Source organism: Callospermophilus lateralis, chromosome 2, assembly GCF_048772815.1.
Source record: "Callospermophilus lateralis isolate mCalLat2 chromosome 2, mCalLat2.hap1, whole genome shotgun sequence".
Taxonomy (NCBI): domain Eukaryota; kingdom Metazoa; phylum Chordata; class Mammalia; order Rodentia; family Sciuridae; genus Callospermophilus; species Callospermophilus lateralis.
The window spans coordinates 141,442,616-141,586,794 of NC_135306.1; the positions used below are offsets into that span (position 1 = coordinate 141,442,616).

At 36.2% G+C, this 144,179-nt stretch overlaps 2 protein-coding genes and 1 long non-coding RNA gene across 4 annotated transcripts; 1 reads left to right on the forward strand and 2 right to left on the reverse strand.

Annotated features, from left to right (window-relative positions):
• Nucleotides 1-2,097: 2,097 nt before the first annotated feature.
• Nucleotides 2,098-68,306, reverse strand: Ankrd42 (ankyrin repeat domain 42). Its single transcript, XM_076842062.1, has 13 exons — nt 68,280-68,306; nt 67,312-68,227; nt 58,919-59,082; nt 57,470-57,577; nt 54,018-54,137; nt 52,575-52,710; nt 31,746-31,946; nt 27,647-27,772; nt 24,698-24,803; nt 20,243-20,418; nt 11,172-11,298; nt 8,674-8,818; nt 2,098-3,077 (listed from the first exon to the last, which is right to left on the reverse strand). Exons 1-13 carry the CDS (start codon nt 68,304-68,306, stop codon nt 2,991-2,993), a joined length of 2,439 nt encoding a protein of 812 aa, XP_076698177.1. The 3' UTR covers nt 2,098-2,990.
• Nucleotides 68,307-68,339: 33 nt separating this feature from the next.
• On the forward strand, nt 68,340-75,526 carry LOC143392693 (uncharacterized). The gene is made up of 3 exons (XR_013090397.1): nt 68,340-68,518; nt 69,104-69,272; nt 70,028-75,526. It is a non-coding gene; the product is annotated as an uncharacterized LOC143392693 (long non-coding RNA).
• Pcf11 (PCF11 cleavage and polyadenylation factor subunit) lies at nt 75,014-100,739 on the reverse strand. Of its 2 annotated transcripts, none has more exons than XM_076846573.1 (16): nt 100,251-100,739; nt 96,434-96,559; nt 94,422-94,610; nt 93,920-94,114; nt 91,723-92,840; nt 91,154-91,334; nt 90,960-91,050; nt 88,447-90,005; nt 86,697-86,796; nt 83,531-83,650; nt 82,282-82,387; nt 79,107-79,290; nt 78,381-78,536; nt 77,861-77,953; nt 77,282-77,317; nt 75,014-76,128 (listed from the first exon to the last, which is right to left on the reverse strand). In XM_076846573.1, exons 1-16 carry the CDS (start codon nt 100,440-100,442, stop codon nt 75,913-75,915), a joined length of 4,662 nt encoding a protein of 1,553 aa, XP_076702688.1. In that variant the 5' UTR covers nt 100,443-100,739; the 3' UTR covers nt 75,014-75,912. The 2 variants fall into 2 exon arrangements, with proteins under 2 accessions (XP_076702688.1, XP_076702687.1); XM_076846572.1 differs by having other exon boundaries at nt 90,567-91,050.
• Nucleotides 100,740-144,179: the final 43,440 nt, after the last annotated feature.

Below are 144,179 nucleotides of genomic sequence, written 5' to 3' on the forward strand. Positions count from 1 at the left end.
CAAAAAAACAAACTACCCAATCAATAAATAGGCTAAGTAACTGGACACTTACCAGAAGAGACTCATACACATGGTCCAGTGAGTGAGAATCAAAGGATTTTCTTCAAAGATCTAACTGCTGAGTTGTTTTCAAAACAAAACTCTATATCTTAACATTATCCTATTACATTCTGATTCATTATCTCCAAAATCTCTTATCAACAAGTTCTTAACACATTATAAATTTCTATTATATTAATAAAGACCATCTAGGCTAAAGTCCACTGTAATAAACTACAGTGCATTTCATTCACTTAATCCTTATGACAACCTGCTATGTGCCAAAGAGCGTGAGCTCCCTGGGTACACAGTGGTAAACATGTTTAATTCTCATAGAACTTAATAGTCTTAGTGGAGATATTAAACAATAAGTTATATTAAACAATAATATATTTTAAATTGTAACCAGATGGAAGACTTCCTTCCTCCATGAGAAGGAATAGCACATGAAGAACATCATAATATTGTCATCACTCTAACCCCTCCTCCACTCTGCTCTAAGGAATTAAAGTAACTTATCCAGTTGTAAATTTGGTAGGAGAAACAGGCTGTAGAAGCTCAGTTCATCCCTATTCTTATTTGGAAACACCCTATAGTGGATATACATTCTGTTCTGCTTCTATGGCAAACAGGCGTACTTCTCTCTTACAGTCCAGTGTAAGAATCCTAAGGGCTAATGTGTCGGCTCCATGGTGTCAGGGTCCTGACTCCTCCTCATCTTACTCATTTTTATAATGTCCAGTGACTCACCACCACATCTACATTTTAGAAGAAATGGGAAGGAGGTGGAAAACCCTTTCCCTTTTAGGGGCATGACCCTAAGGTATAACATACTATGTTTGTTCACATCCTATTGGTCACAACTTCCATCTGATTTGATGCTAGGGAAGCTAAGTTCTTATCCTAAGTAGCAAGAAACCCCAGGAGGTACTATAACTATAGAAGAGAGAAGAATAGATGTTGGGGACAACCAGGAAACCTCTACCACAAGTACATGCTTCTATTACAATGTTCTTCTGGTATTTCCTACCTCACTGATAAGAAAGACATAGACTTGAAAAAAACAGAAGCAAATAAAACAATTTATTGGGATTAACTCAAGAGTCAATAATTAGAGGGGGAAAATAAATCTGTATAATCCCAGAAGATGAGAGAAATGTTGCATTTGGAATTCCAGAAGTGGTAAATGAGAATGAGGACTGAACTTTTGCTGTTAAGGTTAGAACCACAGCTCTGCAATATGTGATCCTAGGTACAACCACTTAATCTGTCTATAAAATATATCTACTTCATATTATTGTAGATTCAAAGTCCATTGGAAACCTCAGAGAAACTTAACAATAGTGAATATAAGGAGTATCAAGAAAATAGCTAAGTCTTTTTTCCTTTATTTTTTGTGGTGCTAGGGACCAAACCCAAGACCTCACACATGTTAAGCATGCCCCTTACCACTGTGCTACATTCCCAGCTCAAACTGATCTATTTTAACACCATTAACCAGCCTAAACTGGTCTTAGCAATTCAGTGTACTCTTCTGAAGGCAAACTAGTCCTCATGATACTAGATTAAATTGTCTTTTAGCATCTATGAAAAGTATATGTAAGGATACCAAGAATGGACAAGCTGGTATATTGTGGTTGAGAATGCTACTGCCAATGAAGCCAAAAGCTAGTGATCAGATATTCAGAAAAAGATAAGATCTAGACAGAGCCCCCAAGATAGTCACAATCTTTGCTAGTTCATGAAAGGAAAAAAGGGAAAGAAAGGGCAGGTAAAATATGGAAACTAAATCAGAACCTAACTATATATCATACATTATTTTAAGTCAGCAAAGAACAACTAATCTTAATTTGAAGTGGGGGTTAAAGGGAAGAAAAATAATAAAGCCATGTATTTTTTATCCTGTCCAGGCTGCTGCTTAACTATACTCCTTCTAAAGCTTGCAAAACATAAAAAGGTTGAATTCTGAAGCAGATTATTTAAATGGATATTCTTAGCAACACATTATGCTTTTTTAATAATAGCAAACTTTCAGTTTGCATAAAACTTTGCCAAGTGAGATATTTGGTTGCTATTGTAAAATTAGTTATATCATTTGAAAAACAGAAAAATGTTAAAACCATATGCACACCAGGCATGGTGCACGTACCTGTAATCCCAGCAAAATCTGGGGGGCTGAGGCAGAAGGATTACAAATTCAAAGCAGCCTCAGCAACTTAGTGAGATCTTATCTCAAAATAAAAAACAAAAGAGGATGGGGATGTGGCTCAGTGGTTAAGCACCCCTGGGTTCAGTTCCCATACCAAATAAATAAACACAACAGCAGCTGTAAATAGTACTTTAGAAAGTGAAAGGAATACAATCCTATTATGGAGTCATAACAGAATTTTTAATAAATTTAATATCTAGAACTAGATTTCCTTTAATTATTAGACTGGATAATTTATATTTTCCAAATTTAATTGCTCATAACTTTTAACTTCCTTAAGTAGGTATATAAAAATTAATTTGGGGAGGGAGTGTACAAGTAAATCAATATAATTTTAAAAATCCCTATGATAGAGCTGGGGCTATAGCTTAGTGGCAGAGCGCTTGCTTAGCACGCATGAGGCACTAGGTTTGATCCTTAGCACCGCATAAAAATAAACAAAATACTTTGTGTACAACCAGAGATATGAAAAATTGAGCTCTATATGTTTAATATGAATTATAATGCATTCTGCTGTCATATGTAGCAAATTAGAATAAATTTTTAAAAATAAAGGCATTCTGTCTATGTACAACTACAAAAAAAATTTTTTTAAATCACTATGATAAAATATTTCCACCTTCAGAAATGGGATAGTAGCATATCAGAACAATTCTGAGAAGAGTTGCTATAGATGTATATTTATACTGATTTCTTAAAGAGAAAATCCAGCAAGTTTATTTAAAGTTTTTTCACAGACTAGTTAGTACCTTCTTACAAATACTCCCGCAGAAGGTACCTTTTTTTTCACTCGCCTCTTCTCTTTGCTGGACTCACATGAGTCATCTTCCTATCAACAAAAGAAAAAAGAAATGAGATTTTTCATTCTAGCACATATTTTCATCTTTCTACACTGTCTGTTCAAAAGAAAAATAATTAATCATGCAAAGTATTTTCAACTCTGATTAAATTTCTTTTAAGATTTTTGTAAATAAGTTCCCAAATCTGAAGTACCAATGCTTCATATTATGCTAAATCTTAAGGGGGGAAGGCATCTTGAAAAATCATTCAGTCCTATCTCTACCTAAAATATCCCTCAAAGAGAACGCCTTGTTTTTTATTCTTGTATCTTAGACTAACATGTCATAATACACTGCTAACTGAAATGCAGAAAGGGTCACTATGTCATCCTCTGGATTTTTTTGCCAGGCCCACAGGGCTAGGATTTATATTTGCTGACTCCTTTCTTCCCTTTTATGTTTGTACAACACCTCTTTACTGCCCTTGTCTCATTTTCCACTTTGCCCCACTCCCATTGTTCCTGAAAATTTCTAATCATCTTGGTAATTCTCATGACCTATCAGAAAAATCAATAAAATGCTATGGAAAGGAACAGGGATAAGGCTGGAAACACTGCAGATGTTCACTAGCTCTTAGTCATTTTTGAGTAATTCTTGAAGTAAAAAAAATGCTGTTGGGGGGCTGGGGTTGTGGCTCAGCGGTAGAGTGCTCGCCTAGCACGTGTGAGGCCCTGGGTTCGATCCTCAGCACCACATAAAAATAAATAAATAAAAATATTGTGACCAACTAAAAAAAATGCTGTGTACCTAGTTAGGACAGAATCTGAATAAAGAAGCTCCATGAACAGGACAAGGCACATGTCCATGGGGAAAGCCCATGGCTAGAATTAATTCCTGAAGGTGTTCCTTCTGAAACTTTTGCTAATAAGCTCAGTTAGCTTTATTCATATATAGTACTGTATGAACCTGGAAGCTATCTTCCAACACCACCTGGAAAAACAGTCATTTCTCTGTCATTCCCTCCTCTTCTCAGTTGCAAACTTGCTATCATCCAAGTTTCTAAAGATGAATTTGTCAAAATAAATCTTCTTACAAGCACAGTAAGAAAATGAGGGTATGGAGTTTATAATGGCAGCAGCAAGTAATGTGGACAGGATGAACTTGAGGCTGGGCTGTTAGGTTGAAATTAGAATGTCTTGACACAAAGCCCAGCATTCAAGTACTCAATACCTAAGTTGATGATGACTGAAATGTTATAGAGATGAATCAGATGATCTTATGAAACTTAAATTTTTAGTACTGTGGATAAAGTAAGTACTCAAACTGTAATGTAAATGAGATGCCCTCAGAGCAGTAAAAAGTGCTTGGTGAAAGGAGCGATCATATGTGGTCATGGGCATTAGAAAAGAGGTAACAAAAGCAATGATTCCTGGGGATTTTTAAGAGGCAGAGTTGATAGGGAGCCTTCAGGCCTAAGAACAAAATGAACAAAGGCTTGGTGATGGGAAAGAGTAGGGGGTAAGGTTAGAAAAGACAGGCTACATGTAGGAAAACAGACAGAAATAAGACTGTTAAGATCGTTTAAGAATAAATGACAAACTGAAGATTCATTCATTCATTCATTCATTCAGGGTAGGAGAGTAAAAATCAAGCTGATAATTTCTGTGTCTACACAGAAATTCTATCATAATAGTTCAGACAGACACAGACACCTTCACAGACACCTACAAGGTCAGCAAGAAAAATAGAGCATATGCTCCTCTCTGTGGGATGGCCCACTTTTTATGGGCTGGAGAAAACAAAGTTAGTCATGACTAAGAATCCAAGACTGAGCCGGGCACTGTGATGCACAACTGTATTCCCAATTTCTTAGGAAGTTGGAAAAAAATATATATTTTTTTTCCACACATGTATACATATATATACACACATATATAAAGGGTTGGGGATATAGTCCATTAGTAGAGTGCTCCAGGTTCAATCCCCAGTACCACCAAAAAAGAAAAAAGAATCCAAAACTCAAGACAGTAATTGAGAAAATGGTGATGCCATGAATTTGAACATAGAGGGGAATCTGGTCTTATGTAGAGTTTGGTTCTAGACATTTTTTTAAATTAGGTGCCATCAAAAATTTCAAGTGGAAATGTGCTACTGGCAGTGAGAAATAGTTGAGGAGTCCTGCTGGGGACATAGTACTAAAATATGAGTTTGATAATCACACAAAAAGATTAGAGAAGTATAATCTGAAGGCAGAGATTCTGAGTTTGTTCCTGCTTCACACTAGCTATACGCTCTAACAAGATACTTAGCTTCCTCATACATAACATAAAATGGAATCTACCTCCTCAGTGTTGATACAGAGAAGATGAGATAATATCTAAGAAAGCACTATAAAAACAGTTATTTAAAAAACTAGTTTTTAGGGCTGGGGTTATGGCTTGGTGGTAGAGCACTTGTCTAGTATATCCGAGGCCCTGGGATCAATCCTCAGCACCACATAAAAATAAATAAATAAAATAAAGGTATAAAAAAATTTTTTTAAATTTTTTAAAATATGTCAAACTATCCTAAGTAACTCCTAAGAACTTCTCTGAGTAAAAATTATACTATTGCAGATTCTTGGGTGGAGAGATTTAAAGTTACAACTTTATGCAATCATAAGAAAGTAGTGGGAGAAAGATTTAGTCAGACTCCAGAATAAACTCTTCCAATCCTTAGCTGCATAGGAAGGAAAAAAGAGAAAAAGACACAAGAAAGGGAGAAAATAATACAAACAATACTTCTAGTAATAGCTTGTGTGTGCCACAAACTGCTCAGGGTTTCTACATAATATTTCATTTAATATCACTACAATCCCATGAGGTATTATTATCCCCCATCTTATAGATGAGGAGATTGACAATTAGAAGCTTTTCAGAAGAGAAAATAAGAAGTGCCCAAGTTACAGCTGTTAATGACATTAGCTCATTTACAAAAATTGGGATTAACTTGGGCTGGGGTTGTAGCTCAGTGGTAGAGTGCTTGCCTAGCATGTGTGAGGTACTGAGTTCAATTCTCAGCACCACATAAAAATAAAAAAAATAAATACAATAAAGGTCCATCAACAACTAAAAAATATATTTAATTTTTTTTTTTTTTTACTTTGGAATAATCTAAAGCAAGATTACACAACAAACGGGCCCTCAGTCCAAGGCCTGAGTCAGCTCTCCTGAAAGTCTACACATTGTTAGAGGAGAGTGGCATTTTAGAGAACCTGGATTGTGCAGAAGGAAATCAGATCCAAACTTGAAAACAGAATGCTTCTGAACATGAAAAGAGAATTTGTAAATAGCTAAAAAATGGAAAATTTTATGCAGGACTGTCAGTTTGGAATGACTCAAATGAAAGTGTACATTTTGAGTGATCCCCAAAATAAAGACTGTCCCACCTAAGCAGCTGGAGAAAAACAACTACCTTTGAGGAGGAATTGCAGTCCCTGCCACAAGGTGGCAAGATGACAAGGACATATATTATTTTAGTATTTCTAAATTGGCTTTATGGTTTAGATGTGATGTCCCCCCAAAAGTTCACATTTGAGACAATGCAAGAAGGTTTGAAGGAGAAATGATTGGGTAATAGCCTAATCAGTGAGTTGATCCCTGATGGGACTAATTGAGCGGTAACTGGAGGCAGGTGGGGTGTGGCTAGAAGTGGTTAATTGAAGGCATGGTTTTGGGATATATATTTGTACCTGAAGAGTGGAGTCTCTCTCTCTCTCTCTCTGCTTTCTGCTCATGATATGAGCTGCTTCCCTCTGCCACACTCTCCTGCTATGATGTTCAACTCATCTGGAGCCCCAAGGAATGGAACCGGCTTTCTATGGACTAAGACCTCTGAAACCATGAGCCCTCAAACTTTTCCTCCTCTATAACGGTGCTGGTCAGATACTTTTAGTTATAGCAGCAAAAAAGCTGACTAAAATGGCGGTTATTAAAGAGATTAATAATTAGTTTGTACAAAATAAAAAGAAGCCAGGAAGTTTTTGTTATAAATCATGAAGCAATTCAGGCCTGGAACAGAACTAATTCATCCAATAATGAAGAACAAACTTCTTTACAGAAAGAAAATATTAACTATGTCTGAATCCCCACCTTGTATCATAATGAGTCAATCACAAGGACCACATCATGGCAGTCTTCACTTGAAGAACACATAAGGGTCAAAGTTTCCCCAGTGCATTTTCTACCTAATCTACTCTTGAGATCTAGAAGGCCTCAAACACAAGAAGCACATGGGGTTTCCTGCTGTCATGTTTCTGTCTTCTACACTCCACCTACTTTTCTGGACTTGGCTCTATTTCTTACATGTGTTTCTTTGTAATCTCCTTCTATATATTTGCTCTTTTTGTCACTCTTAAGAATTTTTCTATTTTTTACAACTATATTCTGAATTCCGAATTCATAATTTCAATTGTGAAAGAACCAAGAGTATGGAGTCAAAGTTACAAATTTTGACTGATATTTTCACCATTACCAGCTGTGTGATTTAAATAAGTTACTTAACCCTTCTGAGCCTCCATTACTTCCTATACTAAATGAGGACGAGACAAATGACATAATAAGAAACGTGTGAAAGAACTCTGTAAACACAAAGTGTTACACAAATGTTAGTTTGTATAATTCCATAACCTGAGCAAAAGGATGCTATGAAAATTTCTATGCTGGATCTTTTTTATTGTTTTTGTTTTTCCTTTCAGTACTAGGTATCAAACTCAAGGCTTCCCATGCTAGGCAAGTGCCATACCCATTGAGCTACACCTCTAGCCGTTTTTTTGGAGGGGGAGGGTGTTGCAAGAACTGAACTCAGAGGCACTGGACCACTGAGCCAAATCCCCAGTGCTCTATTTTGTATTTTATTTAGAGACATGGCCTACCTGAGTTGCTTAGGGCCTCACTGTTGCTGAGGCTGGCTTCAAACTTTCAATCCTCCTGCCTCAGCCTCCTAAACCACTGGATTACAGGCCCGTACCATGCACCCAGCAACCACCCTTTTATTTTTAGTCAGAGTCTCAACAAGTTGCCAAGACTGTCCTCAAATTTGCAATCCTCCTGCCTCAGTCTCTCAAATAGCTGGGATTACAAGCCTGTGCCATCAGGCCTGCCTCTTTTCTACTCTTAAACTGCCTAAGGTTTCTAAAATAGATTCCATTCCAAGAACTTTACTTAGGTTATTTAGCATATTAAAATGTACATACTTTCTAACTGCCTCTGAATTCTTACTGCTTATTCTGCCTATTAAAAAAAAAAAAAACTCTTCCTTATATGGTACAAGATTAACAAAAGCACTTACTATATACTCAGTGAATCATGCTGATGTCCTAACTAAAAGAGACACACACACACATTGTAGACAATGTGTGTGTGAAGAGAAAGAAACTATTAGAGATAAATAGAGCTATACATATAGATGTATATTCCTTTTATCTTGACATCAGCTCTAAAAAGTCTAAATTATTCTCTTCAACTTACAACTGAATCACAAAGCAGTTAAATGATTTTCCCAAATCAAAAATTATTGTAACCAGGATTCAAACTCAACTAGTCCCAGCCCAAAGCTTACACTCTGATTTATTTCCTCAATAAAAATAAACATGTTAAGGATACCAACCATATCCATAAAATTGGGGGTCTGAATCTTCTCCATTGTTTCCCTAAGTTGATCCACCTCTGCTCTATATTCATCCAGTTGGCATTCTAATTTCTCTCTACGGAGTCGTTCATACTCCAGCTGGTCCTGCAGTTCTTTGATGGTCCTGTCAAAACAATTTTATTCAATTATCCTCCAATATCATTATATACTCCAATACCATTACTAACATTTTTGGTAACAGTGGAAAGTGCCCATTTAAGACAAGTAAATTAAATCAAAGGCATAGTTATTGTATTTTAGGTCTACTTGAACCAGCACTGATCTGTGTATTAGAGATAAGTAGTGAAAAAAAAAAGCCAAGACCTGCCCTCTTTAATTTAGTAGTGGAGGAAAACAGATAGTAGAAGGGGGAAAAAAAGTAAAACACATTGGTATCTCTGAGATGATAAGTCCTAAGGTGGGGGAGGGGAGCAGGAAACAGTGATATAAAATGTCGTGGAAGAGGTGATTAGCACTTCATGTTCAGTGGCTAGGAAAGGCTGTACTGAAAAGGGTGCTTTGAGCAAAATTCTGCAGAAAATTGATAGGTAGACATCAGGGGAAGAACATTCCAGAGAGGGAAAGACCTAAAACCCTAAGGCAGAAATATGCCTGGGAAGGAAAAAAGAAAAAGGAAAAGAAGAAAATCAGAGGCCAATCTGGATGGAGTAGTTTTAAAAATAAATAAATAAAATGGAAAGTAGTATAGGTTAGAGGTCAAAAAAAGCCAGAACAGGCAGGTAGGGCCTTATAAGTCATAGTAAGGATTTCAGTTTTTACTGAGTGAAATAGGAATCCACTGGAGGATTTGAAGAGAGAAGCAGCATGCTCTCGCTGAAGTTTTAATGTGATTTCTCTTGGGAACAGACAACAAGGTAGAAGGTCTGGTGAGGGCACAAGGACAGGAGACTGGGAAACCTGTCAAGAGGAGGTTATAATAATCCAGACAAGAGATACTGTGACATAAACCAGGGTTTTTTGTCTAGAATTCCCAAAGCATGCTGGCTTGGATTCCAGGTCCCCAAGGAGGGCAGTCTGAGAGTACACTGAAGTAGTTCTTTCTGATAGAAAAATGAGTGGGGTTAAGATGGAGGAAGTGGAAGCCCAGAAGTTCAACAAATAGATGATCCTTGGGACAGAGTAATACAATTATGTTTTGTTGTATTGTGAATTTGATGCAAATAATAAGTAACAAACCAAAAGTGTATCATTCAAATCAATATTTATCTTTTTTTTTTACAGATATACCTAAGATCAGGAGTTTGTACCCAAAATATAAATGAAAGGATCTAAGAACTTTCAGCTAGGATCTTAGGCTAAAGCCAGTACTAAAAATATTCTACATCTCAAACGCTTCAAGAGTACAGAAGCAGTGGTTAGCTGCCTATATGATGTGATTTGTGAGAAACGAAGGAAACCCTGACTCAAAAAGAAAAAGTTCTACCACAGCTTCCTAACAACTAAAATCCCATTAAGAGTATTCTGGCAACATGTTTTGTCTTCTATTTAAACCCCAAGTATTATCCATAGAAGGAAAACATGCTAAATTTTTATCAAATATTTAAATGTTACTCTAAATACTTTTACCAGCTTTCTTAGTGAGGCTAGATCCAGAAGGGGATGGAAGGAAAACAGGCAGTTCTAAGAGTGTAAAGGAAAGAGATAAAACCAATGGGAAGGGCAGGGAAAGTAGAGGAAGAGGAAGGAAATCCATGTGCAATTCGAGTTTCTCTTTTACAGAGCCATGTGTTCTGTCCCCTATTGTTTCACTGAGCCATGCCTCCTGTCCCCCCTTGTTTTGCAGAGCCATGTCTCCTGTCCCCCTTTGTTCTCTGTGCACTCTAGAAAGCAAACATACAGGCATACAGGCAGTGGGAGGAAAGAAGCATGCGGCATCTTTTATTCTTGCAGCCACTGATTCCTAGAGAGGTAGATACCCAATGTCCAGAGAGTCAATTTAGGATGCAGGGAGTAAAAGGTAAGTATGTATAGCTGTACAACTGCTCACTGCCTCTAGATTTGAGCACATTCTCTGATGGGTACTCTTGTTGGCCAACCCAGGAATGGGTCTCATATTTATGAATAGGCAGTCCAGTCTGATGGGGATGTTCAAAGACCTATGCTGGTTGAAAAGATTAAAATAGCTGTAGTCTCAAAAAAAAAAAAAAAAAAAAACGAATTCCTTAAAGAGTGCCAGTTTTGCAAGATGAAAAAGAGATCTAGATTCAAGTTGCACAACAATGTGAATATACTTAATGATACTGAACTGTACATTTAAAAACAGATGAGATGATAAATTTTATGTTGTGTATACATTATCACATTTTCTTTAGAAGAAAACTTTAACTCTTTCTCCATCAGAGATCTAGTAGGAGGTTTTAGAACCTAACACCCTTTGACAGGATGAAACAGCAAACCCTCACGTGGCATCTAGAGAGGTAACTAAATACAAATAATTAAAGTTTTAAAGACATTACTTTTCAGATTCAAGCTGTTCTTTCTTCTGCTTTAGATCCTCTTCTGTTATCCCACCCAAATGTTTATAGTTGCTCTCAGCAATTTCCAGAAGGTGTCTCAATTCTGTAATTTTGTTATAAGCTCTCACTGCAAGACACAATTTAATAAGAACCTAATTTAGATGTGTAACAGCACATATGCTCAGAGTCATGGTCCTTTCAAGCATTTTCTTTTGAGCCACCTGCCTGTGTGGTTTGAGAAGGCAGTTGAAGAAAGGGTGGTATATATACAGAGGATAAAACATAAGTGACAGAATAGTTAGATGAGCAAGCAATAAAACACCTAAACACAGGGTTCTTACTCTGCTATTGGAGCATATATCAGACTATTATAACTATTAATACTATGGACAAGAAGGTTTAAAGAAAACTAACAGTAGTATATTACATGACTATGTATAATCCTCTATACATTAGAAAATCAGAAGAAATTAAATGTTTTATTAATTTAAAATAACCTAGAATTAATCCATTCCAAATTTTGGTTAGTCACTTGTAATATCTATGAAAGAGAATACTGAGAGGAAGAAGTATTAGTTTCAATCATCCTCTAACTACCAAAACTATGATTTTTCTTTTCATCCTTAAAGGGTCTCAACCTTGAGTGATTTTTTTCCCCCCCTCAAGGGACATCTGGCAGTGTCTGGAGACATTTCTGCTTATCCCAACTTGGGATTCAGCTACTGGTACCTAGTGAGTTCAGGATGCTATTAAGCACCTTATAATGTACAGGAGATCCCCCTTCAACAAAAGTAATTCTCTGGACCTAAATATCAAGAATATAAAAGATGAGAAATTCTTTTGTTTACAGGACAAGATTAGCAAATTACAGCCTCTTCTTCCTAACACCACTCTGATTTATCTATCAACCAATTGGAACTGCAGGTTCTAAAATACAACCACCAGAATCAACTGGAGTATTTTTTTAAAAGGTAAATACTTGAAGCCCATCCCAGACCCACAAATTCGGGCATCTGTACTTAATAAACATTCCCCAGATAATTCTGAGGGGCAGATAGGTTTGGGAATCATCAACAAACAAAGTGGTAGAGGAGATTAAGGGGTAAAAAATGCCACATAAGAAAACACTGAAATATGGCTGGGGATGTAGTTTAGTAGTACAGCACTTGCTTAGCAGGTATGAAGCCCTAAGTTCAATCCCCAGCACAATTAAAAAGAAAAGAAAAAAATTGAGAGAGTTAAATAATTTCTTTAACATTTGAAAGACTGTTTTGAAGGACGTGTTCTGTGGAATCCTCAGAGGTAAAAGGTAGGATTAATTGGGATTAATTCTAGGAAAAGATTTTAACTTAATAAAAGAGAAATTTTCCAACAAAAACAATTAAAATTATCATGTATTTAAGGAATGTCTATGACGTACAAGATACTAAAAACTTTACCCATTTTAATCTTCAGAGAAATTCTAAAAAGAAATTTTCTCTCTAAATAATAGTGAGTGGCTTGTCACTGAAAGTGACAGGAGGCCAGATGAATGTGATGGGAATCTTGAACCAATTATCAAACCTCAAATGGTTACAGGGCTCAATGATGCCATAGACCTAAACATAATTCACTAAAATGTGCTCTGAACTGAGACTTGTTTCCAGTGAAGTCTAGGATCACAATAAATTCAACCAGTCCCCTATTGGTACTCTGACAAAAAAAGGACCATCTTGGAATAAAATTAAATAGGGATAGTACAATGGCATATGATTTCATATATAGTATCCCTTCACTAGCTGCAAACACTCCAGCTGAGTACCAGGGAGTGTCACAATATAGCAAGAATGCTACAATCTCATTTGTATCAAACATACCACAAGGAACTATTCTAGTCATGTTCTCGGTCTTTCCCAAAACAACTTTTTGAAATTTCTTGACAGTAATTTCTTCATAAGTGTCTTCTACTCAAAAAAATTCATAAGAAACTGAAATCCTACAAGATCAATTACTCATTTCCTGCAGTCCTTTACATTCTCAAAATATCAAACAAAAAGAAACCAAAGCACAAGCAACAACTTATAAAACAGCTCAAGTGGCCTTCATCAACATCAAAAACTTTTGCACTGCCAAGGATACCATCAAGAAAGTTCAAAGACAACCAACAGAATGAGAGAGGATACCTTCAAATCATAGGTCAAAAGGGATTTGCATCCAGAAATGCTTTTATGATACAAGAATAAAAAGATAAACCAAGCAGTTGAAAACCAGACCAAGGATTTGAAGAGACTTTTCTCCAAATAAAATATACAAGTGGTTAGTAAGCACATGAAAAAAAGACAGTCAATATCATTAGTCCTTAGAGAAACACCAATTAAAACTACAATAAGATACCAACTTCACACCCACTAAAACAGATATAATCATAGACAAATAACAACAAATGTTGGTAAGGGTGTGGAGAAATTCAAGCACTCAAAGATTGCTGGTAAGAATGTAAAATGAGCTTTACTAGTAGCATGAAAAACATGTTGCATCTTCTTATCTGACATAATCACTTTAAACATGGAAAAGTGGTTTTTATTTATTTTTTTAAATACTATTCCTTGAAGACCAGCAGACTGACATTTTTTTTAAAATAACTTTATTTATTTATTTTTATGTGGTGCTGAGGATTGAAACCAGGGCTTTATACATGTGAGGCAAGCGCTCTACCACTGAGCCATAACCCCAGTTCCTGTAAATATGGTTTTAAAAAAAAATGTAAAATGGTGCAGCTGACTTACAAAACATTTTGGCAGTTTCTCAGAATGTTAAACATAGAGTTGCTAGATGACATAGAAATTCCACTGCTGGGTATATACCCAGTAGAAATGAAAATATATTTCCACCCAAAAAAGTGTACATGAATGTTCATAGCAGTATTATTCATAATGGCCAAAATGTGGAAACAACTCATGTCCATCAACTGATGTGTGTGTGTGTGTGTGTGTGTGTGTGTATGATATCCATCTGAAAATGGATAATTTCATTTGGATGAAATGAAAATATCAATTTTCATTTGGCAATAAAAAGGAATGTAGTACTAACCCATGTTACAATGTGTACACATGTTGATACACTGTTAAGTGAAATAAGAAGCCACATATGGTGCAGTTCCATTTATGTAAAATGTCTAAAATGGGCAAATCTATTGATTCAGAAAGTAGATCAGCAGTTGAGGGTTAAAAAAGTGTGACTACTGGTAGGGAGGGATAAGTGTTCTTTCTTTTTTTAATATTTTTTAGTTGTAGTTGGACACCATACCTTTATTTATTTTTATGTGGTGCTGAAGATCGAACCCAGTGTCCTGCATGTGCTAGGCAAGAGCTCTACCGCTAAACCACAACCCCAGCCCTGAGAGTTCTTTCAGAGGTGATAGAAATAACATAAAATTGTGGTAATTGTTTGTAAACAAATATGCGAATACACTAAAACCATTTTATGGTATACCTTAAATGGGCAAATGAAATGATATATGAATTATATTTCAATAAGTTATTTAAAATAAAGATGTTAGGAAACTCTAAAGAGATTATTAACTCTCAGCACCACCGTTGGGGGATCTCAGCATCTTCAAGTTCTCCATTGATTAGATTCACCAGGAAAGAATCTTCTACTCTCCCTGGAGAGTAAGATTCTTCCCCACAGTGTTCTGGGAGTTCTTAAAATTTTTTTCAAAGAAAGAAGAAATCCATGAATTAGAAATAAAAAAAAAAATACAGTGTGGATAAACTAGGTCTTTCTGGCAGAATAAATGAAAACACCCTACAGAGATCAAAAGAAAAGAAACTGACATTTTTGAGCATCTAACATGGGTTAAGCACTTTCCATCCTCTAGTGTGTTAACAATTCCATCAGGTAATACAATATTAACATTCTAATTTTCATAGATGAGAAAAGTGAGGCTCAAAGAATAACACAGCTAAGAAGTGATCAAGCTCTAGTATCTGAATTCACTGCCGAACTCTATTCACCCACTACACATGCCTTTGTTTTGGTTAGCCTCAGTTCAGATTCTTTTCACCCTTCTTCTAGGAAAGAGCTCCACAGAAACAGTTCTTATTCATTAGTACAAACCATGGCTCTCTGACTAAGTATCACGAGAAGTAAAATTACAGTTATATGGCATGAAATTATTCCTTTCAGGAGGCAATGTATGTGGTGGCCAGAAAGAACACTGGAAAAGGAAGTCTGAAAGACTTGCTTCCAGCTGCTGTGTGATTTTGAGTAACTAACTTAGTTTCTCTGAACCTCAGGCTCTTTATTTATCAAATTATATTATACTAAATGAGTGCTTCTTAAAATATAAAACAGAGATATTAAAGAGTTGTAAAAATTATAAAATATTATAGAAATGTAAACCATTATTATTAGAATTTTATAGAATAAAAATTTTGACAGGAGAGTTATATACTAGTAGCTGAACCATCAGCAGAAATGATACCAAAATTAAAGGTTTCTCTCAATACTAGAATTTAATTTAATTCCATAAAAAACAAAACACTAAGAAAAGCTATTGTCCTTCTGACTTTAGGGTATACATTTGCATCAACCTAATAACACATCCCCTAGAGAGAAAAAAGCACTCCCACTTTCACTTGCTAATTTAGAATACTTATGTTTATCCATTTGTTATGGGCTCAATGCATCTCACTAAAATTCTTATTTGAAGCCTTAGTCTCCAAATGTAACCTTATTTGGAGATATAGGTCTTTAGAAAGTAATCATTAAGGTTAGGTGACAGGAGAGTAGAGTAGGGTTCTGGTTCTGTAGATTAGTATACTTCCCCCTCTCTCTCTCCCCACCTCGCCCCTCCCTCTCCCCTCCCTGTCTCTCTTTCTCTTTGCCATTTGAAGACGTGGTCATCTCAGAGTAATAAAGAAAGCCCTCACAAAAAGTAATACTGCTGGACTTTGATCTAGGACTTCTAGCCTCCAGAATTATGAGAAAATAAATTTGTTGTTTGACTCACCCAGTCTACCGGTATTTAGTTATGGTGGTGTGAGCACAATAAGATATCATGTAGTGGAATAAGACTGTCCTTTAAGTGGTAATCATAAAAATTAAATTTTGGCATATCTCCTTAACGCAATCAGTATAAAATTAAAAGCTAAGGGCCCTGGGACCCCAGGCACTTCGCTCCCGCAGCGTCTGCTCCCTTCCCACTCAGCGCCTGTCGCTCCCTCTGCGCCTGTGGCCCATCTCGGTGGTCCCTTTGTGTCCCCACCCTCACCCTCGCCCGCCCGCCACGCTGGGCCTGTCGTGGTGCGTGTTGGGAATGCTGCGAAATAAACCCTTGCTTTTCACAAAAAAAAAAAAAAAAAAAAAAAATTTAAAAGCTAAAACTCTTTCATGAAATAATAAGGGAGGTTATTAACCTTGTTGTGAGAATCAAAGAGTAGATGATCAACAGTTCCATACTTTTAAAAATAAAAAATTAACAAAAAATGGCATAGTATTGGCATCAAAAGAGACATGATGATGAGTGGTACAGAAGACGCAGAGACAAACCCACATAAGTACAGTTATCTCACACTAGACAAAGGTGCTATATATTGGAGAAAAGATAGCCTCTTCAACAAATGGTGCTGGGAAAACTAGAAATCCATATGTTGCAAAATGAAATTAAACCCCAATCTCTCACCCTGCACAAAATTCAGCTCAAACTGCAACAAGGACCTAGGCATTAGACCCTAGAAGGAAAAGTAGGCCTGGATCTCTACTGTGGCTTAGGAACCAAATTTCTGAATAAGACTTCTAAAGCACAAGAAGTAAAATCAAGAATCAATAAATGGAATGGTATCAAACTAAAAAGCTTCTTCAAAGCAAAGGAAACAATCAAGAACATGAAAAGAGAGCCTAGAGAATAGGAGAAAATTTTGCCACCTGCACCTGAGACAGAGCATTAATCTCTAGGAAATATAAAGAACTCAAAAAACTTGAACACCAAAAAAACAAGTAACCTTATCAATAAATGGGCAAAGGAACTGAATAGACACTTCACAGAAGAAGAAATATGATCAGTCAACAAATATATGAAAAATGTTCATCATTATAGCAATTAGAGAAATGCAAATTAAAACCACACTGAGAATGGCAATTATCAAGAATACAAGAAACAATAAATGTTGAAAAAGTACACTCATACATTGCTGGTGGGACTGCAAATTGGTACAAGCACTCTAGAAAGCAGTAATGGAGACTCCTCAAGAAACTTAGAATGGACCTACCATTTGACCCAATTATCCGACTCCTCAGAATATACCCAAAAAACTTAAAATAAGCATACTTCAGTGTGCAGTCACATCAACAGCTAATTCACAATAGCTAAGCTATGGAACCAACCTAGGTGTCCTTCAACAGATGAATAGAATAAAGAAAATGTGATATATATATATAAAATGTAATATTACTCAGCCTAAAAGGAGAATGACTTTTGCCAGTAAATGAATGAAAGAAACTGGAGACTATCATGCTGTAAAATAAGCCAAACCTAAAAAACCAAAAGCTAAATGTTCTCTGATATGTGGATGCTAACAAACAATAAGAGGGGATGGAAGAGTGAGAATAGAAGTTCACTGGATTAGATAAATGGGAATGAAAAAAGTGGGGGGATGAGAATAGGAAAGTAGTGGAATGAATCCAACGTAACTTTCCTATGTTCATATATGAATACACGACCAGTGTAATTGTACATCATGTACAACCTCAAGAATGGGAAGTTATACTCCATGTATATATAATATGTCTAAATAAAGTCTACTGTCATATGTAACCAAAAACAATAAATAAAAAATCTTAACAAAAACAATAAAATATTTAAATATACTAAAATATCTTTTTGCTGTTAGAAGATGATGATTAAATTCTTATATATTTGTGTTTACCAATGTAATCCTAGCACCTAGAACCTGTCTGATACATAACCAGTAATCTATAAACATGTTCAATAATGAGAAATAAGAACTGATAAAGCACAATTTTGTAACTCTTTTTAGTAATACACTGAGTCAATTCAGAATATTTTCTGAATTTCAGAAAACAGAACTATTTCTGACACACTGCCATAGCCCTTAGCCTAGGGCTGTGAACACAGCAGATATATTTTATTGGGTGAGCAGAATCCCTTCCTTATCCATTTGTCTATTAAATCCTGGCCTTCAAAGTGAAGCCCAAATTCTGCTTCTGAAAAGTCTCCACTGTTACTCTATCCTGAGTTCTAAGAAACTCATTACTATTCACCTTGTTTTCCAGGTCTAAAATCTAACAGACACACTTGGTTACCTTTATTCTCAAACACCTTGAATCCAAATCTGTCAATGAATCCTAGCATCTCTCACAAAAATATATTCAAATCTCACCATCTCCATCATCCAAACTCTAGTCTAAGCCATCATCAACTCTCTCCTGAACTAAGGCAGTATCCTCCTACCTAATCTCCCTGCTTCCATTCTGGTTCTGTGAAGGGAAGGGGGTTTCCCACACCACTGCAAATTTAGATGTAAAAACAATCAAGGCTGCTTGGATCCTGACTTTTGCTTTCTCCCCCACCATCCTCCAAATAAAGTATAGTTTTACTGATGCAATTTGGTTAAAGAAGCAGGAAATACATACATATATATATATATATATATATATATATATATATATATATATATATCCTTAAAGGGAAACACATAATTGTAAAGTAAGCTCCTATGAAATGGTGATAAAGGCCTCTATTATAAAAACACTGAAGTAAAACAAGAATGGAGAATCCCAGTGTCAGTGGTAGTTACAGGTCTACATCAGGAAATCTGTGCAGATATGCTGCATCTACTCTTAAAAATTCTAATTTAGTATCTGTGGCAAATTTAAATTATATTGGAGGGCTGGGGCATGGCTCAGTGGAAAAAAAAAAAATGCTTGCCTAGCATGTGCCAGGCCCTGGATTCAGTTCCCAGCACCACAAAAAAACAAACAAAAATAAATAAATGAATATCAGAAGATTCATCCATTTGATGAATATGTTCTCTTCCCACCTAATTGATACCCAAACTGAAATGTTATGCTCTTCCCCAGTCTTTTATCTATGAAGCAGCTACAGTGATATTGTTTTTAAACATGAATTAGGTCACATTATTCATAACCCCAAATCCCACCAATGGCTTTCTATCTAAAATAAAATCCAAATCTACCCAGCAGCACAGAAGGCTGAGGAAGGAAGATTGAGAATTCAAAGCCAGTCTCAGCAAAAGTGAGGCTCTAAACAACTCAGTGAGACCCTGTCTCTAAATAAAATTTTTAAAAGGGCTGGGGATGTGGCTCAGTGGTCGAGTACTCCTGAGTTCAATCCCTAGAACCAAAAACAAATTTAAATCTAAAGTCCTTATTAGATCCCTTAATGATTTTGTTGGGCCCATGCTTACCTCTCCAACTTTATCTGCCACCAGTTCCTTAATGATTTTTCTCCAGCACCCACTGATCACACTCAATACACTTATGATCTTACATATACTGCTCCCTCTGCTTGGAATGTTCTTCTGAGATCTTCATGTGGTTCACTCTGTGGTTCATGTGGTTCATTCAGGTCTCTTCTCAAATTTTACCTCAAAGAGCTATCTACAGGACCACCCTACCACACTACTTTATTTTATTTATGCATATATTTTCTTATCAATTATTTGTTACCCTTCCCTCTGAGAACCCCACCAGAATGTAAATTCCTCTGTATTCTTTATTATTTCTCCAATAACTAGTCCATATTAGATAATCAATAAATGTTTTATATTATCATTTGTAAAAATTATCAGCCAATGAACCATGGAAATCCTTGCATTATTTTTTCCCCTATTTCTTATGATACACTCAAAGATTTTTTTCTTTTATGTAACTTTCCCCACTTGAGGGACAACAACCAGGTCTTAGACTTCTTTATATATTCAACAACCCAAGAATAAAAACTTATAAAGTACTTTATATATAGTAATTGTTTTTAGAATAACGTCCATGGTAAAAAGTGGCTATGGTATTTCTGAAAGGATAACACACAACAGAGGTGGCATACTTACTTCTAGCATCTGTTTTATCTGATTCACTCAGACTTAAATCATCCTTGGCATCAGTGCTTCCCTCAACACCATGCCTTACAAAAAACTTTAGATCATTTTCATCAATATCATACTCATCATCTATATCATATTTCTGCAGCCCCTCTAGTAGCTTCACTGCTGCCAAGTGGGCAAATCTGTAGAAAAGAATTAATAATTAACCAGATGCACAATCTTCAAATTTAAATTGCAGTTTGCTCTTAATTTAGGCAATTCTACTGAATGTTCTTCCATCAACCCACCCACACTAGTCAAGAAGAATGTTTGTATTTGAAGGTCAGATTTAATATACATTCAGTTATGTAGGAAACTCAAAACAGTTACTGGACACAAAAGATAAGTACTCATATTTAAAACAGATTCCATAAGTTTTCCTGGCAAAATCTCACTAGGAAAGGAGATTCACTATCAAAAGAATAATTTGGTAGGCCCCCAAATAGAACTACTTAACTCAGAGAGCACAAAACTATCCTAACTTCACTCCCTGTCTTTGCTGCCTTTTATTGGCCCAATTTAGATTGTAAAATTAATTCTGGTTCCAGATTTAGTTCTACCCTCATTAATCTATCCTTCCTCGACCCAAAGCAGTTGCACGGCTTGAAATTTAATAGAAAAATAATGACCTTCCCATTGACATTTTCTATTCTCTTCACTCTTTCTCATGTCTCTACAAAGCTTTCTGCAATATACTCTTGGTTTGGGAGCTTCTGTTGTGATTAGATGTAATCTGCATATTTTTTCCACAATTTTGCTAATTGGAATATTTAGTACTTTATCTTAAGACATGAAGAATTACTAAACACAAAATCTTCCCCATATTTACATAACCATACACACGTACAAACATACATACATCATTATCTTTTATCAGGTATTACAAACCATTTAAACACATAATAATAAGGGTTAGGGGTGTAGCTCAGTGGTAGAACACTTGCCAAAGACACATGCATGAATCCATGAGTACTTGAGTACAATCCCTAGCACCACCAAAAAAAAAAAAAAAAAAAAAAAAAAATTTTAAATAACAGTAATAAAACTCACATAGAAAATTGTAAGATTATCAGAATTCACTTTATCTACTACTAGGCCATTAATTTAACAACTATCATTTACTGAATGTTTATGTTAGATTCAAACTTATCTTTGTAATAACACTATTTTTCACACCTAGAATTTTAGTGTATAAATGAAAATGTGAACCCAAAATTACAGATAACTCCAGATACAGCCATGGTACTCAATCACCTATGTAATATTCATATATAAACTGATATATAGACCTAGATAAAATAGACAAAACAGAGTTCAGAAGTAAACCCACACACACATGAACAACTGATTTTGACTAAGGCAAAAGGCAGTGGAAAAAGGACACTGCACTTTTCAACAAACAGTGTCAAAACAAATGAATATGAGTATACGAAAAATAACTTAGGATGTACTCATATCATATTTTTTAAAACCAACTTAAAATGAATCATAGACCTCAAAGTCCAAAATTATACAACTTCTAGAAGAAAATCTTTGACTTTGTACTAATCAAAGATTTCTTTAACACCAAAAACATAATCCACTAAAGGACAAATAAGTTAAAAAAAAAAAAAAACAAAAAAAACCTGCTCTTCAAAGATATTGCTGAGGTAATGAAAACACAAGAACTAACATCTAGATACATATGGAACCCCTTAAAACTCAACAATAAGAAAATAATACAATTTTAAAAAGCAGACAAAACCATCATTTTATATAACTAATACCAATAAAAAAAATGTGGGGGGAAAAAGTGGACAAAAGATTTGAAGAATCACTTTACCAAAATAAACAGATGGCAAATACATAATAAAAGGATTCTCAAAACCATTTTTCCTTAGAAAAATGCAAATTAAAATGACAATGAGATACCACTATCATACCTATTTGAATTATGAAAATCAAAAATCTGACAATATCAAATGTTGGTGAGAATGTGGAATAACAGAAACTCTCATTCATTGCTGGTGGCAATGTAAATAGGTACAGTCATTTTAAAGCCATGTAGGCAATTTTTTAAATAAAGTTAAACATACATTTAGCATGTGGCCCAGCAAGCCTACTTCTAGGTGTTTACCTAAGGGATTAAAAAGTTATACGGACACAAAAAAAACAAGTATATTAATATTCATAGCAACTTTCTTCATAATCACCAACAAATGGATACAGTCGAGATGTCCTTCAATGGGTGAATAAACAATTGAACTACAGAATACTATGGAATTCTACATACAAGGAACACTCAACAGTAAGAAGAAAACAAACTATGAATCTACATAGCTGGATTTCAAAGTACTTATGCTGAGTGAAAGAAAACAGAGTACAAGTTAAGTACCACATAACAACACTGATCATCAACAGACTGCCTATACTTTGGTGGTCTCATAGTATTAAACAGAGCAGAAAATTTTCTACCATCTAGTATTTTTCTGTGTACTCTTTTTCTAGGACCTTTTCTATGTTTATGTTGTGTTACAATTGCCTATGCTGTTCAATATAGTAACATGCCGCACAGGTTTGTAGCCTAAGAACAATAGGCTATACCATGTAACCCTAATGTATAGTATAGTAAGCTATACCATCTTGGTTTATGTGATTTATCTCAGATTGTCTCCCCACCATTAAGCAACACTTGACTGTATACATATGATTCCATTTATATAAAATTTTATAAATGCAATTTTATCTATGGTGAAAAAAAGCAGATCAGTGTTTGCTTTAGGAAAGATACTTTGGCACTGGGAAAGAGATTATGAAGAGGCAAAAGAAGACTTTCAGAGGTGAAGAGTATGTTTACTATCTCAATTATAGTGATGGTTTCATGGTGTCTACATATATAAAAATTCATTTTATTCTGTACAATTATGTGCATTTTATTATATGTCAGTTATGTCTTGATAAGCCTATTTTTTAAAAATAAAAATACACCTGGCACTGGGGTTGTGGCTCAGTGGTAGAGTGGTTGCCTTGCAAGTGTGAGACACTGGGTTCTATCCTTAGCACCACATAAAAATAAATAAATAAAATAAAGGTACTAAAACTATTTTCAAAAATAAAAATAAAAAAATACACCTGAATTGGCAATGATCCCAGGTACATGATACAATAAAACCATATTCCAAGGCATCAAAGAAACACCACAGATAAAATTTTTTTAAATGAGCACACAAAAAATCTTCAATTATTTAGAGAATGACTGCACCCAAGCATCAGGTCAAGCATCACCTTCCACTGTTAGCCCATATTCACACTCTACATCCATGGAGTTCTGAACCACAAACATACATGATGTTATCTTATAACTCCTCCTCCCCTGACCTCTATTTAAATTCTGTCCCCCTATAGTTTCCTTCATAACTCTTACCATCATATGTAATGATGTAAATGTCTCTCACATACATACACACACACACACACACAAAAAAAAAACAAAACTTACAAACAGGAAGGCTTGGGCCTTCCTTGTTTTTTCTCACAATATTAGGGATTGAACCTAAGTTACATCCCAGTCCTTTTTATTTATTTATTTTTTATTTTTGAGACAGGGTCTTGCTAAGTTTCCCAGGTTGCCTCAAACTTGCAATCCTCCTGCTTCATCCTTTTGGAGGATTTCATATGTTCTTACAGCACCTTTACAGAGTATATAATATGGTACAAGGATGATAATTAATAAGAACTTTTGTTTGAATATTTTCTCCCCACATTACTAATAGCTCCATGATGTCAGGGGTTGTTTTCTCATCTTTATAATCTGACTAACCATCTGGGTCATGTAATAGACTAGTAGTAGAATGAAAGAATAATCAAATGAACAAATGAATGTATCTAAATATTCCTTGAAGATCTGACCTGAATGAGCTGGTAGTGTTTAATAATAGGTGTTATATTTAATTCAATTATAAATCCTAAAATACATTTAAAACCCCTTGTAATTTCCTTTTGTATTATTAATATTAATTATTTCTTTTTATCACACTAGTACCACAATATATCTTAAAAGGTTACTACAGACACTTGGGCAGGACAATTCATTGTACACTACTATTCTGAACATTGCAGAATATTTAGCATTCCTAGATCTGATTAAAGATTAGTGATGGTCATTCTAACAGTCACTGTGACAATCCTCCCCTTGATTTCTAAATACCCTCCTCCCAGGAAAGGAGACAAATGTTACTTTCCAGGTAAGAATCACAGTCTTAAAGAAAGGAACTAATACAATAGCAAATGTCAATTCAGCTTGAAAATTGTGATTTCATCTGCATTTGAATGAATCTTTGAATTTGATTTAATTCCATTAAATCCTCAGATGTTTCTAAATAAGAAGGTATAATTAAAACTTTAAAAACAAAAGAAAGGAACAAAGGAGATAGGGATCTATACCTCTTAGCCACATCACTGGGTGTCTCCCCTGCTTTGTTAGTAATATTACTGTCTGCTCCCACTTTAATTAACCACTGCAAACATTCTATGTGGCCTTGTCCAGCAGCTGTTTTAAAAATAAAATAAAAGAAAAGAAACAAACAAGAAATACAGAAAAAAAGAGTTGTTATTAATAACAATTTCAAAAATTAGGGACAATCCTATTATACTTTTTTTTGTTTTTTGTTGTTGTTGTTGTTTCACTGGTACTAGGAATTGGACCCAGGGGTGCTTAACCACTGAGCCATATCCCTGGCCCTTTTTTAAAATATTTTAATTAGCGATAGGATCTCACTAAATTGTTTAGGGCCTTACTAAGTTGCTGTGGCTGACTTTGAACTTGTGATCCTCCTGTCTCAGCCTCCCAACACTCTGGATTACAGGCGTGTGCCACAGCACCCAGCTAGAGTACTTTCTTAAGTACTGATCCTTTTAGTAACTAAGAAAAGAAGATTAAGCAAATGTTATTTGCTGTGTTTCCTTTATTTATTTTTTAGACACACATGTAATCAAATATATACTGTACTTAGTCTCTATACAGAGAATTTTACTTAGACATAAAACATGAAGCTCAAAGATGGTTTTGTTGTTGTTGTTGTGTGTGTGTGTGTGTGTGTGTGTGTGTGTGTGTAGGGGAGGTACAGGGATTGGATTTATGGGGCACTCCACCATTGAGCCACATCCCCAGCCCTATTTTGTATTTTATTTAGAGACAGGGTCTCACTGAGTTGCTTAGCACCTTGCTTTTGCTGAGGCTGGCTCTGAACTTGAGATCCTCCTGCCTCAGCCTTCTGAGACACTGGGTTACAGGCTTCCACCATCACGCCTGGCTCAAAAATGTTATTTATTTAACATCACACAGCAAAGAATTAATGAGTTTGAAGCTAGAATCCAGTTTTTTATAATCCTTACCCAAGTGCTTGTCACCTACGATAGAACTCCTACCCAATCTTGCATCACACCAGAATATGAGTACATGCCAACCACTGAGACCTACACAGATTTTTTTCAGAAATCTTACTCCATTATTTATATGTTATTCCTCCAACTCTCACAACTCACAATTAGTAACCTTTTAAACCATACTTATTATATGAACTGTTATCACCTTTGTCTAAATCTTGTCTCCAAAATATGTGCTGTCTATATTAATTTTCACCTCCACAACTCTGCTCTTCCCACTCCAAAGCCCATCACTAAACTGTGTGTTCATTTAATTTCTACCCATTATTCTTGGTCCATTTAAAGGCTCAGGAAAGCTTTGGAAAATAAGCTTGATAAACCTGAATTTAAGTCTACTAAACAATGAGACTTGAGAATAGGACTGTAGTCTTCATCCCCAGAACACACCAAATAGCTAGCACATATGTTCAATAAATGTCTATGGAGTTCATGAGTGAATTAATGCATGAAAAAAATGAATGCAATTCTCAGTTTTGCTCTTACTAACTACATAACCTGAGTCAAGGTACCTGACCTTTCTTAACCTCAGTTTCCTCATCCTTTACAGAGACGATGTTTTATTTATAAAGAAAGCATACTGCTATTTCATAAAATTACAATAAAGATTAAAATATAATAAGAGCTTTGCATTATGTTAGGTGTCATTTAAGCATCAGGTATCATTACTAAATCCCCATGGATACTTCTTCAATAATTTGATCCTTACCAAATTTTTCTGTCCCTCAACTCCTATTCCCAAATTCCTATCATGTGTATTTTAACAGCCAATTTTTTGCCACAAATTATAACCCGTCTTATTTAAAAAATCTCAATTTTTTTCATGGGATAAGTCTGTAGCTCCTTAACAGAAAGGCCTGGCATTCTGTCTTCAGAAAACAGACACATAGTTGGTGCTGAATATATAACTATTACCTTATAAAATTATTGGTACACATGGTGCTTAGATTCTATACTTGGGGTGCATTATAGATCAAACAAAGTTTAACAAGCTAAAAACCTAACCAATGGGAAGATAATATATGATTTGGGGATGTCCAAAACTTTATTTATGAAATAAAGTTCAATTTAAACATATGATTATATTAGCAAGCCTACTATCTTTTTTTCCTAAGAGCTTCACAAACATCACCTTCCATCAGATCATGAAGAAACTTTTAACACAATACTAGAAAAAAAAAAACAGAATGGAAGTTTCAAGCATAATGGGTTCCAAGATTTGATTTTTGGCTAAAACCAAAAGGGGAGATTAACAAACATAATTTCTAGAATTTCAACACCAAGTTGACAATTTGAAAAAGTCTGATTAAAAACCAAAAGAACTCTAATCAACATTATAGAATTTCACGTGGAAGGAAGGACAATAAAGGGGAAGAGTACCTTTGAAATATGTTCAAATCTAACAATGTCCATTGATATTTCTATGGAAGTAAAAAAAATTTTACAACCCACTTGAATCAAAGTGTGAAATATGATATATCAAGAACTATGTAATGTTTTGAACAACCAACAATAAAAATTTTTAAAAAAATTTTACAGGTCTAAAGAACAAAATGCTGCTATAAAATTTTTCAAGAAATATATTTCCATTTTAGCACCAACTGACAGGCTCATTTTAAATATGTTAAGAAATTTGTCTAGCCATGCATTTCACATCTTCACTAACATTATAATGTCACAATAGAAATTTCATTGGAATGAACCTTACATGTGACAATGTGTAGGTGTCTGGCACCATAAAAAGTTCAAAACACTTGAATTGAAAATCAGTCATTCTGATTTTCATAGCTTTTTTATATGAAAGTCATATAATGTAGACTTATACTGCTAAGACATAAAGAAGAATTTTCATATATTTCATGTGTTTCTGATGGATAATTACTTCAAATAGCAATAACTCAGCTGCAATTGTTATCAGAACTAAAAAAGAGTGGGAATATAATAGTTCACCTTTATGCATAGGAGTGGATCCAGTATCATCACGTTCATTAAAATTAATTGCTCCTTCTTCTACTAATTTCTTAAGCATTTCCAAATCACCCTTAAAGGCAGCCACATGACCTGGAAATGCTAATGCTGTTGAGAAAAAAATTCAACATTTAAGTAAACAAATGAATTATTCTTTTCCCTTCCTTAAGCTGTCATATATTTCAGGTTCCAATATTATCTCAAATTTGAGGTTTTTATATTAGAATGAGTTCAGTTGATGTGTGGCAAGTAATAAAAAGAAAATTATAAAATAAGATTATTACCAGTTGGGCTACTCTTCCTCTCCTCCAGACTTCAAACTTGCCAAAAGTATTGAATCAGATATATTACTAGTCATATTCCCTTTCTCCCTCATCCCACCACAAAACACAAAAGGATGGTCATTTCAATTCTTTGCATGAAGACACAGGTCTCAAGGACTACATGTGCATAGACCGTTCCCTCTTCTGCTTGCATTAAAGTGAAGATACTGAAATATCCTGAAAATGGATAAGAAGTGTGTTCCTATGAATATATATATATATACACACACACACACACACACACACACACACATACACTCATACATACAAACACATGTATGTAAAAGTACCTAACCTGGTGCCTTGAACATAGATGCTTCATAAAATGTCTTGAATTATAAAACTATATATAGTGAACCCTTGCTAAATGCCAGGCACAGTAGTAAGCACTTATAAGAATTAATAATAGACAAATACACACATTTTTGGCAACTGGTTTTTGATTAAGGGGCTAAGACATTTCAGTAAGTAAAAGGGAGTAAAGGAAAAGTAAATAGGTAAAGTCTTTCCAAAAAATAATGCTGGAACAACTGATTATGCATAGTTTAAAAAAAAACTGACACATTTCATTCTATATACAAAATTAAATTGAGGTCTAAATGAAAAAGTTAAAACAATAAAGATTTCAGAAAAAAATTAGGAAAATAGCAAATTGATCTTGGGACAGGCAAACAAGTCAAAATAGGACCACAAAACACTATCCCAAAAAAATCAATAAATTGTACTTAGTCAAAACTTAATACATTTTCTCTTTGAAAAACAACATTTAGAAAACAAAAAAGGCAAGATTTGAATGGGAAAATATTTGTAATTCATATACCTGACAAATAAATTGCATCTAGAATATGCAAAGAACCCTGAACACTCAACAGTAAGCAAAAAACCAACTCAATTTGTGGTGGGGGTGGGAGGGTTAACCAGGCATTGAACTCTGGGGTACTCAACCACTAGGCCACATCCCCAGCCCTATTTTGTATTTTATTTAGAGATAGGGTCTGAGTTGCTTAGTGTCTCGCTTCTTCAGAGGCTGGCTTTGAACTTAAGATCCTCCTGCCTCAGCCTCCCAAGCTGCTGGGATTACAGCCATATGCCACCATGCCCAGCCCAATTTTTAAAAATGGGAAAAAAAAAAAACTAAACAGATACTTCATAAAAGAAGATATACGATTAATCCACAAGCATAGGAAATATGTTCATCATCCTTAGCTAAAAAAGAAATGTACTTTAATAAACAATAATGCTACATATCCATTTGAATGATTAAAGTAGAACAGACTGCCCAAGTGCTGACAGAATGTGGAGAATATGAAATTTTCATATATTTTTGCTCAGAGATAAAAAATAGATATGACTACTTGGAAAATATTTTTATGGCTTCTTAAACAATAAACATACACCTACCATACATTCTACTCCTGGGTATTTACCAAAAGGGATGCAAATATGTGTCTACGATTCATGGCAATTGTTAATTATACGCCAAAACTGGAAACCATACAAAAGCTCATCAATGGGTAAATGGATAAACACAATGTAATACAATGGTAACCAAAAGGAATGACTTATTGGTACAACAAGGATGAATCTCAAAATGACTTCACTGATACATAAACTCTAGAAAATGTAACGTAATCCATAATGATAAAAAAGTAGACTAATGGTTCTATGGGGTCAGGATACAAAGAGGGATGAACTTAAAGAAGATTTGTAGAAAACCTTTGGGGTGATGGAAATGTTCGTACCTTTATGGTTGTGGTGAATTCATGAGTATATATTTATGTCAAAATTCATCAAAATGCATGCTTTAATGAAATTTAAGTAAATTATTCTCTAATAAGATTGATTTTTTAAAAGGACACCATAATCAAAGTGAAAAAATCAAGCCACATGAGAGAAAATATCTGTAGCAGATAAAAATCAATACATGATTGGTTTCAAGACTATACAGAACTCAAATTATTTAGAAAATAAAAAAGAATGAAATTTTTAAGAAAGCAGAAATATATAGGTAGGCAATTAAGAAACTTTAATATATATTTTAATATGCATTATATAACTAAAATATACTATCATAGAATGAAATGATAAACCCAAAATAATAGTTCACTCTTGAGGAGAAAAAAAAGGTAATGGTATTATGGAGAGCCAAGTAACTTCAACTTCCTAATATTTTCTTCTTACATTTACTGATACAAATAGCACTCTTTATATTAATCTCTATACACTTTGTCAATAACTTTATGGAAAGATGTTCAGCCTCATTCATAATCAAGAAAATGCAAATCAAAACACAAATTAAACCTTTTCATACCCAACTGCTTGGTAAAAGTTGAAAGTCTAATAATAGATATATTGTGTTTCTCTACATCCTCACCCCAAACTGCTGGTAATAGGGTAGATTTTAACCATATTCATGAAGAAAGTAGCAATACTTTTTATATTGAAAATGGGCATATCCCACCAAGCAAACCTAAAGTAAAGTTTCCCAACTATTTACCAAGACTCTTCATAAAGGTAACAATTTACAAGGTACTTGGCTTTCCAACTTTTTTACCATGGCACCCTAGCTCCATAAAAGCAGAACTCTAACTCTGAGTTTTCTGAAAAGATAAGAAAGACCTTAAGAAGATTCATCCAATGATCCCAGCATGCCATGCAAAGATTATCACTTCCTATGTAGACTGTGTGTGAAAAATGTAGGGAAACACATCTCTAAGGAAACTTATAAACAAAACTAAGGAGACATATACAAAAATATAATAGTAAAGACTTTGTAAGCAACCTACATGGCAAATGGAGACTGAACATATCCAATAATATAATAATTTCAAAAACACAAGATTTTATGAAAAAATAAAGTCATGGAAGGATATGTACTTTTTATGCCATTTTTTAAAGGTTTTAAAAGAAATTTCAAAGACTGCTAGTTGTCCACCAAAATACTCTTCCTTCAGTAGCATTAGAGTTGCTGCTGAGATGAGACTTCCCAGCTAGGTAATGAAATATCCAGGCTTCCTTAAAAGCTATTTATGTAAATACAGACTACATGCTGTCTATAAAAGAAAAAACAAAAGCTATTTATGGCCATGTGACTAATTTTCCAACTCAGTGTTAGCAATCTCCAACTTGGAAATCAGTGGTCCTAGGCTTATATCATGTTCTCTTCCCCTCCCCTATCATCTCACCCCTGCTTGATTAGCAAAAACTAGAGGGAGTTTATAGCTAGTAAGCTCTGAAAAAACAGATATAACAGATTCACTCTTTAACCCAGGCTGTCAGATACAAGAAATAAACTTATATATCATTTAAGTAACTTATTTTAGGATTTCTTTACTACAACAGTTTAGCCTCTTATTATAACAAATATACAAAATAATACTATATATTTTAATGATATAGTACACACACATAGATACATTCATAATTAAAATATAAAATCAGAGAATGGAATAACAAATCAACATAATATTTTACCCTGGAGGAAGAAGAAAAAATAGTAGTATTACAGAGAGAAGTTCAAGAGATTTCAAACTCTGTAATATTTTATTCTTAAATTCAGTAATAACAGTGTTCCTTATGTTATCTCAACATATTTTTGTCTAAACTATCTCATAATAAATAGTCTGGATTAATGTTTGAACAATAATATATTACAAATTTTAATGAAACATGTGCCTTATAACTTCTTTTCTTTTCCCATTTGATTCTATTTATTATTACCATTATATTATAATAACATTTTCAGGTTAATTACTTACTTTCTTGATCTCCTAAATCATTTCCTTCATATTTAGCCCCCTGGATAAACTGTAAAATATTGTGTTTAAAAAACCTCTGGGCCAGGTCCAATACATTTTCTCCATTATCATTGAAGGCTTTTAAAGCTTGTGTTCCACTATTCATTCTGCTGAGTAGGAATTTAAAACAATGAAGGTGACCTTCCATGGCTGCTAAGTGAACTATAAGTAAGAGGAAAAAGAACAATATAATTGTAAAATTGAAATTGAAGTAATTTGAAAAAAAAGAAATAGTATACAAGCTCTAAACCTCATAGGGAAATGACCATCTCTGCCTAATATGACAGGGACTTTCCCAGAGAAAGGAGAACAGACCTTCTTTCCAATCTTTATCTCTTTATGCAATCAGCCTTCTCCTCATGAAAAAGCAGTAGACCACCTGGTTGAACAGTTATACATATAGACAAGACTTTCTATTACATGCTGTGATATACCCAGAATTTAGAAGAGGGATTTGCATGGAGTAGGTGCTCAATAAATATGTCAAATGATTTTTTTTTAAGACATAATTTCACTTTGTTACCCAGGCTGGTCTTAATCTCCTGGGCTTAACTGATTGTCCTACCTTGGCCTCATGAATAGATGGGACTACAGGTGTGTACAATCATCCCAGCTCCAAGTTAATAATTTTTTTGAGAGGGTGGAACACAAGCAGTCTAGTCCCAAGGATGCAGTCTTAATCTCTACATTATACAATTAAAAATATATACTACTGGTTATAAAATAATTACAGATATTTAAAGAAACAAAAGTTAGGTTTTTTTAACTGAGACAGCAAAAGACTAATCAAAATAATCAGGCATATTTTGAATAAAACTAACCCCTACCTGCATTACACACAGAAAAGTCAGTTCCAGGTGGACTAGGGATCTAAATATGAAAAGTAAAATAATAAAATTTCTAGAAGATAATATAAACAAATATTTTCATGACCACAGAAGATTTTTTAACAGGATACAGAAAGCACTGGCCATAAAGGAAGAGATTACTAACCTAGTTAACATTAAAATTTGGTTTGTGTTCTTCCCTCCTCCCACCCCAGTACCAGGGATTGAATCCAGAGATTGCACTCCACCACTGAGCTATAATCCCCAGCCCTTTTTATTTTTTATTTTGAGACAGCGTCTCACTAAGTTGCCCAGGCTGGCCTCAAATTTATGATCCTCCTCCTCAGCCTCCTGACTCATGGGGATTACAGGCACTTACCATCACACTTGGCCTAAAATCTTAAACTTCTACTCATCAAAAGATACCTTAAAGAGGGCTGGGGATACAGCTCAGTTTGTCAAGTGCTTGCCTTACATGCACAAGGCCCTGGGTTCAATCCCCAGCACCACAAAAAAAGAAAAAAAGATACCTTAAAGAATAAAAAAGTGATTCAGTCCTTCAATCCACAATAACACAAAAAGAAAAAATGAAAAGGCAAACCATACAGCAAAAAAGAGTTGCATGAAAAGATACTTGCAACGTATGTAGCTGACAAATGGCTTATATCTGCACGGTATAAAGCACTTCTACATTTCAATAAGAAAAAGAATATGCAACAAAAAATAAGCAAAAGAGTTGAACTAGTATTTCACAAAATAACAAAATAGCCGTTAAAAAAAAATGATGTTGCATATTTTTTAAAAATTTTTTGTTGTAGATGGGCACCATACCTTTATTTTATTTGTTTTTTTGTTGTTGTTGTTTTTTGGGTTTTTTTAATGTGGTGCCAGGGATGGAACCCAGTGCTGGGCAAGCGCTCTACCATTGAGCCACAATCCCAGCCCATATTGAATATTTTTAGTCATCAGGAAAACATAAACTAAAGCCATACTGAAAGATTACTATACACCCATCAGTACTAAAACTAGGAAAAATAATAATATCAAGTATTAATGAAAGAATGGAAGAACTCTTAAACACGTCTAGTGTGGTATGTAAATTGGCACAATTAGTTTGGGAAAGCTAAAGAAGCCAGATATAAAAGAATACCTGTATACTGTTTGATAATATAGAGTTCAAAAAGTAAAAAGTAAAGAAAAAAGGGGGAGGAAAAAGGGAAATATTACTGGATGGTAGTAATATTCTGTTCTTGACCTAAATGACAGTTACAGAGAAGTGTTCATTTTGGAAAATACAATGAGTTGGGCATTTGAATTGGAAACTTTTATAGATGAGTGTTAGTTTAAATTTTTGTTTTTTAAAAAAGTGAGTGAAATAAAAAGTGTGTTTTTTAAATATTTTTTATTTGTTTTAATTATTTATACATGACAAGAGATCAAATTTATGCACTTTGATATATCATACATAGGTGGGATATAATTTCTCATTTTTCTGTGTACATGTTGCAGAATCATACTGGTCATGCAGTCACATATATACATACAGTAATAATGTCTGTTTCATTCTACCATCTTTCCTATCCCCATATCCCCTCCCCTCCAATCCCTTCCCATCACTTCCCTCTACCTAATCTAAGGTAATGCTATTCTTCCCTAGTGTGGCCTACTCCTCCCCTGCCACTCTACCCCCATCCAACCTTATAGTGAATTAGTATCCACATATTAGAGAAAACATTCGGCCTTTGGTTTTGTAAGAGAGCAAATAGGAGATTCAAGATGGCAGGCTATGGCATGCGTGCGGCCCGGGTTCGATCCTCAGCACCACATACAAAACAAAGATGTTGTGTCCACAGATAACTAAAAAATAAATATTAAAATTCTCTCTCTCTCTCTCTCTCTCTCTCTCTCTCTCTTTAAAAAAAAAAAAAAATATGGCAGGCTAGAAGAAGGCTGGCATTCCTAGACATTGCTTGGCTCGAGATTCAAGCAGCAGGAGTACTGCTTTCTCTGTGAGGTGAGTGAAAGAGAGATTTCAATAAATCTCAAAATCAGATGGTCAGAGTGTCTTAGAGATTCAGAAATTTGGGTATGTTAAACAAAGAAGAAAGATTATATTGGAAGGGCTGGAGCTGCAGAAGAACAGGAGCACAACAGGCCAAGAATATTTCACCCAGGGGAATTCAAGTCAGTTTTCTTTGCTTTAGCAAAGGGGATCACTTCCCCTTTTGAGTCTGGTGGCTCATGTGATCAGCTAAAGCAGGCTGGAAAACTGAACAGGTGGGAGTTGCATACACTCAGGGACTAAGCCTGGGAAGCCTGGAAAGGCTGTGTTCAAGGGCAGCAGAAGAGGTGAATGATTGGCTCCCTCACCTCTTAAGTAGAATCCTAAAGAGGCTCTGGAGAGCCATATTCCCAGCAGAGATCAGCAACTTCCAGGGCCTAGGGGTATGTTGATCTAATCTCTCCAGAGCAGACACAAGCCAACAAAGCCCTTGAGGTCTGATTAGACCTAAGCCCCACCTGCTGGAACTCCACATACAGAATTCTGCAGCAGCCCCACCCCGGAAGAACATCAATTTGGTCTGTGCAGACAAAACTCCAGCTGAGAGTACTTCCCATTCCATCCTACCTCATACTGGGGAGAAGAGAAGCAGAGAATTATTTGAACCAGCTTCAACCATAGGCCACTCCAACTGGCAGCTTGAGTAACACAAAAAGAAGAAGGGTTTAATAACCCTCAGCCCTTGTTCTTGCACTCAGTACATAACTCAAGAAGAAATGAAAAGACAGTCAGGCATAGATAGTAACCATCTATTCTTATTGACTATTTTGACCACCTCAGTGGAAACAATTCCTTTTTATTAAGAATCTTTTTTTCTTTTTGTTTTTGTGCATGCTTTTGCTGTGCTGATTAGTTCATGACATACATACATATTTATTTCTTTTTTCAGATTTTTAGCATTTTTAAAATTTTTTTTCTTTGCCTTGTTATTTTTATTTTGTTTTGTTTTGGTACTGGGAATTGATCTTAGGATCATTTAACCACTGAGCCACATATTTTAAATTTGTTATTTTGAGACAGGATCTCACCAAGTCCTTAGGGCTTTGCTAAGTTGCTGAAGCTGGCCTCGAATTTGCAATCCTCCTGCCTCAGTTTTCCAAGCCACTAGATTACAAATATGCACCACCACACCTGGCCTTGCCTTGTTTTTTAAGGGTTAGGGGTTTTGATTAGTAATATTTTGGATTTGTTTTGTATTGTTTTTCATTCGTCTGTTTCTCTTATTTCTCTTTCTCTTTTTTTTTTTTCTGCTAACAGCCAGGCCTTCTTGTTCTTTCACTCTCCCTTTCCTATGTTACTTCCTATTTTTTTTCTCCTCCTTCCTTATAACCATCACAAGCTACATCTTTTCTGCATCTCACTTTTTGAAATTGTAAACTCTTTTCTACCTTCCTATCACATTTTCTTTTCTCTTACTTAACTGTATTCTTACCATCTTTTAGCACTAATTGGCTTATATAACTCCTGTCCCCACCATTAATGCTGTTGCAATGATTATTGCTGTGGATGCCATAGTTGACACTTGTTGTTTGATTTAACAACAAATATAATATAGGATTACTTATTGTTTTGGCTGATGACAATTACTGACCCTACCATTTCTGGGTTTTGTGGCAATTAACATTGTAGATGCCATAATAGGAATGAAGTATTAGTTTAATGCTGTATATTGTTTGCATAGGTTGTTGCAATTCTTTGTTCCTCCTATGAGATGCTGGGAACCTATAGGGACACTACAATTCACAGGGTAAAACTCTGCTGCTGAACTAAACTCAACCAAAAGACAGATGCACCTCGCTCCATATACAAATTAGTGACAATCTTTAGCTACACTTCAATACAAAGAATGGAAGAGATAAAAACCCAAACTAATGATCAGGCCTGAAGTAAAAATGACTAGAGATGGACACCAACATCTCACCTATGGACACCTATTACTGTAACCAAAACAGAGAGAAATAACATGAAGGCTGTGGATACCTACAAGGGAGTCTCAATCCAGAACACTCTAGGACACTTTGGCAAGTGAAGATTGTGCTCTGTCAAGGCCCACACAGAAGAGTGGAAGAGAAACACATTCCAACAGATGCATAAAACCCAATACATGAAATACAAGAAATATGAAAAAGCAAGCTAACACAAAACTTCCTAACAGTCATAGTTCACCAGCAAATGACCCCCAAAATATTGAAGTGAATGAAATATCAGCTAAGTAATTCAAAGGAATTATTATAAAATGATCAATGAATTCTAAAGGAATACATAAAAAGAACTGAATGAATTATAGAAGTTTACAGATTATGAATGATAAATTCAATAAGGAGATAGAAATATTTTTTAAAAAGAACCAAACACAAATCTTAGAAATGAAAGACACAATAAATCAAATAAAATTTTTACTTGAAAGCTTCTCTAATAGAGTAGACCATACTGAAGACAAAATCTCAGAGCTAGAAGATAAATTGGCCAGCCTTGAACATTCAACAGTATTAAAGGGAAAAAAAAAAAAAAGTAACAATGAACAGAATATACAAGAACTCTGGGATATGAGGAGACTAAATTTAACAACCACTGGAATTGAAGAGGGCTGTGAGATGTAGGTTAATGGAATGGATAAACTCTTCAGGAAAATAATAACAGAATTTTCCAAACCTTAAGAGTAAAATGGATATGATATCAAGATACCAGAGGCATTCAGGACCCCAAATAGGCAAGATCAAAAAAAGAACCTCTCTATGACACATTATAATTAAAATGTCTAACATTCAGAACAAGGATAGGATTTTAAAAGCCTCAAGAGGAAAACATCAGGCCACATTTAGAGGTAAGTGATTCAGAATCACTTCTGATTTCTCATAACAAACTCTGCAAGTCAGGATGTGTTCCAAGGCCTGAAAGAAAATAACTGTCAACCAAGACTACAAGATCCAGCAAGGCTATCATTCAAAAGCAAAGATGAAATAAAAATCTTGCAAAATAAGCAGAAAATATAAGAATTCATGACTGCTGAACCACCATTACAGAACTTACTTAAAGAAATGATGAACATAGAAGAAGTAGCACCAAAAAAATCTCATTTTAAAAGCAGATAACCAAATGAGAAAAAGGACCAAATTAAACATGATAAACAAACCAAAATATTAGTAATTAATAAACATCTGTCTATAATAACATTGAATGTAAATGGTCTCTATTCTCTGATTAAAAGACATAGGCTGGCAGAATGGATTAAAGAAATAAGACCCAACTGTATGTTGTTTGTAAAAGACCTACCTAACATGCAAAAACAGCCACAGGCTGAAAGTGAAAGGATAAAAATTGACATATCATGTGAATGGAGTCCAAAAAAGAAGCAGATTTTCTTATATCTCTGATAAAACATATTTCACAATAAAGTGAATCACAAAAAAACAAGAAGGTTCATATTGGTAAAGACAACAATCCAACAAAAAGATATAACAGTTATAAATATTTATGCCCCAAGCATGGGTTTGATTACATAAAAGAAACACTATTCCAACTGAAGGCCCAGATAGACATAGTACAATAATACTGGGCAATTTCAACACACCTATCTCACCATTAGATAGGTCATCCAGACAGGAACTTAGTAAAGTCTCTTCAGACCTGAAAAATATTATAAATCAAATTGATCTATCAGACATCTATAGAATATTTCATCCACCAACAGCTGAATACACTTTCTTCTCAGTAGCTTATGAATTCTTCTTCAAAAAGACCATAATGCCGGCCACAAAACAACTCTTAGCAAATACAAAAAAAATACCTGATATAATTCCTTGCATCTTATTATATCATAATGAAATGAAATTAGAAATTAATATGACAAAACTCTACAGAAACTATATAAACACATAGAGATTGAACAATACTTTTTTGAACATGAATGGGTGATAAAAGAAATCAAGTGAGAAATTTAAAAATTATTATGAGAATAGTGATACAACATATCAGAACTTCTGGGACACTATGAAGGCAGGTCTAAGGAGAAATTTTATAGCTATGAGTGCCTACATAAGAAAAATCCCAAATAAACAAATTAATAATGCATCTCAAGGCCCTTGAAAAAAATAACAAACCAATTCCAAAACCAGTAGAAGGAAGGAAATCATTACGAACAGAGTCAAAAATCAATGAACTTGAGAAAAAAAAAATACAAAGGATTAATGACACAAAGAGTGGGTTCTCTGAAAAGACAAACAAGATTGATAAGCCCTTAGCCAAACTAACCAAAATAAAAAGGGAGAAAACTCAAATTAATAAAATTAGAACTAAAAAAAGGAAAAATCATCACAGATATCTCAAATCCAGTGGATCATTAGGGACTATTCTGAAAACATATTTTAATAAATTAGAAAACCTAGAAGAAATGGGTATATTTCTAAACAAATATGATCTGCCAAAACTGAATCCACAGGACATAGAAAACTTAAGCAGACCAATAGCTTGTAATGAGATACAAGCAGTAATAAAAATCCTTCCAACAAAGAAAATCCCAGGACTAGATAAATTCTCAGCTGAATTCTATCAAACCTTTAAAAAAGAACTAAACCAATACTTCTCAAATTATTCCATGAAATAGAAAGGTATGGAACAAATCCAGTTCCATTCCATGAAGCCAGTATTACACTCATACCAAAACCATAAAAGGACACATCAAAGAAAGAAAACTACAAATCAATATCTCTGATGAACTTAGATGCAAAAATATTCAATAAAATATTAGCAAATCGTGTTCAATAACATATTAAAAAGATTGCATACCACAACCAAGTTGGATTTATTCCAGAGATGCAAGAATGGTTTAATATATGCAAATTAACAAATGTAATTCATTACATTAACAGAATTAAGGATGAAAATCACTTAATAATCTCAACAGATGAAGAAAAGGCCTTTGCAGACTGTGCGACCCAGAGAAGGGGCCCAGCGGCCCACCGGCATGATAGACAGATCACCCCAATTGGAGGAGGAGCACAGCTGCTGCCCACACCTGCAAGGTAGGCAGACCTGTGACCTGGAGAACAGGCCCAGCGGTCCCCCCTGCTCCTCCGCGCGGTAGACAGATCACCCCTATCAGGGCCCAGCAGCTGTCTGCAAGGTAGGCAGACCGCGCGTCCCGGAGAAGGGGCCCAGCAGCCCACCAGCATGGTAGACACATCACCCCAACTGGAGGAAGGGCCCAGCCACCGCCCGTACCTGCACGGTAGGCAGACCCTGCGAACTGGAGAACAGGCCCAACAACTCACCTGAACAGTAGACAGACCTCCCCAGTTGGAGGAGCCCAGCCTCCCGCCGGTGAGGTAGACAGACCACTCCAACTGGAGGAGGGGCCCTGCCGCCCGCCTGTGCGGTCACCTGACCGAGCTCTTGACAAACATAAGGTTTCCCCAACACCCCCACCTCATCAAACACCTTATGAGAAAAACTGATGGAACTCATCTTGGAAAATCCCACCAACCCTTAAAACCCACCAACCGGTTAACTGGCGTAGCTACCAGTGCGGTTCTGCAGCGGATCAGGTACCTGGTTTACAGCTCAGAGAATAAGAGTAGAGAGGCCACAGGTGGAAGCTCAAGTCCTCTGACACTGACTACACCACCATCCTGAACCCAGAGACTCAAGCTAGGAATAGACAACGCCACCAACTGGAAGAAATGAAAACAGAGTTCTGAGAGATTTTTTCTTTCTTTCTTTTTTTCTTTCTTTTTCTCTCTTCTCTCTTTCTTTTCAGCCATTCACCCAGTCTCCTCTACCCTTCCCCCTCAGGTCTTCACAACCTCAACATATGTGAAACCAAAAATTGTACACGAAAAAGGTCTTTAACAACTGAATCACCAGATTAATATACTATAGAGGAATTGCATATGGCCCACCTCCCTTCCCCCTTTTTATTCCTTTTCTTTTTTCTCGTATTTTCTTTTTCCCACTCTCTTTTTTTCTCTCCCTTTCCTTGTTATCTGTTTTCCTCCCTCTTACTCCCTCTATCCCACTTGCAACCCCCTAAATTTTACTATTCATAAGTAGGGTAATCTTATAAATACAGATAGGAATTTGAATCTATACATTCTTCCATAAATTACCCATCTATAGGTTAGGGCTCTCCAAAGTTACTAAGTTAGATTAACCCCATACCCTCACTCCTTTCCCCATAAACATAACATCCTACACCTGAAATCCAGTTTTCTTCAAGCTACCAGAAATGGTATGCCTTTCAGGAAACTAATGACTATACTTGTAAAGGATAATAGAAACCAAAATTTGTAGACATAGAGCCTAGCTATAAATGTAGTAATAAGAAAAACGTGTGCTTAGATGATGTACTATTGATATTGTCTTGATCCACAAAAGGGAGACTTTGCAACTATACAAGAGCAATATAAATATATAGAGGGAAATTCAATAACACAACAGTTTCACCAAGCAGAAAGAAACGCGAGCAGTATGAAAAGACAAGGAAAGAAAGGACCACAAGCAATGCAGTTCAACTCAACTTTAGAAGAGGTAATATCTGCAGCAGATGGAACGTCAGATAAAGAATTCAGGATATACATGCTTCAGATGATCTGGTGTCTCAAGGAAGACATTAGACAGCAAAATCAGACAATGAAAGATCACTTTGACAATGAATTACATAAACAAATCCAAGAAGCAAAAGATCAACTATACAGGGAGATAGAGGTTATAAAAAACAAACAAACAGAAATCCTAGAAATGCAGGAAGCAATAAAACAACTTAAAAACTCAAATGAGAATACTACCAGCAGAGTAGAACACTTAGAAGATAGAACATCAGACAATGAAGACAAAGTATTTCAACTTGAAAAGAACATAGACAGCTCAGCGAGACTGTTAAGAAACCAAGAGCAGAACATCCAAGAAATATGGGATAACATAAAGAGACCAAACTTAAAAGAGTCTTTGGGATACAGGAAGGTATTGAGGTCCAAACCAAAGGAATGAGCAATCTGTTCAACTAAATAATAAGAGAAAACTTCCCAGACTTGAGGAATGAGACAGAATCCCAAATCCTAGAAGCCTACAGGACGCCGAATATGCAAAATCATAAGAGATCCACACCTAGACATATAATGAAGATGCCCAACATACAGAATAAGGAGAGAATTTAAAAAGCTACAAGAGAAAGGAAGAAGATTACATTTAGGGGTAAACCAATCAGGATAACAGCTGATGTTTCAACACAGACTCTGAAAGCTAGAAGATCCTGCAACCACATATTTCAAACACTGAAAGAAAATGGGTTCCAACCAAGAATTGTGTATCCAGCGAAATTAAGCTTCAGGATGGAAGATGAAATTAAAACCTTCCACGATAAACAAAAGTTAAAAGAATTTGCAGCCAGAAAACCATCTCTTCAAAATATTATGGATACATTTATCTTATTCTCCTAACACTATTCTTACTAGGTATCCTGAGGCTGTAGGACAATTAATACTCAAAGGAATAAAAGCAGCAAAGGGAGTGTTTGGAATTTCTCCCAATAAAATTATTACTCCATATACTATGAATCAAATTGATGAGTTAGCTAATGAGTTAAATACTTGGGCAATAATCATGTGCAAATCTAATGTTTCATTTGATAACCACTTACCATCTAATCCTTTATTGCCTTTTTGGTCATCGCATCCTGTAATTTTTCCAAAAATGACAAGAAAAACACCTATCGGGAATGCTCCAAATATATTCACTGATGGATCAAATAATGGTACAGCAGCAATAGTTATACCTGATCAAACTTTTACATTTTTAGTACCCAAACAATCAGCTCAAAAGGTAGAGCTTAAGGCAGTATTACAGGCTTTTGTGATGTTTAAAAATTCTGTATTTAATTTATTTTCTGATAGTCAGTATATAGTTAATGCTATAGTATCCCTTGAAGATGCTGGTAGGATTTCCCCTTCCTCTACTGTTTTCTTTTTGCTTTCCACTATACAAAGTCTAATCTGGGACAGAAAAGATCCATTCTTTATAGGACATATCAGGGCACATACAGGATTGCCTGGAGCCCTTAGTTTGGGCAATGATTTAGCAGATAAAACTACACATGACATACATATTTTCTCTACACTAGAAGCAGCTATAAATTTTCATAAAAAGTTCCATGTCAATGCTAATACTTTACAAAAACGTTTTAAAATAACTAAGGAACAAGTTAGACAAATAATAAAACAATGTCAAAATTGTGTGACCTTTTTACCACAAGTTAATCTTGGAGTCAATCCTAAAGGATTGATACCTAACCATATTTGGCAGATGGACGTCACACACTTGCCAGAGTTTGGAAAATTAAAATATTTGCATGTTACAGTTGATACTTCTTCTGGATTTTTGATGGGCTCCCTTCATGCCGGAGAAAAAACTAAAGATGTTATAGCTCATTGCTTACAAAATCTTGCCACTGTGGGCGTTCCAAAACAGTTAAAAACAGATAGTGCCCCTGGTTATACTTCTACCTCTTTTAAACAATTTTGCTCATCATTTGGCATTACTCATATAACAGGAATCCCATACAATCCACAGGGACAAAGCATAGTTGAAAGAGCTCATCAAACTATTAAAATGTACTTACTAAAGCAAAAAGAAGGAATTGGGAAGGGGTATATATTCCCCAAAGATAAACATAAAATAACCCTTTTTACTCTAAACTTTTTAAATTTGGATTCATCAGGACTTAGTGCTGCGGAAAGGCATATGTGTCCAAAAAATGTACATAAGCCCAAGGTACTTTGGAAGGATATTCTCACAGGACAATGGAAAGGTCCTGACCCAGTAATTGTCTGGAGTCGGGGGTCTGTTTGTGTGTTTCCACAGGGAGAACAGCAGCCGATTTGGATTCCAGAGAGATTAACTAAGGTTCTGACCCAGTGATTTCCTGGAGTCGGGGGTCTGTTTATGTGTTTCCACAGGGAGAACAGCAGCTGATTTGGATTCCAGACAGATTAACTAAAGCGATTTCTACAGACCAAAAAGAAGATGATTTAGCTCAAATCCATAACAGCTGATATCCAGAACTGCAGTTTGGTTATTCTTACATCTGCGACAGAACCAGAATGCTTTTTTCAATATCTATTTTATTATTGCCCTTTCCCATATCATGAAGTTGTATTTTGTTTTTTGAGCTCATACAGACCTAGGTTAATGTCTTGCTGATCAGTTCTATTTTTTGACCATAGAGTTTTTAAACATTGCAATGGAGATTTCACCTGTAAAAAGTTATAAGGCCTTTACTATTTTGTTATGTGTCATATGTATGTGTGCACACTTGTGTTTTGTGTTATATGTTTGAATGTATGTCCATATATCATATATGATGAGCGCTCATGAAAAAATGGATCCAAATAATTTTTTTTTTATTCACGTGATTTAAATGGGTTAATTTAAATTGGGTAAACAGCTGTTGAGGATTGTTTTAAAATGTGAACAAAAAAGGAGGTTAACAGATCTGTTTGTTTACTTTCACCTTTCCTTTTCATTATATTTAATAATTCTCTTAAAGATAATGTAAATTATTAAGAAAATTGTTTTCTTTTAATGCCTTCTGGAATGTTACATAATTTTTTCTTTAGCCATTGTTAAGAAAATTGTTTTCTTTTAGTGCCTTCTGGAATGTTACATAATTTTTTCTTTAGCCATTATTGCCAGAATTCCTATCTTCATCCCAGTGCCGGTGAAGACAATGTAAATTGTTAAGAAAATTGTTTTCTTTTAGTGTCTTCTGGAATGTTACATAATTTTTTCTTTAGCCATTATTGCCAGAATTCCTATCTTCATCCCAGTGCCGGTGAAGACAAAGATAAAACCAATCTACAGCTTCTGCAATAGCCATCACTGAACTGCTTGCAGAACTTGCCTGGACTATGTGTCACTTGTATGCATTGTAAACTCACTTGTATGCATTGTGAACTATGTGTTAGTGCAGCAACTTGTGGTAGTGTTGGGGTATTTATGCTGATGGTGTCATCGGTGGTACAATTTTTCCAAAAGGAGCCATCAATTGGCTTGGTGTATCTTCCTCCCTTCTGCTTGTCATGATCGTTCAGCTAAAATTTGGGGGCCAACAGAGGTGAGGCAAAGAACCTCACCCCCCCGCTGGTACAAAGACCTCTCCACAGGTGTGGCTGTATACTGGACCGGTAGTCAGTGACGGCTAAGATCCAAATGCAATAGTACCAACCTAAGACAGGAGGCTGACGCCTTGAGGTCAGCTCATCCGATGACGGGTAAGGACCATATGTAGTATTGGACAACCTAAGGCAGGCACGGTCCCTAAGCCACATGCTTGTTGTTTAAACAGAGAGGGGGAGATGTTGAGAACCACAGCCGAAGGGGCCCCAGCAAACTTCCAGCTGCCAGCAAACTTCCAGACTGCGGGCTGATGATTGGCTCACAGCGGCCCCAGCAACATCTAGCTGATTGGCTCCTCTGCGGTGATACTCATTGGAGATGCTCATTGAGCTGTTTCCCTGCCCTTTCAGACTACCAGCTGATGATTGGCTCACAGCAGCCCCAGCAACATCTAGCATCATCTAGCTGATTGGCTCCTCTGCGGTGATGCTCATTGGGCTGTTCCCCTGCCCTTTCAGACCACGGAGCTGCTCATTGGGGGACTTTTTTGGCTCCACCCATGCGACCCAGCCAATCGGCCTCAAGAGCAGGAGGATTGTGGGAGGAAGAGGCTGGGTTGGGTGGTGTGGCTTGTGGGAAGCCGGTGGTGGCAGTTGGGCTCTGAGGGTTTTTTCCTGAGGAGCTGTTTTGTTTGGCGTGTGTAGTTCTAAAAATAAAGTTAGTTTCTTTTGACAAGTGGCTCCTGAACTGTGCCCAGCCAGTCTGCGGCAGAATATACCACCCAACATCAAGCAGTTACACTTTTTTCTCAGCAGCACATGGATCCGTCTCAAAAATAGATCATATATTATGTCACAGGGCAACTCTTAGATATTATAAAGGAGTAGAGATAATACCATGCATCTTATCTGATCATAATGGAATGAAACTGGAAATCAACGATAAAAGAAGGAAGGAAAAATCATGCATCACTTGGAGAATGAACAATAGGTTACTGAATGATCAATGGGTTATAGAAGACATCAAGAAGGAAATTTAAAAATTCTTAGAGATAAATGAAAACACAGACACAACATATCGGAATCTATGGGACACAATGAAAGCACTTCTAAGAGGAAAATTCACTGCTTGGAGTTCATTCCTTAAAAAAAGAAAAAACCAACAAATAAATGATCTCACACTTCATCTCAAAATCCTAGAAAAAGAAGAGCAAAACAACAGCAAAAGAAGTAGAACGCAAGAAATAATTAAAATCAGAGCTGAAATCAACGAAATTGAAACAAAAGAAACAATTGAAAAAACTGACAAAACTAAAAGTTGGTTCTTTGAAAAAATAAATAAGATCGACAGACCCTTAGCCATGCTAACGAAGAGAAGAAGAGAGAGAACTCAAATTACTAGCATACGGGATGAAAAAGGCAATATCACAACAGACATTTCAGAAATTCAGAAGATAATTAGAAATTATTTTGAATCCTTATACTCCAATAAAATAGAAGATAGTGAAGGCATCGATAAATTTCTTAAGTCATATGATCTACCCAGATTGAGTCAGGAGGATATACAAAACCTAAACAGACCAATATCAATTGAGGAAATAGAAGAAGCCATCAAAAGACTACCAACTAAGAAAAGCCCAGGAAGGGATGGGTATACAGCAGAGTTTTACAAAACCTTTCAAGAAGAATTAATACCAATACTTTTCAAGCTATTTCAGGAAATAGAAAAAGAGGGAGAACTTCCAAATTCATTCTACGAGGCCAACATCACCCTGATTCCTAAACCAGACAAAGACATTTCAAAGAAAGAAAACTACAGACCAATATCTCTAATGAACCTAGATGCAAAAATCCTCAATAAAATTCTGGTGAATCGGATACAAAATCATATCAAAAAAATTGTGCACCATGATCAAGTAGGTTTCATCCCTGGGATGCGAGGCTGGTTCAATATACGGAAATCAATAAATGTTATTCACCACATCAATAGACTTAAAAATAAGAATCATATGATCATCTCGATAGATGCAGAAAAAGCATTCGACAAAGTACAGCATCCCTTTATGTTCAAAACTCTAGAAAAACTAGGGATAACAGGAACATACCTCAATATTGTAAAAGCTATCTATGCTAAGCCTCAGGTTAGCATCATTCTGAATGGAGAAAAATTGAAGACATTCCCTCTAAAATCTGGAACAAGACAGGGATGTCCTCTCTCACCACTTCTGTTCAACATAGTTCTCGAAACACTGGCCAGAGCAATTAGACAGACGAAAGAAATTAAAGGCATAAAAATAGGAAAAGAAGAACTTAAATTATCACTATTTTCAGGTGACATGATTCTATACCTAGCAGACCCAAAAGGGTCTATTAGAAACTATTAGAATTAATAAATGAATTCAGCAAAGTGGCAGGATATAAAATCAACACACATAAATCAAAGGCATTCCTGTATATCAGCAACAAATATTCTGAAATGGAAATGAGGACAAGCACTCCATTCACAATATCCTCAAAAAAATAAAATACTTGGGAATCAACCTAATAAAAGAGGTGAAAGACTTATACAATGAAAACTACAGAACTCTAAAGAGAGAAATAGAAGATCTTAGAAGATGGAAAAATATACCCTGTTCATGGATAGGCAGGACTAACATCATCAAAATGGCAATATTACCAAAAGTTCTCTATAGGTTTAATGCAATGCCAATCAAAATCCCAACAGCATTTCTTGTAGAAATAGATAAAGCAATCATGAAATTCATATGGAAAAATAAAAGACCTAGAATAGCAAAAACAACTCTAAGCAGGAAGTGTGAATCAGGCGGTATAGCGATACCAGACTTCAAACTATACTACAGAGCAATAGTAACAAAAACAGCATGGTACTGGTACCAAAACAGGCGGGTGGACCAATGGTAAAGAATAGAGGACACAGAAACCAATCCACAAAATTACAACTATCTTATATTTGATAAAGGGGCTAAAAGCATGCAATGGAGGAAGGATAGCATCTTCAACAAATGGTGTTGGGAAAACTGGAAATCCATATGCAACAAAATGAAACTGAATCCCTTTCTCTCGCCATGCACAAAAGTTAACTCAAAATGGATCAAGGAGCTTGATATCAAATCAGAGACACTGCGTCTGATAGAAGAAAAAGTTGGCTCCGATCTACATACTGTGCAGTCGGGCTCCAAATTCCTCAATAGGACACCCATAGCACAAGAGTTAATAACTAGAATCAACAAATGGGACTTACTCAAACTAAAAAGTTTTTTCTCAGCAAGAGAAACAATAAGAGAGGTAAATAGGGAGCCTACATCCTGGGAACAAATCTTTACTCCTCACACTTCAGACAGAGCCCTAATATCCAGAGTATACAAAGAACTCAAAAAATTAAACAATAAGAAAACAAATAACCCAATCAACAAATGGGCCAAGGACCTGAACAGACACTTCTCAGAGGAGGACATACAATCAATCAACAAGTACATAAAAAAATGCTCACCATCTCTAGCAGTCAGAGAAATGCAAATCAAAACCACTCTCAGATACCATCTCACTCCAGTAAGATTAGCAGCCACTATGAAGTCAAACAACAACAAGTGCTGGCGAGGATGTGGGGAAAAGGGTACACTTGTACATTGCTGGTGGGACTGCAAATTGATGCGGCCAATCTGGAAAGCAGTATGGAGATTTCTTGGAAAGCTGGGAATGGAACCACCATTTGACCCAGCTATTCCCCTTCTCGGTCTATTCCCTAATGACCTAAAAAGAGGATACTACAGGGACACTAGCTAGACTGTGGAACCAACCTAGATGCCCTTCAATAGATGAATGGATAAAAAAAATGTGGCATTTATACACAATGGAGTATTACTCTGCATTAAAAAATGACAAAATCATGGAATTTGCAGGGAAATGGATGGCATTAGAGCAGATTATGCTAAGTGAAGCTAGCCAATCCCTAAAAAACAAATGCCAAATGTCTTCTTTGATATAAGGAGAGCAACTAAGAACAGAGTAGGGAGGAAGAGCATGAGAAGAAGATTAACATTAAACAGGGACGAGAGGTGGGAGGGAAAGGGAGAGACAAGGGAAATTGCATGGAAATGGAAGGAGACCCTCATGGTTAAACAAAATTGCATACAAGAGAAAGTGAGGGGAAAGGGGAAAAAAAACAAGGGGGAGAAATGAATTACAGTAGATGGGGTAGAGAGAGAAGATGGGAGGGGAGGGGAAGGGAAGGGGGATAGTAGAGGATAGGAAAGGCAGCAGAATACAACAGTCACTAGTATGGCACTATGTAAAAACGTGCATGTGTAACCGATGTGATTCTGCAATCTGTATATGGGGTAAAAATGGGAGTTCATAACCCACTTGAATCAAAGTGTGAAATATGATATGTCAAGAACTATGTAATGTTTTGAACAACCAACAATAAAAATTTAAAAAAAAAGAAAAGGCCTTTAACAAAATTTAGCACCCATGCATGATAAAATCACTGAAGAAACTAGGGAGAAAAAGAACCTACCACAAAATCATAAAGGCTATGTGTGAAAAACCCAAAGCCAAAATCATGTTAAGCAGGAAAAAACTGAAAGATTCTTGAAAATCTGGGATAAGACAAGGCTATACACTCTCACCACTTCTATCTAATGTGATCCTAGAAATTCTAGCCAGAGCAATTAGAAAAGAGAAGGAAATAAAAGGGATAAAAATAGGAAAGGCAGAAATCAAATTATCACTGTTTGTAGATGATATGATCCTATACCTAGAAGATCCAAAAAATTTTACTAAAAGACTGTTAGAGCTAATAAACAAATTTGGCAAAGTAGCAGGTTGCAAAATCAACATACAAAAATCAATAGCTTTCCTATATACCAACAACAAATCTGCTGAGAAGGAAACCAGGAAAACAAATTCATTCATAATAGCCTCAAAAAAAATACCTTAAAATACCTAGGAATATATCTAATCAAGGAGGTGAAAGATCTCTACAATGAAAACTATAGAACATTTAAGAAAGAAATTGAAGAAAACCTCTGAAGATGGAAAGATCTCCCACATTCATGGATAGACACAATGTAGTTCAAATGGCCATACTACCAAAAGCAATATACAGATTCAATGTAATCCTCATCAAAATACTAATGACATTCTTCAGAGAACTAGAAAAAGATGTTCTATAATGCATTTGGAAGAATAAAAAGTCAGAATAGCCAAAGCAATTTTAAGCTAAAAAAGTAATGCTGGAAGCATCACAATTCCTGACTTCATGTTATATTGCAGGGCTATAGTAACAAAAACTGCATGGTAGCAACATAAAAATAGATATGTAGACCACAGTACAGAATAGAAGAGACAGAAATAAATCCACACATCTGCAGTCATCTGATCCTTGACAAAGATGCCAAAGACACACATTGAAAAACAGAGGGCCTTTTAACAAATGATGCTAAGACAACTGGTTAATCATATGTAGAAGAATGAAACTAGACCTGTATCTTTCACCCTGCACAAAAATCAACTCAAAATGTATCAAGGACCTTTGAATTAGACAGAAACTATGCAACTCCTAGAAGAAAATGTAGGGTCCAACACTCCAGCTTTTAAGCACAGGCAGTGACTTTCTCAATAGGACCCCTAAAGCTGAAGAAACAATGCCAAAAGTTAATATAAGGAACAGCATCAAACTAAAAGGCTTCTGTACAGCAAAGAAAACAATTAGGAATGTGAGAAGAGAGCCCACAGAATGGGACAAAATCTTTGCTAGCTACTCTTCTGACAGAGGATTAACATCTAAAATATACAAAGAGCTCATAAAACTTTATGCCAAAAAAATCAAATAATCCCATTAATAAATAGGTAAATAAACTAAACAGAAATGGCCAACAAATACATGAAAATGTTCAATATCATTAGCAATTAGGGAAATGCAAATCAAAACTACACTGAGATTACATCTCACACTAGTCAGAATAATAGTCATCAAGAATACAAATAATAAGAAATATTGGAGAGGATATGGAGAAAAAGGAACATCTTTACACGTTTGGTGGGATATAAATCAGTACAGCTTATCAATTAGTACAACAGCTATGAAAATCAGTATGGAGGCTCCTCAAAAGAGTAGGCATGAAACCACCATATGAAGCTATACCACTTCTCAGTATTTATCCTGAAGAATTAAAGTGATCTTACTACAATGATACATGCATAGTCATGCATGTAGCAGCACAATTCACAATTGCCAAACTATGGAACCAACCTACGTGCCCATCAATGGGTGAATAGATAAAGTAAATGTGTTATATATACAAAATGGAGTTTTACTCAGCCATGGAAAAAAATGGCATTTGCAGGAAAATGGTTGGAACTAGAGACCATCATGTTAAACAAAATAAGTCAGACTCAGAAGGTTAAGGGTTGTAATGTTTTCTCTCATATGCGGAAGCTAGAGAGAAAAGGGAAAACAAAGGTGGGGTAGTTCTAAAAATCAAAGAGACATCAGTAGAAGAAAGGCATCAAGGGGTCAGAGGTGGGAAAGAAGAGGGGAAGTGCTCAAGAGTGACACTGGCCAAATTATATTGTTATATTGGGTGCATATGCGAATATGTAACAACAAATTCCATCAATATGTATACCTATAATGCACCAATAAAAATGTGGAAACAGAGCAAATGAATACATGAAATTCTTTATTAATAAAAAGTAAAGTGTTTTTCTCTTAAGAAACATAAATAAAAAGAAAAAACAAAATAAAATCACTTTCAGATATGCACAAAAAGAGTGCATTCATACTAAATGAACACTAAAGGATGTTCTTTTGGTGGCCATGGGTGTAGCTCAGTGGCAGAGCACATGCTTACTGTGCACAAACTTAATCACCAGCAACTTACCCTCAGCCAAAAACAAAAAACAGATGTTCTTTAGAAAGAAGCAAAAGGATTTCAGATAGTAATGTAAAGGCATAGATGAGGCCAGGAGATATATAGGAGCCAATTTATAAAGGTCTAATATGACAAAGTAAACAAGGTTCTACAGGGATACCAAGAGGTTCTAAACAGCAAAGTAATTTGATCAGACATATTTATATTATTCTGCCTAGCCTTCCCCTTCATGTGTTTGCTTCTTAAGATTTCTTTAGGATATAATTCATGTATCGTTTTCATTGCAATATCAGTGTGATCTATCCCTTTTCTGAATTGCTACAGTACTCCTTAAAGAAAACAGTGTGCTTAGAACCTAGGTCTAAACTGGCCAGTATATTGCAGTTGTATATATACAACTGCATTAGCAAGTTAATTTAAGTACACTTGTATCCTCTATTTATATCATTTAAAATGTCAAAGGGTTGCCTATAGAGGCTAGAGTTGTAGCTCAATGATAGAGCGCTTGCCAAGCATGTTTGAAGCACTGGGTTCGATTCTCAGCACCACATATAGTAAATAAAATAAAGGACCATCAACAACTAAAAATATTTTTAAAAAAAGACTGTCTATGGGGCAGAGAGGTATGAAATTAAAAGATAAGAATACGAGACAGTAGATGAAAGAAAAAGCTGCTGGGAAGAATGAATCCATGCTTAATTTTGCCAATTTCTCTTTTGCTAATATGGTTCAAAAAATCAGTAACATGAGGGGTGCATAACATAGGTGAGACAGCAAATTAAAAAATGTTCACATTAACATATTTACTATTTTAAATTATTACAGTTTAAATTTCTTAAATATGCTCAAACATTTAAGAGTATATTAACAAAAATAAAATATTTGCTTTTGTAGAATACCTGGAAGGTTTCCATTGTGGTCCACAGTTTCTATGCCACATCCCCATTTGACAAGAAGTTGCAAACAGCCAAGCCGCCCATGGAAAGCTGCATAATGTACAGGTCTCCATTCTCTCTTATCAGTCACACTAGGATCCTACAGGTAACATTCACAAGGACTCAAGTTTCTTTCCATTGTGTAGGAAAAACACTAAACCTAGCAGCTTAATTCTGCAAATGACAACTGGAGGCTGTTCATAAAACTATCAGGTCAGCACTGAATATAACAGAAAAATTTACTGCAACCATTGATTTGAACACATGAGCTCAAAAGATATTAATGAAGTTTTTATAAAATAGCCTTTTTAAAAGAATATAACAAGTCCCTTTGACTTAACTACAAATTCCTGACCAATAAAATGAAAAGGATGAAATAATAATAATAATGTCTTAGAAAGAATAATAAATAATACAAAATTTTAAAACTTCTTAATCATTGTTACTCTGTGATATAGGTAATCTCAGACAATACTCTGATAGAGTTGTGGGGCAGGTAGACCCACTCATTTCATTTATACTCCTGACATTTCCACTTAGTTTCCTTCTGACAGAGACTTCACATGTCATCCTGAAACTGTTACCACTAAACATATTTATACTTTGATTTCAGAACTAAATTTGGAGTTGGTCAACCTGTATTTGAGTCCTGAATCTGGCTCTACTTATTTATACTTTGCTATTTTGAATAAAACTTAATCCTTTGAGTTTCAGATATCTTTTCCACAACCTGTAGATTATCAAGTTTATTCAATAGGACTTTAAAGGAATTAAACAAAATAAATAAAATATTTTCACAAAAGAAAAAATAAAAAGATGGGTTTAAATGATCAAATCATATCAAGACACTTTTTCTTTAACTACAGAAACATCAACTCTTTTACCATAATGTCTTCGATACAGGTAGTCCTTTTCTTATAGCTATTTTTATGACCAATGGGTAATATTAAAAATAAATATTTCAATAAATAAAATTTCTGGAGAAATAAATCACTTTCTAAATCTATGTATGAAAGAGTTTCCAAAGAAGGACAGAGAGAGGGAAAGAGGGAGGAAAGGAAAGAAATAAACACATAGAAACATTCAGAAATTATAAAGACTTATAATTCCCTGGTAAACTTTCATTTAAAAGCCTTAGAACCTTCCTAATGAAACTCCAATCTGGCAGGGAAAACTGCTGAAATACTTTGTACTACACTTAACTGTTACTTGGGAAGTGGGGAGAGGGGTACTGTGAGATTAGTCTGAATTATTGCTCCCATGTTTACAGATGAAAAAGCTAAAAAAATAGTTAAATTACCTCCCCAAAGTAAAGTAAGGGATTTTAAAAGTTAGGAAGAGATAAATGGACTAGCAAATGTTATTCCACCTATGGTTACACACTATCATATTAACAGAGTCCCTTACCACTCCACTTCGGAGCATGATTTGTAAAGTGAAAGAATGTCCATGAGTTGCAGCAAGATGTAAAGGAGTGCATCCATAATCATCTTGAGCTGTCAGATTTGCTCCATTTATTACAAGAGCCTAAAAATAGAGAAATGGAAATGAGTTTACAAGTGTACAAAAGTCAAATCATGCATGTAGATACAGATTAAAAATAAGCAATTTATTAACCTATAGCTAAATTATTATACATGTCTTTATATGTATGAGACAGGCAAACTGTGAGATACTCTTAGCTAATACTAAGAAAATGCTTGAGTTTTTTAACATTGCCGAGGAGACATTTATAATACTGGAATTTATATTCTGATTTGAGCATGCACAAATTTCATGAACAGATTAATTACCACTAAGTTAAATATTTTAATGATAAGCTAATAAAACTTAACACTTGTATAATTTCAAAAGTAGAATCATTCATTACTTGCCTTTAAACTCAATGAAAGGATTTAATTATTAAAGTAACTACTTCTGTACTCCAGATCAAGCTTCTAAGGAAGTTTCATCTGAATTTGCAACTGGCCCAGTTTTCTGTATACGGGTTGCATCATATACACAGCACACCCCTCTATATAATATATAGAGTAAATTGTTTTAAAATAATTATTAGTCCCAATCAAAATCCCAGCAATTTATTTTATGGATATCAACAGATTTTAAAGTTTTTATAAAGAGGCAAAATACCCAGAACAGTCAACATAATATTGAAGGAGAAAAACAGACAACCCAGAAGTAGACCCATATGAACATACTCAACTCACCTTTAACAAAGGAGTAAAAGTAATACAATGGAAAAAAGATTGCCTTTTTAACAAATGTTATTGGAACATTAGACATCATTTTAGTCAGCTTTTGGATAGCTATAACCAAAAGATCTGACAAGAATAACTTAAAGGAGAAAAAAATTATTTTAGTTCATGGTTTTAGTTCATGGTTTCAGTCATGGTTGACCTACTCCACAGCTCTGGGCCTAAGATAAAGCAGAACATCATGGCAGAAGTATGTAGCAGAGGAAAACAGCTCAGGACATGGCAACCAGGAAACAGAGAGAACTCTGCGCAGTAGGGACAAAATATAAATCCCAAAGTCAGCCCCCAGTGACCTACTTCCTACAGTCTACCTGCCTACAGTTACCACCTGGTTAATCCACTAGTGGATTAATCCACTGATTAGGTTTAAAAAAAAAAACTCTCATAATCACTTCACACCTGAACATTGTTGCATTGTCTCACATACAAGCTTTTAGCGGACACCTCATATCTTAACAATAACAGACATCCACACGCAAAATCAATGAATATAGACACAGACAATATGCCCCACAAAAAGATTAACTCAAAGCCAGGCACAGTGACACATGCCTATATTCCCTAAGACTGGGGAGGCTGAGACAGAAGAACTGAAAGTTCCAGCCAGCCTCAGCAATATAGTAAGACCCTCAACAACTTAGTGAGACCCTGTCTCAAGATAAAAAATAAAAAAGACAGGGATGTACCACAGTGGTAAAGTTACTTAAACTTCAACAATAAGAAAATAATCCAATTTAAAAATGGACCAGGGCTGGGGATGTAGTTCAATGGTGAAGCTTGTGCTTAACACGTAGATGGCCCTGGGTTCAATTGCTAGAACTAAAAAAAAAAAAAAAAAGCACAGAAAACCTGAACATTCCAAAGAAGATATACAGGTGGCTAATAAGCATATGTAAAAATACTCCACATCAAATGTACAGAAATGCAAATTAAAACAAGATACTACTACCTACCTATGAGAATGATCAAAATTCAGAACATTGAAAACACCAAATGTTAGCATTTAACGCAGATAGCAAATGCAAAATGGTACAGCCACTGTGCAAATAGCAGTTTCTTACAAAACTAAACAGTCTTATCATAGTCCAGCAATCACACTAGTTGGTATTTACCCAAAAGAACTAAAAACTATCATCTACACAAAAACCTGAACATGGATCTTTATAGCAGTTTTAATCATAATTGCCAAAACTTTGAAAAAAACAACATGCCCTTCAGTAAATAGATAGATGGTGGTATATCCAGACAATCGGAATGTTACTCAGTGCTAAAATGAAAGGAACTATCAAACGATAAAAAGATATGGAGGAAACCTAAATGCATATTATCAAGTCAATGAAGGCAGTCTGGAAAGGTTACATACCATTTGATTCTACCTATATGCTATTTTGAAAAAAGCAAAACCATGTAGGTCATAAAAAGACTCATGGTTGCTAGGGGTTAGGGGGAAGGGAAAGACAAATAGGTGCATCACAGAGGATTTTTAGGGTAGTGAAACTATTCTGAATGATACCATAATAGTGGATATATGTCATTATACATTTATCCAAGCACAAAATGTAAAATACAAAGAATGAACCCCTGAACTTTGGGTGGTTATGGGGCTTGCGCTTGCTTGGCAATCACACTGCCACTAAGCTACATGCCCCATCCTAAGATCAACCTATTCTTTTTGGCTTAGCTGACATTTTATTTCTTCAATTTATAATTCCTCTACCTTCTCCTAAATCATACAATTCTTCTCATCTATACTTTTCATCAGAACTTTAATCACAGACTTTGTTTTGTAATTTAATGAGTAGAGCTCTTGTCACTTCAAAGATAATCTCAGTAGTCTTACAGGAAGGAAATATTTTTATATGACTCTATAAAATACCAGTCTATTTTAGTACATCAATCAAATCTAGTTTCTCTAATAAACTAGATTCTACCACATATTAAGGAGTTACCCTAGCCATGAAATACATTAGTAAAGACTCAAGCATGGCAAGTATTTTAGTCTGTTCAGGCTACTATAATAAAATACTTTAAACTGGGTAATTTATAAACAACAGAATTTATTGTACACAGTTCTGAGTGCTAGGAAGACCCAGATTAAGATGTTAGCAGATTGTGTGTCTGGTTAGGGACTTTTCCACATAAACACCAACTTTATTTTTACCTAGCTCTATAAGGGAATTTTCTATAAGGGTACTAACCCCATTTATGAGGCCAGATCCTTCATAATCTAATAACCTCCCAAAGGTTCCACTTCCTAATACCATGACCTTGAGGGTTAAGATTTCAACATATTTATTTGGGGGGCGGGCACATTCATACTACAGCAGCAAACTTCAGGAGATAATCTTGGCACAACTATAACATCACTTGAAACAACCCAAGCAGCCAAATATTTTAGAGATAAAGGATCTCTAATCACATATCATTTGTTTAAGTGAATAGTTGGTATCAAAATATCTGAGTTGTGGAATCCACTGTTTTTGTTTAGAATATATAACTATGTTTATTAGATAAAATATTTAGAATAATAGCAATAGCCCAACAGAACTATGCTAAAGTAATTAAACTCACTGAATTTTTAAAAAGTAACCAAAATATTATTACCTGCATACAAGCATCTTGACCTCTAATTGCAGCTATGTGAGCTGCTGTCCAGCCTCTTGTGGTTACTTGTGTGATATCAGCTCCATGCCACAGCAGCCAATGAAGACACTAATTAGGAAAACAATCATGTTAACAAGTGATAAGGAAGATGTTTTTAGCATTTTGATAACTCCAGTTTTGATGAAATTAGGAGAAATCTATAATCCAAACCACAAATGATGAAAATGGTGCCAACAGTACAGATCAAACAGGGATGTGGGAGGATACAACGAGGAGAACACCCACCCAGGGTCACACGTCACATGAGAGACATACTTCTCGAATGTGAGAGGAATCCACCAACAGGCCAAAGTGAAATTGCTTGTTTACTTCAACTGAGACATACAAACTGATAGAGTCTCTGAACCCGATTTGATTACATGAAGTAGATAAGTCCAAACAAAGAAGAAACTACAAATAATAACGCTAGTTATGAAAGCAGTCTATATGCATATGTCAGGGATAAAAAAGAAAAACAGCAGTGTGAATAGACCTATTGTGGCCTACAGGCTGAGAAAATGTAGTAGCTTAAATACCGCCCCCACCCCCCCGCCACACACATACAACACTGAATCATAAGAAAAATTCTAGTTGGCCTTGTACACAGTTTAATAAAAAGAGGGCTGGGGATGTGGCTCAAGCAGTAGCGCGCTTGCCTGGCATGCGCGGGGTGCTGGGTTCGATCCTCAGCACCACATAAAAAAAATTTTTTAAAAATAAAGATGTTGTGTCCACTGAAAACTAAAAATAAACATTAAAAAAAAATTCTCTCTCTAAAAAAAAAAAAAAAAAGATTTACATAAACTAATAAACACCAAAATCTGTATAACATTTATCTCTGGAATTGGAAGGAATGACAACTGAGAAGAGTGCTCAGGGACTTTAAATATATCCACAATATTCTACCTCTTTTCTAAAAATCTGAATTAATTACATGAAAAAATGTTATGATGAGTATTCATGATGTTATCTTCTATAAGTTATGCTCTATGCTTACCTTTGGAATCCAAAGCCCAAACTAGCCCAAGTGGCAAGATCTCACAGAAAGGCCCACATTAAAGTGCCCCATTTAAGCCAGAATAACCACCAGCATCTGAGTGAACAAGCCTTCAAAAAAGTCTAGCCCCAGACATAAATCTTTCAGCTAAAGTCACAGATGTAATACAAAAGAGAGAAACTGTCCCTGGAATCCATATTCTTGGTTCACTGATGAGTATGAACAGTTATTTTATGACCCTAAGTTTTGGGATAATTTGTTATAAAGTCCTAGTACAGTAGAATATCTAAATATTAGACTGAATTGAAAGGAAAACTATTTGCAGTCCCTAGCATAAGGTCTCATCCTGGTCTGCTAAAATTACAAAACTGCTATAGGTGTAAACTTACCTTATAATATGCATAGCTTCTTACCTCCAAGCTTCCAGAATGTGCTGCCCAATGCAAAGGGGTAAATTTATGGAGAACATCAACTTCATTAATGTTGGCTCCACGTTCCACTATTTCTGAAAGCTGCTTTACGTCTCCAGCTCGTACTGCATCATGAATGCTACCAAAATGTACCTTCTTCCTGGCACCTATTAAAAAATCAAATTGGTTGAGACTTATTATAGAACTATGAATCATTTCAGCTTTGTAAAAATTTACTGCAAAGACATTTATTATTAACATTTTCATTAGACTTCTGGCTTTAGCTCTGACATGAAAAGAACATGAAGGTTGGCACTCATATTCTTATAGGAAAAAACTGAATACACTGAAAATAAACAACTTTCCTTGTGTCCATGAGAGCTGAGGCCTCAGGGAAAACTGCTATTATAAATCTGGGGAGAAAGTTAAATACAGAGAAATATAGTCGAGTTCAACTTACTTGGAACATAAGGTGCTGGAGACATAAACTGCAGAGGCACTTGAACAGTAATTCTGATGACTTGCCAAGGCTGAATATGACTATCCTAAAAATGGGAAACTTGCAGGGACTTAGGAAGTCTTAGGAAACCCCTATACTTTCATATATTTTACCTTCAGAAGCAACATGAGGATACTACTACGAGAAGCGAAGAACAATCTCCTCACATCTTTGGTATGGAGGAAGGGAACATGACCATTTTGAAATATGCTCAGTGTTTTCTTTAAAACAAAAAATAGACTCCCTGGGCTAGGAATGTAGCTCAGAAGTAGAGCACTTGCCTAGTATAGGTAAGGTCCTGGTCCAATTCCCGATACTGTAAGTGGGGGGAAAAGACCTACTTTCCAGTGAAGAAAAGTTTACAGAGCCTTATCTCACATATGGATATATTTTATCAATATGTTTTTCTTTCTAATTTATTTGTCTTATGATAAGAAAGAAATGGCTGGTCACAATTTTTAGTGCATACACTCTAGTGGTTTATATTCTATAATTCAACCTATTAAACATCAAGAGTGCATTGTCGAGCTTACTGTTCTGTGAAATATTTAATGTGCATTGTGAACCAGAGGCAATAAAAATTATCTAAGTATGAAGAGACAGTTACTGAAGGATCAAGAAGGAGTACATAGTTCAATGCAAACATTCCCTAAGCAAAACTAACCCAAAAAAATTATTGAAAAGTTACTCTGAAAACAACTAACCTAAACTAACTTGTATTGACATATTTATAATCAGAATATTAATTTCTTCTAATTACTTTTGATAGGGTCTCATTATGTTGTACAAGCTGATTCATCAATCCTCCTATCTCAGTCTCTCAAGTGGCTGGTACTACAGACACAAGGCACCATATCCAGTAGAATGTTAATTTGGTAAGGCTAGAATCTTATCTTGTACTAGAATCACATATTAACTCTTGGCAAAACAGTATAAATGTACTCAAAATCCTTCTGAGTATCTATCTTGTACCAAGCATTACAAAAACATGATGGAAAATAGACATGGATTAAATACATTTTCTTTAAACTAGTACAGCAAGACCAACAAATGGTGTTCTACGCACTCTACTCCCATTTTGTACAAGGATACTATCCTGATCACTTCAAGCCCTGATTCCAAACTGCTACTCGTTGGCTACTGCTAGTCTATAGAACAAAGTCCAAAATCTCTGAATGATGATCTGTGCTCTTCCATAATTTGGACCCATGATTTTATGGAATTTTTTTCACCACATTCCTTTCCAAATTCACTCATTAATTCATACACCATTCACTCAGAATTAATGTAACCATAAAATAAAAGATGAAGACATAAATTCACAGATTAGTAGAGAAGAAATAAACACAATTTAGAAAATAACACGGTAGGGCCGGGCATGGTAGTACACACCTGTAAGTAATCCCAGCAGTTTGGGAGGCTGAGACAAGAGAATCGCGGGTTCAAAGCCACCCTCAGCAATGGCAAAGTGCTAAGCAACTCAGTGAGACCCTGTCTCTAGATAAATATAAAATAGGGCTGGGGTGTGGCTCAGTGGTGGAGTACCTCTGAGTTCAATCCCTGGTGCCAAAAAAAACATAACATGGTAAGAGCAATGACCAAAATATTTACAGGAACGTATGTAACCACAGATAACTTCCAACTCAGCTAGAACAGGAGGGCAAGGGAATAGAAAAAGATTCCCAGAGAAGGTAAAATCTTAGATGAAACTTCAAGAATTATCAGGAGTTTACCAAGTAAGGTGGGAGCAGTGGAGTTTATCAAGTAAGGTTGGGAGCAGTGAAAAGGCATCCTAGACAAAATGAACATTAGGATATGGTTTAAATTTTAAAAATAAGAAAAAAAAAGTCCTTGCTGAAGCATAAAGTAGAAGAGGCTTGAACAAGACAAGAGATAGACTATGGTAGAAGTTGTGAAAATACAAATAACAAAAAAAAAAAAAAAGAACTTCCCCTTGAGCATACAGTGGAGAATCATTGAGGATTAACTGATTGATTGATTGATTGATTGATTGATTGATTAATACATGAGATTGAACCCAGAGGAGCTTCACCACATCCCCAGATCTTTTTTTATTTTTTATTTTGAGACAGGGTCTCGCTAAGTTTCTTAGGGCCTCCCTAAGTTGTTGGAACTGGCTTTGAACTTGCAATGCTCTTGCCTTGGCCTCCCAAGATGCTGGAATTACAGGCATGCACCACCATGCCTGACTCACTGGGGAATTTTAAACAGAAGAATTATAATGATCATATATTAGGCCATGAAACAAGTTTTTAAAATTAAAAAAAATTGAAATCATGTCCTATACCTGATCACAATGAAATGAAATTAAAACTCAACAGCAAGAGAAACTTTACAAATTCTATAAATACATAAAGACTGAATAACATGCTCTTGAATGAACAGTAGGTCATTGAGAAAGTCAGAAGGAAATTTTAAAAATTCCTTGAAACAAATGAAAATGAAATAAAACACACCCAAATCTGTGGAATACAGAAAAAGCAATACTGAAAGTTTATGGCATCAAGTGCCTACATCAAAAAAATAGGAACATTTCAAATAAACAACCTCATGGTACATCTCATTGTCTTAGAAAAACAAGAACAAACCAAACCCCAAATTAGTAGAAGGGAAGAAATAATAAATAAATAAAGGAAAAGGAGTCTAAAAGAACAATACAAAGGATCAAGGAAACAAGGAGTTGTTTCTTGAAAAGATAAAATCCACAAACCTTTTAGCTAGATTACACAAGAGAGAGAAAAAAAGAGCTAAATAAATAAAATTAGATCTGAAAAAGGAGATGTTACAACTGCTACCATAGAAATGCAAAGGATCACTAGGGATAATTTTTTAAAACTCTATGCTGACAAATTGGTAAATCTAAAAGAAATGGACAAATCACTGGACACACATGAACTAGTAAACTGAACCAAGAGAATATAAAAATCATGACTAGACCAATTAACAAAGAATAAGATTGAATTACTAAAAAAAAGTCTCCCAACAAAGGAAAGCCCAGGACCAGATGGCTTCACTGCTAAATTTTACCAAACTTTTAAAGAACTAACACCAATCCTTCTCAAACCATTCCATATATTTGAAAGGGAAAGAATCCTTCCACACTCATTCTATAAGGCTAGCATAACCCTGTTTCCAAAACCTGACAAAAACCCAACAAAAAAAGAGACCAATATCTCTGATAAACATAAATGCATAAGTCCTCAACAAAATACTAGCAAATCAAATTTAATAGCACATCAAAAAGATCATATATCATATCACATCAGTTTCATTTCAGGGATTCAAGTATAATTCAACATAAACAAATCAAGGTCTGGGGATATAGCATAGCAGTATAGCAAAAATAAATAAATAAATAAACTCAACATATGCAGATCAACAAATGTAATACAAATAAGATGGAGAATAAAAGTAATAAAAATCATCTGGGTATATATACCTTACTCCCAGCTATCTGGGAAGCTGACAGAAGGATCACTTGAGCCCAGGAGTTCAAGATTAGCTAAGGTGACATAGTAATAATACCCTACAAAAGAAAAATTTTTTCCTAATTAAAAAATTAATTCATATTATCATCTCAAGAGTCAGAAAAAGGTATTTGATAAAATTCAACATTCCTTTATGATAAGATTCCTGAAAAAATTAGATATAGAAGGATCATACCTCAACATAATAAAGGCTATATATGACAAACTCATAGCCAACCTCATACTGAATAGGGAAAAATGGAAAGCATTTCCTCTGAGATTATGAACTACAGTGGACACATTGGTGCACACCTGTAAAACCAGTTATTCAGGAGGCTCAAGCAGGAGAAGTACAAGTTCAAAGCCAACTTCAGCAACTTTTAAAGACACTATCCCAAAATAAAAATAAAAGGGCTGGGAATGTGGCTTCAGTGCCCCCTGGATTCAATAACAAGCACCATGAAAAAAAAACAATCAAGAACAAGACAAGGGTGTCCATTCTCACTGCTCTAAAGTACCAGAAGTTTTAGTTGTAGCAACTGGGCAAAAAAAATAAAAGGTGTACAAATAGGAAAGGAGGAAGTCAAATTTGCAGATGATATGATTCTAAACAGAAAAACCTAAAGACTCCACCAAAAGACTATTAGAAACTGACAAATGAATTCAATAAAATAGCAGAATACAAAATCAGAAATGGGTAGTTTTTCTCTATCAATTATGAATTTGCTGACAAACCATAAAAGAAACCCCATTTGCAATAGCCACAAAAACAATTTTAAAAAACCTAGGGATAAACTTAACTAAGAAGTTTCAATGAAATTCAATGAAAATTCCAAGCACTAATAAAAGAAATTGAAGACATTAAAAGATGGAAAGACCTCCATGTTCATTGACTTAAAGAATTAATAACATTAATATGTTCATACTGTCGGCTGGGGTTGTGGCTCAGTGGTAGAGCACTTCCCTCGCACATGTGGGGCACTGGATTCCATCCTCAGCACCACATAGAAATAAGTAAACAAAATAAACAAAATCTACAACTCAAAAAAAAATTTTTTTAAAATGTTCATCTCTCCAAAGAGATTTAAAGATTCAATGCAATCCCTTTCAAAATACTAATGGCATTCTTTACAGAACTAGGAAAAACAATCCTAAAATTCATATGGAAGTACAAAAGATCCCAAGTGGCCAAAACAACCTGATTTCAAGACACACTACAGAGCCACAGTAATCAAATCAGCAGTATAACAGCATAAAAATAGACATATAAACCAATGGAACAGAACAGAGAGCCCAATGTTTTAACAAAAAGTGTTGGGAAAACTCGATATCTGCATGCAAAAGATTGAAATTTAACTCCTCCTGCCCTGTACAAAAATCAACTCAAAAATAAATCAAAAACCTTAAGGAAAGCCCTGAAATTCTAAAACTACCAGAGGAAAACATAGGAGAAATACTTCAAGATACTGGTACTTAACAATGGTACAGGAAATGAGTTTCTGGACAGGACTCCAAAAGCACAGGCAACAAAAGTAAAATATGACAAATGGGATAACATCAATCTAAAAAGTATCGACACAGCAAAGGAAACAATCAACATAGTAAAGAAAGAAAATATTTGCCAGCTATTCATCTGACAGAAGATGAATAATTCCAGAATATATAAGAACCCAAAAAAACTTAACAATAAAAAACAAGTAATATAATTTTTAAATGAGCAAATGAACTGAATAGACATTACTCAAAAAAGAAGTACAAATGGCCAATAAACATGAAAAAAATCTCAATATCATTAGCTGTTAAGGAAAGGCAAAACCAGATTATAATGGGGTCCATCTTACCCCAGTTAGAATGAATATTACCAAAACAAATAAGCAAAAAACAAAACAAACAAAAAACACTGGCAAGAATGTAGAAAAAAAGGAATGCTTATAAACTATTGGTAGGAAAATTAATTAGTACAGTCACTATATAAAACAATATGTAGATTCCTCAAAAAACTAAAAATGAAACTATCATATAATCCAGCTTTACCATTCCTGGGTATATACCTGAAGTCATCATAACAAAAAGAGATACCTACACAAGACTAGGGTTGTGGCTCAGTGGTAGAGCACTCACCTAGCGCTTATAAGGACTGGGTTCAATTCTTAGTACCACATAAAAATAAAATAAAGGTATAAAAAAGAAGGTGTTTTTTAAAAAGAGAGAGATACCAACATACCCATGTTTACTGATGCACTATTCACAATAACCAAGCTATGGAATCAGCCTAGGTACCGATCCATAGATGAATGGATAAAGAAAATACAGTATACATACACAATGGAGTATTGTTCAGTAATGAAGAATAATGAGCTGTGCACTCAGAAGTCTGAGGCAGGGGTGAAGAAAAAAAAAGTACTAAAAAAAAAAAAGAATAAAATCCTATCATTGCAGCAAAATGGGTGGAACTGAAGGATATCATGTTAGGTGAAATAAGCCAGACACAGAAAGTATTTCATACGAGGAACTTAAAGGAAAAAAAAAAGTTATTTGAAATTAGAAAAATATAATGAGAAAGGTGCCACAGGCAGGGAGCGGGGGAATTGAAAGGAGAGTGGATGGGCACTATGAACATGTGATATGTGCACGTATGGAAATATCACCATGAATCCCATTAATTTGTATAATTAGTGTGTGTTATTAACAAAATCCAAAGTACCTCAGGCACAATTCAGTTACATTTCTATTAAATTGCACTCATTTCATCTACTATGGGTCAGCATTGTTGGCAAATTATTCAAAAATCCAGCATAATGATGTAATGAGATATCATTTTCTGCTAACTTTTTTCAACAAATATCCATTAATCACCTACACTGTACCAGACATTTTATGCCTGTTATCTGAGCCCTGCAAGCTAAGTCTGATACTATTTTATACCTAAGGAAATTGAAGGCAGAGATTTCAATTGGACAATTCTCAATTGTCAAAGAGAAGATAAATTGAAACCAGGATGATCTATTTCCAGATTCAAGCTATAGCAAAGTTGAACTAAAACATACACACTAAACAAACAGAACCTGTTCCAATTTCCCTAACTACCAAAAAAAAAATCTACATTGAAGAATAAGTGGGAGAATGAGATAGAAGTATGATGGTAATGAAATAGAAAGTTAAAATATAAAGACAGAGTGTACTATCTTTTTTAAAAAAAAAAGGAATTAAATGATCAGATTTTTAACACTGAGTTTATATGGCTGGTAGTGAGAAAATTGACTAGGGAGCAAAACGGCAAGATTAGCGAGTCAGGGAGACTATGTAAGAACATAAACACCACTTTAGACCAGAATAATTGAGACCCTCAACTAAGACAGTAGCAGTGAAACAAACGAAAACAGATTCAACAGATAGTAATGGAAAAAGGATGACCTGAACTTGGATGAGTATAGTGGGTGAAATAAGGAAAGAGTAGTGGAATAAATCCAAGGTATCTTAGTCACTTGAATGCAATCTTGCCATTGAGATAGAAAACATTAAGGGATATAAGAGTTTATGGATGCAAAATTGCATTTTGGGCTGGAAATATAGCTCAGTTGGTAGAGTGCTTGCCTTGCTGCACAAGGTCCTGGGTTCAATCCCCAGCACCCCCCCAAAAAAAATTACATTTGGGGTATCATAATCTTGATGTGCCCAAGGAAGTTTTCCAAAAAAGAGATGCATACTTAAGTTTGCAGTTCAAAGGAGAGATGTGGAATTCAGGCCTCAGTGTTAGGCCTGTAGAAAGCTTTTTCTGACCCTCTTCTCACCCCATAATGAAACCAATGGAACTTTATGTTCCTTTCCAATACTTATCACATTAGTCAGTATAAGTGAGATTATGCCTTCTTTAATGCTATTTCCTTGCAACACTGCCCACGGTAGACACTAAATATTTATGAAGAGTTGAATGAATAACACAGAACAGAAGCCACAGTACATGACAGGGAAAAAAAAAAAGGGACCACTTTTAGACGGCACCATCAAGGGAAGAAAACAACACTTAAGAATAGAGCAAAGTAAGTCAGCAAAGGAAAGGAAAACCCAATAGAGTGAAAAGAAAAAAAACTAGGTGAGCCTAAATTATTATCTCCACAGGATCAAATACTGCAGAGAAGTCAGGTAATAACTTAAAAGGATCCAAAAGATTAAACCAGAGTTGATGTCAATTTGAGCAAGAAGTTTCAAAGGATGCAGATCAAAATAAAGGGGGAAATGAGGGAGGATGACGATGGGTGAATAGTCTGGGGAATCAATGAAAATAAAGAAGGGGAAAGAAGGCGTGACTACTCTAAACGGAAAATGCCAGCAGAGGCTAGGGCTGCTGTGGGCTGCTGTGTGAAAAGAAGTGTGGCAAAATCAAGAGCCAACAAAATAGTCTGACTCACAAGTGTTTGCAGTCTCCTTAAAGGAAGAGGAAGGGCCCGAATTGGCCACCCCAGGCATGGTGCAATCCCTCAGACTCCCGGGAGGAGTGGAATCCAGGCCCCTGCTGCTGCGGCGGTCTTCACTTGCTCTCACCCAGGAGCCACTGTAGCGGCTGCAGCCGTCTTCGTCGTCGTCGCTGGGACGGTAGCCAGAGTCCTCCCGGCTTGCTCTCTCCCAAGAAACCCTACCTCGGGAACCTTCGTCTTCACTTTCTCTCTCCCGGAAGCCACGGAGACGGCGACTGGCGTTTTCGCTAACGCTCACCCCCGAGGAGTCGCTGGCCACATAGCCGCGGTCCTCACTTACCCCGTCCCAAGAACTACTGGGGTAGTGGCTACCATCCACACTCCCTCTCTCCCAAGAGCCACTGAGTCGGCGGTTGTGGTCTCTGACTGTAGCACCAGAGTCGCTCGAGTGCGGGTCGCCGACGTCACTTGAACTCAAGTCGCTGCTGGGGAAGCCGTGGTCTCCCCTCACTTTCACCCAAGAGCTGCTGTGACGGTGACTACCATCTCCCTTGACTCTCTCCCGAAAGGCACAGCGGTGGTGGCCTATGTCTCCAACGACTCTCCGCAAGTCCCTGCGGGAGAAGCCGACGTCTTCACCCACTCTTCCCAAGGAGCCCTTGAGGCGATTGTCGCTTTCTTCACGTTTTCTCTCCCTGTTGTCGGTGAGACAAAGTCCCTGGGCTTCGGCAACTCTTCCCCTGGAATGGGCGCCGTGAGAACCGTGTCGGCCGTTTACCTTCCACGCATGATGGCTGGTACGGCGGCCGCCGTCTTCATTTACTACTCCCCGCGAGTCGCTGTGGCGGCGGCCGCCGTCGGCGGAAGCCCTTTCCTCTGAGTCGCTTTCCAGCGTCCCGACTCCGGCCACCTGGAGGGAATGGTGGCGGAGCCGTTGCCTTGGAAACGAGTAAACTTCCGGCGTGGTGCGGTAATTTCCGTTTGCTCATTGATACGTCACTTCCTACTTCCTTCCTTTCACCTTTTTCAAGGCTTTGCTTCTGGAGCGGAGGGAAGGAGGTGTGGATCGGTATTCGGTGAGATTTTTGATCCGTCTTGAAGAACCTATCGAAGCCTGAGGTTCGTCTTGAGAACAGCTTGTCATCCATCTCGCCCTCTATCGCTCAGCGACCCAAATGGAGGCCCCAGGACTGCAGTCTGCGTAGGTGACCTGTGTAGCGCGGGCCGGGTGGGGCCTTTTCGTCCTTGGCAAACCTAATATACTTTTTCAGTGCTGATTGGAAGAAAATCTGTTCTTATCATGTCATTTCACAAATATTGAAAAAGACCTAAGAGAGAATTTAGCAGCTACAGCCGCTGGCGTTATTGAGTGCCTACTAATGCCGGGCTGTGTGATTATCTCGCTAGGTGTTAATCCCCATTTTACAGGTCAAGACTCAATATATTATCAGTAATTTTCTAACGTCGGACAGCAGGTAAGTTGTAAAGCCGGTGAAAAACACAGGTCATTCATTCGTCAAAAGACTGCTCCAGGTCTTCTAACCTCAAATCCAGATTTCTTTCACTGTAACATGTTCCTATTCAACTAAAATCTTTCTCTCCAACTCCATTGATTAACACAATCGCTTCCATTCACTATTTGTTGTAAATTTATGGGTCAGGTTTGGTGCCAGCAGCCGAAAATACTAAGAGTTTTCTGCCCTTCGGGGATATGGCCCACCTTGCTTCCCCTCTCAGCTGTTTTTTCCACTAATAATGCCTTGCCACACATATCTTCTCCCTTCAGGAATAATGAACTGGGGTCCTGGAAACACTTTTTCATTTATGAGCTGTGCTGTTCCTCCTACCCAAAACTACCCTGCCTCGCCCATCCCCAAACCCATCATCCCACCCTCCAGCTTTGTCCAGAGGACACATTTGGGGAATTCTGCAGACACTACCTCTTCTCTTTTGAGGTACAATTACCTTTCTTGAACATAGCATCTTGTAATTAATAATAACTGCCATTTACTGAATTCATAAATCACTTCGCCCCCATTATATGGAGTGCTTTATTTTAGTTTTCTTCTGTAATTCATACTGCAGCCTTCCAAATAGATATTCCTTTTTACAGATCAAAAAAAAAAAAAGATACAAAAGTTTATTGCTTAAGGATACACAGTAAAAATATCTGAATGAAGAGTCCAACTTAGGTCCTTCAGTCTTGCTGCACATATTCTCAGAGTCTTAATTTCCACAACCTGTATCAATTAGATCACTTATCACCTTTGTATTGTAATTGCCTATTTAACAGTTCTCACTTCCACCCCAAATGAGTTAAAAAATTAACTCATTTAATTTTTTAAAAGAATCATAAGCTTAGAAAGGATCTATACCATATTGTTAACTCAGTGATTATGCAGGGGTTCTGAGCTTCCGGAAGGTAGAGACTGTATCTTAGCCATCTTGGCATTCTTAACATCTGGAATATTTACTTCAAGGAAAGGGCTTAGTTGGAAGCTGTTGTGTGGATGAGTGGGATGGCTTGAAAGATTGTCAGGTGGATTAAAAAGAAGTTTGGGATTAGTCTTCATTCCAATCTGATTTTAGAAATGGGTAACTGTGGCCATTTGTCTTTCATATTTATTGAGTTATAAATATGAGCAATTTTATGCTAAATGGTTCGCAGATACTTTAAACCTAATCTTTACTGTTATTTTTATTTTTACAGATGAAGAAACAATTCAGATTGGCCAAGATCGCATAACTAAAAGTTGGGGAGTTGGAACCTACTAAAACTGACTCCAAATTAATACAGTGCTTGTAGCCACTTCTGTAATAATGGTAAAGGCTTTACTTTTTGCTATATTATATAGAGTGAAAGAACTCATGGAGGGAATGAGGCAGCACATGACAAATCTTTAAAGGGTACACACATACCAAGAAGAGTCAGAACAGGAAGCAGAAACAAGTAGCAGAAAAACAGATAAGGTTAAATCCCCCAAAATAAACTTAAGAGGAATTAAAAATAAAAGCAAGAATGAGCCAGACGTGGTGGCATACATCTGTAATCCCAGCAGCTCAGGAGTCTAAAGCAGAAAAATTGCAAGTTCAAAGCCAGCCTCAACAACTTAGTGAGACCCTAAGCAACTTGGCAAGACCCTATCTCAAAAAAAAAAAAAAATTTTTTTTTTAAAGAATATCCTAAAGTATTCTATCTTTGACAAAAGTCACTAGAAACAAAACATTAAGAAAGGAGTGTTCCCAACTATGAAGCTAACGTAACCCTAACCAGCTCTCTCAAAATTTTATTTTTAAGTCTTTATTTTATCTATTTTTATGTGGTGTTGAGGATCGAACCCAGTGCCTCACACGTACGAGGCAAGTGCCCTGCCACTAAGCCATAACCCCAGCCCTTTCTCAAAATTTAAATATACATTAGCTATGAATCAGCAACTGTCTGGTTGTAAAGTCTTCAAAATAACTTGCTGATATACATATCTTATGATAGTCATTACAACACTTTGTAATTATAATTAGGAAAAAACTTGAATATCCATTGGTAAGAGAATGGCTGAATAAATTTTACTACATTTATAATACAGAATACTTCAGAGTGGTAGAAATGCAAATCTAAAGGAATTAATCAGCATGGAACGAATTGTAAGATAACAGTGAAAAAAGATGTAAAATAATATATGTATGTGGGGGCTGGGGTTGTAACTTAGTGGTAGAGTACTTGCCTACCATGTATGAGGCACTGGTTTCGACTCTCAACACCACAAATAAAGTCAAAGGTCCATGACAACTAAAAAGTATTTTAAAAATTAAAAAAAAATTATATATATATGAAATCCCATTTAATTTTTTAAAAGAATCATAAGCTTAGAAAGGATCTATACCATATTGTTAACTCAGTGATTATGCATAAGTGAAGAGAGGGTATGAAAGTATTCTTCAGTTTTTTATAATTGTTCTTTTGATTTAGGAAAAAACTTTAAATCCTTACCAAATTAAAGATAGAAGCAAAGAAAAACATGTACTGTCACATAAAGCAAAGAAGGTAGTTTAAGAAATAATGAGCCAAGAGAGATTAAGTAGCTAAGAAAAGGACCCTAGTTTTAGCAAAAAAATCATTGATATACTGAGGAGAGCAATTTTAGTAAAACAGTGTATTAAAGATATAAAAACCAGTTTTGCACAAGATTTCAAGGTAAGTGGCTAATTTTAAAGGAAGTTTCTTGCCGAGTGTGGTAGCACATGCCTATAATCCCAGTGGCTTGGGAGGCTTAGGCAAGAGGAATGCAAATTCAAAGCCAGACCAAGCAACTTAGGGAAGCCCTGTCTTTAAATAAAATATAAAAAGGACTGGGGATCTGGCTCAGTTGTTAAACACTGTGGGTTCCATCTCTGGTACTAGAAAATAAAGGAAGTTTCTCAGTTGAAACAATGTTCAGAATTCATGCTGGAGGAGACATCTAGCATTTCAGAGAATAGAAATTTGTTTTTGAGTTGGAGATTGTGGGTCCAGTGTGTAAAAATTGCTTTCACCAACTTTTCCAGAGTAAAATGATAAAGTATGGTCTCTCTCATCTCCCACAAATCACCTTTTGATATCTAGTTCCACAGAAGGGAGCAGGGCCAGCTATAGTGACTAGGGTTTTAATAACCATCTCTTTCTGCTCATGTACTCTAAACCCCCATGGGATAGTCTCACTGTTTTCCAGGCTGTCCTGGAACTCCTGGGCTCAAGTGATCCTCCTGCCTCAGCCTCTCCTGGATACCTGGAACTACAGATGTGCATCACCCTGACTGCCCATGTACTCTTCTCTTTTACTCCCAGGCATTCTTGTTCTCTCTTTGGTGCTTACCTCCCTATGAATACATTTTGGTCCTTATTTAACTTGTCCTCCTCTGCCCAACAAAGTACCCATTATCTCAGGGAGCTGACCCCATTTAGGATTAGGAGAGAACTTCCAGCTTCACAGAATTCAGGCATTTGACAAAAGCTCTTGACTTTCCATTTCTGCCTCCAATTTACCTATTTAGTCAACTACATCTTTCTATTTGCAGGTGTGGTTAGATACCTCTTTAGGTTTTCCTGAATATTTTTTATAAACCTCTTTCAGGGTGCTAACTAGTCTGCAAGACCAGCCAGCCAGCCAAAAAAACATAACTAGAATATAGACACCTCCATTTTGAGTTAAACTGTTACATGGGAATTACTAAATTTGTAAATTATAAGCCCTGATTTTTTTCTTCCCAATGCTTATTTTTAACTTGTTTATTAACTAACTTACTTTGAGATTGCTTTGTATTTTCCAGACCATCAAAATTGGAAAAGTTACACTAAGACCAGATAATATTATAAAGTAGGTATAAACTTAATGAAATGTCTACATTTTGGGGCATACACAACAATCTTCCATTTATTCTTTGCAAACTTGAACTCTCAAATTTCAAATATAATGTTCCACCTTTTCTGGGGCTTCCTTTAGCTTTTCTTGGTGCATTTTTCAGTGTTGATTACTAATTCTAGCTCCCAGTGCTGTGTTGAATATTAGTTTTCCATCTGATTTTGGTACCAAAATCTAAGGTGGCTGATTTCTAAATTGATTACTCTATCTGGCTGTTCATTAGAATTGACTGCAGAGCTTTCTAAATATTTGAGGTGCCCTTGAATGAGAATCAACTAAATGAGACTTGATAGATGAGGACTCTCTTAACTTTCACTGTGATTCTAATAGGCAGCTAAATTTAGGGCGGCGCTAGATCATTACCCCACTTCTGGCTTCCCACTCAGGAAAAGTAGGAATTGAACTCTGAATTCCAACAGTAATTACCAATGACCATCTCACAAAAAGCATTGTCCTTCCTCCATTCCAAAGTTAGACCCTTATATTTCATTAACTCGCATCGACACTACCCTTTGTACCTAGACTTGGCACTCCATACTCAGCAGTTAAAGTATTTCTCAGTCTTGCCATATATTTGTGGCTTAATTTGTTGGCTAGCCCATCCCTTAAAGGTGTTGATTTTTTTGTTTTCCCTGTTGCCAAGTTTTTCCTCCTCTACTTTTCTTGCCTTTTTTTTTTTTTTAATTGGGATGATTCTTTTTGCTTCCTTCCCCCTTTGAATTTGTGGTTTATAATATTTACATTCTTCAGGACAGAGTCCATGGTCAATCTCTCATTTTTAACCAAAAATTTAATTATACATGAAAGTAAGGATGTATTTGGGCAGAATATACATACATAGAGTATAACTTAATTCTACTTAGGTGTGGTCATACATGATGTGGAGTTACCCTGGTCGTGTATACAAGGCTCTGAGTGTTATGACCAACTAATTCTTTTGTCTTTCCTGTTGCCCTTCCCAGTCCCTTTTTCTTGTTTCCCTTTGTCTAATCCAGTGGGCTTCTATATTCTTCCCCTCCCCACCCTCCCTTGTTGTGGTTTAGCATCCATAAATCAGAATAATTGGCCCTTGGTTTTGGGGGGGATTGTCTTATTTCACTTAGCATGAAATAAGATCTACCCATTTACCAGCAAATGCCTTAATTTCATTCTTTATGGCTGAATAATATTCCATTGTGTGTATATACCACATTTTCTTTACCCATTCATCTGTTGAGGGATACCTACATTGTTCCATAGCTTGGCTATTGTGAGTTGAGCTGCTGACATGAATATTTGCCTTCTTTCTTTAGCACTTTTTCCCTTATCTTCCCAGCTGCCAGCTTTTTATTTCCCAAGGAATTGTCCTTGGCCCTCTTCTCTCTTATGGATACACTTGGTATGCTGATAGGTTTGAATATCACCTTCCTTTTGAACACTCCATACCTGTGTTTGATTAAACCTATGTAGTGTCTCCAGAAAAATGTATAACAGAAAATTCAGCCTACATTTTTTAATTCACAGACCCCCCAAAATTCTTCCATTGCAGCATTCATGTATACCGAAATTCATTTAATTCATAACTCCAGTGAATACTTGATTTTCTTACTGGAATTCTCTGCATCATAAGATTCTTGGAGAAAAAAATAGGATATCACTTCGTTTAACATCTATAATGGCTGCATGTCCAAGAAAGTTCATCATCTATTTGAAAATTACCAGGTTTTAGTCATGAAAATCAATTTTTTAGAACACATGACCCATTTGAATCCTTTACATCTGCTATTAATTCTCCAAAAGATATCCTTCCTATCAATGTGGCTTTCACTTGCAGTTATCCTTGAAGCTCACATATTACCATCTTTGTAAAGTATTCCTTAACCCACCTCCAGGTGATTTGGTATGCCTACTTCTATCTTAGCATTTATCTTGTGTTTTTTATTTTTATTGCATTAGTACTGGAATAAGACAAAGGCAAGTTCAAATTTTGTATAACATCTGAAGTGAGTAGCTGAATTTTATCTATAAAATGGAAATATCATCTATCATGTAGCATAGTTTTAAGTATCAAAGAAAATACTTGTAGAAAGTCTGCCGGTGCCTACCACATAGTAAGACCTCAATAAACAAATAACTTTCAGTGTTTTATACCTATCTCCTCCGAATAAATGGCAGAAGGTATTCATCTCATGTCTCAGAGTACCTGGCTCATAGCAGGTACCACGCATATGTTTTTAAAAAACAAGTGATGAAAAAGACATAAGAAAAAAAGCAAGCACATTCCAAAAACTCACAAGAAATAAAGAAATACAAACCAGAAATTTCTTCATCATTCTATTTATTACATGTATGAATATTAACATCTCATGGTATCCATCTAATTCAATCAAAACCAACAAAGGAAAAAGGTTAACCATGTTGCAAATGAGCATTCTAACAGATTCCCCTGTAACTTAAAATAGAAATATGTTCATCTGCATTAAATCATTTGACAATTTGAAAAATACCTTTAAAAAAAAATCATGTTTAGTACTTAAATATATTTGTTAATTTCTTGATGGCATCAATGTCCAAGAATAAAAGTCATGTCATTGGATACTTTCCAAAAATGGACATCTGGGTGGTTTCTATAGTTGGGAGATACATACCTATATATATGTAGGCAAATATGTCCTATTGTTTTTAAAATTTTTTCAAAGCTGGCTTTTCTATTTGAGAAAAGTCCTACAGTGCTCTCAGTCCCCTTTTGAAGAATAAAATTAACTTCAGACTTTGCTGCTATAATCATGGGAAGCTATTAGGAAAAAAAATCTTTATGCTGAGGTTGCTGTTATTTCCATTTTTACCCAATAAAAAGTACAGAAACACTGTCTTTATTTGATGGTGTGCATAAATATTACACTCCATGGATAGCAAAAATATTTTTATTTATAATTTACAGTTTCACAAGTGAAAATCGTACATTTTTACACATACAATTTCATTTTGTTAAATTTGCACACATCTACAGAACTTTCACACAACAAGCACCTGAAACTGTGCAGGCAGTAGGAAATGCAAATACTAAAATGTATTTATTAACCAAATTATAGCTGAAGGCCCTGCCTCAGCTAGACAATTTATATAGATATATGTCTATATATACATAAAAAATTCTTCACGTTCTAGATCCAACAGCAGCTTTTTTTTAAAAAAGAAAACCATACCTTTCTCATTTTATTTAAACTGACTCGACTGTATCATTTTCTGTTTTAATTTCAGTAGGTGTTGCTATGCTCTCCTCTGTACAAGCTGGTGGAGTATCAATTCGTTCTTCCTTAACTTTGGGACTTTCACAAGGTTCTTGCAATTCATTTTTTACAATGTTCAACATAATGTTCAAAGGGTTTTCAACTGGTGTCTTGCTGGGAGACGGTGTACAATCAAATGAAGATGTCTACAAAATGAAAAAGCCCTATAAGTACTGATGAAAGTTCAAAATTATCACGTTAAATCACAGTTTTATAAGACCTTTGTATGGGCAAAGGAACACATAACAAAAAGCAACTAAAATACCTCCCCCCTTCCCCATAAGACATGCAAAGGCAGCCAAATACTAAAAACACTGAATATTCAATACGTATTTAGCAATGAGCTGTCCAGTAACAGCTGATCTGTTATCAAATATACAGCCAAAAGAAGTTGATTAGACAAGCTTTTGTCTTTAACCCTTACAAAGATGGTAGTCCCTTATACAAATACTCTGGGATTTTTGTGACTATAAACACTTGAGGATATGGGGGATTTTTGTTTTTGTTGAGTCAGGGGGTCTTGCTAAATTGACCAGGTTGGCCTTAAACTCTTAACCCTCCTACTTCAGCCTTCAAAGGAGCTGGGAATATAGGCATATCTCTCACACACCTTCAAAAATCCTAGGAAACTAATATTATGGTGATTTAAACAAATTTGACAATGTATACCATCATTTGGTTACAAAAATGGTCAAGCCACAAATATAACAATTTAAACTTAAGACCACCAGACTGGTGTCAATTTTTTAAGATTTGATCATTTAATATCAGATGGCTAAATGGAGTATATTAAAAAAAAAAAGTAAATGCTTCCCATAGTCATGAACGCTATTTGCATCATGATCCTTCTCTTTAGATTTCCACATTTCCTTGGGGCTAGTAAAAGACATCAAGATTCAAGTAAATTACAAGGATTAATAAAAATATTTCATAATGTTAGATCCTATAAAACACCAATATTTGGTGACCAACCTAACTGCCTCATCAAAATTAAACAGCACCAGGCGTAGTGTGCGAACCTGTAATACCACCAGCAGCTCAGCAGGCTAATGCAAGAAGATCACAGGTTCAAAGCCAGTTTCGGCAACTTACTGAAAACCATTCTCAAAAAAATAAAAAGGGCTGGGGATGTGCGTCAGGGTTAAATGCCCCTGAGTTAAATCCCTGGTACCAAAAAATAATAAAATTTTTTAAAAATAACTCAGTAAGATTAACTACTTTTTCTGATGCAAAAAATAATTGAAAATTAAAATTTATTGATGTAAATAAGAACAAATACAGAATCCAGAAAAAACTTACATTTTGATAATCTTCATAACATGATGGATGATATATCTGAAACAAAAAGAAAATGGTAAATAAGTATTTCATGCATATTCATTTCTAATGTTCTAAAATGATTTCTCTTAAAATTTAAACCAGAAGGTGATGTTCTATCAAAAGAACATTGTTTAATGAACCAAATTATCCTTACCCTTACAGAATTTTAAAGGAATATAAAAAACTTGATTTCTCTTTAAACTTGCCTTCTACATTTAAGTACCTACTAAAACATGGGTTGGTTTCATGGCAATAACAATTTGATAGTGAAATATAAATTCAGAATCATAATAGCATGATTAGGCAGAAAGAAAGATAACTAAGTAGGTTTAGAAGACCTAGTATTGAGTCTTGCACTAATTATGACATTTGCTATGTAAGCATCCAGATGATTGCTAAGATCCTTCCAAACTCAAACATTCTATGACTCTAAAGGTCAGTGCCTTTTTTATTGACCAAAATCCAAAAATAATCAATTAGGAATCTTCTTTCAGAGAATTGAGCTACTCCAACAAAAAATATAACTTTAACATTCCTTATAAAGTACTGAAATTTTACCTTTCCATCTACTCTGATAGCATTTTTTAAGTGCCATTCCTCCTCTTCTTCATCCCAATATTGTTCAAACTGTTCTTGACAGATTTCACAACTCTAAAATAGAATCATATAAAATAAAATTTAGGGACTGGGGTTATGGCTTAGCAGTAGAGCTGGCGCCTAGCAAGAAATTGCGAACTGGGTTCGATCCTCAGCACCACATAAAAATGAATAAAATAAAGGTATTGTGTCCAACTACAAATTTTAAAAAAATATATTTAAAAAAATAAATAAAATTTACATAATAGAACATTTAATCCCATTAAAGAAATATATATTTAAGAAACTTAGAATGTTGTTAAAAGTTTAACAATGTCCAACACATAAAAAAGTTTTAAATATTCTGAAAACAGTTAACATTTCACAACACAATGATAGAGCTTATAAGAAATATTAAAATCATTAGAAGGATATAAATAAATTGATATGTTTATGATTATTAAAGGAAGTGAAGGATAAAATTTAAACATTGTTCTCTGACCTCAACTGCTCCAGCTGGTCCAGCAGGTACACTTTGAAATTCCTTTTCTTTAGCAGCCTCCTGAGTTTTGAGCACAACTTCTTCATGCACCTTTTCAAAAAACTGGCTCTTTGCACGTTCTTCCAGATCAGCTATTTCCTCAAATTCTATCCAGTCCTTAAAATGAGTTGATTTAAAAAGAATATTTCATTTGTTCCTAAACTTTTACTGCTTATCTTCAATATAATGCCACTTAAAGGTAAAGGTGTATTTTTCTACAATATTGTTTAAATATTATATCTTCTCACTGAGCCCCATAACTAATGGACAACATGTAACAACAACTGATGAACAACCAAGATTTTAATGTTAGGACTAGCGGTATACCTCAGTAATGAAGCACAAAACCTAGCATGCATGACTGCCCTGTGTTTAATCCCTAACACCACAAACAAAATTATATACACATGTATGTATCTTAATGTTATTTTCCATGAGCCCTAAAGTTACAACTAATTTAAACAAGAAAAAGTTCATATACAATTTTCACAAAAATAATTCATTCACTGTACCTTGGAATTTTAAACCTGGAACAGGTTTGTATATTATTCAAAACTCAACAAAAAGCAAATACTCTCCAAAATACCTTTATGTAAATAATTGCTTATATTCTAGGTGTCAAAGTTTATTCAGAATATCCAAAAACTAAAGCCTAAAAGAAAGTTCGGAGGCATATGAATTACTTACCGTTAAACTGTAGTACCAACGTCTGTGAGTGACTTTTCTACTAACATCCTTCTCAGTTCTATTTTGCCGATAGTGCCAGTCCAAGTGATCTGCATATACATCTGTCTGTGATGTTGTAAACCTCATTCCACAAGAGTAACACTGAATACCAGTGTACAGTCGGTTTATAACACTGTCATAACGTCTGTTTTGAAAAAGAAAAAGTCTACGATAACATATCTCAATGGCTAAAAGAACAAAATCAATTCCAAATAACTTCAGTTTGCCATATTTTAACAAGGGTGAAATCAAGAAGGCTGGCTGAAACAGTTAATATCCAGACATCAATACTCTTACCTACTAGTATCACTGGCTCACTTTACCTAAACTTTGATGAATAATGGAACATGGAGCCTAGGTAAGCTTATTGATGGCCCTGTCCCAGTTACTTACCTCCTTTTTTAGCTAAAAATAGAATGATCTTATGCTAGCTAATGAGACCATAGTGGTTGGCTGATTCTCAGTTTGGAGTTAATATCAAAGTAGATACGGCAGAATAGTTAGATTTCACCCCAATAGGTATTTGGAGTTCTGAATAATTCAACTGCTCCACTGATTTAAAGAACAGTGAAATAGCCAACTATATAACAACAGATAGCTAACTAAAAATTATAAGATCTGTAGAAAACCTACTATAGTCCATTTTTTAAATTCTAGACTCCCTATTTGAGAAGTAATAAGTACACAGAACAAGTAAGAGAAAATACAAAACAGAGCAGTTATTAACTCCAAATGAAAAAGAAAGCAAAATATAGAATACGGATACTTTGCATTCTAGAAAACTAGAATGCATTCTAGAAAAATTACTTGTCATACTATTAACACTGAATGACAATTTAATGAAAAACAGTTTCATAACTACATGGAGGGAATTAGTAGGACAATAAAAGAGCTAGCTAACCAAGTACACTAACATGCTTGTTGTCCTAGTTACTCAAGAAACTATTGCAAGATGATGGTTTGAGTCCAAGTGTTTGGGGCAATCCTGGGCAACATAACAAGACCTTATACTTCAAAAAAAAAAAAAAAAAAAAAAAGTAAGAGCTAGCCAAATCTTTACTTTTAAGAATTTCACAGTTCATCTAAACATAATAAATCAAAAAGCAACCAAGTGTGGTGGTGCACACCTATAATCCCAGCAACTTGGGAGAACTACAAATTAAAGTCAGCCTCAGCAACCTTGCAAAACCTGTATCAAAATAATAAAAAGGGCAAAGATGTGGCTCGGTGATTAAGCGCCCCTGGATTAAGTCTCTTGCACCAAGGAAGGAAGGAAGGAGGGAAAAAAGCATATTTTATGAAATCAAGATATAAATGATAGAAAAAATATGTTAAAAGTTTGAGTGAAGGGGCTAGGATTGTGGCTCAGCAGTAGAGGACTCGCCTAGCACAGGAGGGACCCAGGTTCGATCCTTAGCACCACATAAAAATGAAGGCATTGTGTTGTGTCCATCTACACCTAAAAAAAATAATTTATATATATATATATATATATATATAAAAGAACTTTGATGCATTTGTTTTTAATAAAAAAGAAGTTTGAGTGAAAAAAGTTGCCTTTAAAGGACAGAGCTAGATGAAGAATAGTAGCAGGAAAAGGGATGCCATCTTTTAAGCCTTTAACTTCAAAATATTGATTTTTAAAACGGTAAACCTGTTAGCTGTTTTTCTGATAAAAGAATATAATGAATTCATTTACTAGAAAATAGCTTTAAATTTTTATATATCATATCACCAGGCACACTGGTGCACCCCTGTAATCCCAGTGGCTCAGGAGGCTTCAGGCAGGAGGACTAAAAGTTCAAAGCCAGCCTCAGCAAAAGCAAGGCATTAAGCAACTCAGTGAGACCCTGTCTCTAAATAAAATACAAAATAGGGCTGGGGATATGGCTCAGTGGTTGAGTGCCCTCGAGTTCAATCCCCAGGTACCAAAAAAAAATTTTAAAATAAAGATAACAAATTTATTTAAAGATAACAAATGTTAATAGTGGTTATCCATAAAGAGAAAACTGTAGTTAGTTTTATTTTCCTGATTTTATTTACAGTTCTCCTTTGTTATCCTCAAGGACTTGGTTCCATAATGCCCCATGAATACCCAAATCTACTGATGCTCAAGTCCCTTACATAAATGGCATAGTATTAATAACCTACACATCCTCCTGTATATTTTAAAATCATGTCTAGATCACTTATGATACCTAACACAATACTATGTAAGTAGTTCTTATACAAACTAATTAGTAAATAATGACAAGAGAAACATTTGTACATATTCAGAACCAACCCATTTTCTTAAAGTGGTTGAATCCACAGTTGTGGAATCTGCAGATACTTAGGGCTACCTATATTTCCTACATTTTCACAATGACCATAACATTTCTTATAAGATTGAGCTATAAAGACCTAACCTTCTGAAATTCCATAGTGTAAGAATACAGAAAAAATTAAGACAAAAAGGAAAACATGAGCCAAGCATTGTGGTGCAAATCTGTAATCCCAACATCTTGGAAGGCTAAGGCAGGAGGACTACAAGTTCAAAGTCAGCCTCTGCAACTAAGTAAGGTCCTCAACAACTTAGCAAGACCCTGTCTTAAAAGATAAAAGGCAGGCTGGGGTTGTGGCTCAGCGGTAGAGCACTCACCTAGCACATGTGAGGCCCTGGGTTCAATCCTCAGCAGCACATAAAAATAAATAAAATAAAGGTATAGTGTCTAAGTACAACTAAAAACTACTTAAAAAAAAAAAAAAAAGGCAGGGGTAGGGATATGACTCAGTGGTTTAAGCACCCCTAAATTCAATCCCTAGTACCAATAAAAAAAAGGAAAACATGAATTATTAATACCTTTTATTTATATTTTCTACACCAAACATTTAAAAAATAGAAATGTTGTGGTGGCCTTTTGACCTAAATACCTGCACAGCACAGACTTTTTTAAAGGGGATTTAAAAACAGGCTTCCTAAAGATAAGATTACATTATATAGTTTACCATATTCCAAAAAACAGGTGGATGTGAGGGAGCTTTCTAAAATTTAGAACAGTAAAATGGAATAAAATGAAAATAATATAGTAATAATGAAATAACATATACTGTTATTAAAGTCATTGTCTCTTTTAAGGAAAATTAGATTACGTACTGTTTCAATTCTTCAATTGTAAAATTAGTGAGATCTGGAACATCTTGATCTTCATTTTGATCTTCTTCTTCTTCAGGGGGAGGCTGAGCAGCAACTTCGTTTACTTCTTCAATTGAGAAAAGACACAAATTTCTGAATATCATTTACTCATATATGTTCTTCACAGAGGAACATTATAATGCCATAAGCATACAGTGAAACCCAACTATTCAGTGCTTTGATCTGGCCAAAGAACTTAGTACACCTTCTTGAAATTTTATTTCATCAATATTCAATTTATATTCAAATTTGGCCAAGAACTTAGTATACTTTCAATTCTTGAAATTCTATTTCATAAATATTCAATTTATATTCAAATTCTAAATCAATTTACATTCGACACTGATGGAGAATAACTAATTTAAAACTATATATGACATCTGCAGGAATGTTAACTAAAATAAATGTCCACCATATAGTAACCTTTCAATCTTAGACAATTTTTTTAAATGTCATAATAAACCAATTATATCTGATTTTTAAAAAAAAATTTTTTTAAATAAAAGTAGTGATGAGTACAGTGGCACACTGTAATTCCAGCTATAATCCCAGCTACTTGGGAAGCTGGGCAAAAGGATTGCAAATTTGAGGCCAGTCTGGGAAATAGTGTGACGCTGTGTCAAACTAATTTTTTTTTTTTTTTTAAAGAGAGAGTGAGAGAGGGGAGAGAGAGAGAGAGAGAGAATTTTTTAATATTTATTTTTTAGTTATCGGTGGACACAACATCTTTGTTTGCACGTGGTGCTGAGAATCGAACCCGGGCCGCACGCATGCCAGGCGAGCACGCTACCACTTGAGCCACATCCCCAGCCCCATTAAACTAATTTTTAAAAATATCACTCAGTGGGGGGGCTGGGATTGTGGCTCAGCGATAGAGTGCTTGCCTAGCATGTGCAAGGTCTTGAGTTTAATCCTCAGCACCATATAACAATAAATAAGTAAAACAAAGATATTAAAAAAAAAAAAAAAAAAAAAGAACACTCAGTGGTAGAGCAACCCTGGGTTCAAACCCCAATATAATGAAAAATAAAATGAGATTTGTAAAGTCAATGGAATGAAAAGAAATTCTGAAATAAAACTGCTAATTTAAAATAAATACAAGGTATGCTTGAGAATTCAACTATAAGGACATTTATAAAATTATTATATCAAATAACACATCTCTGTAACTAAATGAAGCTTAGTACATAAAGAATAAAATCACACTTACGTGTTGTAGCTGAATCAGGCTGGGACAATTTGAGAATTCCTGTTTTTAGCAGTTTTGAAAATAATTCATTAACATCCACCTGACTGAGATGATTATCGGGATATGCCTTAGGAAGAGCGCCTTTGAAAAAATAACATTCTTAAAGTAAAAGAACTTAAAGATGCATTACATTACTAAGCATTTTTCTAAGTTTTCTTCAAGATGTTCTACCAACAAAAAATCTTATTATTCTTGGATCTATTACTTCAAAAGCTCAAGTTAATTTTTCATTTAAGTTGACAAATCATCACCAACAAAAAATATTCTAGAATACTATTAAACATGTTATCTTTAAAAAACCAGTACTACCCACTTTTGTCTAATTGATACCAAGAAAAAGTGTGTAGAGAGAACCGAAAGCCTCAATCTCCTATGTAAAACAGTGCCATAGGTAGGTCTGATTTTTAACCTTTCTAATGTTCTAATCTAATTATAACCACATTGAGAAAAGTTGTTTTGTATAGGTGAAGTAGTATAACATCTCATGCAGAGATTTCTAGGAGGGAAAAATAACCCAAGGCCAAAGTGGAAGTACTCCTGACCCCACTGCTCCCCAGAGGAACTGATGCAAGATGACGACCATCTAGCTCAGAATACAACTGCCCCTATGGCCTGTGCTTAATTTTGCAAAGCAGTTCAAGCTTTTGCTAAACAGTGTCAGGCTTATTACAGCTTTGATAATTTGAATCAATGAGACAAGCATAACAAAATTCTCCTCAAACTCAATCTGATACCATATTTTGCTAAGCACTATTCTGATAAAAATTGTGATTCTTTAACTATAAAAATAAGCTATGGTTGTAGCTCAGTGGTAGAGTGCTTAGCATGCTCAAGGCACTGAGTTTCAGCACTGCAAAAATGTAAAAATAAAATGTTTGTCACTATTATACATCTGCCTACACCTCCAAAAAACTGTTCTGAACCACTAAATGTTCCTCTTAACAGCCAGCAGAAATTCTATTTGTGTCCACAATACACACAATCCCTACCCTTAACCTTTATAATGCTGTACATTTATCACAGTAGGCTAATGTCTTCAAATTAAATATCTGAATGCATGAATGAATAAATCAATCCCAGTAGTTAATCAATTACAATAGCATTTCGCAACTAGTTTAACAGTTACATTCCATTTAGTGATCAAGAGCATGAACAAATTATGTTGTCAGATCTCCTTGCCAGAAAGTTAGAAATACCACTTTCAGTTGGGGACATGATCAAGTTTCTTATCTTTGCATCAATTTCCCGGGACTGTTAATAATAGTTCCTACCTACAGCTGTTATAAGGATCCAATGAATTAAATATTTCTAAGTCCCTGGAATATTTGGCACCATACACATTATTTAAGAAAAAAAAAATCAATAAATCTAATCTACTACACTAAAAAGCTCTTTGAAGGATGAAACCTTATTAAATTCCTCCTAGCACAATACCCAGCATAAATGATCATAAATGATCATAAATGATCAATTTATGTTTCAATGAATAAATGAACAAGGAGTAACCATTAGGAAAGTGTTGTTTTCACTTTCAAATCAGAGAAGGAACCTTGAGAGAAGCTGAAGATAGCCCACTGAATACTATTCACATCTCTTATAAGAATAAGCACACTTGTGGGGCTGAGGCTGGAGGTCAGTGATAGAGTGCTTGCCTAGCACATGTGAGGTCCTGGGTTGGATCCTCAGCACCACATACAAATGAATAAGTAGAATAAAGGTGAAATATATATATATATTAAAAAAAAAAAAAAAAAGAATAAGCACACTTGAAAGGCATTCCTAACATCTCATCCAATACTCTCAACCCAGGGGAATCAAATCTGATTTCCTCTGTGATACTGCTATACTCTGTGCGCACACACATACAAAAACACACATATAGCCCAACCTTGTAAAAGAAGAAAATTCAGTCTTTGTATACTATCTCATGCCACTAACCCAATACAAGACATCCCTACTCAACAAGGAAAACTGGTTTATAAAGGAAAACACATTAATAGAGCACTTAAAAAGTTACAAAGTACTTTTACATATACTACCTCACTTGATTCTCTTAAAAAAAAAATATCCCAGGCAAATAACACTACCATCTCCTGTTCAGAGATGAAAAAAAATGAAAAACAGGATATTTGCTTATACCCTGTTCACTTATAAAGTGTCAGGGTAGAGATTCTAACCCTGGTCTTCTAAATTTAATCCCAATCCTTTCCTTCCCTTTTCATTAAAGTGAGGACAAAAATATATATATATATATATATATTTCTGAAAATAGCTTTTTTAAATTATTTAGAAATTAAAACAAATGTTACTACTATTTGGTTGGGTTAGATCTCAACACATTAACTTTGCAGTTATGTTACAAATCACCATAATTTATATATTTACCACATATTAAAACTAAAATTCAAAAAAATTTTAAAACTCTTTTTATCCATTGTTAATTGTGACTCACCAACAACAAAAATGTGTAACAACAGACCTGGCTAAGAAATCAGTTTTTCTAGTTTTGTGCCCACAAAAATATGAATGAATCAATTTTATAAAAGTTCCCCAGTATTTGCTTAATAAATGTTCACCTGAATCATAATCCATGTATACACACAAAACAACTCAAAATATCAAATTCCAACAGATCAAGAAGATGAGGTAGGAGGAATGCAAGTTCAAAGCCAGCCTCAGCAACTCAGCAAGACCCTAAGTAACTCAGGGAATCTGTCTCTAAATAAAATATAAAAAAGGGCTGGGGATGTAGCTTAATGGTTTAAGCACATTCCCAGTATCAAAAATAATAATAAAAATAAATATATATATAATAGCTCAAATAATTGAGACTTCTGAGGTTTGTCATTTATTTTACTCTATGTTAACACAAAAATCCCACTTCTACCCTCTTTTTTCTGTTCTACAAGTCCAGGTTAACCATCTCTAGCTGTAAATAAGGTCAACATGGATACACATCAACAATGTTAATAAACTCAGCAAGGGAACAAAAACATTTCAGCCAGATTTAAATCTCTCTAAATTTAATATGCCCTCTCAACAATGCCATTTTCTGAAACTGACAAAATTAGCCACTTAACAAAACAACGATTCTCTTTTTAAAAAACAGAGTTCAGAAAGTACCTACCTGAAGGATTCTGAACAAATGCTCCAGGATTTTGTGGATGAACTGGTAAAAATTGTTGTCCTTGGCCAAATGCTACCGGCTGAGCAACACCAGTCATAACCTTTAAGATAAAAGAAATAGTATCTTTCCTTACATCTCTCACAGTTATAAAGAACTGAGAATAAGTTGAAACTTCCTTGAAAAGTTTAAGATACCATACAAATATTAGATGTCAACTAGCCCTGTGCCCTTACACAAGTCACTTTACCTTGGGGAAGGTTTCCCTTACTTACAAATAGAAGAACTGTCATACAACAATAAAACTTGTATACAATCATGGGGCTACTTAGCAAAGCTGAGGCCAAAACTCCAAACCCTTGACTTCTTTCCAGAGTCTAAAGCCAATCTGAACTCCAGGTTATTATCCTTCATGGTCATCATTTTGGAATAAGGTTTATAACTGGAGTAGAAAGTAGATCATAAAAGATGTCAAAGGGAATGTTAGTCAGGGATGGGATTATGGCTCAGAGGTTGACTGCTTGCCTACCATATACAAGGCACTGGGTTTAATCCCCAGCATCACAAAATATTAAAAATGAGACCTGTTTTGAAACAGGTATTGTACTTGCATACTAGTTTGTAGATCATAGGGAGGCAGGACTTCAACTTCTTGCTACTACATAAAATAAATACCCATTTATAAGCCTTGTCAGTATCCATGTGAATTTTCAGTGTTGTAGAGATAATAAAAAACCACCAATTCTATATAACATAGAAACAAAACTAAATTAAGTCCCATTTTAGAATATCTGTCAATAACACTACCATTTCTTTAAGAACATATAAGAATAGATTCCAAATAACTGGATATATAAACAGGAGACTACTTTCTATCAATAAGTTCATAATGTGCTTTTAAGATTTTTCTTATTTTTCATTTTCTTCTAAATAGTCTTACTACTATGAAATGAATTTGTCCTAGTAAAGTGTCAGCACCCAGTATAAAGTAAATTTAGTCCAGAACTTTAGCAAGCAAGGAACAGTCATTAAATTTTCAATTGAATTCATCACAAATTGTAAACATATTGCTTTAAAATTATTTCAGTATGCATTTTTAAATGTATGCAGAATAAATATGAATGAGCATTAATGAATGACTATGTGTTTGGGTAACCAGAGTATATCTGAAAAATAGATAGCAAGTTTGCTGTGTTATTATTTAATATCAAGCAATTGTTATCTGATTGGAGTGAATGGAAAGACGGTGAACACAGGAAGAGAAAATGAAGAAGAGATTGTATTCACTGTGAAAATGCGGACAATTTCATTTTCTTATTTAAGGAAGTTCTTGACCAAAAAAGTGTAAGAAATCAGCTCTATAGTTACTTTATAGCATAACTGGGTTCAACAGTTGTTCAATGTAACAGAGGTCTATAAAACATAATACTTCAAAGCTTTGAAGCAAAAAACAAAACAGAAATCAACAAAAAACAGCATGTGTGTATGAAAGCAGAGAGAAAAGGATGAAAATGGAAAAGGAGAAAGACAGATATTTCCCTGGAGCAGGAAGAAAGAGCTAAAATCAGTTGTGGATATAAGTTGCAAATATCCCTGGAAGACACCCATCCCTAGTGTAAATGAAGTAAATTAAGAACTTCATTTCACTCTACACAATAAACTATGTCCTGAAGGACTTCCACAAACCCTAGAAATATTAAAAATAGTTGACTTATCTACACATCACATAATTTTACAGTAACAACAGACTCACCTGTTGAGATGCCTGAATATTTCCTACTGATAATGGTGCAGGTAAATTGCCAAAGTTTCCGAATTGAGAACTCTGAAGATTCTTTTCATCAAAATAGTGTCCAGAAGCTCTGTTAAGGGGAGTTGAGAAACTCTGGTTTCCAGGGCCATGTGGTCCATTAAAATTTGGTCCTTGAGGTGAATCAAACATTTGTTCATGTCTTTGGAATTGTAGTCCTTGGGATGGGGCATTAAAAGCACTACCAGGTGGATCATTATATGGACCAGTCTGATTGAAAGATTCAAGCCTTTGTGAAGGATGATTGTCAAATCGTGTGCCTTGTAGACCGAGAGGAATATCAAACCTTGATGCTTGCTGGTGTTGTGGACCATCAAATCTTTGAGGTATACCATCAAATCTTGGTTGAACTTGCTGTCCAGGTGGTCCATCAAACCTCTGTGGGCCTGGCTGACCAGGAGTTCTTTCAAATCTAGGACCTGGCTGCCCATGCAATCCATCAAATCTTGGCAAGAGTGATGGCTGACCTGGCTGACCATCAAACCTTAAAGCATGACCTTCAAATCTTGGACCACCTTGACCCAGAGGCCCTTCAATTCTCAAGCCACCTCCTGGTACTGAAGGACCCTCAAACCTCATTCCACCACCTTGCTGGACTAAAGGTCCTTCAAACCTGATCCCAACCCCTGGTTGACCATGTGGACCCTCAAATCTGAGGTTTCCACCAAGTTGATTATGTTGTCCTTCAAATCTCAGACCAGCTACTGACTGACCATGGGGGCCCTCAAACCTCATTCCAACTCCTTGCTGTAGCAAAGGCCCCTCAAATCTGATCCCACCTCCTGGCTGACCATGAGGTCCATCAAATCTAATGGCAGCTCCTGATGGACCATGACCCCCCTCAAATCTAAGTCCACCTACAGGTTGACCACGGGGATTATCAAATCTAAGACCACCCACAGGCTGACCATGAGGTCCCTCAAACCTCAGACCACCCATAGGTTGACCACGATGTCCTTCAAATCTGAGACCACCCACAGGCTGACCCCCTGGTCCTTCAAATCGCAAACCACCTGCAGATCCCTCAAACCTTAGACCGGGGGAACCCTCAAACCGAAAACCACCTCCTCCTGCTTGACCAATTGGCCCCTCAAACCTCAGAGGTGTCCCTACTGGTCCTGGAGGACCTTCAAATCTCAAAGGACACCCACCTCCTAACTGACCTTGTGGTCCTTCAAATCTCAAAGGGCCTCCTCCCCCCATTTGTCCTGGTGACCCATCAAACCGAAGAGAACCTGGTGTAGGAGGTCCATCAATTCTAGGGCTTAATTTATTAGGTCCTTCAAATATCATCTTGGTTGGGCCATCTCTTGTTACTGATGGCCTACTAGGTCCATCAAATAATGGTCTGTCTTCAGCTAAAGCAGTAAGCCGCTGATTTGTATCAAGGCCAGCAAATCTTGATGCTGGGCTATCTACAAATGGTTTATCTGAATCTTCATATCTAGGTCGCTTAAGTGGAAAACGATCATTGAATGGAGATCTCTGCTCTTCTCGCACACCTTTTAAAAAAAAAAAAAAAGAATTTTCACTAAATTTCAGTTTATATTAAATTACCTTAAAAGTCTTCTTTTTATATTCATGTAAATGTTTATCCAAAGACATAAGATCTATCTCACTATATTAGAGGGGCGGGAAGAGACAAGATAGCATCAAGCAATACAGGTAAGAGGATGCCCTCTGTATTCAAACACACATGGATTAAAAAAAAAATCCCCACCCTATCAATTTATTATTTGACATTGAGTGCAAGTTATTTAACCTCTCCATTGTTTCTTATCTGAAATGGGGATAATATATATTTCATCAGGTTGTTGTATTAAATCAAATTACATATATAAAGAACCTAGTGAAATCCCTAATACACAACTGGCCTTATAAATACTAACTCCCTTCCCCTTCCCTTTTCATATGGGGGTTGGAGGGAAGGGAACAAAACAGACACATAGACAAACAAAAAAAGGTAGTCTGAACAGTAATAAAATCCATCCCCACTTAGCTTGTTCATTTTCCCTTCACTGCTGTGTGATTCAATAGGCATAATCTGATTTAACTTTTTCTACCTTTAGCAGAGACTTGCTCGTCATGTCTTCTCCGGCCCTCATGGGGTGAAAGATTCTCAGCATAAGTACGACTCCCAGATATAGGAGAAAGACGTCTTGCTCTTTCACTAAATTGTTCTTTTCTGTCAAACTGTGCTCCACTATTCCTACTTGCATGTTTACTTTTGGATGGCTCACATTCTATTCCAGACAACAAGGCATCAGTCAAAGGGTAGTCAAAAATATCAGGATCTAAGAGATCAAGTCTTGGAAATGAATGCTGAACCTGTGTCCTTTTCAGTTTTGCTTTATGTTCATAGTAGGTTAATTCAGCATCAGATAAGAGAGGTTTCTTTTTTAATCCACCTTTATTTTCTTCTGTAGGACTATCCCGTACACTGCATCTATGTTTACCTTCTTGATACTGAAAAAGCTGTCGAATTTGATGCACAACAACAAGGAACTCATCCTGTGTAATTTCACCAGATGCTAAACGTTCACTCGTCTGCATAGGGATGATAAGAGCAAATTAAATAATTTAAATATAAAAAGTACTTATTAAGTACAAAACAGAATAATGACTACATGGGATTAACCATAGTAACTACCTTTTGAAGCAATTCTCTTTTGCTTGCAAGAGTTAACTCTTTAGGAATCTGAAGATTGGCATCTACACTTAATCGATGCTGCTGCTTTGGGGCTCGAGGTGACAAGATTCCTTTAGTGCTTGACCAGCTCTCCCTATGCCTTAGATGAGGAGATTTACTATGTTCATCACCCTGTTGTAAACTGAAACCATAAAAGCAGTGTGTTACTTCCAAGTTAGTTTGTTTTTTAATACTCAAGACCATATTTAACAATCCTTTCCAAATGACTCAGTTAAATAGATACATAAGTAACCATAAAAAGTAAAAACAAGTCAAGAAAATTCAGGTATGAATTCTGATTCTTGCATGCCCTGGACTGTAGCCTTAGGTGAATTTATAAACCTTTCTGAACTTCAGTTTCCTTATCTGTAAAATAGGAATAATTGATGGTATTTAAACTGTAGCACTGTTAACAATTAAATGAAACAAAAATGAATCTTAACATTTAATAATCATTTCCTAATTTTTCATTAATACTATCTTTAAAATACATATATTATTGTACTTGATCAAAAATGTTAATATCATACCTTTTATTTTCTTCCCAACCAGATTTCCATCTTTTGGCAGACTTAGAACTTTGCCAATTTTCTATATTCTCCTTTGGCTCAGAGCCTGACTTTGTAGAATGTTGATTTGCAGTTTCTTGTGGTCGTTCCTCTTCAGTCTTTTTCATTCGCCTTGGATCTCGAACATCCTGTTTAGTACTTCTCTTAGCATTTCTTTCTTCCCTGGAAGGTGGTGTAAATTCTTCCATATGTGACTGCTTAATTCCAGATTGACGAGTCTTACCAGCTTTAGGTGTTGAAGTTGGAGACATACTTCTCTGCCTTCGTTTGGGTGACCGCCTATCTCTTCTCTTTGGGGAATGTATAATTGGTGACCGGGACTTGGGTGATCTTGATCGTGAACGCTTTCTATTGCTCGATCTCCCTGGTTTTATCCCCTGTTTTTCCAATTCTTCTGTTATTGTATCCTGTTTCTGTACAATCCCATTTATGATTTTATTTCTACTTCCAATCAGTCTGTGTTCAGATGATTTCATGTGCTCATCTTTATCCTTTTTTTCTACTGTTTTTCTCTTCTCTTTCACATCATCATCTTTGCCATCAGTCTTATCTTGAAGATGTTTTTTTAATCTTGGATCTCTCTTGTTCATATCTGACAATCTCACACTTTCAGATTCTTGATTTTTCAAGTCTTTCGTGTGAGATAATTTGTTTTTCAGAGGTGATGGTGATTTAGATTTAGATTTAGATTTAGAATCTAATTGGTCAAGTTCTTTCTTGGTTATTTTTTCACCTGATTTACTTTTTTCTTGTTTGGATGAATTTAGTTTTTCAGAGGGTACAGTTTTACTTGTCTTAATGTCAGACTGGTTCAATGTGTTCATTAGGAATTCTTTCCTGTGACTCTGATCTTTTCCATGAGAAGAATGTTGGCTCATCCTGTTAAGACGAGGATCCCGGTTTGTTCCTTTCAAATCCTGAATTTGTAAAGATGGACATGGACGGGTTTTCTCAGGTTGTACAGGAACCTGATGGGGGGCTTTAACTGCCATAGGGGGAATCTGTGAAACATGTAACTTGGATGGTGCTGATCCAGGACCCAAGTTGGATGTCTCCTGCTGAACACTAAGAGAAACTGCCTGAAATACAAAATAAATGTTCATGTTTATACTATAAACACACACGTTATTTCAATTTCCTGACATTATGAAGAATTCTTATATTCCATAAACTTATTTACTTGATGCCATATTTATATTAGGCATTTCTAATGTATATATAATGAAAAGAAAGCCCATATATATATAGGTGATTCACTACCTCTCATGAGTCCTTTCTTTTATGGCTTTATAATACCTAGATAAGGAGACATCATCATCTTTGCCAAAAAAGTTAAAAAATGTTTTTAAAAAACCTCCCTTTCAGGGCTGGGGATGTGACTCAAGCAGTAGCGCACTCGCCTGGCATGCATGAGGCCCAGGTTCAATCCTCAGCACCACATACAAACAAAGATGTGTCTGCCGAAAACTAAAAAATAAATATTAAAAAAAAAAAAATTCTCTCTTAAAAAAAAAAAAAAAAAAAAAAAAAAAAAAAACAACAACAACTCCCTCTTCCTAACTACTCAGGATTCTAAAATAGATTATGCCTAAGAAACTACTAAATTAAATTCTATGTCAGTCATTATATTCTGTCATGAAATTTAGTTTCTCCCAGAACAGCACTGTTAATGATCTTGCAAAATTTTGTCTTCCTATACCTCTTGATTCTCAAATAAGTAAAATAGCTTAGTATAAGGTCATTCATGCATGAAAATACATTCTTCTCTTTAAATTTTGATAGCCTTTCTTTTGTAGGCTTTTTGAAGCCTAATTATTTCAATGAAACTCTATGCAAAACTATGCAAAAACATTCACCGCAGTACACCTACAATCTTGAGACTGCAAATATTATATCCATATTTATATAATGGTTAAAAAAACTAAAGCGCTACCTTATAAGACAGCAATCTAAGATAAAACAATTTGGAGAATACAGTACAGCTTATAAACATGTGTTTTCCAATAAGGATATAAAAATTTGGTCTAATAAATACACCATAATTTGCAAACTAAGTGGGAAAATACAATATCAATAAAATAACATGCTGATACAATTCAAATCAAAATTTTGGATGACAGGTTTAAATTACTTAAAATGCCAAATCTTCTGTACTTACCAGTTGTGCCTTAGCTTGCTCTAACTCAAGCTCCAGCTTTTTCTGCTGAAGTTCTAACAACTGTTTTTGCTTTGCCAGTAACTGCTGCCTTATTAGTTGTTCTTGAGTAAGATTCTTTTGTATATCAGGAACAATCGGAGGAGTAGAGATGCTGGGGGAACTGACCACTGTGCCAGGTGTTGAAGGCTCCTCAGGCTAAAAGAAAAAATACTTTGTTAAGAAAACATATCTAAAAAGGAAGCTAAGGATTGACTAAAAACTACCAGTTTAATTCTTAATACTACCGTAATGAAGTCAATCATGTTTAAAAGCACACAGAAAGCTTTTTAGTTACATATTAACTAAATAGGTGAATGCATTTTTTTAAATAAAATTTTAATTATATACTATTACTTTTCAAACTGATTTAGCACAAATATTATATTTTTGCTTTCTGGCAAGTTTTAAAGTTAATATTTGGTAGTTAAAAGTATTAGTATATATCATTCACACTAAAACTTACCGATTTATTTAAAAATTTGGGATTCACATGGATGCTAGATGTATTCACATTAGGGGGTAGAGGTTTAATAGGCCAAGCAGGATCTAATGAATTGACTCTGACATCCAGGGCATAAAGTTTCTTCAAAGGGAATATTTCATCCCATGTGGAACGTAACTTAAATAAACTTTTTCTAGTATTTTCATCCACCTAGAACAACAGAACAATTCTATGGCTTGTTAAGTTACTATAGAATATTTCATATATTAAGTAGAAAGCTACATAAGTCTGTTTTGCTTCACATACAGAACTATACTGGCCATTTGTAAATATATAGAACAGTAATTTATTAAAGGTACATTTGGTTTGCAAATGTAGTTAATAAATTTATCCTTTAAAAATAATTAGAAAAATCATTCATCATTACTAGCCTTCATGCAAGCAAATTAGATACATTTTTATATTTCTGGAAGTACAAAAGTGTTCACATTTTAGGGTTAGGAATAATATTCCTATTAACTCTGGAGAAATATATAGAACAACTAGAAAATGGTTTACCTGATGGCTTAAATTTTTCACATAGCAGTACAAAGTTAAAAATTAAGACAAAACTCTCACTAACCAATCTAATGCAATACATGTTTGGTAGCTATGAAAAACTATTCATAGTATGAAATGCACCCTAATTTAAATTCACAAATCTTAAACACTGATAAGCTTTAGTTTATAACTATCTATTCACATTTATGATGGGCATTAACAATTTTTTTAAAAACTAGTCATGAGAGAAACCTAGTACTTGGGAAAACAATTTTTAACTTTAGGAAATAAAGCCTTAACTGCATTCATGTCTTCAGTTAACGCCATTTACTATAAGGTCATTTTCATCAACTGTAGTTGATCCCCACTTAAATTCAGTAAAGATATGCTACCAAATACACAAATAATTTGAATATACTGAAACTGAAACCAGAATTTGGCCGCTTCTTAGGACTAAAGCCTCAGTTAAGAAGTATCTAGCCAAGTTCTACAAATAGACTATTAACACACTTTCTAATGCTATCTGAAAATATAGCATTACTTTCCAAACTACTTCTCTATATACCATTTCTTCTCTAACAACTTAAAAAAATTTATTCAAGTAGGAGCTACACATTTCCTAATAAGTAATATCTAATAGTTTAAAAAAAAAAAAACTAATTCTACAAATCTGACAACCGTAGATGTGTCCAGATACAACAGGTGCATCTACTAAAATAGAACTACCACCAATTATTTGTTAGGAAACAATCTTTAAGCCTAAATATCTTATAAGTGCCCTTTTGCTCAGTGTGAAAGATAAAGTCTAGCAGCCAGAGAATTAGCTGGGCAACCTCCTCATCTTCCTTAAGGTAATACTGTATTACCCAAACCACCAGATACAATGTTATGTAAGAAATTTACAATCTTTAGCTATAGAAACTAGCAAGCCTTTCTTCTAATTCTACACACTAAGGAGGTGGATATTTCCAAAATAACCTAGAGTAATTAACTTGTCCACCATTCACACATACCTACAACATTCACAAAATACTTGAACAAAGTAACAAAAGAAGAAACATTCCTAGGAAAAAGAAATATATCAGAGGTTTCACCAATCAATCACAGATTGAGACAGTAGAAGATTGTGCTTTTTCTCCTCTAACACTAGAAATTTAAACAATGATATTCGAAATAATTGACAGTTTTAATCTTTTTTCCTATAGTGATGAAACAGATCTTCAAATGGAACAATGCTCAATTTCTCTAAAAAGCCTATTTCTAAAGGTGAATAAAAACACTATTCTTGGATAATATAAAACTGTAAGATCTGTTTTAAAGATCTAACATAAAACATCAGTTTTAGCCACTTTCTTTAAAACAGTACTTGAAAAATCAATGTCCAATAAAACATTTTACCACCCAAGAAAACCCAACACAAGCCAGGTATTTATTTAATCAGGAACACATTTTTTTTTTTCAAAAAAAGCAAATGTTTCTAAATGCATATATACCTTTTCAAACACACAAATAAATGTTGCAACTAGATTTTTAGTAAAGGCAGTGAGATACTCTCTTCCAACGTTTTTCACGATAGAATCCATAAGGTACATAACAGGAAGCTTCTCTGAGGAAGGAGCCTGAGATAATAAAAAGAAACTGAGAAGTTTAGTATAATGAATTGTCACCAAATAATACTTTTAAAAGTGAGTTTTTAAACCTAAAATACAGACCTCTATTTTTGTTGGCACTAAACACTTTTGAATCGATATATTAACCTTTTTGAAATTAAGGTGTTCAATCAAGTCTCATCTCTTACAATGGTCTTTAATTGGGCACACAAAAGCTCAGAATTATCAGGAAGAAAAAAAAACATCTCTAGTACTCATTTAACACTCAATGGAATTTCAGGTACATGTGGCAAAAAAGACTGTTTTAAGTGACAATTAAAGGGGGAGAAGTAAAAAGGGGGAAAATTATTTTCTGTAATTTCAGTGTCAGCTTTGGGACCCGTATTAACTTATAATGGTGTGCCTAGATTTAACAAAGTCCTCTGGTAGAAACTCTAATTTCATAGGCATATTTTATATGTTAAAGTCTATGCAGTTTTTGTTACCTGTAAAATCATTAGGATTACTTATCTATAATCCAAATGAACAAAGAAACTAAATACACTTCACACATGAAGTTAATGGCAAGTCACTTAAACTTGCACATGAACATGCAGGAAGTTGCAATTTTGTTACTGATACAAGAAAAACTGGATGGAGCAGCCGCTGAGTCATGTAAATCAGGTTGAACTTGACTCTGGAAACCTGGATTTGTCCTGAAGATTTTCTTCACAGCATGAATTCGACGTCGAAATATTTTTTCCTCTGACATGCACAAACCAGGGGCTCTAAATTTGTGCAGAGCCAGTGTGGTGATGCTGATAAAGGTAGCCCTTTCCAATGTAATGTTGCCCAAGAGTTCAACTGCAACGCCTACCCACCACTGGCTTTTAGAAGGCACAGCAAGCTTCCAGAAAGCATCAGCAGGTTCACAGACTTGTTGAGGAGCATTAAGACATACCATATAAACTAAGTGTTAAAACTGACTCCACAGGAGCATCCATGATTTTAAAATCCAAAGACAAAACTTAGGTAATCCCCATTTACCCACCCCCTGTGTATAGGAATCTTAACACTCAACACCACTTACCCATAGCTACCTGTAGCTAGGGCAGTTCTGTAGTACACAATGCTATCATACTTTTCAAAAAGTCAATTGCCCATACAAGTGTGTGGAAATGCTCTTGCTTCTGATATCACCTTTACAACCCAAAGTTGGCTAAAGAAACCTTTGAGTAACTCTGTATGACAAATTTCTTTTAAGGTGCTATCTAATAAAAGGGTTCACAAGGCCACTGCATGTAGGCAAACAAGTACTGACACGTCAAATGCTTTATTGCTGTGTCTTTACCTTATCATGTCTTGTTTTACACCATTTAAGTCATTATTGTACTTATGACGATAAATAGGTTCTCTTCACACCAAAATCTGTTCAGTAAGCCAATTTTTTATTGTACAAGTGAAGTCCTTATATGTAATATTCTTTTTCACTACTGCTACCTTTGGGGGAGTCAAATTAGGTGTGAATCCTTAAGTTCAGTAATGCTGATACTAAAGAATAAGGACACAAACATTCACCTCCAGAAACACAAAACCAAGCCAGTTTGCTACCAAATGACAAAACCCTCCCACCACCCTCAACCCCAACCCATATTAAGATAGTTTCCCCAAAGTGACTTTGGCGTCTTTTCCTTGGTCTGGCTTTACAAAAATAACCAGGAAATGTGTGCCCCAAAAAAATTCAGCTTTTTACCAGCAAACAGTCCATCTACTTTCACCTCTCTGTGTAGCGAATACACTAATACAAGTTTTATGTTGTCACTACATTCAGCATTTAGTTTTCAGCTCTCGAAGTTCTTCTGGATCCATTAAAAACAGCAAGGAAACTGTTCTTTTGAGTGACAGCCTAAGTTGCTAAATATTAGGTGCTGTGAAATATTAATGCCCAAAATACGAGGTAATTAGATTTAAAAAATTGTATTTTCTGAAAAATGAGTAGTGCTTTTTTTAAAGTCATTGTCAAGTTTAAGCCTTCAAAAGGGCAAAAACTAACTTTTTATGTCCAAAATGTTTGTGGTATCAATAAAAAGGATGTTGGATATAGGAACGAAGTTTTCCCTCTAAATCTCACATTTAAAAAAAAAAAAGAACGATAGCTGTCTCAGACATTCACAGAAAAGGTGAATGAAAACTTGTATTTTAACTGTCAAAGTGATCAGAATAAACTTGTTGAGTCCTTAAAAAGTAAAAAAAAAAAAAACCTTGCTTTTTTTCCACTTCAAATTAAGGTTATGAAAGGACCGCCTGAAACCGTGTATCTTGTGAACAGATTTACCCAAAAGAGTGGATGGAACCTAAAGAAGAATGAACCCAAGTCACTTAAAGACTTTTGTTTAAAACACACAACCACATAGATAAAAATAAGTCTTGGAAACAAATTCTACACCTTACAAAGGTAAATAAAAAAGACAAATACATATTTTATATGTTTTATTCACAAATTTTATAATACCAGTCACACATTTCAAAACCATTTATTAGTCAGACCACTCAGTTTTACACTAGACAGAAACCGTCTCTAAACAATATATTGGTGGTTGTTGTTAAAGTGGCCTTTTAAAAGGGGTTCACTCTGCTAAAAGGAGGCTCATCCTGGATCATTGCAAACACTAACAACTAGAAAAAACTAAACCGTAAATACAAGCTTGAAAAATAACTTAAAAAGTAGTACTGGGAAGCTATTAAAACTCTTAATTAACTAAGTTTAACAGTAACTTAAATGACATATCGCTCCCACATGAATCCACAGAAGAGGAAGACTACAGGGAAATATAAGGTGGCAGAGGACCACTTCTGTCAAGGGGTAAAGAAAAGCACGCCTTCATTATCAGTGAAGGGAGAAAAAAAGAGAAAAGGAAGAGGAGGAGGGACTGAACTTTTCAGAGAAACTACAAGTGCCTGTACCCACTGGGCCAGTTCTCCACCTACAGGTTGGATAAGATCTCTCCCCCCCTCCACCCAAACCCCACCCTCAGCCCAATTTCCCATATTTGGGGGTAAATTAGACCCTCCGATAAGAGAATAAAAGTTTGATCTAGCCGCCCCCACCCCAAAATGGGGCTGACGGGTGTGAGCAGCTGCCTGGCTGGCAGGGAATGGATTCTCCTCTCTTCCCTTTCGCATCATGTGCTTTTCAGGCGCCATGTTGGGCTCCTAACAGGCCGCTGCTCCACTCGGGGCCAATGCCCTATACCCACCCACCAACAGCTCGCTCCCAGGTCCCCCTTCACCTCCTTCCAACCCACAGAGCACAATTACCCAAAAGGGTACTGGGGGAAAACGGGAGAGCCACTCCCCACCTTCCCAGGGGCTTAGAATCATTTGCTTTAACTCTTAGTTCCCCAAACCACAAACTGCCTTTAAAGTCTCCCCCACCCGAAAGGGCTCTATTCACAGCGTGTGCGTGTCGGGGTATACAATGCGGTGGCCTAAACGGGAGCTGGTAAGCGGAAACGGGGATCCACCCTTACCCTCCCCACTCCCTCCCCTCCAGAGGCCCACGCTCGAAGCCTGGGCCAAGGACCGAGCCTGAGTTGGGGGGGGGGGGGGGTTGGAGAGGAGGAACACCGTCCCCCTTTGGATGGAAGCGAGACCTGGGATGAGGCTGACACTAAAATCAGGGAGTATTAGAAGAATAGGAGGCTGCGGGGTGTATAAAAACCTTGGCGGTTTGGGCCTCGATGAGAGAGACGATCTCCTTGGCGAAGGGCAGGTTCTCCTCGGCTAGAATGGTCAGCATATTGATGTGCGGTTTGCTATTGAAGGTCAGGTCTTCCAGCGATGACTGATAATCCCGACAGGCGTCCTCCCGGGCCCCCGCAGCACCGGCCTCGGCCGGCGTCTGCTCTGACATTGCGCCGCGGCCCCCCTCCGAGGTCCGCCGCAGCTGAAGCTGAAGCCGCTCTCGATACCCCGCCTCCCTTCCGACTCCTCTTCCTCTCCCCGGGTCTCTCGCGGCTCCGGCTTCAACACATGCTGACCGCGGAGGGGGGTTGGGGGACGACACAGGGGAAACCTCGGGTATGAAACGCCGCCGTCTCACGGGTGATCTCCGTCCACTTCCAGCCGCCACAGAAGCTTCTTTCTCCACAGACACAAAATGGCGGCGGCAGTGGCGGCTCCAGCTCCGAAAATGTCTCTGTTCCCAACCGCTGCGTCGTGCGAAATGAACTAGGGGAGGGGAAATGTGCGGTAAAAGGGCGGGGCCGTTGATAAAACCAAAAGTGATTGGCTCGCCCGGAAACGTCACAAGCCCCGCCCCCGTCCCTTCCGCAGGACGTTCTGGCACCGCCTTCTTCTCCTGCTCCGGTCTGGGCTTTCGCAACACTTACTGCTCAGAGGTGCGGTGGAAAAGACCGCGCTTCTCATTGGCTGATTCATAAGGGACTGTTCGGTCATTTGTTACCATAACAACCCATTCCGAGAAGCCAATAGGGCTGGGGAAGGCAGTTCCGGAGGACCAACCCAACCAGTTTAAGATGAAAGCTCAGCCGTCGCTTTTCTGTCCCTCCCTGCGGTCCCGCAGCCACTGAGAGGCTCAGTCAATCATCCTCCCCCCCGCCTGTCCAGACAGCCCCGGCCCGGGGAAACGCTGGGGGAGCTAAGCCCTTGGGCCTTCACACCCGCTCGTCGCCTTCGTCTCAGGTGCTCCGAGTGCCTGGGCGGATCCTACGCCGGGCCTTGTGTCCCAGCGCGAACTAAGAAGGGGGAGGGCCAGTTTACCCCGGAACCAAGGGAAGAGTCACTAGAGAGCCCACAGCTTCCCACACTCACAAAAACACCTACGTCTGCATGCTGGAGATAAATCCCCAGGAAAAAAATGCCTTAATTTAGAGGTTGCGTGTGAAAGCATTTTCCCTAGAGGTTTGGAGATTGTTGGAGAGCCCACTCAGATCTCTAGGAACCGTATCACAACAGCCACACCCAACCCGGAGCCTAATAACCGTACTGCTGAATCTTCTACACTGAAAAATAGCCTTATTTGGTGCACATAGAAAAATGTGTATACATTGCGCCAGTACATATTCAACTTCCGAGAATCTTTTCTCAGTTTTCTAAAATCTATTTGAAAACTAGGATTCAATCGTGTTTTCAAAACACAACAAAGCATTCAAATGGTTCTACGGTGGAGCTGCGGCATAAAACAATAAGCAAAATGTAGTTTTTTTCAATAAACATATTAGCCTAAATATAGGCTAAAAAGATTATTAATTACATAAATTAATAATAACCATTACCCTTGTAGTACTACGCACTGTGGAGATACTTTGTTGCAACCCAGAAGAAACTTGATCTTTATTTGTCCCTAAAAAGTAGCATTTTTCATTTCTTTCCCTTTTTTAGCAGCATTATTCAGATATGACTGATATATACAAAACAGCACATAATTAAAGTATGCAACCAGGTTAAGTTTTAACTTTTGTTTTCCATTTTGTTGTTTTGTTTTGTTGGTACTGGGGATTAAGCCCAGGGGAGCTTTACCGCTGAACTAAATCCCCAGTCAGTCCTTTTTGCCTTTTATTTTGATATAGGGTCTCACTAACATGCTGAGACTGGCCTGGAACTTCACAATCCTCCTGCCTCAGTGGTTGGAATTACGTGCACCAACCTGCAGCCTTTCATTTGTTTCTAGTATGATATTATATGAGTGAGAAGTAAAACCTAGGAGGAGAGCTTGTCTTTCATTAGAAGCTAAGAAATACTGCGGAATGTTTATTTGTTATCTCAATAATTGCATCCTGTGTTAGTATTGATATGTAGTTATAATGGACATTGTTAAAATTAAATAAATTTTGAAGTTTCTATATTTCAGGAGGAAAACAGCCTGAGTAAAATAGTTTGATAGCTTTCCTTGCAATGTCAAATGCAAATTAGTCACTAAACTTTTAAAATCTTCCTTTCATTTCTTATACCCTTCTAACATCAAATGAACTTCTAAAAAATAATTCTTGAAGCTCCGATTTAGTTTCTATTGTATCCCTCTCATGTTATACACAGAGTAAGCAATTAATATATCTTCATATATAAATTGTCAAACCTATACACCCACAAAGCATATGGAAAACTTCAAGTGACTAGCAATCATATTGTTTGTTATACTGCAACAGCAATGTTTTTTCTTTAAATATGAAGAAAACACAAATCTACAAATGAATGCATAAAACCTCTCTTATGGGTTTTCAGTGTCAATTCTTTAATCAGGATATACAATTGATTGACTTGCCATCAACATTAAGCCGAAGTTATCTGCCTATCTCTATGCTAGGTGCATTGGTGAACATGATAACCCTCTTGGCCCTGCCTTGATGAAATTAATAATCCAATAATAATCCCATGGAATAATATCCAGAGGCATTTTCAAAAATCAAGCCCACTGATTATTGTGTTTCCACAGAATACAAAGACTTTCCATTGTTTTTGAGCAAAATAACTACACCCTTCCCTTGTTTCACAGAATGTTTACAAGAGAAGTTAATTCCTCACAAAACCTCTGTTCTGGGCAATCATGCACTCTTCTGATGTAAATTTTCGACGTCATCAGAAAGACTGAAATGTGTATATTAAACATAGAAAGTAGAAAGGAAATAAGGGAATAAGAATTAAAAGCAAACCTTTTTAAAAACAAATAGTTATCTAGCACTACCTGCAAGTAGAATTTCTCCTTTAACATGTGAATCCTGACTGTGAGAATAATATGTAGGGATAACATTTATATATTACATAAATATGTATATATACTTGTTGAAAACATGTACAAGTCCTTTATCCATTTAAACATTATTCATTGTTTATGTTTTATAACCACAAAAATAATTCATGCTTATTCTAAAGAATTCAAACTATGGGGGCTGGGATTGTGGCTCAGCAGTAGAGTGCTTGCCTAGCACTGGCGAGGCCCTGGTTTCAATCCTCAGCACCACATAAAAATAAGCGAATAAAATAAAGGTATAGTGGCCAACTACACATAATTTTTTTTTTACATTTTTTTTTTATTAGTTGTTCAAAACATTACAAACCTCTTGGCATATCATATTTCATACATTTGATTCAAGCAGATTATGAACTTCCATTTTTACCCCGTATACATATTGCAGATTCACATCGGTTACACATCCACTTTTTTACATACTGCCATACTAGTGTCTATTGTATTCTGCTGCCCTTCCTATCCTCTACTATCCCCCCTCCCCTCCCCTCCCCTCTCCTCCCATCTTCTCTCTCTACCCCATCTACTGTAATTCATTTCTCTCTCTTGTTTTTTTTCCCCTTTCCCCTCACTTCCTCTTATATGTAATTTTGTATAACAATGAGGGTCTCCTTCCTTTACCATGCAATTTCCCTTCTCTCTCTCTTTCCCTCCCCCCTCTCAACCCTGTTTAATGGTGATCTTCTTCTCATGCTCTTCCTCCCTATTCTGTTCTTGACATTTGGCATTTGTTTTTTAGGGATTGGCTAGCTTCACTTAGCATAATCTGCTCTAGTGCCATCCATTTCCCTGCAAATTCCATGAGTTTGTCATTTTTTAGTGCAGAGTAATACTCCATTGTGTATAAATGCCACATTTTTTTTTTATCCATTCATCTATTGAAGGGCATCTAGGTTGGTTCCACAGTCTAGCTATTGTGAATTGTACTGCTATGAACATCAATGTAGCAGTATCCCTATAGTACGCTTTTTTAAGGTCTTCAGGGAATAGACCGAGAAGGGCAATAGCTGGGTCAAATGGTGGTTCCATTCCCAGCTTTCCCAGGAATCTCCATACTGCTTTCCAAATTGGCCACACCAATTTGCAGTCCCACCAGCAATGTACAAGTGTACCCTTTTCCCCACATCCTCGCCAGCACTTGTTGTTTGACTTCATAATGGCTGCCAATCTTACTGGAGTGTACACATAAAAATTTTTTAAAAAAAGAGGAATTCAAACTACGAGCATATAAATTAAAAACTGAAAAATCCCTCTCTACACTTAGCAGACAAGGTAACCACAGTTCACAATTTAATTATGCATTCTTCCATGCCTTTTCTTTTCTTTTCTTTTCTTTCTTTTTTTTTTTTTTGTACTACAGATCAAACCCAGGGGTGCTTACCCACTGAAATACATCCATTTTATATTTTATTTTGAGACAGGGTCTTGCTAAGTTACTTAGGGCCTTACTAAAGACTTTGAACTCACAATCCTCCTGCCTCAGCCTCCTCAGTGGCTGGGATAATGGGATGATAGGTGTGTACCACCACACCCAGCTCCTCCATGCCTTTTTAATGAACATACACACAAATGCAATTTATACATCTTATTTTTTTAATGGGGATATACAACTTAGCGAGGCACTTACCAACTCAGTGAAACCCTGTCTCCAAACAAAATATTAAAAAAGGGCTGAGGATGTGGCTCAGTGGTTTGAGCACCCCTCATGCTCAATCCTCAGTACCAAAAAAATGGGAGTATGTCAGGTGTGGTGGTGCACACCTGTAATCCCAACAACTCTGGATGCTAAGGCAGGAGGATCACAAGTTTGAGGCCAGCTTGGATAACTTAGCAAGACCTGGTCTCAAAATAAAAAGGGCTGAGGATATGGCTCAGTGGTGAATGCCCCTGGATTCCATCCCTAATACCACACACACACACACAAAAGGGATATATGTGGAGAGATTATAAATTATATGATTTTATAGACATATATACATATATATCTCTCTCTATATATATATACATATGTGTGTGAATAGATAGATAGTAGAGAGAGAGAGAGAGAGAGAGAGAGAGAAACCTGCTCTTTAAACTCAAGCTATCATGGATATCCTTTCATGCACATGAACATCCTTTCATGAATAGTCCTAATGCTATATAATTAAAGCACTTGTTTTTAAAGTTCGTGGCTTAAAAGGATAACTAAGAAAGAAGCTATTCTAGTATTGGCCATAAACAAAGCTCTAAAACTGGCATGTAGTAGATATGTAGTATTTATATTTGCTGACCTTTTGATTTTGATCTCATCTTGCTTGTCCACTGTTATATCCCACCAACTCAAATAGGTCAATACAGCATTAGTTGAGAAGCTAGGGCAAAAGCTGAACTTATTGTTATGAAGTTTAAGGAGAGATTATCAGGAAGGGAGTCTGGCTCACAGTTCAAATACTGTGAAACCAGTTCAAAGTTGTAAAGCTTAAAAATGGCATTTTGCCAACAATCTTTTCACTTGTTTACAGGAAAATATAACTTAACTCAAAACATTTCTATATATTAAGTTTTGCTCCCATTTGTTTAGCTGAGCCATTGTCTTCCTCCTAAATATAACAGCAAATGAATACTAACAGAAAGCCTCTATTATTATATTTTTATAACATATTATATATATAAATATAATAAATAATTGTATTACAAAATATAATTTTATAACCGACATTTTATATTGTATAATAATATATATTATCTGCTCAGTTTCTCTCTCCCTCATAGAAATAGAGAATAGAAAAACCAAACTAATAGAACTAACTTCCAGAATATTTCATAACAAATTATATAAAATGCATATTATTTTATATTGTTTTCTGGAAAAAATATGTATTTGGAGAGAAAGAGAATCTTAAAAAAGTGCTTGGGGTAAAAAGCTGTTGCTGTTTATCATTCATTCAGCTGGACTATGCTCTGAGGAGCTCATGGGTTAGCTAAACAATTAAACCAATAATTGCTGCAGTATGACAAGAGTCATGATAACAGTGTATAGACTGGGAGCATGAAATAGGCATCTAAATCAGACTGGATATGGTTCAGGACACCTTTCTTGAAGAATTGACAGTTCACAAGTTTCAAAGTAGTGAATAGGAATAACTAGATAAAAGAAGAAAAGGGAATTCCGGGTACAAAGATAGAAGAGGATCTGAGTTTTGGGGGCCCAAAGTACATACAATTTAGAAGATCTTTAAGAAAAAGATAACAAAGTTACAAATACAAAACATGTGACCCATATAAGTGAGGTCACTGTGTTTCTGCCTATTCAAAAAACCAATTTAAAGAAAGTATCAGAGATCTACAAGTATTTCAAAGCAGATCAAAAGATGTGTAGGAGAAAGGATGAGATTAGCCTATCACAAGTGACCTCTTTTAAAGCTTTATCATGTAGTAGATTGGAGTCTTTGGAAAGATTTTTAAGGAGTAGTGGCCACATTTTTGCATCAAAAAAAAATTCTTACTATGTCAGGTTTAGTAAAAATTATATTAGATTTCTTGAAAAATACTTAGATTTGTCTGTTTTGTGTGCCTAAGTGAAAACTAACCTTGCTTGTCTAAGAGAAGCCATGCAGTATAAGTTTCATGGGTTAAAAAAAAAAGTATATATACAGGGCTAGAGTTGAAGCTCAATGGTATAGCACTTGCCCAGCATGTGTGAGGCACTGGGTTCAATTCCCAGCACCACATATAAGTAAAATAAAGGCCCATTGATAACTAAAAAGTATTTTTTTAAGTGCATATACATCATAACATGTTACTTTATTGTTTTCTAGTTATTTTTTTCAAGGTTATTGAGTTCATTTTACATGACTGACATGGTTTGAATGTTATTTTTGTTTTTATTATTTTTGTTTGTCGAATGTGATATTTTGCCACACAATTTGGTTAGAAAGTTTATTCTGAAAAATGAAAATTGTTTAACTGCATTATATTCTAGAATTCATTTCTCAAATTGTTTGGTGGCTGAAATTCTTGTGAGCCAAAATAAGAACTTAAGAATTTCCTAAGTTTACATGTTTTTATATTGTTAAAAAAGCTTTTAAAATAATGAGTGCATCTCAGAATAGAAAGGCCCTATATATAACTTACTGAGCATCTTTCAGGCATGTGGAAAGCATAAATGTTTTATATAAATATATATATATATATATATATATATATATATATATATATATATATATATATAAAATCAAGCAAGCATACACATACACACACATATGTATACAATACATATATAATCTCTTTAAAAATTAATTTTTAATTACTTAAGTAATTAAGAATTAGTTAATTGTTGGGTGTAGTGGTGCATGCCTATAATCCCAGCAGCTTGGAAGACTGAGGTGGGAAGATTGTGAATTCAAAGCCAGTCTCCGCAATTAGTGAGACCCTAAGTAACTTAGTGAAACCCTATCTCTAAATAAAGCATAAAAAAGGGCTGGGAATGTGGCTGAGTGGTGAAGTGCCCCTGTGTTCACTCCCCAATACCAAATAATAATAATAATTATTATTATTATTATTATTACTTTATTACTTAAGAATAAAAATAGAGTCTTATTTTCTGGTATTGACTTTTGTTCAGAAGGACCAATTCATCTACCTTATTCCAGGACTATTTTATGCAAGAAAATAAGCTAGGCCAAGGCAAGAATAGAGCCTGTTATCAGATAAATGAATTAAATGGAAGAGAATATACTCGCAGGGAGAAACCATAACTCAGAATAGTGGTTCAAAGCATGGAGTTTGATAAACCATCTCACTCTGTCACTGTAGCAACTGCTTAGCCTCACGACTCTTAGGAATTTTAACTTCTGTAAGCTTCTGTTTTCTCACGTAAGAAGGAAATAATGAGGGGCTGGGATTGTGGCTCAGCAGTAGAGCACTCACATAGCACGTGTGAGGCCCTGGGTTCGATCCTCAGCACCACATAAAAATTAATAAAATAAAGATATTGTGTCCAACTACAACTAAAAAGTAAATATTAAAAAAAAAAAAAAAAAAAAAGGAAATAATGACAACTCTCACCCCATAAGGTTTTTTTCAAGGATGGAACATGATGCTATATGCTTTTGAGAGACCTTACCAAGCAACTCCATTTCTAACACAAAACACGTTTACTCAATGGGAAATAAAGTGCATAGAAGGTTCTTGATTTCAGTATGGTTTCAAGTTACAACAAATTGAAAACAATGTAAATGTCAATTTGTAGATGACAAATTAAGTCATGACAAATCTATATAATTGAACAGCAGTTCTCAAGACTAGTTTCAAGACCAGTTTACACTAAAAAAAATTGAGAATTCCAATAGGCTTAGTTTATGTGAACTACATTTGTCAATATTGATTATTTTGGAAATTAGAAAAAATATTTATCCATTTAAAAAACAAATCTTTCAGATGTTAATATAAATAACACTTTTTTTGAAATAACAATTATGTTTTCCAAAACACAAGAAAATAAGTGAAAAAGTAACATTATTTATATTTTTGCAAACCACTTTACTGTCTGGCCTCAGAGACAGCTGGATTCTCAGGTCTGCTTCTGTGTTTACTCTGCTACAACAACACAGGTCACATAGCCTCTGGGAAATTCCACTCCAGTGAGAGAAGTGAAAAGGAAAAAAATAAAATCTTAGCATTATTACAAAAATAATTGTGACATCAAGACCCCTGTCACTTTGAGAACTGTATTGCAATAGGAGTATTATGGGTCTTTTTTGAAAGAATGAGATAGATCTTTATGTGCTGCTCTTTAATAATCTTCAAGATTTATTAAGTGAAAAAATAAAATTAAATTAAGGTACAGATCCTGCACATAGTATTCTAGCACTACGTTAGTTTCTTAAAAATCAGGATAAAGGTTACATACATGTATAAATATGTATTTTTATATAAATATAATATCACTGGAAGAACATATAAAACAAAAAATCAAAAAAAATTGGTAACAATGACCTCCGGACCAGGCAACCTATAAATAAGGTAAGAAGAAATCTTTTCATTCCCTTTCTTGCCTTTCAAACTGTCTACCTTTTGAAGTCAGTTGCAGTAGCACAGACCTATAATACCAGTGATTTGGGAGGCTGAGGCAGGAGAATTGCAAGTTCAAAGCCAGCCTCAGGAACTTTGCAAGACCTTAAGCAGCTTAGACAGAGCCTTTCTCAAAATAAAAATAAAAAGGGCTGGGGATATAGCTCAGTGGTAAAGTGCTCCTGGGATAAATCCCTACTACCAAAACAAAAAACAAAAACAAAAGAATCTTTCTACCTTATGAAAATATTAATTAATCAAATTAAATTTGTTTTTTTAAAAAAGTATATATTTTATATGTGTATCACACACACTTACAACACACACATATCCATGCTTTCCACATATGCATTCCTGGAAGATGTTCAATAATTTATACATGAGGTCTTTCTATCTGAGATAAAAATCTTTATTTTAAAAATGCTTTTTAACTATACAAAAATTTAAAAAGCTGAAAAATCTTTATTCTGAATGCACACACTGTTATTAAACTGCCTTAAGATGAAATACACAAATCCAAACATCCGATTATTGCAGTTACTTCAAATATTTTTATTAAAATGATCATAACAATTGTGAAGATAGGGCAAACATGAATCTAAAAATAATGTTTAATTCAATCAGGCTGTAGTAGATTAGCTACTTAAACAGTCAACTGAAGAAATCTGAAGTGAATTACAAGATTTTATAAAGCTACATCAGCATAAACCTTTAAAAAAGGTTTAATGCTAACTATTGGCTTGAAAAGTTTTTGCTCTTTATCAACTTTAAACTTCCGGGAGCTTATAGCGACAAGTTTTATTTCATCTCTTCTGGCTCTGTGGTTGGCTGTGGCTCTGCTAGGCTTGGCTGGAATCTGTTGGGCTTGAGTCCAGCTGCTGATTAGGGTCAAGGTGCTCCACATATTTCCTCATTCTCCTTGGACCAGTGGCTACCTGGGACAAGTTATTCTCATGAAGGGTCACCAGAGTCCAAGGGAGTAAGCAGAAAATTAAGATGCCCCTTGAGGACTTGGCCTGGAACTGACACCTTTGCCAGTTTGGCCCATATCTCATTGGTCAAAACAAGTTACAAGGCCAAACACATCATTAGTTGGGAGGAGGGGAGATGTCTTCTGCCTCCTCTGGGGAGTTATATGAAAAGGACAAAGATATAGAATTCTAGTACAGGAAGGTCATGAAGCATTGGTAACAATGATTCAATCTTTCACAGCACTTAAAGAGAGCTAAATGTGTTCTTTAACAGAATAATGACTATGTGTATATGCAGCCAAAGATAAAAACTTTCTGGTCCATAAAGAACCTCATTCGACAAGCTGGTAACTATGGATTCCTTGCATTAGTTAATGGAGAAAATGTGTAAATCTATATGTGTATAGGAAGAAAATGTGCATATTTGATGTTTAAAGAATCTTGTTTGGAGGAGAAAGGAACAAGATATTGGTGCCAGTCAGGGTTCTTGGCCAGAGTAGGCAACACATACATTCTAGTTCTTAAGTAAATCTTTTCTTCAGAGGAACTATTGTTTCGTTTTCTTTCAGTCAGTGCATATTTTATTTCTTTGCCAACGGTTTATGAATGAACCCTCTTTTAGAACTATGACGTGTTATTCACCTTCATCAGCTAGAACAGTTCAGAGAGGTTTCTGTTATGCTCAAATTCAGGACCCCCAAAGACCACCAGAGACCCAAGATCGATGTAAGCAGCAAAGAGGTGTTTATTGCGAGCTAGCTCGGTCCTGCACGCACACACAGCAACTGATGACGCTGAGAGGCCCCGAGCCCAGGGTTTGCAGCATTTTTATACATTCTTTGGAGAGGGCAGGGACTTCACATACATCAGAGCCTCTTTTAGCAAATCATCACACACCTCGGGAAAATCAAATAACAGCTCTAAAACATGATTAGCACATTCACTGGCGGGAACAAGTTGGGTAGGGGTGACAGGTGAGTACAAAAGGGGTATTCCTTTGAACTGATTGGTTTAAGCCAAGAGGGGTGTACGTGCTGAACTACAAGGTTTCCCAACATGTTATCAACCACCATAAACCACTAGGAGGGTCATCTGGCATCCCAGGTATTTCCCTGTCTCATGCTGATTGGTGGCTGCTGGGGGGCTGCTATGGATCCCCACCTAGCCTGACTGAGTCCGGGACACCTGGCGCAGCAGATCTCTCCTGTTATTTGTAGATAAACAACTTAGCAGGGTGGGAATGTGCTTAGGAGTGCTCTGTGGGTTTTTCCAAGGACAAAGGCCATGTCCCTTCCTTGGACAGGCTTTGCTCTGAGATAGAGGCTGATTTTTCATTTCTATAAACAAATACATACACTTATTTTTAAAATAGTCTTGTAATCCAGAAAAAAAAAAACAGCTGTCCTATGATCTCAAAAGAGCCTGGATTTCTTATCTTCCATTTATTCACTTCATTTTAAAAAGAAGTTTTTTTGATTGTAAGTTTCTATGGTCTTATCTGTACTATTCTTGAAATGTTTTTTACTCTTCCTGTTACAAATCAAGGCCTCAGCAACCGAAGTCTCTAAGAATTTGCTACTTATGAACCATAATTATTAACACCATGCCTTAGATAATCTGTTATACCTTTTATAATATGCTCAAAAAACACTAGTTGTATTTGAGATGAGTGTTGTTATTTAAATAAATTGAATATTAATCAATGTTAAAAAGTACCACTTATAATTTTAATAATGTAAAAGAATCTAGCAGTTAACCTTACAATTCCCAGTTAATAGTGTGTGTGCATCAGGAGGCTGAGGCAGGAGGATCGTGAGTTCAAAGCCATCCTCAGCAAAAGTGAATTGCTAAGCAATTCAGTGAGACCTTGTCTCTAAATAAAATACAAAATAAGGATAGGGATGTGGCTCAGTGGTTGAGTGCCCCTGAGTTCAATCCTTGGTACAAAAAAAAAAAAAAAAGCGTATCTGCAGCCAAAGATAAAAACCCTCTGGTCCATAAACTATCTCATTCAGTGAGCTGGTAACTGTGATTTCCTTGAGTAAATCTATATGTCATAGGAAGAACACTATAACCCCAGATCCCAAGTACTTGGGAAACTGAAGCAAGAGCATTGCTTAAGCCCAGGATTTCAGGACCACCCTGGGCAACATAGAAAAACACTCTCTTGAAAAAAATAAAATTAGAAACTGTAATGTAGTAATTGATTTTAGACTTAAAAAATAATTTTACTATTTGTAAATATTATTGCCATTTTTAAAAGAAGAACTTGAAAACATTTTTCTTATGAGATCAAGCATTTAAAGTGCCTCAAAGTTAGCCGGGTGTGGTGGCACACACCTGTAATCCTAGTTTGGGACAGGAGGATCACAAGTTCAAAGCCAGCATCATCAATTTAGTCAGGCCCTAAGCAATTCAGTGAGACCCTGTCTCTAAATTAAATACAAAAAAGGTCTGGGGGTATGGCTCAGTGATTAAGTGCTCCTGAATTCAATTGTACCAATAAATAAGTAAATAAAGTGCCTCAAAGGAAAAAGAATGCATTGGATTTGTGAGTTTAAAGTTTAAAAAAATTCAATGAATTAAGTTAGAAATAAGTTTAATTGTTTGAAGAAAACTTGCTTAAGTAAAGTTGACTGAACATTAATCAGATAATTTTGAATATTTTCTAGGTATGTAAATAAAAGCCGGACTCAGGAGGCTGAGGCAGCAGGATGGCAAGTTCCAGGCCAGCCTCAGCGACTTAGTGAGACCTTGCCTCTAAATAAAAAATAAAAAGGGTTAGGAATATTACTTAGTGGTAAAGCATATCTGACCTCAATTCCCAGCACCAATGAACAAATAAAGTAAATAAAATAACTTATTATTTTAACTCAAAGTCACAATGAAAACTAAATTTCTTCAATTGTCATTTTATTTATTGAATATTAACTTATAAAAACTCATGAAAAGTCTTTTCTATGTATAAAAGTCACTCTAGGACAGTTAAAAACTTCACATTGTAAAGGTAAAATTTCTAAGCTGATTCTAAGCTGCAAAGCCTGAGTTAAAGTGTAAAAGACCAGGCATTGTAAAGTTTCTAAGCTACAAGGCCTGGGTTAAAGAGTAAAAGACCAAGTATTGTTAAGTTCCCCTGCTACCCCCAAAACCTGTAATCCCTGTAGCTGTTAGGACAATACCCAAATTGCCCAGTAAATATTTCCACTGACTCCCGGGTTGCCTAATAACTTGGGACTCTGTGTAGTATGTCACGTAGGCATTGCAGGACCTAAACCAATCAGTTTGAATGTGTACCCCACTTAGGGGTGACCAATCACCCCTGCCCAATCTGTTCCCGCCAATGAATGTACTAATCATGTCTCAGAGTTGTTGTTCAATTTTCCCACGCCTCATGATGATTTGTTCTGATGTATGCAAAGCCCCCACCCCCTCCAAAAAGTGTACTTAAGCTCTGCCTGACCTCTGCTCTGGGCTCTGGGCTGCTCTCCCTTTTTGAGCGAACCTGCCTGGAGCCTCAGCGCGCTGAATCGGATCCTCAATAAACTCCCTCTTGCTTATTGCATAAAGTCAGTCTCTTGGTGGTCTCTTCCTCCGACGCTTCGCCGGACCCTTACAACATTAACCAAGTATGGTGGCATGTGCCTATAAGCCCAGCTGCTCAGGAGGCAGGAGATGGAAAGTTCTAAGTTAGTCTCAGCAATTTAGCAAGGCCCTATGCAACTTAGTGAGATCCTGTCTCAAAATAAAAGGATCTGGGATGTGGCTCAATGGTAAAGCCCCTCTGGGTTCAATCCTTGGAACCAAAAACAAAACAAAACAAAACAAATTTACATCAACAAGTCCTTTTATATTAGGTTAGGTAACAAAAATTAAAGGTATCTCTGATTCTTTTTTTTTTTAATTTTTATTTGTTTTAATTAGTTATACAAGACAATAGAATACATTTATGCACTTTGATATATCATACATAGATGAGATATAGTCTCTCATTTTTCTGAGTGTACATGTTGCAGAATCATATTGGTCATGTAGTCACACATATACATACAGTGATAATGTCTGTTTCATTCTACTATCTTTTCTCTCCTCACATCCCCTCCCCTCCCCTCCCATCACTTCCCTCTACCTAATATAAGGTGTATATATATATATATATATATATATATATATATATATATATATATACTTCCCTAGTGCTCCCCCGCCTTTCTGTGAACTACTAGCCTTTGGTTTTGTGGGATTGGCTTATTTCACTTAGCATGATATTCTCCAAATTCAACCATTTACTGGCAAATGCCATAATCTCATTCTTCTTTAAAGCTGAATAATATTCCATTGAGTATATATACCACATCTATGACTCTTTATAATAAATAATATCAATATTTTGTTTACATACAACAATAACCAATCTGCTGGAAACCTGGGGTTGCATTCTTGACAGCTTGCTCTTCTCTCAAATTTATCACAGATCATGGGGGTCAAGCAGCGTAGTGTGGGCTCCTGCTTTCTTTACTCTGCAACCAGAGCTGTCATTCTAGTTGCTGCAAAAACTTAAGCCCTTCCATGGCTTTTTCTCACCCTCGGGGTCACAGAGTTAATTCCCAAATCTTACAAGGTACCACTCTGGTCTTTACCTCTTCTTGAAGCCTCAGGAAGCCTATTTCCCTTGGTACTCTATATTCCTGCCACATAAGCCTTCTAGTTCCATGCCTCTTCCTTTCTCAGGGTTTCAGCAATGCCATTCCTTCTGCTTGCACAGTACTCCCCAATACTGTATCACCTCAACACCTATGGTTCTTTCCTCAAAATGCTTCCCTGACCTTCCAGATGAGGTCAGGCACCCCTGGTCTTAAGTAGTTGAAAAAGTTTAGCAGTCATCATGTCTCTTGGTCATAAGTTGTTCAGGCAAACTTGAACCATACCCTCTGAATTATATTTAGGTTGTCTATAGGTTTCACTATTGTAAATCATGATTCATTTAACATCTTTTTACATTAATATGGGACAACAGATGTTGCCTGTTCCCCACCAAAACTCCCTTGGCACTTCTGTTTCCTTAAACGCATGAGTCTCTTTTCTTCAAGCACCTGTGGCTCCACTGAGGTTTTCTCAATGAGAGGAGACACTCAGACCATATGTGAACAGGGCATTAACACCCCCTCTTTCTATCAGCCCACTGATAGAGAGAGTAAGAGAGGGAGAGAGAGAGAGGGAGAGAGAGAATTTTAATATTTATTTTTTAGTTATCGGCGGACACAACATCCTTGTTTTGTATGTGGTGCTGAGGATCGAACCCAGGCCGCACACATGCCGGGCGAGCGTGCTACCGCTTGAGCCACATCCCCAGCCCCAATGGATAGGAATTTGAGGATGACTACTCCTGCTTCCTTGAGTATGACAGGTCTGAGACAAATTTTACAGAATCTCCGTGAGTATGGACAAACCCTCCACATTTCCACACACCATTGCCCACAATAGTGATGAGTTGATTAATTTTCCACCCTGTATTTTCTTCCCCTCCCTTTTTGAATTCACTCCAGTGATTCTGGGGTCTCTGGCCAAATAAATCATTCAATGCTTCATCTCAGGGACCATTTGAGGAAGAACACAAAGTAAAGCACTATATTTGAGTACTTAGGGTTATTCAATAATTACTAAAACAGAATGCCAGTTCAAGGGGTGAGCAATTTATATTTTGACGTATAATGGCAAGTGGCTTGCCAAAAAAAGTCAGTGTATAAAGAATGCCTGTTTATTTAGTAAAGACCTTTGAAATTCTAAACTTTTTAACATACATTCTATTTTATTTCATGAAGAATTTGAAATGTTTCTAGCAGTAAGCAACTGCTAGCCAAAATATTTACTAACTTATTTTAGTAACTTGTTAAGAAAACAAGGGCTTTGGAATCAGGTAATTCAGATTAGAGTCTCACATCTTGCTTTTTAATTTATGTGCTATCTTACTTGTTAACTCTGTGGCCTTGGCAAATAATTCACATCTCTAAGCATCATTTTTTAATGTCTAAAACAAGCAAATAGAACAAAAATTCAAACATTTCTTCTGAGGATTAAATGTGATAATACAGTAAAAATGAAAGAAGAAAAGAAATTATAGTGCCTGAGTAGAAGAGCCCAATACATGGTAATTACTATTATTAAACACAGAAGGAACAATTGCATTCATATTCATGACCTATAGGGCTAAGCACAGTGCTTGGAACGAACAAGATGCTCAAATGTTATTGAATTAACTAATCTACACATTTATCGTAGAGATCAAATAATGGGATGTGTATAAAGTGTTTGAAAACTAGAAGATAGAAGCAATGTGCTACTATCTGTCCCCTGCCAACTGGATAAAACTTTACTTTTTTTCAGCTAAGATGTGTGTCATTCTTCCGGTTCTAAAATCAATATTTTAAGGCATTTTTAGATTTAGTATGAAACTTCCATTTCTTCCCCTATACTGTTTGCAGCTGCCCACTTTGCTGTCAGGGGGCTACTGCTTTCAGTATGGAATCCTGCTATCAATCAAGTTCCATTAAGCTCATGGTTTGTGCCACAGGCAGTCAAGATTGGAGCCAGAAGTATGAAATTTTGCTCTGAATATTTTAAGACAGTCCAAATTTTCTAGTATTTCTCTCAGAAAGAGGAGGAAGAAGAAGACAAAAGAATTTTACTTTAAAACCAGACATTTCACTTAAATAATCTAATGAAATTATAAAACACATGAGGAAGGTGTTCTTAATTTTAGAAAAAAGAACTGAGAATCAGAGAGGCTAATGGTAAGGCCAAAGTCGACCACTAACAAATGTCATTACTAAAAGTAGAATCCCATATTTCCTGATTCCCTACCCAAGCTTTTGCTACAACCTCATTCTACTCCAGATCAAGCAATAAACTATTAAACCATTTAAGTATTATCAAATGTTATATGCCGTGGATGAGACACAAAAGAATATGGTTCTTAATCTCAAAGGGCTTAAATCTGGTTTTGACATAAAAATAACATGAACTACATTAAGTGACTCCAAGCATAATAAGTGTTCTCAGGAAATATACATAACAGGGGTGTAGGTGGTTCAAGATAGTTTCCTAGAAAATAAGTAAATTTCCTTAAACCCTCCCAGACATCTATACTTTCATAATGTTTTGTGATGTCTGGTTACTTTGTATTGGGTTAGTTTTCTTGCCTTCCAAGAACATAAGCTAAAGGAAATGAGGAACCACGTTTGCATATCATTAACCTCTGTCCTCATAAGCTAACACAATGCCTACTATATATTAGGAGGAGTTTGAGAGAAGTTGCACTATACGAAAACTTGAAAACTCATACAGAAGCACGATTTAATATAAACAAGAGAAGAGCATTCCAGGTGAAGGCAATGGTGGAGGCAAAGGCGAGGAAGCAAGACTAAAAGCGCAGTGTGTGGTTGAAGACAGGGATGGAGCAGAGGTAGAAGCCTGAAAATCTGAAGGCTTCAGTTGTTGCAGTGTGGATAAAGCCACCTGTGAGCTAAAAAGGAAGCCTTGCCAGTTTAAAAACCTGCCCTGAGATTTCAGGCTCCTTAAGGCAGTTGGATAAAGGTGTCATAATTATCATGAGAACAGATGCAGTTGAGAGCACTGGAGAAACTTGCAAAATGTTCTTGGACCCTCTGTGTGTAGCCAGCCCAGAGGAATCAGACTTCAGCCATCATACCATCAGTGCTGCTAGACTGCATTCCAGGGCCGAGTTAATGATCCCATCATTCCATTGGATCCTAAGTATAGCTCTAGATGAGGCCCAAGAAAACATCTGAGTGCTAAGGGTAGCCAATTAGAAGGTATTTCTTTAATGACCATCTTTTCCCCTGCCCCTTCTTCCACCTTTCCCACTAAATCATGACTCCCCCACTGGCTCGGGTGCTACATTCTCCTGCCTACTGGAGTAAATCAAGGTGAGACTCAAAGGACCAGAGAAGAACACAATGACTGTTTTTCTCACCATACTAAGAAAGTGTTCAAGTCTGAGAACTGAGGGGAGGAATTTTCCACATGCTGGAACCATTTAGCCCAAGTTTCAAGTATAAGGAGGCCTCAGATTTGGGCTGCAATTTATTGTGGAATTTTCAAGGGGCAAGGAAAGGTCTTCTTATAAATATCAACCCTAAATAAAACACATGGATCTCTATGGTGAACTATTTCATAGACTGGAAGACTGATTCCAGATGAGGAGCCTCAAATTTCGATTTGTGTTGCAGCTCTTTCAAGACTCAGGAGGACAGATCTAAACCACAGCAGTTGTCTTTATGACGAGAGAACTGGAAGGAGACTTTTTCTTAAAAACAAAAAATTGGGGCAGTTTTTAAATTTGTTCTTGTGTGAAACCTAACAGTTTTAGTTTACAAAAAGTTTTTGCCCACAACTGTTGACTTGATCCTCACAACAGCCCTCTGTGGTCATTAAATCCCAGTTTATAGACAAGGGGTTAGATGTTCAAAGACACTTCAACACTGAGTAGGAAGTTTTAAGATTGGAAATGGATCCATCCAGGTTGTCTTTCTTTTTTTTTTTTTTTTTTTTTCTTTTTGATGGGAGGGGTATACTAGGTATTGAACCCAGGGGCACTCTACTGCTGAGCTATATCCCAGCCCTTTTCATTTTTTATTGTAAGTCAGTGTCTTGCTAAATTGTCTTGGCTGGCCCTAAACTCTCAATCCTCCTGCCTCCATCTCTAAGTACCTAAGGTTTCAGGTATGCACCACAACACCAGCTTCCAAGTTGTAATAGCTTATAAAATATAGTACTTTCCTCCACTTAAACATGTAATCCAAAAGTGCTTCTTATGTTGTTTCCAACTGGCAGATTCAAATCACAGCCTTAGATTTGTCATCTTGCTAATAACTCAGCAAACATTTTGTGAGCCTGACCATGAGCCAGGCATTAGGCTATGTCCTGAAAACACAGAGATAAATAAGTTATAGACTTTATCCTCAAGGTCTGAGAATATAGTCAAGGAGGAAAACATACAAAGAATTTATTGCAATTCAGTGTAGCTAGTGCTAAAATTCAACCAAGAATTGGATATAGAGTTGAATAAAGAAAAATCAACTTGAATGGGCATGTCAGTGTGCTCCTGTAATCCCAGTACTCAGAAGGTTAAGGCAGAAGGACCACTGGGAGCCCAGGAGTTCCCCACCAGCCTGTGCAATATACTGAGACCCAGGCTAGAAAAAGAAAAAGAGACCCTGTGGGGGAGAATGGAGGATGGAGGGAGGAAGATCAACTCTGCTTGTGATGACGGGGACAGATAGTCTCCCAGAGAAGGTGATGATTAAGTTGGAACCTTAGGGAGCTGAGCATGTAGCTCAGCATTAGGGCTCTTGCCTAGCATTTGTGAAGCCCTACGTTCAATCCCCAGCACCCCAAAAAATAAATAAATAAAGGCTTTCTGATCCAATTCTTTCTATAAGGTATAAAGTGGGTTTATTAAAAACAAAAAGTTAGAACCTTAGCTATAAGTAGGAATGTGATTTTTGGACAGGGGAAAATCATTCTTGACTGAACGGCCACTGGAGAGTGGGCATGAAGTATGAAGCAGCGTGATTGTGTCTGTGTTATCATTACACACTAATGAGTACAAGGGTAACGCTCCCTTGTGTGGCTCCTTCAACTAACAGTGCCCACCTCTGCAGTTCCCAGTTAAGGTATCAATCAGTCACTTTTTCATTCATTTGGCAAATATTTATTGAGCTTCTACTATCTGGTGAACTCTGTTCTAGGGGCTGGGAATACAATAAAACAAGCAAAGTTCCTTCCTTTAAGGAGTCTAGTGGGAGGAAACAAGCAATAACAACAACAACACTAATAATAATAAAGCAAATGAAAATAATTCCCAGTAGGGGGATAAGGGTTATGTAAACAGGTATATACCACGGCATAGAATCTTTGTTCTGGAAATACATAATTTAAGATTAGTTTGGCTATGTAACAGACAAACACAATATAATGGAAACTTACACAATATAGAGATTATTTCTCATGCATAAAAAGTCTTAAAATAGGCATTCATCAAGTTGTCAGAGACCCTGTTCCCTGCTAGCTCTTTATTTCACCATCCTTAGGATGTGGCTTTAATCTTCTGGTTTCAATCTAGATGCTGGAGCTCCAGGAATCATATCATCATCCTCATGGTAGAATGCAAGAATAGAGAAGGATAGACCCCTTTAAAACAAATAAATAAAAATATATGCATGTGTGTAAAACAATCATATATCATTTTTACTGACTTGTGGTCCTACCTGGTTAAGACGGAAACTTTAAAAATAAAGTTTCTCATTTTTATTTTTTAAATTGGCTGTGGGACTCAGAAACACACCTTTCTAATAGTCCCTCTGTCAGTAAGCCTTCCTTAATTTTTAGTGTAGTAACTGTTTCCCATTGGGATCTTGACTATTACGCTTTCTAATGTTTATTTCCCCCTTCTTTAGAAACAGAATGCTCATTTTAGCGGGTTCAATCTTACCCAGCTTAAAAAATAAAAACGAGAAACCTTATTTTTAAAGTTTCTCTCTTAACCAGGTATTGGTATCACAATGCTTCACTTTTGGTAGGCACTCAAGAAATGTCCGCAGTTTTTTTTTTTTCATTCATCTTTCATGAAAATTTATTTGATTTAATAATTTATCATTATAACACATACACTAATATCAGATCTAGACAGATAGACTTTGAGATCCTTGAAAAAATTATTGGCAAATAATAATTTTGAGTTAAAAATTGCCTTCAGCTTTTCCTTCTCTTTAATACCACAGTATCTGGAAAATAATAGGTACTCAAGAAGTTTCTGTTAATTGAATGAATGCATAATTAACAGAATTTTCTCTTCTTTGAAGCCCTATTTATTATTTGTGTTTCTCTTTATTTTTTAGAGTTGATTTTTTAGAACATTTTTAGGTTAGCAGAAAATGGAGCAGAAGTGGCAGAGATTTCTCCTATTTTCCCTGCTCCGCCCTTGCATAGCCTGACTTATCAATATCCTCCTACCAAAGGGGTACATTTGTTACAACTGATGAACTTACATGGACTCACCAAAATCAAGCAAAGTCCACAGTTTACCCTGAGATTCACTCTTATTGCTATATATTCTGTGGTTGGGAAAAAAACAGAAATGACATGTACCATACAAAATAGTTTCACTTTCCTAAAAATCCCCTTTGGTTCACCTATTCATCCTTCCTCCCCATAATTCCTGGAAACCACTGATATTTTTGCTGTCTACATGTTTTCCCTTTTCCATAATGTCATAAAATTGGAATTGTAAAACATGTATCCTTTCCAGACTGGCTTCTTTCACTTACCAAAATGCATTTAAACTTCCTCCATGTCTTTTCATGGCTTAATAACCCTTCTTTTTGGTGCTGAATATTATTAGTGCATGGTCTGAATGTACCACTGGTTATTTATCATTCAACTACTGAAGGAGGTCTTTGTTGCTTCCAAGTTTTGGCAAGTATGAATAGAGCTGCTATAAACATCCATGTTGAAGTTTTAGTGTGGACATCAATGTTTTTTCCCAAGAAACTGACATTTACATTCCCATTAACAAAGAATGAATTCCTCATCTTTGCCAGTATTTGGGGTTGTTGATGTTCTGGATTTTAACCATTCTGTTGGACAGGTAGTGGTATCTCTTTTTTTCTAAATTGCATTTCACTCATGATGTGGAGCATCTTCTCATTGCTTTCTCTTTTGACGTGTGTATATTGTTTTATCTCTTATTCTTGGTGTTTATGTACTTGTCTTTTCCTTACTAGGAAGTTCACTGTATGACTCCATTCTATGTAAGGATACTTCAACCTACTGCACAATGTTAGAGACTGTTTGTTCAAAATTCTCTAGAAGAGTTTCAATGTCATTCTTTTCCATGAAGGTAATAAAACTTTTCTTTACTACTATAAAACTTTTCTCATGCATTCTCAGATAAATAATAGTAATAATAATAATAACAACAATAGAATCCTGGGCTGGGGTTGTGGCTCAGTGGTAGAGCACTTGCCCAGCATACGTGAGGCACTGGGTTCTATTCCTGGCACCACAGAAAAATAAACAAATATAACAAAGGTATTGTGTCCATCTACAACTAAAAAAAAAATAATTAATTAATTAAAAAATAAATAGAATCCTTTATCATATGTGTCTCAATTTTTTACTCAGATGGCTTCCTTCAGTTTATTGGGCTAAAACATTTAAAAAGTAGCATAAAAATCCACATGACAAAAAACGAAGAAAGAGATGTCAACTTAAATTAACTTATACAGCAAGGTAACTCATCAGGAACTTGGTTATATATATTTTTTCCAATCAATTTATCTTCAGTGATACACTCCATAGGTGCTTTGCACACTGTAGACTATAATGTAGTCTTTTCTAGAACACTAGGTTGCCTGACATTCTGGTTAAAAATGCAGATTTCTAGGCTCCATCCAGATATTTTTATATAGTTAGTTTAGGATAAAATCTTGGAGTCTATATTTTTAGAGTATCCCAACATAAAGAAAAACTTCCCTGGGATAGCCTATAATTTATTTTTACTTATGGCTTTGTTTCTTAGTTTTTCTACATTGACCACACATGACTTTTTTTTAATGTGTGTTTCTTTTTTCTCTCCATTTAAATCATATATTACGGGCTGGAGATGTGGCTCAAGCGGTAGCGTGCTCGCCTGGCATGCGTGCGGCCCGGGTTCGATCCTCAGCACCACATACAGACAAAGATGTTGTGTCCGCCAAATACTAAAAAATAAATATTAAAATTCTCTCTCTCGCTCCCTCTTTCTCACTCTCTCTCACTCTTTCTTTAAAAAAGTAAAAAAAATAAAAAATAAATCATATGTTACTTTTTGAAATGGAAAAGGAGGATTGGAGTTGTGGCTCAGTGGTAGAACACTTGCCTAGCATGCATGAGGCACTGGGTTTAATTCCTGACACCACATAAAAATAAAAAATAAAATAAAGGTAACATGCCTTTCTACAACTATATATATATGTATGTATATACACACATATATATAGCTATATTATATATTATAGTTATATTATATATAATATTATATATATATATATGTATATATATATATATATATATATATATATATATATATATATATGAAAAGGAAACCAAATTTTACTTTTATTAAAGATCAATTTTCCATGCTATGCTCTGGAAGACTAACATTAAGTTATGTCCCCAGCATATAATTTGGAGGTTTAATTGACTCAATCCCATGGGTGTTGAAGCATAATTAGAGTATTAGAGTAACTTCTAAATAATAATCTGTAGACATGTCTTAGGGTACACTGTTAGAATTCCCTTCCAGATTGTCCCAATTAATTAGCAGATTTGATATAATTTTCTGAAAGTTGCAGGCCAAGACCAAAACTAGGTCCCAACTGGTCATTCCACCATGAATTTAAAAGCATTAAATTATGAAGATTAAGTCTGAAATAGATTAAAAAGGGAAAGAATCTTGATTACATGAAACATATAAGATTAATATTTTTGTAAGCATGAGTTCAAAATACTTTCTGTGAAGTTATGATCTAGGGGCTGGGTTTGTGGCTCAGTGGCAGAGCACTTTACTAGCACATGTGAGACACTGGGTTTGGTCTTTAGCACCACATAAAAACAAATAAATAAAGGTTAAAAACAAAAGCTAAAAAAAAAGACTTAAAAAAAGAAATTATGATCTAACCTTTTAATAACAAAATTATATATAGGTCAGTTATCATATTCAGCCCTGAGTTTCTGTTTGGTTCTTTCAGGTTCTGTGCATATATATGCATGCGTGTGCTCTTTAAAAAAAAAAAAAAAAAAAAACTCTTTTAATTGCACATTTGTGTCTTGAGTTACCTCTGGAGTGAGAAGCCCCTCCCTTACTGCCAATCCCAGCTATACAGGTATAATATGGTGTCATGGTCTGACTCTCAGTGAGAGGGCATGAGTGAGTGCTGAGCTATGCCCTGGAGCCATCTCAGAGCTGGCCCTTGAGTCTGCACCAGACTCACCAAGGAAGGGATCTCAGACCTTGGAAGTACTTGCCCTGCTTCAAGGCCAGCTGAAATCCTCACACAGGGACAGGCTTCTCTGAATCATGGAGCAATCCCAAATTGCTTATATTCATAACAGCAGGGCCCCATTTATGGGGGTTGGGTTGCCAGGGGCCTGCTGGGTAGCAAGCTGGGAAGGCTCCAGATTTCATTTCAGTTGCTGCCTATGAGATATATGTCGCACAGCTGAGCTCATGGGTACTCCAGTGTGTGTGGATGTCATCTGTACTGAGAAGCCCAGCTGGCCCCATAGGGTGGGAGCTAGGGTGGCAGTCATGGACAGTGGGTATACAAGTGGGTATATATAGTGTGTGTGTGGGGGGGGGCGGGGTGTCCGGCTGGCTGGGTAAACATACTGCAGTCCCCTGAGGCATAGCGACCATGGTGAGACTTAGACAAGTTGGGTGTGTGTGGGGGGCGGGGTGTCCAGCAGGCTGGGTAAACATACTGCAGTCCCCTGAGGCATAGCGACCATGGTGGGACTTAGACAAGTTGGGTCAGAGATAACAAAGGTGATAGCAGTTCTTTTTTTTATGATTTCTAACACTTCATAGAACTTCTAATTTTGTTCATGAATTGTTTTCCGGATTTCGTTTCCTTGTCTATCTGTGTTCTCTTGTAACTTCTTGAGTTTCTTTAAGATGTATATTTCTGTTTCTTTAGGGTCAGTTATCAGTGTTTTGTACCTTGGTGGTTCCCTGAGTAAACTTGATTCTGGATGGGCTGTCTGGTGGGATCCATGGTGAAGTCCTTGGTGGGCTTGGCCTAGTGCCTGGATCTGCAGAGGTGGGTCTCAGACCTGCATTTTTGGGCGTGGTTCTGAATCCTGGTCCATGGGAGCCAGTGGAACACTGGGCTTCACTGACATGTTTCTGGTAACTGGGACCTTAGGGGGAAGCCTAGAGACTGGGTCTCAGGGATTAGATCTATAGCCTGTGTCCATGGTGGCCAGCAGGAAGCCTGAATCCACTGGGGCTGTTCTAGTGCTGAAATAGAGCTGATCATGGGGTTCATGGGGTAGACCTGGTCCTGAATCCATGTGGACTAACCTGGTGCCAGAGTAAGCCTGGAGTCTGAGTCGGCATGCTTGAGTCTCTGGGAGTGATTCTGGAATCTGGGTTCACTGGAGCAGGCTTGAAGATTCCTTGTCCCTTAGAGTGTAGGGGCACAGCCAGCCTTGGGCTAGGGCCTGGCACTGGAGAAAGCCTGGAGCCATGGTCTGTGTTGACTGGTCTGAAAGCCTTGTCTGTGAATGCCAGCCTGAGTCTTTAGGGGCCAGCCTGGTGATTCGTAAGGCTTGAGTCTGGGGCTGGCCTGGATTCTGGGGCTGCAGGGGCAGGCTAAAGCCTGGGTCCACAGGGGCCAGCTGGGAACTGTTCACATGTAAGGCACTGGGTTTGATCCTCAGCACCACATAAAAATAAATAAAATAAAGATATTGTGTCAATCTACAACTAAAAATGGGGAGGGCCTGGTGCTGGGTCTATGGGGAAGTTCAGAGCTCAGTGTATTCCCCTTCTCCATGAAGAAGGCTTAGAGGGAATGATGTGGGTAATGGGACCCTGTCCTTCCTACCTGCTTAAAGGCACCTTTCCTTAATTCTGTGCTCTACCCAGATACTATCATATCTCACCTAGATTCCTTAACTTTTGTGAAAGTATTTTTGCATGTGGATAATTGCTTAATATTCTGCAAGGGAACAAGCATTAGAAACTTGTATCCTGCCATCTTGTTGATCAACATCACTCACAAAACCATATTACATTTTAAACATCCTGCTGAGTTCTTTCCAATTTTATGAATTTCTATTCTGGGACAGTATTCCCAAATTTTCACCATCAAAAACTTTTTTTATAGGGGCTGGGGCTCAGTGGTAGAGCCTTGTACATGTAAGTCACTGGGTTTGATCCTCAGCACCACATAAAAATAAATAAAATAAAGATATTGTGTCAATCTACAACTAAAAATGTTTTTTTTAAGAAAGGAAACTTTTTATGGTACAAACAGTCCTTACCATCACAGATCCTAAATTTGAAAATTTTGTCAATTAAACTATACTAATTCATCGTATTCATTTTGTTGTTTTCTAGTCAAGAATATCTGTGACTGCCCATAAGAGTTAGATCTGCCACATGAGTTGATCTTACAGGAGCAGAATATGTGAATTTGCCCATGCAGTTACCACTTGAGGTTACAGATTATTTGGAAACTTCCTTTATCACTTTCAGAGAGATCCCTGAGATATACAGGAGACCTATGTTGTAAGTCCCGGGAACACAGGGTTTCTAAGAGAAAATAAATTTGCCTTGAACCCAGTCAAAATTATCTTTAAATCTAGATAGGTGACATCTAAATTAATGAGAGTTTAAACTCAATTTGTTATCTTGATCTTCACCTTGGAACTAGATAATTTACTCATTAAAAAGTATGCCTTGAGATGGAATCAGTTTGGGCTTTTGTTTTTGTTTTTGGATAAAGTGTGAGTTCTGATTTAAAATGTAAACTTGTAGAATTGTTTACTTCAAGAAAAGTTAGTGTCCCTAATGATTTCAGTAAGAAACATCAACATCAGAGGTGTCATCCATGTTTCTAGTCACATCCTTGAATATCCTGTTGGGGCACTCAATGTAAAACCTTCCCAGGAGGATAAGATATTCATAATAGTGAAGCAAGTTTAAATGCAGTTAAAGTCCGGGACTTTTACAATTCATCTTTTTATAAAGGCCTGAATCTTGAATTATTTTGTTATCATTAATTTTTATGGATAGAGCTACAGATTGGCTAGGACAAAATGTTCTCTGTCTCTTATCAGAGCCTCAAATCAGAGCTATTACCTTGGTGTCCTAAAGACTTACGCTGAATGTTCTAAGAGAAATTGTTATTGCTAGAGTTACTCCTTATTACTGATTAAGAACACAGTGCTTAAGATGTTTCTAAAGATAGATTCATACTCTCTTATGGCACACCTGTGTTCCTAAAGTAGTCAGAAATCTGAGTTTACATCCAAGGTGCCTGTGCCCAGTGGTGAGATGGGAAAGATTTCCAGCACAGCCTTATACATACTGTCATTTCTGAGAGTGGGATAATGAAAACAACATTGGCTTTGAACAGTCCAAAATTCATATCCTAAATCACTTCCCAGAGTGACTAACTTCGGGGAACTGAATAATTTGGGGCCTCAGTGTCTCCATCGGAATAAATTAGATCTATAAATGATACTTATTCGTAAGAGAGTTGTGAGAATTAAATGAGAAAACAAACATTGAAAAGACTTCACAAATGAACTCTCTCTGAAAGAGATTGTGTAGTTCAGAGGGACCTTTAAAAACAAGCTGTCCTCCTCATACTCTTCGGTGTGGATTATTATAGAGTCACTAGCCTTAGGGAAACCAGATCTATGATAGTAAAAAGTACCCCAGTTCACCACGTGCAGTGGCACATGCCTGGAATCCCAGCAGCTCTGGAGTCTGAGGCAGGAGGAACCCAAGTTCAAAGAAGCAACTCAGTGAGACTTTGTCTCTAAATAAAATATTTTTTAATAAAAGGGATTGGTCATAAGACAAAAGGGGGGGGGCCTGGGGATGTGACTCAATGGTTAAACATGCCTAGGTTCAATTCCTAGTACCAAAAAAAAAAAAAGTACCCAATTCCTCCCCTATCTCCTTTTGCACCAGATAGATCAGAGTTTTAGATTCTCTGTAAAGAGACCAAATGTTTTGATCAAAGAATAGGTAAGTGGAATTTTTCTGGAAATGTGTGCTTTGGTCAAAGGAATTAAAAGAGACATTTGAAAATATTTATTGAGTTCCTACTATGTGCAAGGCATGAGTGAGAACAGTATGATATAGTAGTTCTGAGCATGGACACTGGTAGGTGATTTTGTAGATTTTGCCTCTTACTATGTGCAGGATCTGTAGCCATGTTAGGTTTTCCATATTAAAATTGAGATTATAATAGTACCTGTTATAAGGATTAAATGAGATAGTCTTTACAAAGTTCCTTTAGTAGAACTACGTGACATGTACAAAATTCTATGTTTGATAAATTTATTTTGATTGTGTTTAATGTTTATTTTATTTATATAGATCTTAGTCCCCCGCCCACTAGATTATAAATCCCCCAAAGGATGACTGGATCTTGGAAAGGGTAGGGGGAAGCAACCCTTTTCTTCATGTTGACTAGTGTCCATACCCCTGCTCTGTGGTAAATAGTATCTTGTATACTTCACACATTTAATTTCCACCTTTGGATATAGATGTGAACGTCTTATTTTTTTTATAGATGATTGCATGAAGCATGGCATTTTTGCCAGAATAGTGGTTGAGAGGTGATATCAGCAACCCATTGAGATGATGATGGTTATGTTAAGCTGTGTATTCAAATGTATATTAGACCCCTGCTGTCCACCTCAAGCGCTCCCTACTTTGGAGTTCTTGCAGGGATTGGGGATTCCTGGAGAGTTCACGCCTTGGTTGGGGAGGTGCCGGAGAAGGGATTTCCAGTTGGTGGTTCCTGGATGGGCCCCATGGGTGGCCTTCGCGGGTTCGGAGAATAAAGGGGTTCCTGTTTTGAACCTACAAGTGCATCGTTGAGGCTTGGTTATTTTGTGCCCAGCCAGACTGCGGCAGCTGATGAAGCTAAAGCCCAGAGAAGATAGGTGCATTGCCTAAGGTTGCATAGTATTGGAGACAGAATTCAAATCTCATCTAATGCAAAATTCCATACTCATACACCTTAATTATCATGGAAGGGAGAATACAGAACTTGTTTTGTGAATATATTCTGCTTGTCAATTTCTCTCTCAGTTGTCCTAAAATGTTCATCATATTTTTTAAATATTTATTTTTTAGTTGTAGTTGTACACAATACCTTTTTTTTATTTATTTATTTTTATATGGTGCTGAGGATCAAACCCAGGGCCCCATACATGCTAGGTGAGCACTCTCCCACTGAGCCACAACCCAGCCCAACATATGTTTTCCAGATAATAAGAGAACATATATTCAGGATTGTGCCTTTGATTAAAAGGTGTAAAAGCATTCATTCTACTTAGCTTTAGCAAATACAAACTAGGTCAGAGAAAAAGAAAAAAACAATCATTAATAATTACATTCATGGGAGGAGGGAGAAAAAGGAGTGGCAAAGATGAAAGGAGAAAAGAAGAGGAAGGGAAGAGAAGCTATTTTGCTTACTAAAAAATGCTATAAACTTAATTTACAAGAATGATGAACACAAACATGCAGGAAGCATCCTAAGAAACATAGAATTAGCTTCTGCCTGGAGGAAAAAATAGGTTGACAGAAAAACATGTCACAGACTCCCAGGACCAACATCAACAGACTCAGTTTCAGGGCAGCATAGGAGGCATCTCAAGGATACATGATATTCAAGCCAGATATTGATAAAATAAGAAGCAAGAGGGAAAAGAAGACTTGGGACCCAGTGGTGACTTTCAAGTAAGTCTGATAAATTAGTGGCTTTGGGACTAGGTTTTGAAAAATTGCTATTTAGAGTACTAGTGAGATTATTTCATAAGAAGCAGAGTATAATGAGAAGGGAAAATGGGGCAGATAGGACTGATGTGAAATAGGAAGAAGGAAAGGAAAAAGGGAAGAGAAAAAAGGGATTAGTGGAGAAGCATATTAAATATACAGATTTTTTAAAAGTGAGGTTATCAATCAGATATTTTAATTTGCACAAGGCTGGCACTACATAGTAAGAATGCAGAAGAATAGAAAAATCAGCAACTTTCTAGATGTTCACAAAGTACCGGTTACTTTAGTAACAAGTCTTATACCTTTTTTTAAATTTATTTTTTAGTTGTGGATGGACACAATATCTTTATTTACTTTTATGTGGTGCTGAGGATCAAACCCAGTGCCTCGCATGTGTGAGGCAAGCACCCGACAGCTGAGCTATAGCCTTTTTTTATTTTTAATGTTAGCAATGTTTGAGATGAGGATTTCAAGTTTGAGAGATTAACCACATCTTGTTGGCAGCAATCAGGGATATCTAAACCAGGTCTACCTGGTTAAGAAAATGGACTTTCTTTCCCCTTTCCTCCTTATCTTCCCTTCAATTTTCATAGGATTAAAAAATGCATATATATAAGTGTATTCAATTATAAAAATAATACATATTTATTATAGAAAATGGGAAAACATTGTTAAGATAAAAAAAATATGATTTGTCAAGTCTATGCTATGTCCAAGGAAGAACATCTTAAAATTCATTACTAAAGTATATATTTTAAAGAACCTGCTCTTAACCCTTTTCTTAAGAAAAAAAAAAAAACAAACCCTGCTCTTATACTTTCATCAATACTCAGTGTCATTTTTTAAAAATGCCAATCTGATAAATGAAAATGGGCACTCCTTGCTATTTTAGTTTCTATTTCTCCAGTACTCCTGTGGTCTTGTGGTTCTTCATGTTTTTGATCCTTTTCTACTTTGTGCATGTGTGTCACACTCTGATATCTGCTTTTCATTTTCTTTTGAAATATTTGTTTCCTATTGATTTGTAAATTATATTAAGAATATTAACTTTGCCACTTATACATAGTCAATATTTTTCCTAGTTTTTCTTCTTTTGTTTATAGTGTGATATAATATTATAAAGCTTTTCATTAAGGAAGCAAATCTACTGAGCTTTTGCTTTGTTGCCTTTTTTTTTTCCCTTGATTTCTTCCTTTTTGCCAGGCCCTACTCCATCCCAAGATTGGCTAATATCTCTTCTAATGAAGGTTTTGAAGAGGGAAGGGATATGAATTGACTCAGAGGAAGAGGGAAGGGATTTGGTATTCAACGCAATGATGGGGCTGATGTAGCCGGAAGCAGCGATGAGGCTCACAGAGACTAGCAAAATAGATATTGGATATCAGTCTATGAAAAGCAGATAGGGAGAGGAAAATAGATAGGATTGGGGGCCTTGAAGGCTGGGCCACAAAGCCTTGTATTGGCTTGTTTAACAGAAAATAATGATTCATGCCAACTTCTCCCAAAGTGGAATCCCAGGTGGGAAAAGGACACTATATAAAGATAAGTTTGCAAGGAGTTGCCCAGATATAGGGAGACAGAAGAGCTTGGATGCTGTTGCTACAGTCTAGGCCCCAGGTGGATGTCATATCAACTTGGCAGAGCAGACTGGAGAAGTGAAATGGAAGAGACAGGTCCAAGACATGTTTCTGTAGCGAAAACAACAAAAAATAAATAAACGCATCAAAAACAAATTCATTTACTTTGTAACTTAGTACACTAACAGGCATACAAAAGAGAAAGTTTAGGATGTCTCTGATGTTTGGAAAAGAAGGAAAGATTTCTGTGTTTCAAGGATAGCAGCAGGGAGATTTGGAAGGTCAACCCAGTTTTGTAAGGGTCCGGCGAAGCGTCGGAGGGAGAGACCACAAGAGACTGGCTTCATGCAATTGGCAGAAGGGGTTTTATTGATTCAGCATGCTGAGGCTCCAGGCTCACTCAGGAAGATAGAGCAGCCCAGAGTCCAGAGCAGAGGTCAAGCAGTGCTTAAGTACACTTTTTGGGGAGGGCGGGGGGCTTTGCATACATCAGAACAAATCATCATGAGGCTCGGGAAAATTGAATGACAACTCTGGGACATGATTAGTACATTCATTGATGGGAACAGATTGGGCAGGGGTGATTGGTCACCCCTAAGCGGGGTACACATTCAAACTGATTGGTTTAGGTCCTGCGATGTCTACGTGACATATTACACAGAATCCCAAGTTACTACACAACCAGAGGAGTCAGTGAGAATATTTACTGGGCAGTTCGGGTATTGTCCTAACAGCTACAGGGATTACAGGTTTTGGGGGTAGCAGAGGAATTTTAACAATACTTGGTCTTTTACTTTTTAACCCAAGCCCTGCAGTTTAGAAACTTTACAATGCCCGGTCTTTTACACTTTAACTCAGGCTCTGCGGCTTAGAATCAGCTTAGAAATTTTACCTTTACAGTTTCAGGAGTGGCACAAAAGAAGAAATCTAAGCTTAATGTTTGGACACTCTGATATTTGGTGTTAATGGAACATCCACAAGCCAAATATCCTCAAAAGAGGAGAGAGGGCGGTTCACTGGTCAAATGAGGGAAACCTGAAATCAGACCTTGATTCTCCCTTCCCTAACACATGACTCTGAGCAAGGCCTGTGCCTGAAGGGAGGTAAAGCAGTTTTCTGTTAGTAATGTTTGGGAACTGACCAATCAATGAGCACAGAGCCTACGAAGGTGTAATTTTGATAAATGACAACCTCCATGTTGGTGTCAGTGCTTGGAGTAAGTTCCTGTAGGTAGGGTTGCCAAATCAAACACAGACACTCAGTTACATTTGAATGTCAACAAACAGTGAAATAAATGTTGGTATAAATATGACCCAAATGTTGTAGGGGATTTCCTTATGCCCAAAACTTATTCATTGTTGTATCTGAAATTCAAATTTCACTTGGTGTCCCGCTTTTTTATTTTTTTCTTTTTCTCCTAAATTGGGCAACCTTACCTATAAAAGGGAGATTTCAGAAATCTCCAAGAGTATGGCAGTTTGTACTAACAGTTGGTGGCAGTTGAGAAATGAAACATAGCAGGAAATTTCAACTTCCCAAAAAAAAGATACAAATCAAGCAAGAAAAAGAGATGATAAAGACAGTGCAGATGAATTAATCAACCTGTGTTTCTTTAGCACCTGTTTTGTACTGTTGGGTACTTTGGGGATATCACTCCAGGAGCTTAACATGATTTTTAAATTAATTCCTAAAGCAATCATTCAACAAATATGTGTTATGAACATTCTGTATGCTGGGTTCAGGACTTATCACTAAATCCTCAAGTGCAAAGATAGTGTTGGAGCTCACAAACATGGAGTAGACTAGATAAACTCAGGAAAATCAGAGACCAATTCAAGATAGAATCTAATTGGGAACTAAGAGTGGCTTCTAAGCTTACAGGATGAGCTAGGAAGCAATGTCTCTATGTTCATGACTTTGCTTAGCTTCAAGAAGCAACCATAGTTCAAAGGAAGTAGTGATCCACTGAAGGTCATGTATTAATTAAAGAACTGGTGGGGGGAGCGTGTTGAGCCAAGCTTGAGTCACTCCATAGCTCTTTCCCTGACACTCCTCTGCTGCTGTGAGAGAGCTCACATGAAATTATTTGCATTGAAATGAAAATGAAAAAGTCTGCTGTCATCACAGAAAGTATCTTTTGAAAATAAAGTGATGAGGGCCTGGGGATGTGGCTCAAGCGGTAGCGCGCTTGCCTGGCATGTGTGCCGCCCGGGTTTGATCCTCAGCACCACATACAAACAAAGATGTTGTGTCCGCCAAAAAATAAATATTAAAAAAAAAATTCTCTCTCTCTCTCTCTCTCTCTCTCTCTCTTTAAAAAAAATTCTCTCTCTCTCTCTCTCTCCTCCCCCTCACTCTCTCTTAAAAAAAAAAAAAGAAAAAGAAAAGAAAAGAAAGTGATGAGCAAGAGTGTTCTTCCCCCAGCCCCCATTTCTCCTCCAAGTTCTTGAATCCTTGTAAGAGGGATTTCTTCCGTGAGAAGGAAGAGTGCAGGTGGGTTTTCATGATCAGGGTGAGAGAGAGTGAAAGGTTCCTTGCTTGACAGACCTGAGAAAACCCTGCACTTCCTTGTGTGGAAGCTCTCTCTGTTGTCCCATTCTATCCTGAAATGCAGCAACCTGGACTCTGATACAAGTTTGACTGCTGTGAGGCCAGGAGACCTCTGTGGCCCATCTGGTGGGAAACCTGGCCCCTCACCTGATAACATCATATTCCTTTCTTAGGGTATGACTGTTACATGGCCAGACTCCAAGGGACTTGCTAGTGTTTTAGAGTGTGTCACAGTTTATAAAGGGCTTTAATCCACATTAAATAATTCTCTTTGTTACTTTGAAAAATCTCAGGGACCCAAGATTTCTGGTGGGGAATCCAAGTCTCAGAGACTCTAGGTGATGGGTCCAAGTTCACAGCATCTACAGGTGTTAGAGTCAGGACTTGGTGCTTAGGTTCTTCTAATCCTAAATCTCCCATGCTCCCCCAAATAATTGCTACTTTTTTTCCTTGACAATTCCTTGTAAACATACCAATAAATTTTTGCTACCAGGGATCACTGTGAACTCTTGGACATGAGAAACTATCGTCAAAAAATTGGGCCTCTCCCAGGCACGGTGGTGAATGTCTGTAATCCCAGCGGCTTAGGAGGTTGAGGCAGTAGGATCCCGAGTTCAAAGTCAGCCTCAGCAACCTAGCAATACCCTAAGCAACTCAGTGAGACCCTGTCTTTAAATAAAATACAAAAAAAGGGCTGGGGATGTTGCTCAGTGCTAAGTGCCCCTGGGTTCAATCCCCAGTACCCAAAAAAAAAAAAAAAAAAAAAAAAATGGCCTCTAACACATATCATCTTTCTTGGATAATTAAAAAAACTATCATTTACTAAACATATCATTGTGCTATTCAATCATCACTATAATCATTTGTGTGTATGTAGATATATGTATGTGTGTGTATATAGTGTGTGTGTGTGTGTGTGTGTGTATGTGTGTGACAGAGAGACAGAATGAGTGTGTTCAAGTACACATACTAGTAATTGATTGAGCCAGATTTCTAGCATTTTAGCCTAATCTGTCTCTAAAGCCACTATTATAGACCTTAATTTCCTCTTTGGAATCCACAAATAACATTTAAACATGCTTTCATTTAAAAATTTTTAAATTTGTTTCCTACTTGTCCTGTTGTAGACATAAAAGAGAACAAAAACTATGATCCCCAAAAGAACTTTCAAATTTGGACTTTCTTTCACTAGTTGACCAAGAACAACCATTTGCAAATTCATTTTAGGTTCATGTTTCTATTTCTGCTGTAGTTTAAAAAATATATTTGTTTAAACTAAGATCTCCAGAACTTAACTACTGATATATTCAGGCTTTAAACCTGTTCTCCTCTAAAACGATATGAGACCTGCTTGTCCCCAATAATGTTACAGTCTTTCTGGTGCCTACCTTTGATAAACAATCTACCACCATTTCTCAATTAGATGTGAATGGCCCATTTTTTGAATTTTGAGTGAAATTTTCAGGGTTGACTTCTCAAGGAGGGTTCAGATTTTTTGTTTACATCCTCTTTCAGTGAGGAGGGACCTGGGTTGGTTTTCCTGAAGCTTTAAGATGAAGAAGGAAGTAGCAATGAAGATAGGGAGATAGGGGCAGGAATGGGGGCTAGTGCAGTTCCTGACCAAAAAGGTCCAGAACAGAGCCTCTGTGTGCTCAACCTCTCCACTTATTTGATTAACAAATATTTACTAAGCACCTACACTGGCTACATGTTAGCCTTATGGGGACTCTGGCCATACCTTCCTGGCACTGGGCTAAACAGACAAGTTAACAGGCCATTTCAGGTTCTTCTTACACAAAATGCCTGCCAGGCATACCAAGTCAGTACTCCTGGTCTTCACATTGGGGGCCATTGACTTTTTTATTTTAATGCATATATTTTGAGCTTTTTATTATTTGCTTGGTGATGTACTAAATATTTTTATATTTGTCATTTAAGACTATTTCCTTGTCTATGAAATAGAGGCAACAATGATAGCTACTTCATGGAGTTATAACATGTGAGATGATTATAACAATGTCATTAATTTGTTGAGAGCAACCGTGTGCCAGGCATCATGGTAAACATGGTAATTATTTTATTTAATCCTTATAAAAACCACAAGGTAGGGCTGGGGTTGTGGTTCAGTGGTAGAGCGCTTGCCTAGCATGTGTGAGGCACTGGGTTGGATTCTCAGCACCTCATATAAATAAATAAAATAAAGGTCCATTGACAACACAACACACACACACACATACACACACACAAAGTGGGCACTCTTGTTAGTCTTATTTCACAGTTGAACACACTGAAGTACACACTGGTTAAGTAAATTGCCCAAGGCCACAAGGAAAATAAGTGATAGAGTTTGGACTCTGATCTAGGTTGGTCAGGGGTTAAAGCTGTGTACTCAACTCCTTATCCATGGTGTTTTCGTAATGAAGCTATAAAAAGATTCTAATGCATGATTTGGTAATGGCGGCTCTCTGTTTTTGGTCTTAAATCCTTTTTGCAATACCATAGACAAACAGTTTTAAAAATAAAAATTTGTAATTTTCTTTGCTAAACAACATTGGACAGGATCATTTTTGATCAAATAGAAAATTGGGACCAACCGTTGGAGGCTTAGGATTTAAAGTAAATACATTTCCATTGCCTGCTCCTCTTTGCTTTTCATTCACTTTTGTTTTCCTTTCTCTGTTTTAAAATAGGCTTTGGTCACCTTTGGGAGAAACTTTGCAGGAGAAAAAATTCACCAAAAGGCAACACTTAGCCCCAACTAAAGGTGAGAACAGAATTAATATTTATTCAACTCCTCTCTATGCCTGTCGTTAAAGATATGTATAAGATTTATTGAGCACCTCTCTGTTAGTGCAACTGGCTGCTGCTGCTGCTGCTGCTGACCCATCAAAATTTCACCACAACATTGCAAAATGAGGACGCAGAGCCTTAAAGAAGTTAAGTAATTTGCCCAAGGTCACATGACCAGTTGTTGACACAACCTAGTTTCCAACACAGGTCCATCTGCTTTCAGTCTGTGCTATTTCCATTACATCTTTCTACTTTGCTCAGGCAATGCTGGGAAAGGAATTCTCTGAGATTCTAAACTGATATGCCCAAGGATTAAGTCCCAGTTGATAGACTCACTCCTTCCCACATCTTGTTCTCTCATTGGCTGACATGTGTCTTCAGAGAAGGGGGCATTAGGGAGATCAATAAAAGGATGTCTTTCTTACAGAATCAAGAAAGGAAGCATTGATTTAAGTGCTATTCTGGAAAATTCTCAGTAGCTTCCAAAAATGCCTCTTAGAAATTGTTGATTGCTCTGGAAAGTCTAAATACTACAGTTTTCCAGAGCTAGAGGCTTTGCAGTGAGTACAGTGTTTGTGCACTACAGAGGCAAGTCTTTTGAATTGATGGGATTCAAATGCTACTTTGACTTGTGACAGGAATCCTCCGGGAGCAAACAGGCAGGGCCCTAACTCCTGCTTTGAGCAGTCCAAATGGAGCTAGAAACAGGAGGTGTCTAATGAAATGTTTCATAGCATAAATTGCAGAGTCAGTCTCATATTGCTCCTATCAGCTGTGTGAAGAAGCAGGTGTTTTTAGAACACTTTAAATTATTCTCTTGTGCACTGGAAAAACCAAACAACATCAAAGAAAATGGCTTGCTCTTGAATTCTGTGGCTGTAGTTGTTAACCATCCCCATTCTGATTTTTGCTTCTTAAATTGCTTAGCATGATGAAGTTATAAAACAAATGGTCTACTTTTTAGAAAAGACAGCAGGCTCTAACATTTGCATCTAATAAATATCTGATTTCTTAAAGGAAATCATCTAACTGTTCATGTTCATAAAGTTAGTCAACACTTATTATATTCCAGTCATGTGGTAGTGGCTAATGGTAAAGTTATGGCTGGCTTCTACCTTCAAGAAGCTTTCAGTCTTAATATCTAGCACAGACTCAAGTGCTACTCAGAATACAATGGGGTGTATTTTACAACTGATCTACTTTCAAGGCAGGCTGCAGGGAGCTGGTGCCAGGTAAGCCCGCTTATATCCCTATGGCTTCTTAATGACCAGATACTCAATCTCATCAATCATCACCCCTCTCAGATATAAACAGTGTCATCTCATAGGTCGGCTTTGAAATGCAGGACCAGATTCAGAAATCATTAAGGTGACCTACCATAATTTGCGTAAACATTGCTCTGTTATTTTTTTAAAAAATACATATATCTTGTAGAAAAAAATATCCAACAGAACTGAAGAATATAGAGTGTAAGTCTCTCTACCAACCCTAGTACCTGTTCCTGGTTTACCTCCTCGGGGGCAACTGCTCTCTTCAATCCTTGTGTATCACTCTAATAAGATATTTTGACACTTAATACATATGTGTATATGTATTTAAATTTTATAAAAATGATAGCTTACTACATGTGCTGCTCTGTACTTAAGCTGTTTCTTAACTCTATTCTGGATATGTTTTTTTTAATAGTAGACAAAGATTTATGTCATTCTTTTTAGTGACTGAAGAATTATGTTTTATGGATACACTGCAATTTATATAACCATGACCTTATTGATAGACATTTCCCCCATATAAAAAATATACCCCATTTCTCTTACGGTGTTGCAATGAATATTCTTTCTGTGGGATAAATGAAAATACTGGGTCAAAGATATAAGCATTTTTGATAGATATTGTCAAAATTTTCCCTGAAAGGATGGTACCAATTTATACTTCTATCAACATTATTTGAGAATGTTTCCCTGGCCAAAACAGTGTATTTTCAAACTTTTTGATCTTTGCCAAAGTAATGAAAAAAAAATCTTATCCAGTTTTAATTTGTAGATCTCCTAATTTAAGTAAAGTTGAACGTCTTTTTCATTTTAAAAAGTTACTGATAGAACATTTTGTTCAGAAATTTGCCACAACCTAATCTAATCACAGAAATTTAAAGAAGTTAATAGAATAAAATGCTTAGCATGGAATACCCTATTGGACATTTGAGATACAACATGAAGAAAACAAGATCTTTGAAATATAGCTTGGTCATTAAAAGTATTTAAGCAAGAGCAGTGGACTCACATTTAGAACTGTGTTTTGAGAAGCTCTAGACAGTGCTTCTCAATGGATTGGAAGTATTAAGACTGAGAGGAGGAAAACAAATTAGTGAAAAGGTTGCTGCAATTCTGAACTAAAGCTTGTCAGAAACAATGATGATGATGAAATCAATTAGAAAAGCATTTCAGAAAGAGAATCAGCAAAACTCCATGACCCAGTAAATGTCAATTCTAAGGGGAAAAAGACATTATGTAGACAAATGAATGAGTTAAAAAGAAAAGGAATATATGGCAGGGAATTTGGTCTCTGACATTACTAAGCACTTACTAAGGACTTTTGGTGTGTGTGTGTGTGTGTGTGTGTGTGTGTGTGTGCACATACATGAAAATTGAATGAAAATATATACATATAGTGCACTAACTTAATTTCACAGCAGCCCTAATAAAGAAGTATTATAATCCATTTAAGCATGAAAAATCCTAATTAGGCAGATAACATATGCAAAATAAAAAGCTATTGGTTTTCTCAGAAGGATTCATATCAGAATCATATCAAAGTCTGATATATGTGGTGGCAAAATCAATGTTCTTTACTTGTCTAAGCTACCTAGGCTTAAAAAAAAACATTCAGGGAAAAAAAAATTATCTTACATCATGCAGGGAAAGAAACTTCTTGCAATGTGTGTAAACCACCAGGGATTAGTCCCTGAGTGATCCATATCATTGGTTTAGTTTAACTACCATGATTCTCGGAGGAACTGATTATAATTCACAGCTGTCTCCATTCTGGATTGTTTTTATAGAAAAAAAAATGAAAAAAATAAAAACAAACAAAACCCCTACATTGTTCTTTTTTTTACTTTCTGTCATCATTCTGCAACTCATTTGGAAAAACATGTCAAATTATTAAGATTTATGACAGTAAATATGTAATAGTCATATCAAAATGTTACCTGAAAATGCCTCACCAAGAAGTTAACATCTTCATTATATATATATTGACTGTTAAAAAGGATTGGGGGGCTGGGGATGTGGCTCAAGTGGTAACATGCTCGCCTGACATGTGCAGGGCGCTGGGTTCAATCCTCAGCACCACACAAAAATAAAATAAAGATGTTGTGTCCACTGAAAACTAAAAAATAAATATTAAAAAAAGGATTGGGATTGTGAATCCATAATTAACATAATGACGTTGAAAGAATAATGAGCTGATGGGGAGGAGTCTGATTACTTGGAACTGGGTGTTACAGTTGTATGTGTATAAAAGTAGAGTCTGTATCACTGTCTGTTTTGGAGAAATCATATATTTATATTTTATTCTTAGCACTCATCAACTTGCTAGCTTCCTTCCACTCATACTATTATTTTTTATTGTCAGCATTTTCGGTGTACAAATGCCTTTATCATTGTAACCAGCTAGTGTTTGCTGAGCCTAGCAAGCTATTTGATTGTATAGCTCCTTGCTATTTTGTTCCCAAAGCTAATTATACACTTAATAAACTAAGTCCCTAAAAAAGACATTAAAAAGACTGAACATTAAGCCAAAAATGTAAATATTAACAATAATATCTAACTATAAATAAAGGAATATTCATTCCCCAAGATATTGGCTTACGAAGTAGAGGTACAGAAATTCGTCATAACTCTTTAGGAGATAACACGAAAGTAGGAGTTTCAAGTTTGTCAAATTTGGACCAGGATAGAGAGGGAACTTGATGCCAGATCAAATAAGAACAAGAAGGAAGACAGGCTAAGAACCCCCAAAAGCTCTGATCACCTTTGCAAAAATCTGAGGAGCAAGCAGCACTGGAAGAGAGTATAGCCTATAAAATAATTCAGTTCTTAGGATTTTAAGAATTCAGACAAGAGTGGGTTGGAGATACAGCTCAGTGGTAGAGCAATTGCTTAGCATGTATGAACCCCTGTGTTCCATCCCAGTAGTGCCAAAAAAAAAAAAAAAAAAAAAAACGTTTAGACAAGAGACTGGAGAACAGGTCAGAATCAAACAACTTTCTAAGAGAGTTGTCCCTTTCTCAGAGTTTCTCCAGAGAAGGGAGTGAATCTTGATTATCTATGTTGCCTAGGATTCCACAGACACTTGACAGAGCAGTACAGGTGTAGTGAATTGAATAAATGGATAGAATAGGGGGTTCTCTGCTGTTGGAAGTAGCTAGGAAGTTGGACTGAACCTGAGTATCATGGGGTTAAAGAAGACATTTGATTGTATTCATGGTCCAATCCAGCTAACTTTGATTCTTATATTCTAAGATTTCCAAGAAGTTTGCAAATCTTTAGCCTAATGTGGTCAACTTGTTCTCTGCCATATATTTTACCTCCATAATTTATTTCCAGTCTCTCAGACATTGCCAGTGGGAATAAAAGTCAGTACAACTGATGAGGAAAATTCTGGTATTAGGTTTGCAGACTAGATACATACAACTAAGTTCCATGAAATATGCCCATTAGAAATGCATGCACATGTGCATCAAAAGACTCAAACAAGTATGTTCATACTAGTATTCAGCATTCTTCATAAGAGGGAAAGAAAGAAAGAAAACTAGAAACAACCAATATCACCACAAACAATAGAGTGAATAAATAAATATTGCTGTATTTTTACTATATAATGAAGAAATCAACCCACAACAACATATTGAGCCAAAGAATGTATTTATTTATTTATTTTCAGTACTGGGAATAGAACCTAGAGCCTCACACATGCTTGGCAAGCACTCTACCACAGAACAGTATTCCCAGCCTCTTTATATTCTCTTTAGCATTTCTAAAATACCCTTTATTTCATGTAGTCTCACTTTTTGCCTTTTGCCCTCACTAGAAGGTAACTTCCAAAAGGGAGAGAGTTTCACATTTTGTCACTGCTGCATGTGCCATGTTTAGAACAGTGCAAGGGACACAGTAGACATTCCATCGGTGGTTGTTGAGTGCTTAATGAATTGTACTTAGAGTAAAATCCATAGTCCTGGCCTAAAAAACCCTGCTTAATTTGTCTTCTGCCAGCCTCCCCACTCTCATTTCCACCCCTTTCGTTTCTCTAAACATATCAAGCTGTTTTTCAATTCAGAGAACATTTGCTCTCTCCTCTGTCGAGAAAGTTTTTTTCCAGCTCTTCACATTCCTCATTCCTCTCCTCAGAAAGGTCCACTCTGACCACTCTAATTGCCTCCCCTCAGTTACTTTAAAAAAATTTTTTTTAGATGTAGATGGACACAATACCTTTATTTAATTTGTTTATTTTTTACGTGGTGCGAGGGATCGAACCCAGTGCCTCATGCATGCTAGGCAAGCACTGTACCACTGAGCCACAACCCCGGCTCCCCAGTTACTTTTTTTTTTTTTAATATTTATTTTTTAGTTGTAGTTCTATACAATACCTTTATTTTTATGTGGTGCTGAGGATGGAACCCAGTGCCTCGCATGCACTAGGTGAGCGCTCTACCACTGAGCCACAACCCCAGCCCCCCCAGCCCTCCCCCTCCCCCGTTATTTTTTATACATTTTCCTGCTTATGTCTTTCATAGCATTTATCACAATTTTCTTGTTAATTGATTTGGTGACATATTGTATTTGTTTTGCTTTTTGTCTGTCTATCCTCATTAAACATAAGCTTCATGAGGGAAGTGGCCCAGTCTATCTCGCTGATGTATTTCCAAGATCTGGCACAGGCCTGACACATATTTATTGTTCAATAGTGTCTACTGAATTAGTAAATATAATTTAAAAATGAATAAATGAAGAAAGCAGTTTTTTTGGTGCTCAGGGTAGGATTCTAATATTTACAAAGAAACATTGTAAACTAGGTGTGCATGCCTCTAATTCCAGCGATTTGGGATTAAAAAGTCAAGGCTAGCCTTGGCAGGTTAGCAAGACCCTGTCTCAAAATAAAAAATAAAAAGGGATAGGGAAGTAACTCCATGGCAAAGAGCCCCTTGGTTCTTCCCAGTATTAGGGAGGAAAAAAAAAAAAAGAAAAGAACCAATGCACCACTATCCAGGAGAGGAAAAAGGACATTTGTCCTGATACATCAAGAACCCAAGAATGGAAAAAAAAAAAAAAAAAAAAGCATTTTTTGGAGTCAACTTCTTTACAAGACCCTTCCCTGCTCTGAATATTCTGACCAGTTACTCAGGGAAAAAAAGAGCAAATGCGGAAATAGTTCACCTGCACCAAATGGACTCCCTTTGTTGTACTAATCAGAGATGGTTGGCGTGGACCATTAAGGACGGCTGGCCTTTGAGCCCCAGTAATTTCTGCTTAAAACAATGATGGCTTTGTGGGAAGCAGAATGGGAGGGCGGCTTCCTAGTTAGGGGCAAAGTACACTGTGCTCCACTAGTCTATTTATTTTATTGTCATTATATGTATAAGAGCAGTTTTCACAATAAATTAAAGTCAAGTTTAAAGGGGAGAAAGATGCCACAAAAGAGAAAAATGCAACTAGCAGTGGAGAAGTTGTAGAGGCAGAGGGCTATGCTGTTTTGTTGAGGAGGAGCCACTAAGGCCTAAGCACTGTTCTTAAATGGCCCCAATAATAATCTTTCATAGAAAGTATGTTATTTCCATTTAACAGATGAGAGAAGAAAGGTTTAGAGAAGTGAAGGCTTTATTCAAGTTCACAAAGGAAGTAAGTTGAAATCCTGATTGAAATCCTGATCCCATTAATGCCAAAGCTCATACTTTTTCCATCTTAACTGAGATCCTGTTCCCTCTTCCTCCAAAGAACAGTCCTGGACCCCTAGAGCTGTGAAGCCGAAGATAATTATCAGAGTTCCTTTTGCAATGCTCTCATGGTACATTTCTCTCCATTCTTGGTGATTAACACAGATCTCGATGCATGGCTGACTCTCCAGTAAGGACATTCTGAATTTAAAGAACAGAATGAACAAATGAGCAAAGGAGATGTTTTAAACAATGTGGTTCCTCTTATGAATCACACTCTAAAAACAACAAAAAAAAACAGCTCCTGGGCATCTTTCTCTTGCTGCATCAGTTCTCCAGGGGCAGGATATTACCTCAAGAATCACACAAAAGACTTAGTCAAAGGAGGCCACAGTGGGTATGGTGTTGTGCCTCCCCTGCCCTCAT

What these genes read in the sequence shown, in the direction of transcription:
- Ankrd42 (XM_076842062.1), bottom strand. Translation starts at nt 68,306, where the DNA reads ATGAGCAAACGGAAATTACCGCACCAC. An exon ending in TAAGGAGACTGCAAACACTT is followed by an intron (nt 59,083 to 67,311) that starts GTGAGTCAGACT and finishes ATTTTTTAATAG; the next exon opens with GTGCCAGGAAGAAGGTACAT. An exon ending in CACATTCTGGAAGCTTGGAG is followed by an intron (nt 57,578 to 58,918) that starts GTAAGAAGCTAT and finishes TTTCCTAATTAG; the next exon opens with TGTCTTCATTGGCTGCTGTG.
- Pcf11 (XM_076846572.1), bottom strand. Translation starts at nt 100,442, where the DNA reads ATGTCAGAGCAGACGCCGGCCGAGGCCGGTGCTGCGGGGGCCCGGGAG. An exon ending in ATTTGTTCAGAATCCTTCAG is followed by an intron (nt 83,651 to 86,696) that starts GTAGGTACTTTC and finishes ATTTTTTCAAAG; the next exon opens with GCGCTCTTCCTAAGGCATAT. An exon ending in GCCTGATTCAGCTACAACAC is followed by an intron (nt 82,388 to 83,530) that starts GTAAGTGTGATT and finishes TCTCAATTGAAG; the next exon opens with AAGTAAACGAAGTTGCTGCT.